The sequence below is a fragment of the Cololabis saira genome, chromosome 18 (assembly GCF_033807715.1).
Source record: "Cololabis saira isolate AMF1-May2022 chromosome 18, fColSai1.1, whole genome shotgun sequence".
NCBI lineage: Eukaryota > Metazoa > Chordata > Actinopteri > Beloniformes > Belonidae > Cololabis > Cololabis saira.
Genome location: NC_084604.1, coordinates 21,667,089 through 21,777,732, shown reverse-complemented (window position 1 = coordinate 21,777,732; position 110,644 = coordinate 21,667,089). Strand labels below are relative to the sequence as shown.

Genomic DNA, 110,644 nt, shown 5'->3' with positions numbered 1-110,644 from the left:
ATCTCCACGAGGTCCCTATCCTTCTAATTCAGTGTGCAGCACTTTGCGAGCCCCCTCTGATTCAAAGCATCCCATAATTAGCCTTTCCATAGCCGGTGGTCACCGCGGAGAGAGGCTGTTCTTGGACGGTGGTCTCCTCTTTCTGCTTCCCCATCCCCTCACATTACAGCTTCCTGTATTGATTGCTGGGGCTGGTGATGACGAGGGCCGTCTGATGAAAAGGAGGACTATTTCTATCCCGGATGTCGGAGTCTATATTGATCACTGTCTCCTTCCCACACACACACACGCACACACACACGTGTAAAACTGCAGAAAGATATTTATTCCTGGCATGGAAGCTTGGAAACATAATCAAACCGACTCAAGGTTTATTGGTGTCATGTTTCATGTTGTTTTTTTTATTTTTATGATGACAGTAGCAGCTGGTAGCCTGAGTTTGGGTTAAGTGTTGTTGAGTGCCAGTGTGGTCTTCCAGGAAGGCGGTGGGTGGTGCTAGAAGGGTTGTACCACCAACCCCAGGATGTCTCCTGCTGACCTATGGGGTTCCTGATCAAATGGGGATTTTGTTCCTGGTCCACCAACCCCCCCCAACCCTCCCCACCAGCCCCCGTACGCTAAGTCAGTCCCACATTTTGTGTTCTCCCTCCGTCTCTCATGTTCTCCTTGGCGTTCCCTCTCCCCAGCCGTGCCCTTTCCTGAACTCTTTGCGTAAACTGAAACCGGTCCAAACACCCGTCAGGTCACTTGAGAGGAGCGGACTCAGGTTACAAGTTCTGAGTTGTGATTTCTTTTTTTTTTTTTTCTTCTTCTTTTTCTGGCCCACTCAGTCAAACATTTCTGTAAATGTTCATGCTGCACTTCTTGAAATAAGCGTTGAGCTTGAGCTGTTGCAAACGCGTGCTTCAGAGCTCATCTGAGACACGAGCAGGCTGTGATGCCACTTCCTATATAGAGGAGATTTCTGTGTATCTGCGCTTTCCTGCATTACTGCAGAACAAAAGGGGTTGTGTGGTTTTCTTGCTGGTGCATTGTGGGAATTGAGGGCTTTGGAGAGGGGGTAGAGTGCTGAGACAAGCCACTCAACTTTGACCTGGAGAGACGAGCTGTTTGTGGAATGAAGACAGGAGAGGAAGAGGAAATAGTCGGGCACAGCTATTCATCATTATTCAAAATGCATTCTGTTTTGAAAGGATGGACACTTTTTTGTGCTTATTACCAATTTCTGCTGAAAGAATGCCTTTCAGTCATTGGAACGGTTTGATTATGGTAATAATTAAATCAATTGGCATTTTCATTTGATTGACTGGGGCTCAGAGTGCTTTTAGTTGGTTATTAAAAATGACAAAGTCAGTTTGGTGTCTGCTTGTCCTAGCGAGTTAATGATTATTGGACCTTTTAGAATTTGTTGTTTTTGCAGCCCAACCACTTAAGATCAATTATCTATTGCATAAAGCTACAGGCTCGGTTTGTGTCTCCTCCTCCTTCTGTTTGCATCTGTGGTGCAAAATCATTCCTCTCTCTCATTTCCATTCCCTGATCCTCGTCCGTTCCTTAAAGCCAAATCCGATAACCGAACACCCAAAATGGACGAGTCCTCCACCAGCAATCAGCTCCATGCAAAGCGACCTTGACTGCAACAGCAGGGCCAGAATTGAACAGGATATCAGGGGATGTGAATGTGGAAATGTGGAATGTGGAAAAACGGGTACGAAATTACTAACATTGAATATTTAAAACCACTGCATTAAAATCCTTATTAATTATGGAAATGTAATCGTAGGGGGAAATTAGGGAGAAAAGGCACGGTTGCGTACAGATTTCAGCAGGGACTAAACTGAAAATGTATCTTTTTTATTAAGCTTATTGAATTAAAAAAGAAATGGACGAATTCTATCCCTTCTTGTGGTTACAAGATACTTTAGAGATTTCACACACGTGAAATCTCTGAAGTGTCTTCAGTTAACAGTGAGTTAGGTCAAAACTTGAAGTTATACTCATCTATTTAAGTCACATTCAGACAAAACAAAATTGAATATTGTAATTGTTTAAAACAATAAATGAAAATAAGACGTTCAAGTCTTTATATTTGTATTTTTCCATCTCTTATGCATATTTCATGGCCTTTTCAGTCTTTTCAGTTTATAAATAATAAAAAATCCAAATCTATTTTTTATGGATTTGACTGAAGTGTTTATTCAAAACAAACCTAAAATATTGATTTAATGTAAGTTTGATATATATATATATATATATATATATATATATATATATATTTTATAAATGTATTTTTTACATTGAATTAGGTTTGATAATAAGATTTCCTCATGAAACTGTTTTTTTCAGTCTTATTCCTAATAAAGGAAATAATACAGGAAACCTAAAGCAAAAGTCATTGCGCTGTGGTTGTCATCTAGATTTCCATTAGAGTGCAGCGAGTTCAAACACTATTCTTAGTTTGTAATTAATACTCTGTGTCTCTTTTCAGTGTTGTATACATTCCTTCTCTTGACTCTTACATTTATTGATGTCTACAAAGCTCCTATAGAGCCCCTTTGGCTTCCTGTAAGTGCAGTGGATTCAGGAAAAAGCCGCGCTGAGCACATTTTGTCTCCTTCCTCTACAATTTAACATTTGATCTGCATGGATCACTTTTTCTTTTTTTGTCCTCTGTCTCCTACACATCTGTCTCTGCGGCAGGCATTGCTTTCATAGAATGCCCGTGTGTTATTTCCAGATCTAGATGTATGGCAGGTTGTAGGTTTGCTCTGCACACCGCATGCTTGTGTGGGCGTGTTTACCTCCGCAAAGATCTGCAGGGTTCGCCACGATTCTCGAAGGTCATTGCTACAGTGGCTATCAGCCTCCGTTCTGTTGCATCATCAAGCCATAAATCGTTGTGTGCTAACTAAATCTTTAAATCTGATCACGTACATCCGTGTTTCTGGTTTTTTTTTTTTGAATCACTGTCCCTGAGATTAGCCCTTCTGTCCTTCCCCCTATCGCCACAATTAATGCATTTGCCAAAATAGAGACTCGTGCGTTCACATTTCACTCTCTTATATCAAAACTGAAACAGGGGAAGTGATTTCTAAGTCGAACGTGTGATTTTATTTTATTATCTTTTATGTATTATTTGAATATTTTATTTATTTTCTCCCAAACCATCTGGCAATACCCCTCCCCCCCTCCTTAGACATTCACTCAGGACCCCCTTGGGGGTCCCGAACCCCAGGTTGAGAGTCGTTGATGTAGATAAGATGAATGGTGGATGTGTTGAAAGAAAATAATTGCATGGCTGTAACACTCCTTTCTTTTGGCCCAGCGGAGGGAATAGGAAGTGGTGTCTCTGCAGACGTAGATAAAGGGGGGGGTGTACCAAGGACACTGCGTGATAAGTTCCTCTGTGCACAAACTGTCATGGCGGTTTGTGAAAACCACATCCACATCTCTGAAAGAAAGTTGTTTCTCCGAGTGCATCGTGTGACGAGGGTGTTGCGTTTTCTGCCTGCGAGACCCCGTAGTAAACTGCAGAGTGTTAATAAGTGTTAATGTGTTCTGTGAAAGTTATTTGGGTTTGAAAAGTGTTGATTGAGGGGCTTTTTGTTCACAAATCTGCTCGCTGTGGCGACTGCTCAATATTTATGTGTTTAATGAACCCTGATGGGTGTGGACGTGAATAACACCGATGCTACGAGTTTTAAGCTGCTTAAAAAGACAGTTAAACTAAGGCATTAAACTGAATCTGGAAATTAAAAAGGACTATCCTTTTCACTTCTTCACTACATTTACGTACTGATACCACTGTATATGAAATCTATTTACGACCTCTTTTCAACTTTTCCAAAATTATTCAAGAATATGTCTAAAATAATCAAAACGACTCAGATTTACGCTTTCTCACTTCCTGTGTTATAAAGCAGGTGTAACTTAATGCTTTTACTTTCAATTCAGAGCCTATTTTAATTGACATAATCTCTCATGTCAGTCCTCCTTGTAGGGTGTAACAAAATGCACGTTAGCTCAAACAGAATCTTGTGTATTGCAGTGTGCTTTAAGCACCTGCCCCTTTTTAAATGGATAATAGCTTTTTTCTTTTTCTTTCTCCCAATAGAGCAAACTGGTGATGGAGGGTTTCCGCAGCTTAAAGGAGGGTGAGCAGGTGGAGTTCACCTATAAGAAGTCCTCTAAGGGCCTGGAATCCCTGCGGGTGACGGGGCCCGGCGGGGGGCCCTGTGCAGGCAGTGAGAGGAGACCTAAAGGGAAGGTCCCGTTCCAGAAACGTAAACCAAAGGGAGACCGGTGAGTATCCGAAAGATTTTTAAATGTAAAAATAGCGAGAGAGAGAAAAAAATGGTAAAACATGGATTGTTTAAATAATTGAATGGACTGCTAGGGTCAATCATACTATTTGAAAAGAAGGGCCGTGCTGTAGTGAAGGGAACGTGTGGTATATCTATACCTCACAGCAATGAGCTATTTCTGAGTGGGCTGAAATTATAGATTTAATCTATCCAATTGCCTGAGTAGATGCTTGTTGCCATGGTTATTGTGCACCATAATACGAAACTGAATAGAGCACTTTGCCTGCCATTGGTGCTTTTTTTAAATCAATTTGCCAGCTTTTGCATTAAAGACAGTATTAGCACCAGGGTAGGTTGAACTTATATGCATCTCAATGCTGCAGCAGCTCAATCAATTGTTTTGTCCTCAGTGAAACCCTGAAGGGTGCTTTTTGCTAAAAACTGTCAGAGGCAGCCATATGGAGCTCCTTGAAAACACCTGGTGGTTAAAGCAGAGCAGGCTGTGTTCTCTGTCCTGAAAGAGAATGTCGTCATTAAATGTGCATCAAAAACGACCAGGTACAGCTGTGTGAATGCTGTTGTAAGAATGCTTCACGTTATACATTTACATGAGAAAGTCCAGCTCTGCCACTCTTTGTTTCTGCAGCACACCTGCTGCAGATGCAGTCGAGCTGCACCAACCACAGTATTGCTTTTTTTGTTGCTGTTGTTGTTGGTTTTTTTGAAAAAACAAAAGGATTTGAAAGGGTGAAAGCAAAACTGAGAGGAGGCTTCCTCATTGTTTTACCCGGATAAATAATTCAGTTTGTTTGTGATAATGGATCCAGTGCAGGGTCAAGTGTCTAACTTCTACCAAGGTGGCAGCAAGGGGGTATTACATTCGGAGATGGCAGGTAGATGGCTCTGACGTCATGTGTCTTTGTGCCAGTGCTCGCTGCCTGCAGCTTCTCTGGCAGTGATGCTGCACTGCCCCCTGCTGGCCACTCGTGGTGAAACCCACCAGCGCTGCTGCTCCTCGGACCACCACTCAACCCTCGTTCAATTTAAGATTACGGTTCTTCTAAATGATAAATATATATGTATGGTAACTAGAGACAGTAAAAATGAGAAGAGTGTATTTTCCCCCAAATATATCAATGGGAAGTATATCTTCTTGATTAATCAAGATATTTTGAATAACCATATTGTTTTGCCAGACAATCCCAAACCAAATAAAACATCTTCACAAGAAGTTAGTCCAAATCAAAACCAAAAATTACATGTGTTATAAAGAAACATTTCTTTCTGATTTAGCACATTTTATTGACGAAATGTTTCCAGGTGGTGATCCATCAACAGCATCTTTGGTAACATACCATTCAATGAATTAAATGAGTTATCAGATTATTCATGTTTATATTTCTCAAGACAATAAAACTGTCTTTCAAAAATATGGTATGTTATTGTAATTGTCGAAGTAGTCATTAATGTGACAATTTACAGTACAAGACTTCAGTGCAAAATTATTTGAAGTCTTTGTCAAATGTTTTTTGGCATAACTCAAATAAATTAGATAATATTTTTGATTGCATGATGTTCTTTATTTCTTCAACTTGAAATATTTTTAAATGATCACACTACAGGAGTATCTAACTCTTAAAGGCTTTTATTTTCCATAAATGCGTTTTTAAATGTAATCAACACATGTGAAAATGATTAATACATAAATACAATGATTTAAATAATTAAAAAAAATATAAATAAATGTATGAAAAGATTTTTAAAAAAAATCACAAATCCATCCAAATTGTTTTCTAATTAATTTTACAGATTTTAGTCATTTGATTCTGTTGACTGGTGTTTCTTTATTATGATCTATAAGGAAAAAAACTATACAAAAACACAACTAAGACATATTTTTGATTTATAAGAAGCATGACATTCAGCCCTATAATTGTACTTGTGTTTATATTTGGATGATTATTTTATAGGGTTTAAAGGACAAATGTTACATGGAGATAACTGAGCCTATTTCAATAGGAACAATTTTCTTCTTCAGATCTAGTAAATTTATCAGTGATTATCAATAAACTGATGATGGATCATGCTGATGGGCTTCACCTTCAAATACTCCTGTATTCGCAGTGCTTATATTATTAGATAAATACTTACATTTAATTTATCATCACTTAGTAAACATGCAGATTCAGCCAAATGATTTTGGAGAAAGTCATAATCAAGTGAAAGATTCATCATTTCCTGTCACAACTACATTAGAAAAAAACATATTAAGGAGAGAGAGAAAAAAGACATTTTGCAAAAACAGAAGCTGGCTTTGTGACAGACTGCAATCTTCCTCTTTCATTGCTGCTGTTTCAGCACTTGTGCTTCCTGTCAAATGTAATAACGTGCGGTGGTGAATTGCAGTTGGAGCACACATGCCGAGTCTACTCCCGATGTTTTATGGGGGTATTAGGTTTTTTTTCCTCTGTGGCTTTTGAGAGGAATTGTGTGCTGATTATCTTTGAAATAATGTGCAGCTGTAAATTGTTTTTCCTCTTTTTCCCGAGGAAGAAAACGGTGACGGGCTGTAGATTTTATTGTGTTTGTCTTGTTTGTGTTTTCACCATCATATGCATCCTTTCTTCTGCCCTTGTCTCCTTGGGTTTCTGCAGCTGTTATAACTGTGGAGGACTGGATCACCATGCCAAGGAGTGTGGCCTGCCCCCCCAGCCAAAGAAATGCCACTACTGCCAGAGCATCACGCACATGGTGGCCCAGTGTCCCCACAAGGCGCTGGCGCCTGCCACAGGCTCTCAGGACCAACATGCGTCTACCTCGGCTTGCAGCCCGGGGACCGGGCCCTACCTCTGTCTCCCAGAGGAGGAGGAGCGCTCCGGCTCATCTCCCCTGGACGGCTCCTCCTCCTCCCCCGAGGAGCCCCACCTACCACGCGGCTCTCGGACCCAGAGATGGAGGAAATCCTGAAAAATAGTCCAGAGAGGTGGCCACTTTCACAGCTTAACCTCTGACACTTGCGTCTCCCCTCAATCAAGGTTACCTGAAGCCCCCGATAATCTACCTCACACCTGTGGAAAAAAAAAAAGAAAAAAAAAAGGGAGGTCTTTATTTCTTTACTTTGATTCTGTTATTTTTCTAACCAGCGCAGCTATGGCAACGATCAGCGGGGTACGGACATGTGTGAATGTCTGTGACTGACTCGCAGTCATCTAGTGCAGCTATGGCAACCACCGCTGGAATGGTGACTGCAGGGAATGACTGCTTCTTGTTTCCGTGCAGCTGGACGGTGAAACAACAAGGTTTGACGACTGTTGTCTCTGTTTGTTCCCCCTGGACTTAAGTGGTGGCCATTCTGAATGCCTTTTTTCTCTAATCATGTCACAGATTTAAAGCCACAAATTTATAACCTGTAGGTGTAATCATTCTGGAAAGTCATGATTGAGTATTCGTACCGTACACTCATTTTAAGAAGGATTAGAGGAAGACTCTTAAGGGCTTGAGGCTCTCTAAGTGATAATCCAGACCCATAGGTCTGTTGGCTTGGCTTCTGAAAATCTTTAGGGAAACTTAATGAATTCCAAAGGGATTTTTTTTAAATAAGCCAGCGAGCTTCTAGAATATGTTGACTATAATTTTGAAACACTCAATACTTATCTCTTAGAAGACGAAGACTGGACCAACTGATTGTCGCAGAGCAAGCACAGTGTGATACTGACAGAAAATGACAACGCGGGTGTTGCACTTGCTCTGAATAAAATCAAAACCGTCAGACCTGAGCACCTCTCCTTCAGATCCGAGTAACTGCTATTAACTTTCCTCTTGTCATAGATAGACACATCTTATATAAAACGCCATATAATCCATCTAGATCATAGCTTAGATTCGAAGCAATGAACTGATCATTAGAACTCCATTTTGGTTGTTGCATAATTAGTTTAAAATAGCAATTAATATATATGTACATTTGCAAGATATAATTAAAATTCTATTAACTTTAAGTAATGCATATGCATATATATATATATATATATATATATATATATATATATATATATATATATATATATATATATATATATATATATATATATGGAATTAGCTCTGACATAGGTGCATAGCCCTGTGTATGTGCATGGGATTTGCTTTTATTGGTGTGAAAATTCTCCCTCTCAACAACATCAACATCAATTTGACAGAAAACCACAATATCATTATAGCTGCTTTACTTATGTAATACCTCACTAGTTCTTCCTTTGGGAAGGGAATGTCAGGCTGTTTGCTTTCCTAGCTGTGTTTTAGTAGTTGAACCACGTTTCTTTTCCATCTGTGCCTCCCATTTCAGTCAGCACCAACTAGGTGATGCGCTCTCTCTCTTCTTTGGGAGGAGATGCCATCGCTGCTGCGGCTGCTGCTGCTGCTTCAGACGCGACGAAAAAGGATAGAGGGAGAGCAGTATATGGAGTGTGTTGCTCTTTAGTATAACTTGAATCCCAAGCATGGCTTTAGTGGCACTTATTTGTGACCTAACAACTCGTCTCTGACCATACTGAATGTGAAAAGAGCTTATCCGAAGTCGACTCCTCACAAAGTTCACGTTGGGTCGTTTTGGAGTTGTTTCTTGATGTTCTGACAAATCAAATAATTTTGTATGATCATATCAAACTAGCTTGTATGTTTTGTTTTCTTAAAAAAAATCTCTAAAGAGACAACCAACTTGGCTTTCGGTATATTAATATGTCAAAGAGTTTGGCTTTTATTTCCTGAAGGCATATTAAGTTTAGACTTACTGAAGTGCTTGCTATTTTTGCTCTTTCAGAATAAGAGGCACTTATTGCTGAAAGTGCAATCAAACTTTTTTTTGGGGGGGAAATAAGTTACAGCCTTTTGAATGTGTGTGTGCGTTAAAAATCAAATCTCAACAATGCAGCATGACAGAAGAAACACATGAATGACCAAACTGCAAAAGGAGCACAACCCATGCTCAAATATCTATGGAAACATCTTTTTGTATAATGTATTTTTTACATTTTTACTCACAGTTCCTCTCAGGATGATGAACTATTCTCAGGGAATTAACCAAAAAAACAACAACAAAAAACAAAGTGTACGTTATTCTTTTGGGAATCATCCACTTACTGACTGAACCAACTCTGTTAAGCAATGGTCTAGAGCTGTATGTAATCCATTCATGTACTGATATTAGCAACTACCTCTTGAGTTTTACATAGCTGTATGTGTCTGTCTTTTTTTTTTTCTTCATTGAGCTGTATTATTAACTTTAGGTCTGTATTATACAGAGGTATTTTGTGAGATGTTTCTTAGTGTTGCCACATAATTACTGGTCTTCCTTCCTGGATTTTACACCGATGTAATGAGTTACTTTTTTTTCTTTTTTTTTAAGTTTACAGCAAAATCCTACCTCATATGCGCAATTCCTCCTCCCAGGTCCTCTTTGTGCTCCGCATAGTTCATCATGGATGAAATCACTTGTCACACGTTGAAACAACAGTTTCAATACAAACAGCAGCTGCTTGTCAGTTGTTGATTGCAATCAAAATCTTATTTGTTTTATTTTGTACTCAAGTTTTCACTACATCTCACACCCGAGGTGAATCTCTTTCTGCCTGCTGCACACAGACTGTAAACACTTATTCCTTCGTTGCACACAGCCAGTGAGTTTACCTCAGTTTGTTGGGCGAGCTATAGACACGTTAGCAGTTAAATATTTAATGGTCCTGTTAACACGTTCTGAAACAGTACACTGACTTTTTTCTCATAACAATTTTTGTAACCACTTGATATGATTTTCCTACGATGAAGAAGAATAGGTTTGCACTCGAGGAAGGTGTGCCTATCTCTTTCTGTCTGACTGAGCTGTTACCAAATAGATTATGTATTTCTTTCTATTTTGGCTCAAAGATGCCTTTTGTCAGTCATTGCAACAGAAGTTGCTTGCCCCTGAGATAAAGCCCCTTCTTGGTGCAAACTGCATTTGTAGTTTAGAGAGACATTAACAGAATCAGTATATTTTGTGCATAGCTGACACGAAGATGCGAAATCGATAAAGAATAGTGTTATTATCAGTACTCTCAAAAAAACTAACTCAAGAGATAAAACTTTGCATATGACTGCAGTATTACAGTTCACACTTGAAGGAGAGGATAACTACATATGGAACAAAAACAATTACAGTACAAATGCAGTTATTAACCACCATTATTACAGATTTATTAGCTTTTTAATTACTTCCAATCAAGATGCCTAGAAACTAAGATTGTGTATTATTCAGTACTTGAAAATTCTAAGACACCCTTTAATACAACGAATCAAAATGTTATAAATAGTTATCAAGGCAGAGTGTAGTCGAACAAATTAGTTTTAATTTGAATCCTTCAAACATGAGGCAAAGGTCTCCCATTCACTAGGGGAAAAACACTTTGATGATCCGAAATGCACCAGTTGTTTCTCAGCAGAAAGTAAACTTTAGCAGAAATGTACAACATAGGGAATGAAAAAAAGATCTTAGTAAGAAAATAATTGACACTGTTTTAGAGCTAAAACTGAGGCATTCGTCTCTCCAACTGAGCCTTGCAGTGGTATTAAAACGTCATCAAAAAGGAAATATTTGTCTCCTGTGTTGCATAACACAACCCAGAGAAAAATGTGTCACTTATATTATTTCATACTTAATAGACTTACTTATTTGGTTTTTATCATAATCTTTTAAAAGAAATGCCCTCTTTTTTTTATCCATAATAGATTCTGGGGAACTGTCAGAGCTGAAAGTTTAATTCAAATCATCTGGTTTACTTTACTTTTCTTTTTTGCCTCAGGTCAAAAATCTCTCCTGAAACTTGTAGAGTTCAGCTGATTAACAGTGGACACTAAGTCTCTCCAAATGTCCTCGGTGGAGAGAGTTTATACAACATTTTGGGAGTAAACTTATTTGCCCTCTGGTAAAAACTTGACTAACTGGATGGATGAGAAGATCAATCCTAAACTCACGTCTGCCCATTAAATGTGAGGCTGCAGTTAGAAGCTTCAGAAAACAGCATTCACAAGGTTGAATTATTTACATATGTATTGGAATCGGTATCAGAAAGAAAATATTGGTATCAGAACATCTGTAGTTACTCATCGATCAGGTTCTGTGGAAAGTCAGTGTAGTGGATTCCTAATTATGTTTGGCAGGTTGTTTTAAAAATATGTTCCACGTGTCCAGATGTTCAGTGGAAAAGAATTTGATTTTGTACTGACATTTTTACTAAGCCAGACTGTGAACGAGGCTAATAGAAACCTTTTCAGTAAATGTCCATCTAGACTGTTTGTAGGCTTCTTGCTAAATTCGGAGAGACCTGTATTTGCCTCACCTCATGAATACAATATGTTCTCAATGATTCAGGACAAATCCACATCACTAAGGCTGAGTCGGACCACCTTGTTTCCACCATGTTTACCTGAATGCTTTCAGCATTTTGAGATAATCTAGTTGTATTTTGAAGATGATCATGAGCCTTTTGACCTTTTGGCCTCCGTGCTGTGTCAGTCGTGATTATGTACAGAATACGCAAAACGACAACGTGCGTTAGAAAAGTTTGAATTTTCCAGACAACAAAATGAAACCATTACCACCTGAGTAAATTAGATATTCAATAGGGTAAATGATTTGTGTATTACATTCACAGAACAAAAGATAAAAAGCTAGATTCCCTTGAACAAAGACTCAATAGCCTTTGGAGACAGAAGGAATGTACTACCCATGATCATAGACGAGGAAACCTCAGCGGTCAGTCTTACTTTCTCGTGTTGTTGTTTAGAGGACGACTGCAGACAGACTAGAGCTCACATACCTCAACTACAGCCTCTGACAGCTGTTCTGTGCTTTGCCTTGATTGAAGAAACAATGTGCTGTAGAGGACGATCATTTATAATGTTCTTTTTTTTTAACTGAGCTGTATCATTTCAGATTCAGAAGTGTTTATGTACATGAAGATGTACTGTGACATTGAACCTCATGGGACCTAGAATTCCAACCAAGTGCAGATACTTTTTTGTTGTCATTAAAAACCTCACATTTGTTCATATATGTATTCTTTTGTTTTAACTCTGTGGCCTGAGAGGGCTTTCTGTGTTGTTGTTTTTTTTTAGTAGAGCCAAGCACTGATTGCTTTTGAATGGTAAATGTTTTTCTTTGTGCATATCACTCATTATTTTACCCTTGATAAAAATGTACTGCCTTTTTTAATTTTTATTTCTGTGAACCTGAAATGGATTTTTAGATACATTTTAAATATTTCACTTGATTGGAAAATAAACCTATTATATTGGGATTGAAGCATGTGTACTTCCTGATGGATACTTGAAATGATTTAAGACTTGGGTGAAGACACATTTTTCCAGAAAAGTTTTGAAAGTTTTCTAAAAGTTGGATAGTTTGAACAGTAATGTAACAGTCACATATGCAGTGTGCGAATGACAGCTGTCTCAGTGTGAAACTGCTGTTGTTCTCTTACAAGAAATGACTAGCAAACTTCTGCTTTAAAGAGTAACTCTCTTGTTATTGTGAAGATTTTGACTTTTCTTCGTCATAAAGTTAACATAAAATGAACGTAATTGACCTTATTGTGTGTCTAATCTCCCCTCTTTTTAAAATGAGATTAAAATCTGCTTGGTGCAGAAGATGGACTGATTATGGATCGATTTGACCAAAAACGTGACATCGTGTGTGTGTGTGTGTGTGTGTGTGTGTGTGTGTGTGTGTGTGTGTGTGTGTGTGTGTGTGTGTGTGTGTGTGTGTGTGTGTGTGTGTGTGTGTGTGTGTGTGTGTGTGTGTGTGTGTGTGTGTGTGTGTGTGTGTGTGTGTGTGTGTGTGTGTGTGTGTGTGTGTGTGTGTGTGTGTGTCCCGCTTCTGCTACATTGACATCTTACAACAGTCCACCAAGTGAGCAAAAGATTATAAAAAATGCAATTAAGGCAGTATTTTCAATTCCACAGTCATTTTACTTTCACTTAAAGTAGCTTTTCATTGTAGCTAAAAGTAGTTTAAGTTCAGTAATATAACTAATAAATAAATAAATACAGTATGTTATTAATGTGATGTTTGACCCAAGCGCCAACATTCAAACGTGTTAACCCTAATGCGACAATAAGATAAGTTGCAGTTCATTGACTGTCCACTGGGGGCTGCCTCCAAAAGTGGGTCAATCTTCACTGACCCTTCATGCTACATTGTCTTACTTTGCTACATAAATTAGTTAGATTTCACATCCATGACAAATGTACAGAAGATTTTTTTTTCATATATACATCAGGTAAAAACTATATGAAGCAATAAATGGCTGGTTAAGTCAGAGGCTAGCTTTCATCACTCGCTTATCACTTTTACCAAGAAACTTGGCTGAGCAGGTGACGGCTTGTGCTATCCCATCGTCGTCATTTCTGATTTCATCGCCAAAACAACATTTGAAACAGGATATTCCACTGCAAACATTTGCCTGCAATGCCCCAGCTCCTCCTCATTGTGGCACAGCTGAGGGAGCTGGGAGCGCTGGGTAAATTTGATTGAATGCAAGATGCCAGTACCAGCTGGGACCTCGGGTCTGTTTGCTCCATCCATCTGCGAGACGGCGCTGCACAGTACGAGGAAAAAGAGGCTTCAAAACCACCACCGTAGGAAAACCTATGGGCCATCCTAATCAGAGCATAGATTATGATTCCACCATGAACACCTGCTGTTTTATAGTATTGACAATATTCTAAAAAAGGATTTATGAGAGTGTTGTTACGTTAGAAATCTAGGAACCCATTACCCACCGAGACCCTTCAACGTGCAAACTTTCTTACATCTTGTTGTATCTTAGAGGAATTTCAACAAAGTGCTGTGTCTTTCATTTACCCACATTTAATTTTGTTTTGAGAAGTTTTTGAATGTGCCTGTGCGTAAGACCAAGATAGAATGTTTTGATGAACATGATGTCTTGTGAGAGCACAGCAAACACTTGTACTGACATGCTTTTATAGGTTTCAAATCTTTTTGTATCAAAGGAAAATTTCTCAAATTTGAATGATCAGGGTCATTTTATTACCACATTGATTAGACCTCACAGGGCTTAAATCAAATGGCTATTCTTTACCTCTGGAAAAGATTTGATGGGTAGCAAATATGAGGGAAAAAACATATTTTTAAAGCCTGGCAGAGATTAAAGAATAAGAAGTTACACATATCTTGACTACTATATACTACATTTAATGTTTTAAACAATTTTTGAAAGAAAAATGAAAATGTTTGTAAAAAAAAATTGCTAGTGGCAGAGACAATTACTAATGACATAAGAATACAAATAGTCACTCTGATGAATTGTAGGGAATTAAATAAGAAAAAATAAAAGCCGGTCCAAGGAGTTGAAGTTTTATTAGGCTGTCTAAAACATACTGCTCTTATGAAGTGAGCACACAGATGATTTTGATCATTTTTGGAGGATTGTGAAGGCCATGGTGAATCAAGCTTATACCTCCTGATGTAGTAGCTTAACATGCAACCCCTCGATGCTCAGTTCTGTGGTAAAGGAAAAAAAAAAAAGAAAGCAATTTTCTTCTGATGACTTTTTCACGGATTTCATTTATGTACAAGGTAACTAATTGCTGCACTGTCATCAAACTTGTTTCTTAAAACACAGGGACATTTTAGTGGTTGTAAGGAGGCAAAAGAAAAATGATATTTCAAACATGCTGTTAACAAGTGATAATCGTGATTTAGTAAATGATTCGGTACAAGCACAGCATCAATGAAAGGCTTTGTTGAGCAAAGGTGGACAGAGGACCTCTACTTTGTAAACAGACTGAAAAAGTAATGTTTTTCAAAGTGAGATTTGAAGGGTTTTGCAGATGAGCCTTGCTATTTAAGGAATTGAGAAGAAGTGCTGAAGTTGTTTTTCTGTTTATTTAATTGAACCATTGGACATAAATGTATGCCATTTGTTACATTAATGATCCTTAAGCTAATTAACTGCTGCAGCTCCCCCCATTCCAAAGGCAATCTCACACACTCAGAGCCAGAAATCTCAGGGCAGACAGGATATTTGCCTATAATCAATACTTACACGGTTCATTACCTTTTAGTAGATTTTGTTAGTTTAAATTTAAAACCACTAATAACAAACATCAGCCCTTGATGAACCGATAAGGAGTGCAGACCTCTGTAAAAAAAAACACTTCTGAGTGTTAACAAAATGCCAAGAGGGAAAGCCATAAGTGGTAATCTTAGAGAAGCAATTGTTGCTACTGATAGATCTGGAAAAAGGTTTTAAAATAAGACAAGACTATAAAAGCAACAATTTGGAGTTTGGTGTTTGATAATAAAAAAGATTTTTTTCAGAGTAAAAAACATTCATACAGGTTTTCCCACAACTAAAAGTGACAATACATTTTCCCGAAGATCAGACTGCAATCTTCAGAGATAAAAAAACAAAACAAAAAAATAAATACTGTATGTTCTGGACTATAAGCTGCACCTGCATATAAGCCGCATCCGCTCTATTTTTTAAAAAATAATTTGAAAAAGATATACAAGCCGCACCTGCATACAAGCCGCATCCACTCTATTTAAAAAAAAAAGATATGCAACCCGCAGATATTTATGTTGTTAGATTAGATATTTACTACATGTACAGAAGGATTTTGAACTGTAAATGACGTACATGTTTGTACCTAAATAGATCCTTTCCTAACAGTGTCTTTTAACACGGCAGCAACTTTGCTGATTAAAACTGGACAGAACCAAGAGAAAATAACCAGTATTTATTTATCTATTTATCTTTTTGAAATCTGCTTCTACCTACTTCTATCTGCTTAAGAAGAAGTAACGTATTTTTCTTTGCATTTATTTTGTCTTAGTTTTGATTCTAATTCCGGTTAGAGCGCCCCGAGCGGTGGAAGAAAAATCCACAGAATAGCTGCACCTTTGTATAAGCCGCATCGTTCAACACCTCTGAAAAAAGTAGCGACTTATAAGGTAAATAAAAATACACACACAAGTTACATTTCCGACCCCACAAGAGGCACAGAGCAAGTAAAAAATCCACGACAGCACAATTATAGTAAACCCTCAACATGGAAGTACAACTCCTTTGGAAAGCCTCTTCTGTCTAAAAAGAGTATTCAAGCATGACTAAGGTAAGCAAAACTGCATCTGAACAAACATTTCTGAAACAGTGTTCTGGACAGATGAAACCAAAGTGGAGATGCTTGGCCTTAAAACAACACTACACAATGTTTTTATCTGACAATTCTAGTTTCAAACTCTTTCTGGCAGTTCATTGACTTATTTTTGAGGTACATGGCCCTCCACAGCTGGGTTACTGCAGCTGGCTGCACTAATGCTTTGTAGTCTGCCTCAGATTAATATTGGGAGAAGATGTTGCAGTGTAACAGAAAACACACTTGCATCCTCACATCTGCCTGGCTACATGATCTGGCCAGCTCTCTATTTTTGGTTTGGTCATTAAGGAGCAGGTGCCATTAAAAATGGAAGAGGTCGATGATGGCGAGGAAGAGAGAGAATAACATTGGTGGATATTGGACTTGATTTTACACGCTGCTGAGAGCTATGAGAAGAAATGGGAGAGACTGCACAGCTATCTGCGACTTTTGGTGCTCCACGACCTCAACTTGACCCAACTCTGAGGTGGACTCCACATGTTTGAGCCGACAAGGCTTCCGCAGACAGCGGGGTTGTTGTGTGGGTCGGGAGGGAGCTTAGAAACAAACACAGGGAAGTAACGCGAACCGCTGTGGACATATGAAGGCCAGCCGCAGCCGCACTTCATTTACAAACTGTATATTTCCAAACAACATTAAACAGAATGGTCAACAGTGTTGCTATGGTTTGCAGCTTTTCACTTCAGGCCAGTTGCCATGGAAACGTGACACCGCCAACAGTTATTGACCAGCGACCGCACTGATCGTTACGTGGTTTATTGTGGTGCAACGTTTGGGCTGGAGAGAAAAAAACACTCTTGTGAACACAAACTAAACTAAATACTACTATGTAATCCTGTTGAACGACGAAATTGAGTCGAGAGCAAATGTGCTAAAGATTGACTGTGACTAATGCCCGAGTGTGTAAACTATAGCCCACTAAACAATTTGTGTTGGGTGGCTCCTGGCTTTGTAAAGTAAAATCAATTGGACAGTTTTTTTTGTTCCTAACATTTAAGTAAGTCATTGTTTTAGGATGATATAATGAGTAATATGCAGTGCTTTTCCATACTTTGATCTTAGTAATAGGAAAAAAAATCATTATAGCATGAATATTCATTTGTAGAGATGACAACGTGTGTGTTAACTTAAACACTTCTCTTCAATTGCCTCTGTTTTTTTCTGCTCTTTTTGCTGGTTATATTGAGGCCCAACAAGTAAGCAATACACATTTTGTAAGAATTACAAAATACACTTGCTTTACTGCCCTCACCACTGTTAGCAATTACCAAACACTGGACCTAATTGGAGAGACCTTAGATCCTACCAAACACGGTTCTGCAGAAATTGTTTGGGTTTATATTGAACCCACAGAAGCTGTTCACCTTGCAGTCATTGGGTTGACTATGACCTCCTCTGTAGAGTATTCTCGACATTTGTCGGACGCTTTCCCCTTCACCAATGAACACATTCAAGTCAATTTATATAGGATTCTCTCTTCAGTACTTCACACCTCAGCTGTTAGGTCACATATTGTAGCACCAGCTTTCCACTTGGCAGACAACTGTGCTGTCCCCTGAGCCCCAGCTGCCCCGGCTCATGGAGTCATAACAGAAACAACTTCACATTGTTGCCGCCAAAAGTGGATCATCGGGTTACTTAGTATTACCCACTTTATTTTGGCTTTTTGGTTTCATTTCTGTTTAATAAATAATGGCACAGTGAAAAAAGCTATATGGTGTTATTTGTCTGAATAACATCATATGATTGTAGTTCTAATATTAAGATCCATTACAATCAGATCATTTTTATCACGTTGCTACAAAATAAAGAAAAAAACCTAATGCTCCAAAAAAAAGGTGATAAGTTTTGTACATGAATGTAACCAAAGAAAAGGCTTCCATCCGCTAAATACTGCCACGGTTAATATATTTCACCTGGCAACAAGTTGTTTTGTCTTTTTAACCCTAAATGATACAGTGAATGGTTTCTTGTTCCTTTAACAACCACGTGAGAAGGTAACCTGTTGTCTCCAAAATGATCTTACTCTGTTTCAGAAGGGACAAATTATTGATTGGTATAAAGCAAAATATCAAGTATCAACTTGTTTTGGGATTATCATAAAAATGTTTTGGTATTATTAGAAGCATAAAAAAAAAGAATATAGTTTTCCCACACCCACATTCGAAGAAAACCCGAGGTTTTGGGACTTAACAGCCAGAAAACCATGTATCAGTGAGGCTAATGGGGAAAGAAGAGGGGGCTTAAGTCTGCTGAGAAGCATAAAGAGTCAACACTCGGGTTTTAGAAAATTGTCATGTGCAGGGGGAGTCCAGATTTCTTATCTTTCAGGTTAAGAAGTGCAGCTGATTAAGTTATGTACCCATCATGCCTAGTACTTACTGTGTTAAGCCATTATCTGTGTGTGTGTGTTCGGAGAGCAGACACCCTCTCTACCTTTTAAGATTAAGCTTAAACCTTTCCTTTTTGATAAAGCTTTTAGATAGTGAGGGATGAGGTGACCCTGAAACATTGCTTAGTTTTGTTGCTATAGGCCTAGACTGCTGGGGGACCTCCCATGATGCACCTGTCCTCACACCGTTCTCTTTCACTTCATTTCAGTTTAAGACATTGTTGTTGTCATTAACCAGCGCCCGTCCTTCCCAGCAGGTGTTCCTGATCTGTTGTCGTTCTCTCCTCTTTCCTGTCCTCTCCACCCCTAACCAGTCGAGCTGGTAAGCTCGCCTTCCTGAGTCTGGTTCTGCCAGAGGTTTTGTCTTTGTGCTTGCTCAGGATGGGGGATGGTGTCAAAGAAAAGTCTAATTTTAAATTGGCTTTGTATCAATTGAACTAATTTGAATTGAGATGCAATTACATTTACTTTGTCATTTGGGGCTTTATGAATAGAGCTGAATTGAATCTGAGGTGGCGGTTCAGAAACATTACGTTCCAAAAATAAAAAAAGGTCAGCTGACTACTCAAAAATACTGAATGACCTGGTTTTTTACCAACCAGAGCCTTTCTCCCTCCCTGAAGGCATGGGCAGATTTCAAGGTGACAATGAGAGGTATCATCAGGTTCAAATTGGGAAAAAGTCATTTCAGGAAGCAAGAGACATCATTATATCGTATGGTTTTGTCACATTGGAGTCCACACCTGAACTCCACTGATAATCTGTGTCTGGGATGTGTTAAATAAGTCTTTACACTTTGATCTGATTCTAATCTGATCTGACCCTCCCATCATCAATACAATATCTGTACCCATTTGCACAAAAATACCCATTACACTGACCTCATAATGTATATCCATCCATTAGATGGTATAACTGTAGATACTATAGATATTATAGCCACTGTACTTGCTGCTTACTGCACTTCTTGTTAGACCCTAACTACATTTCGTTGCTTGTGCACGCTACATGTGTAATGATAATAAAGTTGAATCTAATCTAATCAATTCTGGACAGAATTAAATGTTGTGACATTGCATAAACCTATGGACATGCCAAGCTCAAAAGCTTAAAGCAAGTATTTTAAAACCAAGACCAAGAACTTATTTGCCCTTAGGCACATTATTATACAACGTCACACTTTTTTATCGTATATGTGACCCAACTTAAAGTCATTCCTTCATGGTTAATTTATCTGATAAGAGAAACTATAAATGTATCCAGTTACTAAATCTGAGTGCGATGGCAAAAGCTCAAAGTCAAGCATGTGGCTTCTTTCATCTGTCGGTTTCCGTGTTTGTCCACAAGGGGGCAGGCTGGTGCTGCTGAATCCTCCCCCCCCCCCCCCCCCCCCCCGGGCTGTGAAGGACAGCCAAAACAGATAAATCACCTCAACACATCTGAGTCACCAAGACGCTGGTGTTTCTTCGCAGCCCTCTCTCTATTCTCCCGGTCCTCTTTAATGGCCCGGCGCCCTGTGTTTTATAACCAGCTGTCTCTCTCGCTGTCTCTCGCCCAAATACATCCAGGCTTTGGGGGTTCCATTAAATGAACACTATGTTTATAGTTTCCCTTAGTTACTCACCATCATTTTCATACACGGCAACTGTTTCCCACGTTCAATCTCTGGAGATGGCCTTGTCAAGGTCAGCTATTTTTATGGCATGCGGTATTGGAGGTATCACGGGGAGGTGATGATAAGAAGAAGATGGAGCGGCTAAAGGATGAATACAGCTGTGCCTTCACTGGAGACACATGTGAGTGTTTTCACGATATCGGAGGCAGCAAGCAGGCCAAACAGAGGAAAGGACTACATATCTTCTCCTTTCTTTTCTCTATTCCTCATTCCTAAACTGCACGCTGACCTTTGTAGCTTTGCCTTTGGGCTGTATGCTTTAACCTTTCCGGTGAGATAGAAGGGGCTCCTGCACAAGGAATAGAAGATAAATCACAACGACTCGTCTGTTAATGCGACAGATGACAATACACACTGGCACGCAAGGAATGGTTAAACGTTTGTCCTTTCTCACAAAATCCTTCGCCGTCACTCACACACATGCAGACGGCCTCCATAAAGATGTTCTAAGCATCAGCGCTCCAGACTATTATATCTACAAGCGCACCCTGAATTATTCATCCATCATTAAAATGCACTATGAGTAATGATAGCTTGAAGTGTGTTGTGGGGTATTCTTTTTTCTGAGTAAAACACAGGGGTCGTTAGGAGTCATTTCTGGTCAATTTTGTATGATCAACCATGCTCCAGAGAAGGACAGAAAAAAAAATCCCATTTACTTTCTGCGCATAGGGAATTCATGTTGAAAGAGATCAAAGGGGACAGACAAAGAGATGAGGGAATCGACATCTTCTCGTCTCCATTTGGCTTCCTGTGAGAGGAGGAAAATTACTTTAAAGTTGATGCCTTGATGAAAGAAAAAGGCATTATGCCTGATGTATTCCTCCAGAGGTGGAATCAACAGTATGAATGACTCAAAAGCAGATGGAGGAGGGAGAAACAGAGCATTTGTTTGAGAGAACCTAATGGGGGATTTTGGAGAGGAATGACGGCACTATTTGACAGCAGTGAACAAAACACGATTCCCCTGTCAGGAGATGTGGCTCGTTCCACACTCAAGACTGTTATTTCCAGTATGTGCACAAGTGCGCAGCAGATGTCATTCGATAGCGAGCTAATTTGCAATATCAATCTGGGGATTTTATCAGAGGGAGCACCATCAACACGTCAGTCTTAAAACGCGATTAGTTGCCATTTTCAGACGGTCTTACTCTTTCTGCCGAACTGGTCACGACAAGGAAATAACCTCCAAACGAAGAGACCTGCACTGTCATTTTCCTGACAGAGCTGTCAAAACATCTAGCCCACCATGCTAGTTACACATGAAGCAAATAGAAATGAAAACACTGTCAGTGAAAAGACTCCTGGGGTAACAGAGATGCCAGGAGCAGAGTGAATCACTTAGCAATCTGTGCTCTTCCATTCTGCAGCTGCCACCCACCACAACACATCTGCCACTGGGAAAAAAGCAAAACGCATCCAAACGAATTTGCTACATGACACAAAAGATCACTTATTCAAATTGAAATTTATTTTCACTCAGAATGGGGTTTATCCCTCCGGGAACACGTGTGTGACTTCAGAAACCCACATACCGGTGACGAGAACTTGTAAGGAGAAATTCTCCTTAGTCTGGGCAACACCGTTGGATTTCTTTGTGCCGGACTAACGGTGCTTACAATGTTCCCCCATCACGCTATCTCTGGTGGGACACATGCAAACGTGCGGGGCAGGATCCTAACGCGTACCAAATTGTCACTTTCCAAACAAGGACGGCCGACCCATCTCGGCCAGCAATTCTCCTTTTATTGTGTTTCCACAGGATTTCATATTATACATGCTGAACTCCACAGAAAGCAAGTCAAAGCTCATTTCTTCTACAGCGAAATGTCTACAAATCTACCACAGGCTATTTCACCGAAAAAATTGCAACGGTAACAAATGCATAGTCACAAATCATTCTTTACACAGACCACAGACGAGGGGCATAAATAAAACTAGTTAAAAGGGCCTTGTTGTATAAGAGAAATATTTTAAGCTGTCAACATTTTCCGTTCAATGTCAATATCTTAAGATTATAGTTTTGTTAAATTTAGTATTATATGAGACTGCCCTGTTGAAATTTTATGTCAACTTAGAAATGAGTCAGTTTTGAAGCACCTCAATGTCACGACGCCTGTGACAGGTAACACTTTGAGTCCACTTCCACCAATGCACACAAGAACTCTGGAAGGACGCCCCCGCACCTGGAACGACCTCTGGAAGTACACCAGTATGTTTGATCACCAACCAGGTTGATAGCATTTAATGGTGCAGATCATTTTGCTCACACTAACAGTGTAGCAAAATGTGCCGTACATGTACATACTGCAGGGGCTTTGACAATGCTGCTTGTGCGAGTGATTTTATGTGACACAAAAATGCTCTCTTTTTGCATGTAGACAGCCATGTCAGACTCGGAACACAGTTGTTCAAGTGACTCAGACTTTTTATATTTTTTTATGCTGGGGAGTCTTGTTGAATTTACCATCACAAACATTTTTCATGCTAAATTTGGAAAACAGCGGTGCTATGAGCGAGACAGTAACATCGCCATGCTCGTGTGATTACCGTCATTTTCTGTGTGCTGATAGGTAAGATGCACAGACTCCAAATTCCAAATGTGAATCTTACGGTGGCTTTAGAGGAAAGTTGTGACAGAGCTTTCAGTGTAAAAGTTTCACTTGGAAACTGACTTCATTCCAACTTGGCTGCAACGCTCATAAAAAACCCCACTGAAAACTGGTAATAAGATATTTACTAACACTTTTGTTTAACAGCCAAACAAAAAAGAAAAGAAGATTTTACACATGATTGCAGTTTTTTTTACCTTTGTGGGCATGTTTCCCGTGTATTTCTAAAATCTGAATACAGCATAATTGCATTCATATCAAGTTAAGATGACCAGTTAGAAAATCTCACGTTTTCCTGCTTGTTATAGAAGAAAATGTAATTCTGTACACAAACGTTCCTCCTTTTGACATCTATTTTTAGAGAAAGAAAATGGTATGTAATAAAAGTTCTACAAAGTCATGACGTTTTATCATCTGGAAACTATATATAAAACATGTAGAAACTCTCTGCTGGGATATTTAGTCAGTTTGATTTATCCTCCCGACCATAAACTCCCTTGAAGAAGAGATCTTGCATCTGAATGAGATCTTCTTAACTTGATGCACGGCTAATAAGGTACTTCATCAAATGGTTGCAAACTCCTCTTTGCAAACTGTAAGAAAACATTTCTAAAGGACTCCACATTTATATGTTTTAAGATCTCCAACTCGTTTTGTGTAGAAAAACATTGTTATATCCAGTAACTCTTAAAGTACTTTACAAATACAAGAATATGTACTGCTACTTGTCAAAAAAAGAAAAAAAAAATCCAAGTGGACTTAAATGATTTTAATCTGGGATCATGAATTTTTTAAATCACTGGGAAATGAGCAGAGGAATAAATTTCCTCCCTCACAAAACCGTTCTTGACAGGCTTTATTAGCTTATGATATCTCTGTGACAAACCAAAGTCACATTCAGAGAGCAATATTCTGTCCGCAGCGCAATCTCAGCCATTAATTCGCTAATGAACAAGATGTTATCCAAGGATACCTTACCAATGACAACTTTGGAAAAGGAGGAATAGGATTTAATATGATGGAAATAAGTGTGACAGACTAAACGATCCCCGCTGAATGCACTGACGCATGCTCTGACCTTCCCTGTCAACTTGGAGGGCGAACAGCATGGCCATTTGTGTTGTGGCAGCGCGCTCAGGCTGCAGACAGTTTTCCTCGTTACTCCCAGAGAACCTTGTCTGAAACCCTGAGCTGGCTGACTATCCACAGCTGGCTGTCTCGGGCACAGGAAAATGAAAAATCAGAGAACGAGGTGTGGAGCATTCCCGGGCCATTTTTGTCAGTTCATGGAGTTTCATGTGTGCGATCATCAATTCTGTACGCCCACGGCTATCTGGATCCATGTGGATCTCAACCAGAATTTTAAAAACTATACGGCAGGACAAGAAAAATGCAGCCCGGTGGAAAGATCCACATGGAAAGTTGGACAGATAGTTTGTACTTTGTTTAAAAATGTAGCGATAACCTAAAGATTTCATTTAGATCAATAAATATGATGACATTTGCTATGGTTGCTATGTGATGCAATCCTGAATATTATGAAAAATCTGTGTGAAAAAGTACGAGGCAAATCCACAATTATGACATTTTTAATGACATTTCGTTTTTTGTAAAACCTTGCATCAATGCCACTTTCCATGAGCTCACATTTGTTTTTGACAGCCAAGCCTTTGGATATGTTTCTGATGGATGTTCTCAGGTATTCGGTAGTTCAGCTTGCACCACAAGATTTGCTATATGGAAAATGACAAGCAACACTGGTGGAACAACAAAAAAGTTAAAGGATCTTTCCTTCCCTGTCAATTTTAATACAGTCATTAATTATATTCATTAATACGGTAGCGACGTCTCCGTCGGTGATGGCGGTGTGAGGATGTTTTCTTGTTCTGTGAAACCCTGGGATAGCACTTTTTACTGGGTTCAGACAGGGGCAGTCGGTCTAGCAATTCACCGAGCCTGCTTGTCATTTCACAAAAACATGAAACATGGAGTTAACAGATAAAAACTTGTGGGACCAAATGTGTTTGTCTCGCTTTAGCAACGAGAACACACATCTGGAGACAATTAGCGGATAAATGAGTTCCTCAGCCCACAAGCTGACATCAACATTATGCCCTTAAGCTGATCAAGCCCACCCGAGGCAACATGAGTGAAGCACAAACTGGCTTTCAAGCTAAGGTGCGACATTAACTTTTGAAAAATACAAGCACTGTAAAGGTCCTAATTAATCAAACATCAGTGGTACTGCAGCTGCACTGTTTCATACATTCATAGGCTGCCCATCGTTAAGGTTTCCCCTTCGAGGTTGTTTGACGTTTTTCTTTTTTCTTTTTCAGTCCTAGAAGTGGTATTTTTTGAAACTAAGTGGACATTATGCACCAGACCATTAAGATTCTCTTCCCCTTGTTTCAAGATGCGAGTCGCCGCTGGCAAGCCGACTGCTCATTCTTCCAGTGCAGGAAGAAGATGTACTATTATAGCGCACATACACATACTGACAGAGATCAGTTAACATAAAATTTCTAAAGCAAGCTGGTTTGCATTGGAAAATGTGGCTTTAATGATACTGCACTGATGCTATTATTTGTGGATCTAGACCAGTAAATCATTTGGGCCAATTTAATGGCTCGGGGCTTACAGCAGATTTATCGGTATGGATACATGCATGTGAGCTGAAAAGAGCAGAACTGCCAGAATTATACTGCTTGTCCACCTGAGAAGTGGGCTTTCAAACTGTATCAATACAGAGGAACATTTAAAATATCAGTGGTATCCATGGCAACCTTATAGGATATATATAATCTGCTAGTTAAGAAAAACAAAAAAAACTCTCAGGACTTGATGCTTAGAAAAATCTCATTGTAGCACAGGAGCTGTAGTCACATTTATATTCCACACAAGCAACATTTGCATGTTTCGCTGTGTCTCTCATGATGACTCATTACAGCTTCTGTTAGGTTCCCACATTTGTTGTCAGTAGGACTCTGCTGACAGGACTACGGCTGCTTTTCGTCAGAATGAGTCACTGCCTTAGTTACTTTGAGCGCCACTTCATTTACAATTCCGTTCCTTTGCTCCCGCGCAAACCAAGTCCACTAGATTGTCCCCAGACAGTATGCACAGCTGGCCTCATGAGAATGGCAGACAAAAGACAGAATCTCTGATTGATGGACAAAGGAAAAAAAAAACTGAACTCTACAAAGCAGAGCCTGAAGCCCGTTGTCAGAGTTTGAGGGCTGAATTGGTATCTGCTACATATTTTGTCCACAGGAGGGGCTACCATGATACAAAGTACTACAAAACTTCTTGTTCTTGTACAAAAACAAACACTTTTGTAGAAATCCTGCGTTTAAAACAGCAACTGATACAGAGTGAAAACCGCGGCCAGTGTGTGAGGACAGATATGATTAAGGACTTGACAGTATACATTGCTCGTAGAGGTTTCCGAACCTAACAGGCATGGTAAAAAGTTCTTCACAATAGGAGAACTTTGGCACGCGAAAAGTGATACAGAAGAAAATGATGAGCATTTGACAATGTCAGCATAGATGATTGCAACGGAAATGTCAATTTTATACATCAGTTCATAATAAACCATATGGCACTGACTACTGTTCCCTTTGTCGGCGTGAGATTAGTGTCTATTCAAATTATCTGCGGGAAACTCAAGCCACTGAAGGGAGGGTCTGATTGGGTCACACACGTGGAGATAAGACAAAAGAGCATTGACATCAACAGAAAAACTACAACTGGCGTTACTGTCACAACAGAGATTTCCCTTCTGCACATGTGTTAAAGTGTGTAAAATGAGAATTGAGTGTGTGTATACATCTGTTTGTGTGTGAGAGCTTAAATCCACTTCTGGTGTGGACCAGAAAAAAAAAAAAAAAAACGTTTTTTCATCACAAAGCAGCTTTGATCTGCTTTCAATATACACACGTGACCTACCCAAACCAGAGAATCCTTCATTTCAAGCTCCCTTTAAAAGGTGAATGTCACAGTGAGGTGACACTGCTCAGGCATCTATATTTCCACAGGAAACATCTGTCTACTTAAGCAAGTGGGTTCAAAAGGAATCCTGTTTTCAGTCTGTAGTTAAGTCAGTATTAATTTGTACCCTCCGTCTCCCCTCTGTGGTTTTTATTGAGGGGTACGCTCGGGGGTATGGGTCATCATTTATGCCATGGTTTCCTTTCCTGGGAGTCTTCTGTCGTTGAACGTGTGCATGTTAATGACCTCTTCTGTCTTGACGATGACGGGCGGCTGAGGCTTTTGTTTGAGTCGTCGTTGGCACTTTAGAGACACGCGCAACTCGTCCATCATGGCGCTGCAGAATGATCGCTGTCGGAGGAAACGAAGGAGAGGGAATAGTCAGAGCAGGTGCCTTTCTATCCATGCGTCACTCAAATGCAAACTCACTGAGCTGCGTATAATCAATGGTGGTGTGTCACTGCCCATAAAATGATTTTTCTTTGGACGTATATGTAAAAATGTCCTCATCAGACTACTTGACTTGTGTAATACTGGTTACTGCCACAGTGCTGTTCTTCTAATGGTTGGCAACAACATTAGAAGTATAAAATAGTAAATAATGAAGAGCTACAGACAGGATCTATATTAATGAGTCATTGTGCAATGGTTAGTGAGACAATCATGCTTATCATTTTCATTATGACTGGTTCATTAACAACACAAAACTAGAAAAAAAGACTCATTTATTGCTAATCAATCAAAGTGAACATATTGTGCTCACTTACAGGCTCTTTCTTTTTTTTTGTTTTTGGGGGTCTTCTAAAAGAGATGTAGATGCATGTAATGTGACAAACCAGATTATTTCGAACGACTTCATCATTATCTGGATGAAACCTTCCATTTAAGTGTCGTTCTTTAAAGTGCCCCCAGTGCACTTATCATGCTCACGTGTCGTAGATGTCATCAGGTCCAGGAAGACAAACCTGGACTAAAAATGAAACATTTCATGCAGCTCCCAGAGCTGAGTGGAGAAAATAACTCCCTTTACTGTGGACTCTGTAAATGTGCGCTCCTTTTAAATCAGTCTCACAATTCGCTTCCTTTTGAGATGAAGACAGATGAAGGAAACTGGTGCCTGCTTTGCCGTTTGAGTGGGAATGCTATACTTGTGCAGGTAAAGTAGGTTCGGTGAGGATGATTAAATGTGTTTCATTGGGACGCAAATGGGATTTCTTGATCAGATGTGGTGTGGCCATGTGTTCATTGATTCTGCTTCAAGTTAAGGCCGAGCCGCTGAGGAGGAAAAGACTCTGAGGGATATGTCGAGCTTTGCAGTACGAAATGGTAAGATCATGTAAGAAAGTTATTTCCACTGAAATAATTCTGCACGTTCATGGAATTAATTTTCTTCTTTTTTCAGATGAAGTCTCACTCTGGTGCTTCGCCTGGGCTGCTCATAAAATAAGTGCTGTGTATTTAATTTCATTTATTGAACCTCTCGTATGCTATAGTTTCAAAATAATCTCAATTGTTGGTAGATTGCATTTCCATTTTTATTTATTCATGTTTTTATGTTATGCCTGTTGAACTTCACCGAACAGAATATTTTAAAGTACTATATTCAGTTTTCATCCTTCCCCTTGGACAGCGAGGTAACCTGTGGGCAGAACTGCTCGTAAACATGCCTCATCCTTGCATGTGATGCAGTGAGCCCGAAGGGTGCTGGGCTCCTCAATCATGCTGCAGATTTGTTGCGGTGCCGGCTGCAGTGTTGGTTGAAAATATAGTGTGAACATAGTGATTCTTGTTGAGGACTGAAATAGAGTCTCCCAGCAGTAAGTGTCCTGCCTACCTACCACTTACCTGCTGGAACATTACACATTTTTGTGTTTCATTTTGCAGTTTGCTTTTGTTTAAGGTATCCCTCTGTTTAAGAACAAATATTTTCTTTTAAACAAATATATGATTTCAATATTTCATCAAAAACTTAATTCCGACTCCTGCCTTATATCCAGGGGAAAGAAATGTATTGTTTGTATACTAAAATCCCCTGTGATCTGCTGAATATTATTATTATTTTAATAAATAAAAAACAAACAAAACATTGTACCAACTATTACATATGACTGTAAAACGATGTATAACTTTGCTTTTATAGCTTTTGTGCTTAAATTTATTTTATGAGTTAACAAAAAGTATTTTTTCATATGAGATGTAGTTTAATTCGTTCATTTCAGTAAAGAGGAAAGATTTTAGCCACAACTGTTTCCAAATAGCAAAACAAAGGTCTTTGTGCTTTTCAAGATCTTCATTTTTATTTCTTGCATATTTAAAATGCCTATGAGTATGAACTGAGGTAATTTTTAAATAAACAACTAAATGAATACAAAAATAAATGTTCTTACTGTATGTTATTATCTCTGGATGTAGTTGAAACACACAGCCTGGAATACTTAGTAAAGGATTCAAAATGAACTGTGCAATAATCTGGAAAAACAGACATCCGCTAACAAAGTATACAAGTGGGTTTTCTAGATTTCTGCCTGTCAGTTTTACTGTCACACAAAGGCTTGAATGATATTTCACAGCCTTCTGCTGCTGCCAAGAACTAAATCCAGAGAGAACCATGTTAGAAAATGAAATAACGCTGCTTAGAAGACAAAATATCCACTTAAACAGATTAAATCCCAAAATATTGGTAACCCATTTAAAACATCAAAGTGTTATGTAACTTCAATAATATGAGCCTGTTGTGCCTGCTTTATGTATGTGGTGTAAAATCCTATAAAATGTCAACATGCCTTTTGCACCAACTTTGCCAAGTCCTATTCCCATGCATTCCATTCCCATTTATGCAAAATGTAATTTAAATTCAAAGGGTGTAGGAGGGCAAAGATAAAAAAGAGGAGGGAGAGCACTAAAGTATGAAGCTATTATTTTTTGTTTGTGTATATGTGTGGGTGTTTGAGATGGATATCTGTAGGCGGCTCGGGCACCAGGTATTTTTGTTTTTCTCCATTTCTCCATATATTTATCCAGATTAAGAATGAGACGTCTTTTTTTGGTTTGTTTGTTTCATGTTATGAAAGAAGAGTGATTAAGGAAGTAGGGAGATGCGAGGAGGCAGAGTAAAACACGGCAAACAAAGAAAACGAAGAGTGAGGTGCAATCTGGTGATGTTTGGGTGGAGGAGGCTGGCAGGGAGTAAAAGGGGAGTCTTGTTGTCTCTATGCAAATTGCTAGCACCTTGGCAGGCTAGAAATCGTGGCATTTGCAAATCACTTGAATATTGTGACCCGGTCCCACAGTTCTTGATTAATGATACCTAAGATGTGCTCCGAAATATATGCAGTCCATTGACAAAAAATGTGTGAAACTAATTACTGCTGCAATAAAGTAACACTCTGCTGCATTATGCTAATTCTCTAGATGTAAATAATTTAAATACCCTATCAACAAGACTTTGACAATTAAGTGGAAATTCTATTGCATGTATTAAATTACACTAATATTCATACTGCAAACTATGTGATTAAAAATATGCACACGTGCAGGAAGTTGTGGTATTTATTTAGAAACATATGGATATGAGCACTGTATGCAGATGAGGAGGCGTTTAACTAATGACGAAAATAATAATGATCTTCATGGGTCAGAGTCATTGAGTCGCTCTAAGAGCTCCATGTTCATGCATGCTGAGAAAAATTGAAATTCCAGTGTGACTGTGTAGATGCGTTGACAAAATCCACAACACTTCCCTGACCGAATACAGGTACTTCATCAATATGACATTCTATTATAAAATTCCACCTTTTTATTAACCCAAGGCGCTACATAGTTTATAACATGGAACCACCGGAACCTTTCTGTAGACTATCAAGAACCTCTTTGAAAAATACTTGGGTTTTTGATGGGTGAAACATCTTCCTACCATCTTCTTGAGATAACTTTATCGAGCCGAATCAGCAACGCACTGCAAGTGAGCCAATCAGTTAATCAAAGCTGCCACTGCCGTTACTGGTCCCACACTGTACAGCTTCCCATATCGGGTTCAAACTGATCCGGACTGATGTGTTCTGGATCCAAGCTTATATCCTGGAGCAGTGCCAGACGAGTGTCTCTGGTGATTGTGGTCTTGTTTGTCTTGCATGTCTCTTATAGGAGGAGAATATTTTTTTATTAAAGCATCCACAGAGTTCACCAAGACTTTCTAAGTTGCGAGATTGCAACAATAGCAGCATTTGAAGGTCTCCTCGTGTGACATATGACCACCATTTTGGAGCCATGACCGATGACATTGCCGATATTCTCTAATGTTGGTCATCTTTCATCTGAGACAGCCCTATTTCATAGAGTTTGTGCCTGGCTTTAATTCCCAAAATACCTCACAAAAACCCTCCTGTACCTTTTCAAGCTGGGCGTTCTGTTTAGACTTGTACAGCACCTCCCCCACAGCGACGAACACCGACAGCACCAGTCCTGCAGCCAGCACGATGAAGATCCCCCCAATGTTCTGCACCCCCAGAGCGCTGGCCTCTTTGCTCTCCTCCTCGGGACAGCCGTTGCCCCTCCACCACTTCTCCTTCATCATGTGCAGCTTTCCTTCTTCTTGAAGCTGCAGAATGGCGATTGTGATCTTGTCTCTGTACGGAGAGCCTGTGGAGACAAAAACACAACACAAGAGTAGTGAGAATGGACAACAGCCAAATAAGAAAAGGAAAAAAAAAGAGAAAAACATCTGATTGTGTCTAGTCTTTGTTGTGTTGGTGGGTGTAGGAAACACATTGAGACACGCATGTGATCATAAAACCTGTCATATTATTGCTGGCTTCTTAGAGGGAGTTTTTTTTTTTTTTTAGTAAGTCCCTCTTCAAATCCCACTAATCCTTATTTTCACAGAGTGATTCCAAAATTCTCACTCTTCTCCGCAGTGTGTGAATTATAATGAAGAGGGAGTTGGCAACAATAGCTTGGCTTTGTGGAGCAGCGCTGCTGTTGATTTTGACGAATTAGGTGCTGTTTGCACCCGCTTTCATAGCACATAAATAGTGCCTATAAACAGAGGAGCCTAGTGGGGTGAACATTACATGGTTACATATGCGTTTGGGAGGGTATGTGGGTACTGCAGATATGGCTTCTCCATTATTGTGTTTTTATGCTTGTTGATGTTTAGTAAATGAACCCAAATCCACAGAAAGGAAGTGCCAGAATTAGCGACAGAACATTAAGGCACTGCGTGTGCTCGCATGATCAAAGCAGGACTAATCATCTCAGAGTAGCCAAGCGGGGGCGTGTTCCTCTCCCATCCACAATGTGCATGACTCAACATACAAGCCGAACGAGATGCAGAACACACACTTAACTGGGCCAGGAAATACTGACAAACACCGAGAGCTCTCATGTTTCATGTTTTCACTGCTTTAAAAGCTTGTTAGTCTATTTGTGTGCAAACTCATCCATAATGAAACCTGTTAAGGCTCTATTGAGCGGACAAGCTGGTGTCATGAAAACATATTATTGACTGTCTAAATTCAGACACTCAAAAAGAGGGTAAGAAAATAGTAACTCACGGGAGCTTCTTCACTGTCTCTTTCGTAGCTGATTGTGGAGGAAAATGTGTCTGTAGGCATGCTAATCAAAGTGCAATACAGATCTCTTGGAAATTGTCAGAGGTGTCAAAAGTATTCACATTCATTACTCAGGTAGAAGTATAGATACTAGAGTTTAAAAATACTCCTGTAGAAGTTGAAGTATCAACTCAAGTTTTTTACTCAAGTAAAAGTATAAAAGTACTGGTTTCAAAACTACTTAAAGTATAAAAGTAAAAGTAATGTAAGGGGGAAAAAGCCATTAAGGACAAAAGCCATTGAAAATGAATGCATCTTAATATAATGCAAATATATTAAAGAACCATGTATGTGTACTATTGAGCATTAACATGTGTTTCAGAGAGCAGAAGATATGATGACTATAATGTTGATGTTGATGTTATGATGTTGCAAAAAGTCAAACTTCAGAGGCATGTTATCATTTATCCTAACCTTTATTGGAATGTACATCCAAGTTTAGTTGCAGGAATCTGAGGGCAACGGATGTAAGAACAAAACTGGACAAGAACATCTGAAACAACCACAACCAAATTCACTGGATAGTTTTTTTTTAAAGGCCGAAATTAAATAGAGTAACAAAGCTGTTTTAAAAATGTAAGGATTAAAAAGTACAGATAATTGCGTGAAAATGTAAGGAGTAAAAGTAAAAAGTCGTCTGAAAAATAATTACTCCAGTGACGTATAAATAACCAAAATTTCTACTTAAGTAAGGTAACGAAGTATTTGTACTTCGTTACTTGACACCTGTGGAAATTGTATACGCTTAAGATGACTTCAAGGAGCTGTAGGAACCTGTGTAAGCAGTGTAGCTTGACAACGTTACAAATGTCCAATGAGATCCATGGGGAGAGGAGTATTTCTAAGAATAACAGCCAAGCCGCTAATGATTTATTTAAGAATTTCTCTTATTTTTCATTTATTTTTTAGAGAAAAGGTTCACAGCTTCATCTTCAAGACTAAATGTGGGAAGATGGAGCAGATCATCTTGGAATTCAGTCTGGATCTGGAGCAGACCTGAGTTTATGCCTCTAAAGAACAAACTCTGCTATATCAAATTCCAACTATCTTCAGGAAATTAAAAAAAATAAATAATCTGAATTTTTTCTGTCTACAATTTTGCATTTTAAGACACCTTTTGTTAAATGTTAGTTGAAAAGTTGAGAGTCATAATCTGACCATGACCTTTATTTTGATACCATAAAACACTTTGATTTATCATCTGAAAGTCATGTACGAGTCAAGACATGATTTTTTTGGGGGAAACAAAAGAACATATTGCGTGGAAACTCCCGGGGAAATGAGTTGAATCTGGCCCCAGGTGGCGTGCAGCATCACTTAGTTTGCGGCTCTCATGCAGTTTTGCTTGCCAGCCCCTTTCGCTGATTCTGTCTCGGTCTCATCTATCATTCAGCTATCGTCATCCATCATCCTTTCATCTTCAAGTCTCTATGTATTTACACTGATGCTACTACAAAACATAAAATTACAGTGTATCACTACGTTACTTCTATTTTGCAACTTCCAAGTCCTCTGTTTTCAGAATAAATTGTATTTTTTAAGAATAGCTATGCTGTGCCAATGGTACATTAAGCTCATAACGTACACGTGTATGTGTTTGAAACATTTGGGCATGTTCGGAAGATATACGTAAACTTCTCTAAATACACACTTGTATATGCATGAGATTGCACACATGTGAGGTGCAAATGCCCCCATTTTTTTTTTTTAAAGTGAGAGATCTTTCAATTCTGAGTCCCCTGATTCTTGCTTCTTTCATATTTCAAATGATTAATGATGGCCTAACAAAGCAGGCCTTGGATAAATGCTAATAGGATAGGTCCTTAGAGAGGAGGATATGGGGAGCAGGATCTGAGCAAATGGAAAATCACTGTGCTTGACACACTGTGCATATACAACTACCTGAGAAATATTCAACAACAGAGAACATCCATCATTCTTATACTGTCTGGCCTCCGGTGTTAATGTGATCACTGTTTAAGTCAATAGCTGTAAATGACGTGTTTGCGTTTTGGGAAAAAGATGTTTGATAGCTGACAAGCACTTAAAGGTTAGGTCTTATCACATGGCTCACTTTGATGTGAGGCAGCGAAAGCCTTTGTAGGAAATGGGCTGCTAAACAGTGTTCAGCAAGCCAAAAATGATATGTTCCACACTGATGCAATGTTTTGGACCAAAAACAACAACTGTCATGCAGAAAAAGTTATTATTTGCACAAAATAAAAAAATCTCTTTCTTGTCAAGAAAACAGAACTCAGTGAACCTATCAAGTAATGAACCATCTCAACACCTCTTCTGTCACTGAGCAAGCGTTCTGCAGGCTATAATTTGCCTATTGGGTGGTGAATATTAGGATCAGAGACAGATATGCGCGAGTGGGCAGTAATAGCTTTGAGAGTGGACATTTTAATTATGAATGTACTGTATATGCACTGAAATGCTAAACTGCTTATCACAAAATTAAAGTGATTTGATATAGATTTGGCATGCAGTTGATACCCTGTATCACTACGTGAATGAAAAGAGAATCGATCCCTGTTTTAGATTATATGCGTTCGCTTTAGGGGGATCTCTGCAAGGACTTCTGCACACACAGGGATACAGTGGGACTATATCTCACAGCATTGCACCAGTTTTGTTAAAGGCAGTCACTGCACACCTGTTGATTTATGACTGTCCCAGGTTTAGATCAGGTCCAGACACAGATGGCCAGAAATATTCCTCCATATTTTGATGGCCCTCATATAAGCGATGATGGACACCACAGCTGGTAGCGTTCTCTGTGGCGTTGTCACGGCCATTACGGCTTACTGCTCTTGGAATCATTAACAGCTTCCAGACGTTTAGCTTTGCTCTGCTTTATTATGTTTTTTAAACCATCAATGTAATGTAGAATATTTAGATGCTTTTAGATTCTCTACTTCATCCCATGATTGCGATGGTGGTTTTGACATGAGCCAGGTCAATTAAGCAGCTGAAAACAGGTGCAGGTGCTCATTCTATTCTCTCTGAAGTGCTTTTTGGTTCTGAATTAATGATCAAAAACAACTCAGTCTCGAGTAAGTCAAATGGAATTACGCTGCTTCAGCTTTCAAGTTTTCCATGTTGAGCAGCCTTGCGCTCACGGCCTTGACTTACTTGACCCCGAAGTAGAATACAAAACAACATAAAAAGACCAAGCTTTGATTCTTCACGCCATGAGAAAATCATTAAGGCTACAGACAAAAACAACACGCTTATTAAGGCAGTTAGCTGCATGCACAATTTAACCTCATCTTTAAATTCAACCTTTACAGCCATTTGCTTTTCATTAAGTCAAACACTTCACACCCAACGTTGTCAAGCCATTACAACCATGACCTCATCAATAGAGATCAACCTTCATGTTGTCAGTGCTTATCCATCAGCCACATTACCTTTATCTCTCCCATACTATCTGTTTGATCTGTTTTAAAGCAGCCCTGAGATAAACAGAGGATTCAGGCGATTTACCCATCGGTGTTCCCACTCCATAAGCTTTGGAGTCTATGAGGCCTCCGATCTGCGTGAGGTTGCAGTTGCGCTGTGTGACAAACTCGATGGTGGTGGACTCCATGAGGAAGGCATAGTCGGAGGTTAAGACGCGTTGGATGCCTTCCTCCACATTCTTTACCATGACAGATTGTCTCCTGCTGTTCATAAACTCCCACATCTTGTCATAGGTAGAGATTTTTGTCTTCTGCAAGGAATAAACAGGAGGGGGTTGGATAAGGGAATATACACACACACACACCCACACACACATACATATACATAGCATAGTTTATCATATAAAAAGACTTCTTCATTATATATTGATATGTCTTTTAAAAAGATTAAAAATATAAGGAATACACCATATCTAATACAGTTAAGATTTTCATGTGTCATGATTTTCTCTTTTTACACCAGGATTCAAATCATTATCTGTGCTATTACAGTTACCATTTTAGGTGGTAACTATAACACAGATAAGTGCAATAGCTACCTCATGTATGTATGTATATTGTGTTATTATGTATTACCTCTACAGGCAGTGTTTATTTATTAATTTATTTTGTTTAGCATTAATGTTTAATTCATCATTACTAAACATTTCATAATGCTGCTGCTTCAAAAGTGTTCAAGTGATGAAACACGGGGAAGCTTTTATTCTGCAACACTCATGGGAAAAGCAGAGTATTATGCACTAACCGCATTTGCAAAATGAAAATGAGTTTGAAAAACACATTTTCTGTCGTTTTCATGTTTATCAAACATCAACTCTGGAAAATAAAAGGTAGGAGTTCAGGAGTATAGACTGTACAAAAACATAGATTTGGCCACAGTGACTCCCACACAAGTGGACTCCAGCACTTTGACCATTGCCATCGTGATTTTTTTGTTAACAGTGGAAGTAAATTCGATCTTCTGACCTAAAAACATTGAAAATGTGCACTAATCTAAAATGTACCACCACAACGATGCATGCCTTATTTAATCATCTTAACTTAGGATCATAATTCACAAAAGGCAAGTCATGGTCAGTTAAATAAGATCATAAACTAGCGATCAGAAAAACAAACATGTGACGACAATATTTACTGTGTGGCCACAAATCAAGTGAGAAGTAATTTTATTGCAGACTTCCAAATAAACAGGCTTAGGCTGTTTTTCCAAACCACATACTGTGTACTGCACATCAAATAGACTGGTTTACTTAAACAGGGATCCCATGTAAAAACTAGGAAGCTGGAAATGTTCTTTCAGCCATTGTTTCTCTATAACAGTGCTGGTCCTGGCAGGATCCACTGACCTGGCAAACTAACACCCCGTACCACAAGGTGGTGGTAATGAAGCGCTTTCACTGTTTTACCAATGTCAAAGAAATAAAAGACAAAGACAATGGTGCAGATGAACAGGGGCTGCACTGAAGTACTTTATCCAAGGCAGAGGCTTCTCTACATGTTACAGTGGTTGAGTCGCAGTAAAACTACCCAGGACCCTGAGAGTATGTACTGCATACTGGTATGGCAGTCATTAATAGTAAGTAGTAGGTCGCCCTAGAAATAATGATCCTATGGCATACCCTGAGGGGTGATCATGTGACTGTTGCTACTGGCTTCTGTTCCAGTGGCCCATTGTATTATAAGATACAGAATTTAAGGCAGACTAATTAGTGGCATATTGGAACATTTTTTGAAAAATGACACCATCTAGATATGTTTTATATATTGCAGATTGTGGAGTTATTCACATGTTGTATACAATGGACTACAGTACATTTTGGCAAAATCTGTATGTGCCAGTGTTGCATTATGCAGCTTGGAAAACTAAAGTTCTTGTGACCACTGGAGTCTCCCACTGCTGGCTATTAGTCTGTACATTTAAAGCACGTTAGTTTTGTAAGGAGAAACTAATCCAGCTTGTGTTCCTTGTTACTGCTTGGAGGCTATCCATAAAACAATGTTGTTGTTTTTTTATTATGAAACCAAAAATAATTCATTCTGCTGCATTTCACACAGATTTCTTGAGCATTTGGTTACATATTTCTCCTGTAAGATTTGCTGCGACCTCATCAGAAATGTTATAAAATCAAACAGGACTGACATTTTCAAAGTTGACAGCTTTGATAAGTGAAAAAGTAATTTAAAAACAAGCAAACAGTAAACACTAAAACAGACCAGATACCTTGAAGAATGTCATTGTTGCGCCGTCCTCCACCACTCCATATGGGATTTTAGTTTGTTTGGCCAGGTCATCAGCAGAGTCTATTGGTGACTCCATCCTCTCCACAGTGAGGAATGCAGCCAAGTTGGCTGTGTATGAGGAAATGATGATGAGGGTGAAGAACCACCAGATACCTCCCACTATTCGAGTTGACAGAGCCTTGGGCATGAGCTCTGAGCCTGAGGTGAGGGGGAAGTTGCAGGAGTGAACATTACACTCCAAAATGTATTCTTATGCATAAATCCTGATTATTTTCTATTCTTCTGATAAAGCTTTCAATTTCAACGTGCAAAAACATTAAAATACTATTTGAAAGACCACAGCAATCAAATGATATTTGAAACAAATAAAATGATTTTGTCTCAAAGTGCATGCTTTCCCTAATGCAGGAGACACCAGAGTGCTCCATAAAAATGTCTCCAGGGAACACTGTTTGCATAAATCAATTCTTTCACATCAAACAGTCAGTAATGATTGTTCCAAACTGTGTGGAGAAGTGACAGGCTGTTTGGGCCAGAGAGTCATGTACTCAAGGTAACCTCACATCCTGACTCTGCACCCCACTGATCTCAAGATGCTGATAGACCAATGGCAAGAGAAAATGACCCTGTGCACTGGTGCTGATACTGGGTACAGTTTCTCAAAATATTATGTTTAAATATACTATCCCAAACCTCAGACTGGTTCAGGTTTTTTCTGAGAGCCTTGCAACTATCTTCACTAACAACATGAAACAATCAATGCACATTTGGAAATAAGAGTGAAGAAAGTGCATTCATTCAATCCTTCAGTTGAACTGCACGATGCAGACGAGTAGGCGATTGCACAGGTTGTTGTCAGCGTCTTTGCTCATAAACCTAATCTAATATGGAAACTGAAAAACAGAAATTCTCAAAAATGCATTAAAACAAAAGCATTCTGCTTTAGAATCATATTATGTTAAGTTTTACTTGGAGACAAGCCATATCATATTCAAAACCCTTGCTCCAATAAAAATTGGCAGACAGATAACATGTTGCCATATTTCATTAAACAACAGCAACATACTTTCTGTCTGATGTAAATTAAGCCTTAATATTTCTGAGACACTTTGTACCAGATGACAGATTTGCCCCGGGGAGGTAGAGGTTTATCAGAAACTGATCTAAATGCAGATGATGTAATTATTCTGAAACTTTTGCTCCGTGGATTCAGCGTTTAATTTGTAATGATTAAAATAAAGCATGTGTCAACTACCACTCTAAATGCACTCATAGTTGCACTTTTTTTTATGTTTGCACTAAATCATGACAGCAGGTCCTCAAATTAATTTTTAAATGCCTGTTCTTGAGCTCGTTTCTCAATATAGGTATGTTTTCACCGCAAGAGTATTGAGTATGAAGCTGTTCCAATGGTTAAGCCAGTGCAAATGAATGATGACGGGTTAGTGGAGCACGTACAATCATTAAAGCCATAGCAATAGCAATAGCACGTCTGAGCACACGGTCAGACACATGCTGTGTTGAACAAACACCTAGAAACAACACTGCACTAATGAGTGGGGAAGGTCTGCGACATCTTGTATTATCAGTTTGTGTGGCTAGAGCTGCACTTTGTTGTGACTTCTGCTAGGGGCATACATGCGGACTGTGGTGAAGCATATTGCCCATAAGTATTTGCGGTATAGCCCAAAACGGCCGAAAAATGGCTGCGCCTGTGGATACTATGCCAAAAATATGTGCATTTAAGTGTAAGTGTTGAAATATTTTAACTTTTCTTACGCTGTATATGTGTAAATACAATCAAGTGTGCTATGTTACTTGGGAAGAAGCATAAATATCTGATGAAACATTACCGTATTTAAGACATTCTATGCTAACAATTTCATAACTTTAAAAAAAAAAATCATTCATATGATATCCCATTAAAACTTTTCACTTGTACAATAAATTTAGAATGTAAAAAAACTAAAGTATAAAAACATAAAACTTACCAGATACCAGTTACCCACGCTAGATTTACATTTAAAATTAAAATTATACAGCTGGCTTATATAAATGACTAATAACAAATATACATTTATTTTAACATGTGTGTGGATCCACTCATTAACTACTTCTTTAAGTGCACTTCAAACAAGTGCACATTTTCGAGGAGCGTAGGGTGCAGCCTGGGTATTGGGACAGGGCCATAGTCTCCCATGTGGTCAGTAATGGTATTGCAACACAGAATAAAATTGAACTAAAAATAAAAAGTGTGTGGAAACCTGTGAATTTTCTAGCCATGCCAGGAACAGCTCTGAGTGTTACCTTGAAAGATTGATCAAAACACAGTAATTGACACTGTGTACCTGCCTTTCTGAAGCCTATACGAAACATCAGAAACACTGTGTAATTTTAACTTGTATGCCAATTGCGGCATGTCTGTTTAATGCTTCAGTGCTCCTACTGGCAATGAAAACAGAAAAAGAAGCCTTTGAAAGCATGTAGCTCCTGGCTGAGCTCCATGGCAGCGCACCCTCTGGGATTTCTCTCAACTGTTTGGTCCAATAATACCTGAAGTTCATTTCATTTTACCAAAGTCTTAAAAAGGATATAAATAGCTATAAAAGGCGTGCATATTTACCTGTCTTATGTGACAGATTTAGGTTTAGTCTGTGTTCTTTGTGAGGTGAGTTGATTAAAAAACAAGTGAACAAACAATAACAAGATGCAAATGTATTCCTGCCTGGACCTCCAGAAGTCTTTTTTCTCTTGCCACTAGTTTTGTTAGAGATGAAAAGCCCAGCCCTCCAGGACAGTAGGGTGTAGAGAGCTTCAGCTCCACAAAGCAACTGCAGCTACAGGCTGAGGCAACTACCTTGCTGCATGAGAGCCCCAACTCCAAACCAGAAACTATTGAGGAGCGTAAAATTGTTTTCCACTACATCCGAGTCTGGGTTGCATGGATGCGGGTTGTACCACTCATAAGGGCTAAACCTATAAGGGAAAGAGCAGAGACACACAGATAAAAGTCAGTACAAAGCAAAGAACAGACATTTTTCCTTTCTGTAAAATAACTGTTTGATAACAAATAACTTTAAAAAATAGGAGAAAAAGGGGAAATAAATGTGAAAGAATCAGTTTTGTGGCATCAACATAAGAGCTACTACAGACACTAACACAAATCCTTCATGTTTTTGCTGAGATTAACTTATTGGCATATTCAAATGCCATAAGTTTATTGTGAGAGCAGATCAATAGACTGGGATAACACTGTCACTGGTGATAACGTCCTAGTGCATCATGATCTTCATTTCCATTCTCTCCGTCCGGAGCTTTTGCATGTTTCCCTCTCGTCGCTGCAATCACACTGTCTCTGCAGACACCACATCCACAACATTTTCCCCTTTTTCTTTGTTTTTCCTCTTTTTTCACCCTCTCTTTTGTACCATTTCCAGCTCAATGTTATTTTACCCTCAGAGCTTTGCTCCCCCGATGAACCTCCCCCTTTTAACCCCCATCCATCTGCCGCCTGCATTGGCGGATTGTCAGTGTCTTTGGGTCAGTTGTGGACATTTCTCATTTATTATCCTAAGTAAAAGTGGCATGGCATTAGAGCAAGGTGATTGGGTTAGTGTTAAGCTTAGGGAACTGATTGAGTTTGTGCTGAAGCGCTTGATAGAAGGAACATTGCTTATGCAGAGTTGAGGGCCACGTCAGGTAATGCCATTGAAGGGCTTTTCTTCAACTTAGTGCATCCTAATAAGCCTGTGGGCAGAGTCTTAAGGGCTTAGATTGTGTAGAAATGTGAAACCAATTTGGAACTGCCACACATTTTTAGTTTAAATGGCTGAATGGCTCTTTGTGAATATATTCACTGACATGACGCTATGCCTTACGCTAACTTAAAACGAACCGGTACTAAATGTTTAAATATACAGAAGGGTGGCCAAATTTAAGAAAATTAATCTGAACAAAGTCTGAAATTAGATCTCCGAGGAAGACGGTAATGAATAAGGTCAGAAAGCGTGATGCTCATTGATTAGTGCGATGTATAAGGTAAACCAGAAGGGCAACTCTTCCTTAGGTGGCTGAGAATGCTAATGTGGGACGTGACCAGACTGTGTCAGCAAGAGCAGTGCATTGACAATTACATAGTGAAGGATATTATAGAAGGGTCGCAGTGCATAAACCTCTCATTACACAGATGAATGCACATCTAAGACTTCACTGGTGCAAAAACCACAGGTGCTGGTCTACAGAGATGTGGAAAAAAGGTTGTTTTTTTTCTCCCCCTGATGAGTCATCAATTAGCAAGGGGACAAACAGACCTGCATGCCTGGCGTTGTGGGAGCACATTGCTGGCATGAATTGGGTTCATTTGTCCCCTCAGAGGGTAGGATAACTACGAGTCAATACAAATTTGTTCAACGTGGCCACCTTTAATGGTTTGTTATTACTACATTTATTCAGTTTTCTTATTCTATACTCATGCCTCTTTATATTACCACACATTTTAAAAGACTATTGTAGAGTCTGCTGCAAGCTCTATAATGGACTGTGCTTGTGAAAGATAAATCTTGGCGCCAATAAAGAAATTAAAATTATTTATTGAATGATTGCAGCAGTTATAAAAATAGATTTATATTATTAGAGCCATATAAGTAGATTAAGGGATCTTATTTTGCATGTGATGTGAATGTGGCTTCATTTTTGTCATATTGCTCATCCTTTTCAGCTATTTGCTATGCTGTCCCTCTCAAGAATCATCTATGTGGACATGGCCGTGATGACACACTATAATTCTTCTTGTCAACACCATCAGGAGGCCTGATTTACCGGAATGCCAATGAGCCTTGTCTCCTTGGAACCGCAGGCAACTGTAATGGCACAATGGCCTTGTGGAGCTGTGCGGAAGGGAGTGTGTGCGCTTACATGTTTTTATTTATGTGTGTTTCTTTTCATGCCCGTGTATGTCGAGTCGCTGGTGCATGAATGCTTCTGAAAATGCTTTCGGCTGTGTGTTGTGTGTTTTTATTGCAGAAATGTTGTATCAATCCTTTTCAAAGTCAAACGTTTTCTGTGGTTGTTCACAGTCATTACAAATAATGTGCAGGCGCAGCCTGACGCAGATTGAGGGGGACATGAGATGTATGCAGACGGCAAGGTTGTGGGTGTAGATCTATACAATGCACACTTGATTGGATTGTGTTTGTTCTTCTCGGCCTCTACATGTGTATTCTGTATGACCTTTGCTTGTGGCTGGTCTGTGTTCCTGCAATCCGTGTCCTGCACACCGATCGCTGGGAAGAAAGGGGAGCGAAAACATGCAGACGTAAGGTCACCTCCTCACGACGAGCTCGGGGGACATGTCGAATTGCACGCTGAATTCCAAAATTCGCACGCAATCCCGTTTTTCCTTCCCTTCTCCTGTCCCGACAACAGCAATAAAATAAACCCGCTCCATTCATTAGCTGTCTGTTGGATTAATTTATTCAGCTTGGGTTTATAGAGCCTTTGCTTTTTCTCCTCTCAGACCAACTGAAAAGGCTGTGTGGGGGTTCTTAAAAATTACAGGCATCGGGAACACACACTACAAAGCCACAAAAGCCTGCGAGTCATTTAGGCATAGAACAGTGCACTTTAAATAATGCGGTCTTTGAGACAGGTGGGCATTCTCTACCCTGGAAATGTTTTGTGATCCAGGAGAATGCGATTTGCTTTGCTGATAAAGAGAGAAATCAATTTAACCACAAACCGAGCTGGAAGAAACCACTGAGTGAAATGCATTTCTCTGGAGCTTAAAAAGAGATAGCATAGTCAGGGAAAAAAGCGTGTGCCGTGCATGCGTGGGAAGTGACTCAAAAATGAGAATCCCTGGTGAGTTTGATGTGTTTAGTGTTTCTTTGTGCAAATCTGCGACCAATAAACTCACTCCACTCAATCTATTTGCAGGAGATTAAAGGAAAATAATATACCCTGCATTCGGGAGATTGACTAAACAATTGGTGACTGTGCAATCAATGCTACAATTATGAGAGAACCAGCTCAGCAAACTGTAGAGAACGCTGCACTGTGTATTTAAACTTGACTGCATATTTCAAGCCAAATATGATGACCGGGTCTATTTATTGTAAACGTGGGGGGAAAGAAAACCACCCGCCTCCAGACAAACAAGCATGTTATAATTTGATAAAAAGACCCGAGGTCATTTTATTAGAACCAGAGGAACATCACCATAATTTCATGCTAATTACTTACCCTGACCAACCATGGAAACAGAGGGCTGTGGAAACTATTTGCATATTCTGAACGAACTTAGGTGACAGTTGCTGCTTTGCTCTCGTGTGATCATTTTGCCGGTAACATTGGCTGAAATGTGCATTAAACCCAAACCTCTCAGAATAAAAGAGGAGGCTGAGCCGTGGGGTTAACACACATGATGCCATGCATCAGGAACTCAAAGGGAATAGGTTAATCAAGATGCAATAACCTCACATGTCTTACAGCTGATTAAAAGATAGCACTGGCAGCTAGACTTCCTGTTGCTGATGCAAATATGCTCAATCTTGTTGGCCTTTCAATGTAAGGACATCCTAGCAAAACTTGAATCCCCCTTCATTCTTATACAGTCACGATATTGAAGCTTGGACAGTGTAAAAACGATGGTAGCTTCTTGATTGTTATACATTTATTGCAATTTTGCTGTTTTTCTTTCTTACTTTAAACATATTTTTTAAGACAGTCATCTAAGAAATAAAGAGGCCTGTTGCAGATGAGGATAAAGCAGTGAAAGCAGGCAGGTAGGCAGGCAGGGAAGGAGGGTGGAGGAACCTAGCAGGCACAATAAAGAGGAGAGGGTTGACATGTTACCTGGCTATGACAAACAGCACACAACTGACACCCAAGCAAGCCAGCAGAATATACATCCAGATATCAGGTGAGAGGGGGTTGAGGAAGGAAAAGACCCCAGGATTGGTGCCGTTGGGCTTGCGGTACAGGATACTTATCCCCAGAGTCATGAAGGGCTTCGAAAAGTCGATGACCTTCTCCCTGACATACGTGATGGCCAGAGGAGAAACTGCGAGGTCGGCTTTCTGCAACGAGACAATATTGTGCATTTTGTAAGAAAAGGGGAGTTTTATTCCTCAAATGAAAAAGAGAGAAAGAATTGATGATTTCTAAAAACGGCTGCTCTTGTCAATATGTTCAAAAGGGAAGAGAAAGGACATCAAGGAGAAAATTGCCAGTCATTACTCCAGGTAGGAGGTTGAGATTTTCTGCAAATTACAGGTTATATGCTTGATCCTTCTTATGTGGAGCCAAAGGTGGATCACGGGGGCAACAATCTTGGGATTAAATTAATCTGTAACGAATTAACCCCATGTCCCCTCTGAACATAACATTACCCTTCTGTGCTGCTAAGAATTTGCTCTGGAGCATTTTTGCATAATCCGTCCAAGATGTATCTTCATCTTCTTCCGTGCCAGTGTTTTTTATTTTTTCTTTACCCTTCGTTTTCCCTTTTTCTCCTCACGATTTTGTCTTCCTTTTTATTTTAAAGGTGGCACTTTTTCTTGTCTCTGTCACTGCACATGTAACATAAATCACATCCCCACCTGTGTCATGACAGATCTCAGCATCACACATTTGTATCTGGTGAGGTCCATTCCATGTGAAATACTTAAAAAAAAGCTATGATTTCAAGGTTTTGTTTGTAGGTCCACGCACTATATATAATGTTGGTTCTTTCAAATGTGAGTTGAAATGGGTTTACATCTAGCACGGCCATAAGTTTGAACTGCATTATACAAAATGGGCAAAATAAAAATACCAATTTGTGCTTGTTTTTATCCACTCCCCTTATTCTTTGGTGCAATGAGATGGAGTACTTAAGAGAACGCCAAACAATGGGAAACAAACAACCCTTGACTAAATCTACATGAGAAAAATCCTGGAAACAGAAAGCACTAGAGGAAATCAAAAGTGAGATTTGTTTTAGGAAATAATATTGCAGCGATTTCCACTTGGAAGAGCTTTAGTGACATTCCAGAGTGCGTTTTGTGGTGAATATGTTTCCCCAGTATGCCTCTGAATATTTTGTGTTCAGTCCAGCTGTTAAATGCGCACTTTCAAAAAGCACGTAAAAGCAGTTGGAACAAAACAATCAACCCCCAGATATGCCAGAGCTGTAAGAATATTTAAACCTGCTTCAAAATTCGGTCTTTTGAGACTTTTAAAGATGAGCTCTGGCCTTAGACAAGAGAAACACAGCAGGTTCTTGTCCTTCTGTGAGAGAAAAACAAAAATAAATCCAGCATATTTTCCCCAGACTCGGTGATTGTTGACTCACATGGTCCATGAGCTCCCGCACCATGCCGTTCCACTGGCCTGTGCTCTCATCCAGTGCGCCGTACTTTCCATCTTCCACTAATCGCACCTCGTAGCGGAAGCCCAGGATGCCCGACAGTTCCCTCAGCAGGTCGATACAGTAGCCCTCGAACCGGTCGTTCCCATACAGAGGCTTGTCAGACTTCTTAAACATCACATACGGCTCCTCCTATGGAAGGGAAAAAGAAGCTGGTATAGAAGGGGAGGAATCTGCTCTGTGTCTGATATTTTCTGTGCCTATTTGTTGTCCGAGAACATGCTGCGCCTGTGTGCTTTAATTCGACTGTGTCTACCAGTATGGTGGATACACGGAGGGATTTGTTAGCCAGAGAGTCAGTGATGTTGGATGTCTTGCTTTTGTGAGTCTCCGTCATATTCAACCCACTGGGAGGATCCCACGTCCCAATCTGTTGAAAGAATTGAGTGTCAAGTTGATATCTTCTGTCATGTCAGATGGGAGCAAATTAAACACTTCAAAGCATCACCAGCAACATTTTCTTTCTTTTTTCTCATTTCATTTCGAGACTCAGAAGTCATGAAGCAACATCTGTGCCACTGACACACCTTTTCCAGCCCTTCCTCCTTCAGACTGATGACATCCAGGTCAAAATCTGTCCTCAGTCCATTACTCTTGTTGAAGAGAACACGTCCTGTCAAACCATCCCAGTGAGCCTAGAAACAAAAATACACACCAAAAGACTTGGATTTTCAAGACACTGTCTTCATCATCAAAATCAATGCAAACATCACAAAGTTTTATTTTTGCTTTTTGCGGTTATTAATTCCTCCTGGCTTGCTTTTCACCATCTACCTCAGCAACATAACAAGAAACAATACAGCTGCATGAACAGAAGCAGGTCTGACAGGTAAGAGTTCATTATGCATGTGGTTCATTGGGCTTGAAGTTTCACATCAAAGCCACTGGAGGAACAGACGGGCGTGGAGAGCGATAGCAGACACAGGAGGGGGAGGAAGCATCGGCTACAACAATGGCTCATTCTGAAAATTACCAGCAACGATACCATCCACAGAATGAAAGCGCTTTGGAGAACAAAGCAAATGGCTGACCCTGACTGGAGTTAAGGAGGCACACAGAGGCTTTGATATAAACACAGGAGGAGATAAGCACAGAGAAAACGTGGGGGGAAAGAAAATGAAGCCTCCCAAAATAAATGTAGTTAACTGTAGATAGTGCAGTGTTGCTTTAGATGATGATCACTGCAAGAGACAGTGATGAAGAAAATGTGCTGTGAAAAACAACTCTGAAATTGTGTGATTAGGTTCAACAAAAGAATAACAATGATGCACAGAGTAAACACTTCTATTGCTGTGATTTCACTGAGGCATAGAGAGCAACAACAGGGTTGAGCGATTTCTATAGGTGATGGACACAGGATGCACACTGATTGCAGTGAAGGTCTCGTACCTCTTTGATAAGGTTGATAAAACGGCCTCCAAAGCGCCACGGCTTGTGGCGATTGCACTGCAGAGAGCTGACGGTGATCTGCTGTGACTGCTGCACTGCCACTGCCACCACATGCACGGCGTCATACATCAGAGCTGCATCCGTCTGCAAACAGGGAGGTAATGTTATCCGACTTAATCATACTTCTGTCCACATGACCTCCCCCACTTTTTTTTTTTTTGTTTTAAACCTGTGGAGGAACATAAGAAACTGCATGAAGTTTTGATTTTCCTTTAGAGAATGTGGATTAGGTGCATTGCCAGCGGTGAATGCCCTGAACAAATGGTTCGGCGTCTGAGCCTGTTAGTAAAAATATCCGACCAACGTCTGAGGCAATCGGAGAGCTCTGCCAGGGAGAGTCTTTCAGTGGAAGCCTGGCCTGTCAGTGTGAAGACTAATGGTTCCTGATGGCTGTGCCTGTTCTCTAGCGAGAGGAAGTGCAAAACAGGCACCAGCGGAGACAGGGCAAGTCTGACTGGCTCTCTCCACAAACTAGCACAGAGCACAAAGAGTGGCTGGGATTCGCTTTGAAATACATTAAAAAAACCACCCGTGATAGCCATATAACCCCTGAAACAAGCCATCAAAGGGAATAAATGTTCAAGCTTAAATTTCTTTCTCTGCCATGGTAAGATTTATCCCTTCTCGCGGGCACACACAAATTCTTTTTTATGCTATCTGTCCACACAGTTTTAAATGCTCTGCATTCACCAAGGTCAACACATTGCAGCTCAACTCAGATCCTCCACCATGGTCCCATATGGGCTGATACACTTTGGGGTAGTCTTATTTGACAAGTCCTGGATGAGCAACCTGCAGGGGAGTGTAAAAAATGACTTTGAAACCGCAAAGCATCTGCAGCTGTAGTATCGGATCTGTTGTGGGTGTGCTTGCTGCTCAGCTCCTGCTGGTTGCCTGTGTTCTCTCAATAGGTGCACTGAGGCATCTATTTCACCCATGTGGCTGAAAAGGAATGCATAATGGGTCTCGGAGAAGTAAAAGTACTGTACACTATATGCTCAATTTATTTATGCCTTATTAATGAAGACAGGCCAAGTAGAGAAATAAATCTTACATCTAACAGGACGAGTAAGTACATTGAGGATAGAAAGGAAGGGATGAGGGAGATGTGGGGTTGCACTGGTGGATCTTGGCTGCCCAAAAAAAAAAAAAAAAAAAACCCTCCTGCATTTGGAGTAGGTGACTCCTGATATCAAAGGAAAAGCACATCACAGAATGGGAGCAAACTCTGCACTCTTTTATCCCCTGTACTTTCCTGGAAAAGGGAACCGCTCGGGTCATATCTACTCCTGCTCTGCCAGCACCAACAGCTTGTCAATTTGTGAGTGTGGCATTCATGACAAGTACAGATACTGATAAAAAAGGCTATCATTCCAGCAATCTATTTCTTATACAGAGAGGCATCTTGCACGGGTCAGCATGGAAATATGTATTGATCTCGGTGAGCGGGCGCGTTTGAATCAAACCTAATTTTCCGTATTTCTCACAAAGCAGCGCTATCTGGGTCTGAAAATAATATTCATATCCCAGCTCAAAAGTACATGATACATTTTCAATTCATTTATTCAACAACTATAATCATTTTCTTTATTAACTCTGGCTGTGACACTGTAGAATTTATGCAACTCAAATACCCCTCCCCATTTTTATTTTTATACTCGTCATAAACACTTTTCATTTCAGTTCTGCTCGTGCCAGCCTTGCCTTTTTCTGTTCAAAATAAATCAATATCACATTCTGATTCTTTCATCAGCTAACTGCTGCATGCGCAGAGGTTTCAGTTAATCAGTATGGCTTCAAATATACCCTGCGAGAAACCCTCCTGGGACTAAGAATCTGACAACTTGTTTACTAAAAATGGATACGGTCAGAAAATGCAGCTCTGAAGTGTATTTTTAGTTTTAATCCTGAAATCCAGCTTGATTGTTTTTAGCACGCCCTTGATATGTGACAGCAAGATGATAATTCATTTTTTGATAGTTAAAAGCTTTGTATGGCTGGATACTGGATGACATTTTCTTACATCTGAAAGAGAAATAATGACACCACTTCTTCCCATATTCGGTACACAGTACTTTTCAACTTAAAGCACTTGAGTTGGCGGAGAAAGTTTTAAAAGAGAAAGAGATAAGAGAAAATACACAGATGTGCACTAATAACAAGTGGACTTATTTCCCTTTGAGACTGATATTTGTTATGTCTGGATTTGATTAGATTTTTCTTAGACACCACAGTAGATCTCATTGCCCCACATGCACCATGTCAGGCAGGTGGTTTTAATGTCTGAGCTGATTAGTGTTGCGTAAATAATAGTTACTTTGTAGTGCGTAAAATGAAATCACATTTGAATGCTACACACTTGTGAGTTCCTTTTTTTTTCTCCAGAAAACTGCTCCCTGCTGCTGCCAAAATGTTGCACTGGGAGCAGTCGGACTGATCTAAATCAGAGCTGTTGTACACAGAACAGCACACAGAGCTGGTTGCAAAGCTTTCTTTAGCCAAGTGGAACTGCTGATTACCATGAGTGTGTCTTGCACGCTGATTCAATGTTCTCACATTGTCATAAAGCATTATCAGCATCACATTACCTTAAAGCATCAGTTCCATTAAAGTAAATTGTGAAAATAAACATTTCAGTGTGCATTTGCTCATAGTGGAACCGTACTAATGCCCACATAAAGATCAAGAAGCCCAGGTTAGTGCTGGAGATAACAGGCTGCTTTATGAAGAGTCATATGGATGTGCTGCATCCTGTTTTAGAGTGCTTTGAAAATGCCTTTTAACATGCTACAATGACAGTTTGTTGGCAGCAGTGAGGAAAGGTTTTATCTGGGCAATGTTAGAGACAGGACTTTGTTTATGGTCACATAAAGATTGATCAGATGCATCCGTTTATTTGAGAACAGGCTATTGGATGAGGCACGGTATAAACACAGATCTGCAAGATGCTTTGTTTGCACTCTGATGCTAAAATAATCTACTGATTGCTCCATCAGTGCTCTTTGTTTGACGGCTTTATATAATTCTGCCAGCCTTTCTTCTGACTTAACCATTCCTGGAACCATGTCTTCAATTTCTTTTTAAAATTCTAGATGGCTTTGACATATCAAATACCTATTTTTCAAATGATTTATGAGGGAAAGGTCTTTTTCCTACTTTCGAGCAGAACAATCACTCAGAATCCTCACATGATGGAAGCAAAAAGGGGCTGGCATAAAGTGGAAAGAAAGATTAGAGTAAGGGGGAGAAAGAAATAATGGCCTGCGACTCTGGCAGATTGCTTCAATTTAAAAACAATCCAAGAGTGATCTTGATATTTATAACAGAGACAAGCAAAAGTCCTCTGGGGTGTTTTAAAAGCTTTAAGTGAAATCAATTTTGCACCTTTGGGACATTCAGATAGAGAGGGGGAAGGGAGGGTTTAAAAGATGATGTCCAAAACCTTTCCTTGTTCTCGCTATCTCCACCTTCAGGCGCTCACATGGCTATCTGAAATCAAACAGTCCTTGCTTGTGTCCGGGAGCCATTTTCCATCTAGCTCGCATTTTCCTGATGCCTTTGCTCATATGTGCATTTGGTTCCTCTCTTAAACATGATACGTGACGGGTATGCAAATATTGCAACTCATGCGGAAACCAATTAGTAGGAAGTGTGCGCAGCACACACATTAAAAACGCAATCACACTCATTCTCAGTGGCAAACCTTTACTTGCAAGCTTCCCACAGGCATGCCTCACTTGTCACCATCGCATGCAGTTTCCTCATTTGGAGCAGGTGAACCGCACTTTTCGGAAGCAAGCTGCTTTTTCTGTGACTGTGTTTATACTAATATATTCATTTTTGTTGCCAAAGTATTCCCACCAACTCACCACCTGTGCGAAATTCTATATGATGGAGTAGCACCATGAAAAACGACATCTCTCTTTCCCTCTCACCTCCTCCCAGACAGCTGTCCTCTTTCTGGCTTTTTTGAAGCAATACACACACACACACACACCCACTCGCACACTCGCACAGATAACTACCCGCCCAAAGCTGGACATGCATCACAGCTGCTTATGTGTGGCAACTCCACTGTTTATACATATCATATACATATGATTAATCCTAATGAGATTAACAGGGACCTGTTATTCAGCATGCATCACTGGGGTTTAGCTTCAAGGCCCACAGCAACACAACAGATACACTTCCCCTCAGAGGTATGCACTCCAACAAAAACACTTCCCAGCAGCATTGCCACCAGCATCAGAGTCACGGTGTCAGCAGGAGACGCCGAAGCTCTTTGTTTTCTCAGCCCTCAGATCACAGACGGACCCATGGGGCTTGATGATTTGATTGAAGAGAAAGGTAATTATTAATTTCATTCCTTACTTTGTATGGATTTGTGCTGCTTCACTGAGCAGGCAGAGCACGTATTAGACTCACAAATTCTGCTGTTACTCTTAGAAAAAAAAAGAGGAGGAAAACACAGGGCAAGTATAAAAGTGTAGGAGACTGTATATATTGGCCGAGATGAGATCCTGATACCCAGCCGCGGACACTAGTGGGAAACTACGTGGGAAATAACCGAGATATAGTTGCATGAATAAAAGTGGAATCACTTTTGAATGAGGATGAATAACATTTCCTGTCATTTTGCCAATAATAACAATTTAGATAAATATATTTACTAGCATGAAGCTTATTTTCCGCCTGAAAGCTTGCAGATCAATACAATGTTCATGTCTGTCGGCTCAATGAATGACTGATCTTTTAGTGTCATTGTACAACTGTACAAAGAAACTCTGTGTGGCTACTCTTTGGTCATTCAAAAAACCCCAGAAAACACAAAAAGAAGATAAACACTGGGTGAGTTGAAGAAAATGGGAGTAGCACCAGGAAAAGCAGCATCAATACAAAATTGGAGCCAGCTGTTATGTTATTATCTGTTATAACGAGGCAGAAATTGAAATGCCATCAGTGTCTGATTGGTCCCATATTCATTCAGCGCGATGACACAAAACTTACAGCCGGAGTCATAAATAACTGCATTATCTTCAGCTGCAGGCGGAGCAAGGAGTCCGGAACCAGGTGCTAAGGGTTCTGCAGAGCCCTGATCTCAACATCCTCGAGTCAGACTGGGGTTACATAAACACACAAAGCTCTGAAACAGATAGTAGAATATATGTAATTTAAAAAATGATGTAGGTACCAAGTATTAAAAATGAAGCCAATGCAGAACTGCCTTAAAACAAACCACCAACAATCGCTAAACGCTGACCCAAGAACTTCTTTGGTTCTCCTCCAACTCAACTTCTCTCATAAAATACAATATCAAGACTGTTTCATCTTTTTCCACAGGTTATTTTTGTGTCAGATACTGTAAGTTTCCTTCTTTTGATCAATTTTATGGTTCCAATTTAAATATCCTCTTAGGATATATTACATGGGGTGGAAAGCTAACAATTCCCTTTGAACAAGTCTTTAGAGAGATACAAAGACAGACAGAGAGAGAGAACTGTCATTAAGTAAATATTAGGACAGGAATGGGAGAGTTAGTCACGTCCTGCCACATGATTGGCATGAATGACACACCAGGAATGATTGACAAGCCATTTGGAGCACAAAGAGGGGGCTGTTTTGCTGGTGAACTCAAGTCATGTTCACATAACTTTATGTCACTGTTTGGTAGAAGTCAAGTCACACATTTCGTTCAGACAGGCCCTCCTGTTCATAAATATTTTAAATCAGGTTTTGGTTCACTGAAAAGATGCACAGATATTCTGTTAAGTGAGCTAACCCCTGTGGTTGATTTTATATCCAGTTCTTTGGTAAGTAAAAGCTTATTTTATTTCATCATGTAGCTTCCATTTTAAATGTACCTTACCGGTAAAATCATTTTGTTTCAGGAGAATGTGCAAAACTCCAATTAAAAATTGTTTATTTGTTGTTGAAGGGAAACTGTAGCCAAGTTCAATTTCCTGAGGTGTCAAAGAAAAGCCTGTATCCTGTTTTAAATAAATTACCACAGATATACAGTCTAAAAACTCCTGTTTGAAATATGTTTCTGCAGTTCTCAAGCCAGATTTAAGTGTGAACCACTCAACTCAGCTCCACCCCTTGTCATTTGTGGGGGTGTAACGTTTTGGAAATTTGTGTCACAGCTTTGCACTACCCTCTCCAGAGGGACGGTAAATGCAGCGAGATGTGAAAATGGGTGGAGATGAATGAACAGAGGGAAGATAAAATATTCTTCTCTGGTCTGCGTTCGTGATGTCACAGAGCCCTGCAGGCCAGATCTCACCCAGAGAACATATTTACACAATCAAATGCTATTAAAAGAAAAACAAAAAAAAACAACGTGTTATCTCAAAGATTTTGAGTTGGAGGTCACTTCACATACAAATGTGCTCTCAAGTAAAAGATATCTTCTAAAAAAAAAATTATATTCAACATTTTCAATGCAGCCGTTCAATGATGTAGAGCTCCCTGATATCTTTGTACTTGATTGTTTTTGTCCAAAGGGGCTTTGTGTTTGATTTGCGTATGTGTTCACTCACACACTCAGCCACCATACGGTGTTTGCTTCATAGAAGACTCAAAAGGGATGAGGACAGAGATGCTATTTATGTTGCATGAACCAACCACACCACATCTGAAACCACGGACACAACAGTGTGGCTATTTTTGGATCGGTGCGATGCATATTTTGATAAATCTCTCCACAGCATTACAATAGAATTATTATTACAAATGCATGCCAGGCAACGTGATTTACAACACGTATTTACCTAGAATAGCATAATTGGTACTGCAGCTCAGCTGTAATTGTACTGCACAAATATTCACTATATTGTCATGTAACATTATCCATGCAAAGCATTCAGATACAATAAAAAACATTATTTCCTTTCGCAGCAGTCATCACGTTGCTGTTATGGCTTCCATAAACCAAAACCTGAACATAGGGCCACTGAATTTACAGTTTAGATAGCTATATTATATTATAAAGTTGCAGCAGGATATTCAACAAATATTTATGATTGTCTTGACTATAACCCCATTGTGCTTTTTTATGCCTAGATGCACAGTCATTTATTTCTCACTCTGATATGCTACATGAAACCCTGGGTGGTGCAACTGAATCCCTGCAGTGGCGGTCGTGCAAATGTTCATTCCTAGCAGGACAGCAAAAAGATGAGAGTTGCAAAACACTGAATTGTGACATATGTGATTTATGGGGCATATTATGGCTGTTTCAGGTCTCCTAGCGGAAAAAGGAAGAGCGGGCAGTGTCAGATTATTTAGGTGGAAAAAAAAAGCCCTCGAGTGACTGCGATTCAGTGTACTGCCATCTCTCTTTCTGCCCATGACTTTTCCACTCTGTCTATCTTCGCCTGTTTCCTCCTGACTGAATATGTTCTGCCAGGGTCCCTCCTCCTTTCACCCCCATTTCTTCCTCTCTTTCATCTCTTTTGTCGACCCGCTGCCTTCCCCAGCTGTTCTCTACAGTATTTCACTGAGCGGCGTGTGAGCATTGCTCTGAGTGTGGATATACAGTATGGCAGGCTTTGCTGGTGCTGTCACCATTACTTCTCCACTTTCTTCTTGTGCATTTGAGGTTTTAATCCCTTTCTCACATTGCATTTCCACACAGCGAGGCAAAAGAGGAGCCCTGCTGCCTTTTCTTTTGTGTTTTTTTCTTTTTCTTTCAAAAAATAAGGATTTTGTCACAAGGAAGTAAGGCTCGTTTCCTCCGACAAGGACCCCTGGGTAACAGATTCATCGATGGCGGCTGGATTTATGTGAAAGCACATTCGCTGCTTCATTGTAGATTTAAGCACACTTTAAAGAGGGATAAAGGACTACACTGCAGAGGTTTTTGCTTTAAAAGCAAGGGTCTTGTGGGAGTGGTGAGAGTGCGAGCAGAAATCTGTTTGATGTATGTCCATAAGATTGATTCAGTACTGCTGCAATGTTTTCAAAGAGCCCTTATGATATATGAGGGAGGCCTTATGGTTGAGAAGACCTCCACTCTGACCTTACAATATACTTTTGTCACTGCTAAGTGATCTTTTGTTTGAAGAATAACTTCTTTCATCACCATATCCTCCTCGTCTTTCTTTTACCCTGTAATGTCAATAACTTGTGCTTGAACTTTGCAAAAAACAAGAAGGAAAACAGAGGAGGAAGGAAAGTTAATACCTTTGTCAAACTTTGAAAAACATAAGTTCACATGCAGGGGCAATAAAACGTGTGCTTGGAATGAACTGGTTTCCTGCATGAATTTGCTATAACATGTGTTCTGGTCATCATCTAGGTCACAATAATGGACACATGCTATGTGCTTAAGCTGATAAAACATACGCAGTTATAATTTATTGTGTCTTTATTGAAGACACCCATTAAAACATTGATAGTGCTGGATGAAAAAGTAAGTGAACCCTTAATCTAATACGTTTAACTAAAGCTAGTCAGGGTCAGTAGTTTGCACATCAATTATTGAAATTAGTTTGAATGTGTGGTTTAGAAAATACTTTAAATGATGAAAGACCCCTGCATCTTCTGATGTGAGTGAACTGCACTTCACTTGAAGGCGATCTCTCAAGACATACGGTCAAGAGTAGTTGATGTACATAAGACTGGAGAGTGGTACAGCTTTATGTCCAAGTGTTTATCAGTCCACATGTAGATGTTTTGTCTAGAAGTGCCTAGTGACCAGAATCCTTAATGAGGTATACTAAATGAACCCATTACAGCTGGGAGCTTGAAGGTCATCACTGGAACTGGGTTCTCTGTATGTACCATGGCAGATGCTGCTCTTTTTACAAAAAGAAAACATTGCTACATGCCAAAGAGCACCTTGGCAACCGGCAAAGCTGCTGGGTATGAGTGGTTGACTGATAAAACCAAAGCTGAATGGTTTGGGAAGAGTACTCAGCACTGTGTATGGTTCAATTTAAGGCTAAGCTTATCAGCATCAAAACATAAACTAAGCAGAGAAGTATGGTAGAGGGAGCATCATGACCTGGACCACTTGCAGTCATGGAGGGCAAGTTCACCAAACCATCCTACAGGATACTGTCAGGATGACTGTATGCCAGCTGAAAGTGCTGCAGCAGGACAAGGACCCATAGCAGAATCCCCTACAGCAGTGGTCCTCAACCTTTTTTCAGTGATGTACCCCCTGTGAAATATTTTTTCAGCCAAGTACCCCCTAACCAGCGGAAAGCACTTTTGGTTGTAAAAAAAAAAGACCTAAAACAGAGCACTGTGCCATCAGTAACTGATTAATTAAACATAAAAATATTGCTGCTATGCTTCAACCACGACTCCATCGTTGGTCCAAGTGATTGACAGGTGAAGCCAGGTGATTGACAGGTTAAGTGGAACCATCCTGGTGTGGGGGATACTCTGGGGTTTTAGGATAATAAGTTGAATAGCCTACTCCTGAAGATAAAATTAATTGTATGAATTTAGACTTATATTTTCCTCAATTATTTATGAAATAATTATTTTTAAAGGATTTTTGCATGGATGCTACTTTTTAAATATATGTATATTTTAAAATCTCACGTACCCCCAGTTGAGAACCACTGCCCTACAGAATGGCTTTTAAAGAAAGAAAACCTGCCTTGTGTCAATTTAATTCAGAAAAATCTTTAATTTCAAGGAGTTCACAATAATAGTCTTCTGATTGCTCAAAATAGATCAAAGACAGAACTGCCAGAAAATCTCTTTTTTCACTTAAAAAAAAAGGTCTTGAGCAGCTGTAACAAGAATATTAATTCAAATGTGGACTGGTTAAAAAGTTACGGGGTCAAGATGATGGATGTTGTTCATTCTGCAAGTCGTTCATTAGTTATCTTCAAAACAATAACGGGGGTGCCAACCAAGTGACTGACTGCCATTGCCAAGCCACTGGCAAGGTTAAAAATATCACAAGGCATGACTGCACATGAGAAACATCTAATATGATGGGGTGCCTAATTATTTTATAAAGTCTGACAAAGGAGTCTGTGATTGCTCAGAGCAGTGGTGTGCTACCAGCCCCTCGGGCAACAGCATGCTGCTGGCAGCAAGGTCCATTTCAGAGCCCGCCCTAATTAACGCCACACTGCTTAAACAATATCTGATTAAGTAGCTGTTTAACATGATGGCCCAAACTCATATTTAATCAGTCTCCAACCATAGTTTGGTTTCAAGAGGCTAATAAGTGCACTCTTCAGCTCATCATTCCTTTCCAAAATTTCCATGAGTAGCAAAACTTCTACCATTTAAACCCCTTGTAAATAGGCCAAGGCTGGTATTAGAATTAAATGGGCTTCATCTGTGAACAAAGACAAGTTGGAGTTGGACTCTGCAGAGTGCTAAAGTGGGAAAGAAGGGGTTGTTGAAGGGCTAAACAGTCCTTTGAATTTCCTTGCCATCTGGTGAGCTCTGGTGCCCAGAGAACAGGAGACAACAGAAGACAAGGAGGGAAGGATGTAAGTAGTGTGGAGGGAGTCCCAACTTAATTCATAGTGTAAACAACACAGGCAGTGTTAATTAAATCTGGGTTACTGCTAAACAGTGGGCATTTTGCAGGAATCTCTCTAGAATACCAAAGTTGGAGGATGCCATCTTTCTATTCTTAGAATAGGCAATTTGTCATATTTATGTTTCTCTCCTGCTGAATTTGTCACATTCATGGGCATAAATAAATGCATGCATGTATATACTGTATATATATATATATATATATGTGTGTATTTTTGTATTTTTTATTCCATCTCTCGCTCTCCTCCTCACCCACAAATGGCTTCTATGGACCAAGGCAGCAGTGGTGCTAATAATGTTGATGCAGTGCCAAGCCCAGCTGGTGATGCCCGGCACAGGGCATCGAGTGTCTGCTCTCCACAGTTGCTGTCTTTAAAAGGCTTTCTCCTCTGCCAAGTGGGATGAGAGTGAGGGAGATCACACTGGTTTAATGGACGCGTCCAACCTGTGAACCTGCGAGGAGCTCATTATGTTTGCTCCATCCGTCATACACCAAATACATAATTGAAGCACCACATTATATCTTGCGGTTAAAAAAGAAAAAAGAAAAAGGGCCCGTCAAAGCACTGCAGATCAGGTCACAATGACAGTTAATTAGGAAATGACTCACATTGTATGTCAAAGAAAACAATGGCTGCTTAATTGTTGTTTTTGACATTTTTGCACTTACACTAAGTTCCTCACTGGTAACATGCACATGTGGCATTTTTCAGTGTGCAGTCAAGCTAGTCTATGACTTGAGTACTGCTCTGAGAAATATTTTCAATAAGTGTGTGAATATGAAGAGTACTTTTGAGTTTACTTAATATGAAACAGCTTGAACATAGTGATTCATTTCAAACAAAATTATGGTATTTGGTCTTTATTCAAAATCATACCAGCTTGGGAACATCTAATTTAGCTCAGCACTCACACTGAGGACCCTCTTTTGGTCAAAATGTTGTATGAATGAAGCATCCTGGGAGAAGGACTCACGTATATTTCCTTTCTATTATCAGAATCCAAACAATTATGGGATAAAACACATATCCTGAGCCAAATCCTCCTGTTTACAGGAGCCATCTAAGTGGGAACTGAACCAGACATTTTTGAGCATATGCTCAGCGTGTTCAACACGTACACACATGACAAACGTGCAAACGTGTACATAAAAATGCATGATAAACACATCAAGTCCAGGAGTGTATAGCTGCCACCTCGCAGGTTCTTCCAGCCTCGCTCCCACCGTGATTGTCTATACTCCCAGTAGTGCTTATTAATGCTGCTACATGTTTCCCTCTTTCTGTCTCTACGCCTCGTTAAATCTCCACAAACCTGTTTCCTCCCTTTTTTTTCCTCTTTGTCCTTCATCCTCTGTTTCCACTGTTCCTAATTTGAATCAGAACAAAAATAAAACGGGCAGCACGGTGGCTTAGTTGTTTGCACTGTTGCCTCACACCAACAAGGTTCCTGGTTCTTTCTGTGTGGAGTTTGCATGGGTTCTCTCCAGGTACTGCGGCTGCATCCCACATACTAAAAACATGCAGGTTAGGTTGATTGATGATTCACACAGTGTGTATGGTTGTCTGTCTTTGTATGTGGTCCTGCGATAGACTGGTGACCTGTCCAGGTCCAGGTTTCACCTGTAATGAGCTGGGATAGGCTCCAGCAGACCCCCATGACCCTGTACAGGATTGAGCGGGTATAGGAAATGTATGGATGGATAGAAATAAAGCATTTGGGGGGCACAGGTCGAAGTTATGTGGTTCTGCTAAGAATCCAAGCTTGTTATAAGCTGGGTGACATAATTCCCACTATGTGCATGCAACATATCCCCTGTTTCCATTCTGCTTGCAATTATTTGACATATTTTCACTTATGATAACAAAACTAGTTCTCCCTGTGCACAATTTGTTCTCATAGTGTACTCAGCGCTACAGCTTCAGGGAATTAAAAAGTAAAGATAGTCTACGCACAGTTCCCAGAGAGTTGTTGTGTTTTCAGCTCATTGAGCTTGTTTCAGTCAAACCTTCTTCTCACGTTGTCCCATGTGAGCCAGAGGAGCAACCCCACCATGTCGACTCTCTATTAATAAGAGTCATTATTATGAGCTATTATACCAGAATTTTCAATTGTTTTGACGACACTGGAGAACATCCAGCTCTCTCTGGTGGTAATTACAGCTCACTGAGATGTGGACATCAAGGAAATGTTGCAGAGGTAGAAAATAACTGATTCTTAAGCCCAGAGGCGAATAACACTTTTTAATTCTTTGTTAAATCTTAGCATATACTTAACTCATTGAATTGGGATTTAAAATAATTAAAATTGCAACGGAGCATTACGACCAAATATCTCATTAGATGCAGGCAATATTTATGCACAGAAGGGAGAGATAATGATCTTATTTTTTTTATAACCTCAAAAAGGATATTGAAGAAAAGGTGGAGGTCGTGTTCAGCGCTGGAAGAACCAAAACAACATTTAGAGAGGACTGCTGTTGCGATTGTTTAAAGGTTCTGTCAAACCTCCTGCTTAGCCGCAGAAGAATTTCAGGATGGTTTTACACTCTGAAGTGGTGGTGCATTGTTCCAATGCTCCGCAGTGCCTGACCTTGACCTGAGAAAAATAATCATAAAAAAAGCTTTTCCTGTACTCCTCACCGCACAATCCTCCACCAGAAGGCTGCAAATGTGTATCTAAGCAAGCGTGATGCATTTGAAAAACAAAGCTTGTTATCCTTTGGCCACTCTGAGCCCAAGTACGTTTGAGGTAAAAGAAAAAGAGGGCAGAAAAATGTCAATGATAATAATAATGAAACAAACTGTTAATGTTGAACATGAAAGTATTGATGCTTTTGGCATGAGTTAAAACCAGATGCAGGAGAAACTGAAGCTGGAGATTAGAACAATTACAACGATCCAGACCACACTTCAGAACCCACAGTCCACTAACTCAGGAGATTTCAGGCTGTTTGACCTTGGTCCTCACACGCTGCAAACTGGGCATCACTGAAAATCTTTGCCTCGTCCTCCGAGGAGCAGTACACGCTAGATTGGCCAGGAATCTTAGAGCAGAAGTGTGGAAACAAATTGGAGCAAGAATTGCTGAAAAACTCCCAGTGATATCGTACGTGATTCTTGCCAAAGGTGGTGTTGCTAATTACTGACCATGCAGAGCACCCAAAGCTTTGCTTCAGGCTCTTTTTCTTTTTTAAAATTGGAAACTGAATCATAAATCAGATGGTTTACAAATATTTGTTTTTAAAGTAATCTTAGCCTAGACATATTCCGAAATATTTTAAAAATATCTTTCCCTCTGAAATCAGATTATATTTAGTTAAATTCATCTCTTAAGAGTAAGAGGAATTTTGACATGGTGCGCCAAAACATCTTCTGTCCGCGTATCTGCAGGTCTCTAATTGCTGTAAATTTACTTCAAGAGGCAACAATCCTAAGATCACCAACACATACAGCACATAAACAAATAAAGTGGACTAATTAGCATCCATTCTCTCATTATGCGCCCTCCACATACGATACAGCTCCTACAAACGGAGGCAGCTGCTCTGCTCGTGTTTGTGGATTTGAGCTTGGATGGCCAGTAGAGAGACTTCTTATTATGCTTCCTTGCCAGAGAACGCGCTTGGCCTCACCTAAGGCGCAGAGTGTCACTGTGATTATATTTCACACTAGCCCGTATTAACGCCTGCCTTGCAGCACAAGAAAACATAGCATGCGCCTCTCAATACTCGTAACGTCCTCACTCCATAACTCCTGCCTTTGCTCTCCTGCCTTTGCTCTCCTCCTCCTCCTCCTCCTCCTCCTCCTCCTCCTCCTCCTCCTCTTCATCAAAGCCCTCCTGCCGCATTCTCTTTCACCTTCCCCACCCTCCTCCTCCTGATCCCATCTCAGTCAATCAATCCCTCATGAAATCACAAGGTGACACGTATGGTGTTGTCCTGGTAACCATTGCTACACAACTGTTGCCTGGTCACCGAGCGCAAACAAGCTCAGAGCCCAGCAAGGCGTCTGTACTTCACAGAGTAAGAACAAGGCATTCAAGAGAAGCAATAAAAGGCTAGAGGGATGGTTGGAGGTGGAAGGTCAGACTCTGGCTGCTGCAGTCCACCCTCTATTTAATTTAATGATGCCGTTCAAGGTGGATTCTCTGGCTCGAGTTCTCTGGCATAAATGTCAAGTAAATCTGCAAAAAACCAAAAGTTATTTTAAAGCATTTTATAAAGTAGGTATAGGGACTTTTTTAAACAGCGAGCAGAACTGTTCCTCCATTAAGCATTTATCAAACCATTAAAATGACAATGCTTTTATATCCTCTTGATTCACCCATTACATGGAACTGTCTTCAGGGAGAATGCTCTAAAAAATGAAATACATCAGACCCAAGACTTATAAATAGAAAACTCTAATGAAGCACTTCATCAAGCTTGCCTTGGACCTCTTATTTATTATTTAACGGTATTTCTAGTCCTGTGAGATATGTCAATATGTAGTAGAAGATCTGACAAAATGATTCATGCAATACTAATTAATCAATTGAACTTTAAGCCACAAATATCCATGGATTTGCATGGAAGGGAAAAAAGTGACTTAACCTCTGCATTAATCTCTCACTTTCATTCCCCTTATTTTTCTTTCTGCATTCAAGTCTTACACAGGAAAAAAGAGGCACAATCGGCTGACTGAGGAAAATGTTTGCTGACAAATCACTATATTGAATTGTGGAAGATGTACATGTATTTAAAAAAAAAGTTTAATCTGGTTTATAGTGTGTTTTTTTTTATCACATGTAAAAGAGCATTGAGGTTGTGATTGATAAACAGTAAGAATAGACAGCATGCACTGGTCCTAATTCAAAAGCTTGTCTGTAAGCCTTTGATGGAACAGGCAGTGCCTACATTACACGGGTATATCATCCGAGATCTTAAATCTGCCAAGAAAAACAGGAAGGCTGGCTAAAAAAACTGGGGAAAAAGGGTGTTTGTCTCCAAGGGAAGCGCTGTGAAGGAGGTGGAGTAAATTGACTGTTTACAACAACAGACCCTGAGAAGGACCTTGAATGTCCATGACGAGCGCCATTCCCTTTTTCACTTTCAAACCACCTTATCCCTGCGTTTTCTGGATGCCATCCTAAAAAACCAAGGCCATAATTTCCATCCAATTTGCTCCCTCTCTCTGCATGAACACTGACAGATTGTCATATTTTGGCCATGCTCCCAGAGGAGAGTTGTGAGAGGCAGGAGGGCAGATAAACGGCTATTACCATTCACACTGGCTCATTACTGAGCATTTAGACCCAGGAACACTGACTCAAAAACGCCATGCAGAGGGCATTTATGGTGCTTATGCGCCCACCCTAGGAACTCCTCACCACTGAGCTTGTGATTGACAACTCACGTTTTTCTAGCATTTAATGTCTTTGAAATAAGCAGTGCATTCACTCGTTCCATCAACAATCAACTACAAACCTATAAATATCATCTTTCGTGTACACATTTGTCGGCGGCATAAAAAATAACATTTTTACATTTTTATCTCTGTGTGACATCCAGTTGGTATATTGAACGTAGATGAACAATAGGGATGGGCGGTATGGACTAAAAAATGTATCACGATAATTTCTGGCATTTATCCCGATAACGATAAAAATGACGATAAAAAAAATACCAATTCAACACCATCTTTTTAACTATAAATCTATCTTGCTCTCAGATCCGCCATGTTTGTTACACAAAAACGTCATCAACAGAAATTTCTTTCTTTCTTTCTGGCTCATTTCTTTCTTTTTTTCAGGCTCATTTCATTCTTTTTTTTCAGGCTCATTTCTTTCTTTCTTTCTTTCCTTCCTTCCTTCCTTCCTTCCTTCCTTCCTTCCTTCCTTCCTTCCTTCCTTCCTTCCTTCCTTCCTTCCTTCCTTCCTTCCTTCCTTCCTTCCTTCCTTCCTTCCTTCCTTCCTTCCTTCCTTCCTTCCTTCCTTCCTTCCTTCCTTCCTTCCTTCCTTCCTTCCTTCCTTCCTTCCTTCCTTCCTTCCTTCCTTCCTTCCTTCCTTCCTTCCTTCCTTCCTTCCTTCCTTCCTTCCTTCCTTCCTTCCTTCCTTCCTTCCTTCCTTCCTTCCTTCCTTCCTTCCTTCCTTCCTTCCTTCCTTCCTTCCTTCCTTCCTTCCTTCCTTCCTTCCTTCCTTCCTTCCTTCCTTCCTTCCTTCCTTCCTTCCTTCCTTCCTTCCTTCCTTCCTTCCTTCCTTCCTTCCTTCCTTCCTTCCTTCCTTCCTTCCTTCCTTCCTTCCTTCCTTCCTTCCTTCCTTCCTTCCTTCCTTCCTTCCTTCCTTCCTTCCTTCCTTCCTTCCTTCCTTCCTTCCTTCCTTCCTTCCTTCCTTCCTTCCTTCCTTCCTTCCTTCCTTCCTTCCTTCCTTCCTTCCTTCCTTCCTTCCTTCCTTCCTTCCTTCCTTCCTTCCTTCCTTCCTTCCTTCCTTCCTTCCTTCCTTCCTTCCTTCCTTCCTTCCTTCCTTCCTTCCTTCCTTCCTTCCTTCCTTCCTTCCTTCCTTCCTTCCTTCCTTCCTTCCTTCCTTCCTTCCTTCCTTCCTTCCTTCCTTCCTTCCTTCCTTCCTTCCTTCCTTCCTTCCTTCCTTCCTTCCTTCCTTCCTTCCTTCCTTCCTTCCTTCCTTCCTTCCTTCCTTCCTTCCTTCCTTCCTTCCTTCCTTCCTTCCTTCCTTCCTTCCTTCCTTCCTTCCTTCCTTCCTTCCTTCCTTCCTTCCTTCCTTCCTTCCTTCCTCCCTCCCTTCCATCCTTCCTTCCTTCCTTCCTTCCTTCCTTCCTTCCGCGTCGGAATGTATCGTATTTACCGCGAGATGAGAAATTCTTATCGTGGGGAATTGTTTTGACGGTTTATCGTGAACGGTAAAATATCGCCCATTCCTAATGAACAAAGACTCTTGATAAATATTTATTTTGAATGTGCAGCATAGCGGGCATCATTAAAACAAAAAGGTTTCAGCCTACTGTCATGAATCCATCTAGCAGGCCCGAGTCTGGTTTGGGCGGGGCTTGAAGCCGCTCCATGGACCACTTCTCGATGATGGACGACACCTGAGAGTTTTCTGTGTTGAGGATGCGGAAACCAGTCATGTTGACGCCGCTGTAGCGATACGGTTCCATGTCGAGGGCAAAAAGGTCCTATAGAAGACAAATGATGAAAGATGAAAAAAAAAAAAAAAAAAGCTTCTGCTTGTCACTTTTACACTTGTGTGCATCTCTGATCTCACTTATACAGAGAGGTGAATTGAGGGGCAAATTCAGCTAAAAAAAGAGAAAGGCTAACACGGGCTGAAAGGGGCATTTGAATATATTTCAGGAGTTACTTTATCTCAAGCTGAGACCGTGGCTTTGATTAAGGGAAGACTTTCAAGGTTACAGGCAGGCTTTTTGGTGGATTGCCATCTATCATGTGGGAGTGAAAGGACAACCCAATTGTCCGGCGTACAGCATGTCTGGCAACTGACCAGGCAGAAATCTCTGGGACGCTACAACACAGTTGAAAGAGCAGCAGCAGGTGATGAACGTGGAACGGGGGTGCCATGGTCAACATTTGCTGTTCTGAAAGCAGCATGAATGGCTCGGTACCAGTATACAGCAGCTCAGGCCAGCGCAGGGGCACCCGCTCTGCCAAACACTGGCTGGTGCTGCACCAGGCAAGTTTCCATCCAGACTAGGAGCAGCATGCCACTGAAACGGGCCTGTAATTACTATTTTCTTCCCTTTCTCAATGACATACCTGCTGTCACATACTCTCCTTTCATTTCGACGGCTCTCTACATGCCTATGATTGCACTTTGAATAGTAACGTATCCTGTGTATTGTTTTTTGGGGGATGGTTTTCGCAAGCCTTTCTTCCCTTTTCAGCCTTTCTACTCATACACAGTGTCCCATTTGTTTGTTAGAGCTATAATGGACCAACTGGATGACAGTATCATCTGTTCTTGGCTATTATCAGAGCTCTCAGTTGTCTGTTCCCTGGGCTGAGTGAGGATGCGCTGCGTTTCATCTGGAGCATAGTGGCAAGCAATCTTTGTAGTGGCCACATCAAAGATCTTTGGAGAACTTCAATGGCAGCCAGAGTCAGAATAAAATACCTCAACCTTCTTTTGTCACGTAAACAGGGGTTGATGTAAAACATAAAGAGATACCTCATTTGAAAACGAAACAAGAGTTTAACATGCAAAGAGTACATATACTACATCACAATGATGTAACTTTTGAACGTTTCCTGTTGTGATTTTGCATGAAAACCGTTTGTAGGCAAAGGAAATACTGGGAAGTCATTTCTATTCGATTTGCTCAACATTCATGTCTATTGAATTATATTTTCAGAAAATAAAACAACTGCTATAAGACATTCAGACAGGGGGTTTAATTTTGATTTCATTTTTCAAAACAGATGGGTGTGCACTATGACAGGCGCAGAAAGAGAAACTATCCAGAGCTCGTTATTATGGAACAACAAAAACGCAACAAATGAAAAAGGCTATCATCGCATTGTCTCAAGAGCAGAGAGAGAGAGAGAAAAAAAGAAAGAAATGAAGAGAAATTATGAAAGAAATAAAGAATGCTGTTTACTCACCAGGGTAGTAAAAATGTAATGGTAGTACTCAGTCATCATACCCATGGCTAAGGCCTACAGGAAGAAAATAGCAAGCAGGGAAATATAAGTCAAATATGAATTTCTTTCTCAGAGTATAATGTCATGAATTAGTCATTATGTTTTTATTTAGCCGATGCAGTCATTCTGTTATTGCTCTGTGAATGAAATGGTCATCCACAGAATGTGCTTATGTAACATTTTTACAAAAACCTAGGCCTTTATCTACTGTTATTGCCCTTGAGTGAGGTGATAATGTCACGAAACCGGAGATACCTTAACTCATCTGCCCCTAAAAGGAACAAGTAATGCGTAAAAGACAAATGTACAAATATTCTGCTCCAAAAAAAAACAAAACAGAGACTAAACATCAAGAAATATGCATCCAAATTGGTGCAAAGACTCTTAAAAACACTTCCTACTGGCCTTCTTTAAAAAAAAAAACCATGTTAAAGACTGTATTTCTTTTCTTTTCACTAAATGTGTTGTTTGCACTGATATAAATGTGTTTATTTCACACTTCCCTCGCTTCATGCAAATAGGCGGAAATCCTTTCCAAGTTTCCTCGTTGTTCTTTGCGATCAAAATAATAGGAAGGTTTATAGTCAATAAAACAGCCCCGGAGTTATAACAGGAGAAGTGCTAGAGTTGTTGAAGAGTGACAAGCACAAAAAACAAGTAATTCTCAGGTTTGTGCTGCTATACTTACAGTCCCGTGAAAAAGAAAAGAAACAAAAGAAAGAAAAGTGTCTATCCTCTTTCAAGTCTCGATCAAATTTCAATTCATCATCTTTATCCCCTTCATCCTCTTCAGAGTTGTAGGTTAAAAGTAATAATTAGAAGGGTCGGGGGTAAGTAGCAGACAGGTGTTTGTCCACGTGGGTACTTGGAAGTGCCTAACATGAGAGATAAACTACCCCTTCAACAGAATAAACAAGTATTCTTGTTGTTTCCCCAGGATACAAAGCTGTGCTGAGAACTCCAGCGGTGCAACATTCCTGTGAGAAGACTTCAGCTCAATGAGAAGCCCCAAAGTCCTCATTAATAATGTGCTTCCGTTAAATGAACTCAATATGCCTCTAAGCTGAGTTACACTTTATAATTATGAAAACTTTATTGTGCTGTGCTGCGCAACTATTACGAGAGGTCAGTCGTCAAAATCTAATATTCAGCAAAGAAATGAAAGATGCACGAGTAGAAAGGACAAATCCAAATCATTTGCATCACCGCTTAACATGCGAGAGAGTAATAAAAGGAGCACATTTGAACTTATTGTTTTAGTGCTTATACATAATGAATGAGCAATGAGCTTTTATGGAGGGGAATTATGTAAATGTTGAGACTTTAGGTAACAGAGTTTTAATTAAATTCAGGAAACAATATTACAAAATTGCTCATTTTATTCACAAATGTTCCATCAACTTAGCTTTTCTTAATATTTCCATAATGAATTTCCAGGTAATATGTGTGGGACCTTAAAGCGCTTATGATTAGATGCCACTTTGTTTTCCTTTATTATACATGATGCATAAGGGGATTTGTAATAATTCAATGGGTTTATTTTTGCACTATCATGGTTCAAAAAGTTGATTGAACTCACCTGTTTCAGGATCCATGCAGCCATCTCATGCCCACAATCAAAGATGACATGGAACTCCTTTGCCTTCTTCATCTCCTTCAGAAGTGGCTTGGCGTCCTTGGTCTCTGTGGGCAGCTGTCGGATCTTCAAACGGATGTTGTATCGTGACGGTGCCTTGATCAGCTCCTGCAGTCGGATGAGACCTGCGGACAAAGAGGGTACATATAGCACGGACGGGGAATTCTAAAGATGCAGCACCAGCGTGTTTGATCTGTCGCCATTTTAGCAATATCTCTGATTCTGACGGTGCCATGAAAACCATCTGGAATCAGGTTTTTGTCAGCAGAAAAAGACTCATATGCACGCCTTTCTGATTCGGCCCTATTGATCTTCCCACTCATTCTTGGCGTGCAAACAGATTTCTTCAGACCCACCAAGAGAACGTAAGGCCGAGCCAGACGTTGCACCCTTTTATACAGCACCAAAAGCACAAAACACAAAGACCCCTGATCTGCAATGGCTTATATTAACTTCCAATCTGACAGACGCTTCCAAAATGTTGATTTGCTCTGGTGTTTCCACGACACCATCCAGCAGCACCAAATAGGTTCAATTTTATCCTGATGGAAAGCCGTGGTCAATCCTACCTCTTCTGGCTCTCTCTCACACACACTTCAGATGTGTTCTGATAAGAGAGGCTCTGTTTGCCCAGCTTGTACTTTCCCCCAGGGAGCCCGATGTCGCCGTCACATATTGAGCTACAATCTTCACCTTTCATTTCTCGACCACACGCTCAGGTAGAAAGCTCTCCGGGAGATACTGTGATGAGATTACAATGAGTTTCTCCCTCAGTAAAGAACTTCAGAGTCCAGGGATGAAAGGGGCTGGATTGATGGAAGAGATGATTACTTGTCATGGGTATAAAAATGGATAGAGCAGAGAGAATAGTTTGAGAGGGAACTGGAGAGATAGGATTTTTTTTCCCCTTTTTTTTTGTGGGACCACTTTAAGATAGCTCAGCCTATTTTTTATTTTGAAACGAAGTGCTGTGCGAGCAGTTTAATGGTCTTACTGTGAGAGGGGCTGGGTCTCCCTAAGGCCTATAGAAAAATTGGTGTGAAATAGATACATGCAGGTCTTGTTGCGAAAGGAACCACAGTAGGGAGGAATACTGAAACCACCGAGTGCCGTCCTCAGGTAATCCCAATAGATCCCTACTCTAGGGCATGTCTGCTTCTCCATGTTTTTGTTCATACTGACACTTTGGGAGGTGTTAAGCAAGAAAAAAAATCTGTCAAGGGAGTTCAGCATTTGGGAAACACTGTCAGTATAGATGTTTGTGAGCTCTGGTTAATGCCTTCAGACTTTCCCCCTAGATCCTCTAACGGCCATGTGTGAATATTTTATCCCCTCCGATAGTTTTTCCTGCCAGCCGTCAGATAGGCTCCAATCAGCAGTGTGGGGCCCTGGAGCATCAAGCTGTGTGATTACAGCCTGAGACTGGGTGGAAGAGGCACGGGGAAGCAGCACGGCTATGCAGCTGTCACACATTTCAGGGCGTCAGGTGTCTTACAGCAGAAACGCTCCACAGAGGAGGCCCAAACTGCTCCTAACTGGCAGAAGGAGAGATGTGAGAGGTCATCTCTTGGCATCTCTCTGGGACAGTTTGAGGGAGATTGAAGGTGTTAATGCACCGAGCTCCAGGGGAGGAAGGGAAGAGAGGTCAAAGAGATGAGTCAGAATAATGTGGCAAGTGGGACGAGCCACTGGGATATAATCTGAGATCAACTTATGGGGTCTTGAATTCTGCTGCAGGATTGTTTGTTTACTGGGATTTATGTCACAGATGTGTAAGTAGAGACACTAAGGGAAAGAGAAATAGCAGTTTAAGTTTTAGGATACATAAAGCGATGAAAGGAAATGAAAAGGGTGCGCTCCAAGGCCTGTGATGTGAGTCTACCTTCAACTCTGTGTAATTTACCCACATTTCTATGTCAACCAAGGAGTTCCAAGTAGCTCAGAAAATAGGGAAAAGTCTTTGAATATTGTTATCTTTCCCGGAGTTAGGGCTGGGCGATATGGACCAAAAGTCATATCTCGATATTTTCTAGCTAAATGGCGATACTCGATATATATCTCAATATTTTTTCTGTGCCTTAATTGGGGTTTCCCCCAAAGCATTATAGCATAGCATCTCTGTTAGCTTCATTTTATTCTGAGGCAAACCCTTTAAAAAACAGTCAGTTTTAATACAAAGCCTCGTGCCAAATGTCACACAGGTTCCTTTATTAACAGAGGTCTGCACAATATCAAAATGTATAAAACAAATGAAATAAAAATAAACTGCCTGCATATATAGAATAAAGATGCTTCTTGAATAAAATAAAACAAATATCCCTTTCCTGTATAACAATTAAATTAAAATACACTGTGCAATTAATACAATGTAGACAGTAACAGGCAGACTTTTCCACTGAGGTTGACAGTTGTGCAAATAACAAAACATTTGTGCAAATCTCAAATAAAACATTCAAGTCAATTTGTCACAAAATAAGCTATATCAAAATCATTAAAAAAAAAAATGTAAAAAAAAAAAAAAAAAAAAATTTAAATCGATATAAACGATATTGTCTCGTACCATATCGTGTTTGAAAATATATCGATATATATTAAAATCTCGATATATCGCCCAGCCCTACCCGGAGTGATTATTCTTTACCTCTATCACTGTACTTGTGGTAAAATATGACTGTCCTTTTAAAAAGCACATTATGAGTCAATCCACAAAGCTACAGGATCGACAAAATGGCTCTCAGACACGTCTGATAGCAACCCTCACAGATCAAGTGTCTTTTTGTGTTATTAATGGCTGTTGTCAACCCCCCACGCACTGCAGTTCTGCATTGCATTAATGTGAAGAGACACTGGGTCATTCTGGGTAATGTGGTTTTTCTTTTTTTTCTGTTCTGCCGCTCACTCTTCTGGAAGACTGACACGGGCAGCACCTGGAGGAGTGAGGCAGAACAGTAAGCTATTGATTTCTGAATTAACTTGACAGGTTACAAAGCGTTTGCTGAACTCTGAACAGCAGTACCGCGTTCTGTAGCTCACCTGGTACCTCTTTTTTTTTTATTTATTTTTTATTCTCCCTGGATACTTTATGGTTGAAAATGTTGCACGTTTTAAAAACTGTCACATTCATCATCACAGAAAGCAGGTGAGGCGGCGGGGGATGAGGACACACACCAACTGTACCTGTACCTGTGCTGTCGTCGTAGACCACGGTGACTGTTCTCCACTTGAAGAAGTGCACCAGGTCCAGGATGGCTCTGCTGAGGGAGGAGAAGTCCGGGTACAGGCTGACGTAGTACGAGTCCCTGTTGTCTGACACTTGATGTTTCCACTTGGTCTGGATGTGAGGCACTCCCAGAGCATTGCAGATGGACTGGACCGCATTAGCTGAAGAGCTATGAGAGGGGCCAAAAATGGCCGCCACTCCAAGGGAAAGCTGGTCACATGCTTGTAGGGGAGACAGCAGAAGAAGCATAGAGTCAGTTTCCTTTCCTGCTTACATATGTCACCCCAAACAAAAAAATAAAACCATCCAAATTTGGTGTTTGATAATATCAACAATCCAGATGGTAATTACAAATAGGCGATCCAGTCCACCGGTTTTTCTAGCAATTTGGACATATGTTTTCACCCTGTTGCTTGGCTGAGAGGACAGTCATATTGCGATGCATATTCCTGCCAATACGTAAGTGTGCTTTCACTTTCCAAGCCAAACCTACTGCTAATCAAACCTTTTCTTTTCAAATACAAGCATATTTTCCTTTAAATGTTAATTTTTAAAGGGTCTTAACACATCTGAGCCTTTTCTTTTAAGTTCTACAAAGTGCTTTACAATCATAGAAATTCTCATCTACACATTCACACACATTCATGCAGGGCACGTTTTAATTATTAATGGGGCATATATGCACTGTGTTTACAGAGATCAGCACAGTCTCTAGAATCAGACACTGGGGAAGACATCGGGGGATCATTTGGAGGATTTTATGTCCCGGTTAGGGACATTTGGACATGTGGAAAGAGCTGTGGATCAAACTTCTCATCTTCTGCCCCCAAATAAAGAGTAAATCACAATAAACCTGAGCAGATAAGTCATAGTAAAAGTGAAATTCATTCTGAATTCATCCAGCTTCTACAGAGGCTGAGAAGTAGAAGGTTCTAGGTCTTCCAGAAAACCCTAATCTACCACCAGCTGCAATGGACCGCCAAAAAATATACAAAACAAATTTTAATAGGGCTGGGCATAAACGATTATTTTTAAAACAATTAATGGGGCGATTATTTTATCGATTAGTCGCTAAATCTAATCTAAATCTAATTCGCTAAATCTAATGAGTAATTGGACGATTATTCAAATGATTCTTTTTCTGTTGTTAGATTAATAAAAAGCATAATGTATCAAATAAATAATAAAAAAATCCTTAATTAAAACAGTTATGCACAGCAAAATAAAAATATAGAATGAAATTATACAAAATAAAATGGCCAGCCTGTTTACTCCAACAGTCCAAATGAAATCTCTCCTGTGAAAAATTACAAAAGAATTTAAAAAAAATGCAGTTCAATGCATATAATCCAAATTTCTTTTTTAAATACGTTAAAAAATAACATATTTGGATAAAACAGAACACTATTTCTCAGTAAATAAAATATTTTTATTACATAAAAAAAGGCTAAGCATGAAAGTGATTGCCAGATGCCAGATGGAACTAAAAAAAACAGTTATTTTCGGAAGGAATCATTTTCCGGTGGCACTTTAGCTTCTGCTAACCGATAAAAAAAAAAAAAAAAAAGTTTTTTTATGCCGGTAAACGGAGTTACGACCAGAAAACATCAAATATAGGAGCTGATGCATACCACAATTTGATCTTGTGAAGTTCGTTTTTTGCAATTATTTTGAACATTATATTTTGCAATGATTATTGTCTGTTCACGAGAGACCGCTGTAGATGCTCCAACATCGCGGTTGTGCTGGTCCGGTATGACAATTTCAAAAGGCGTTTGGGAGTAAATTTAAAGTATTCCCATACTTTTGAAGACTTTGGGCTGTTTTTGGGGGGCTTTTTGCACGGCTTTGTTGGGCACGCTGAGATGAGGTCGCAGTCTCGTTCTCCATTCTGCAAAGTTCAAATAGTTTGTTTTGGGTGACCCACGTGTGCGTGGTGATGTGACGTCATCGACGCATCGCAGGCTTATGAAGGTTTATGAAGCTCAAGAATGAGATCAAGTCATATTTAGGCAGAAACAACTTTTCATTAACTGTATTTGGCCTTCAATCCATTTTTGGCAGGTGAAAATGCCTATTTTGTGTTGTAATAATGGTCCTTTAAAAGAGTTAAAAGCAATCATGTGAGCTCTTGTGTTATTATGATCAATCAATTTTTGGCAGGTAAAAACACCAATTTTCAGGGGAGAAATCAGATTCTGGCAGGCAATCACGACACCGGTGTTCTGCCAATCCTTGCTCCCTGCCGGGAAATGCTACTTTGTGGTTCTGCGCATGCCCACAGTCGACTTTCAAAGTTTGATTGGCACGTCCATCATTTCTTGCACGATGTAAAATTGATAATATGGGATGTTGAGTATTTGATCCTTCAAAATACACTACCCATGACATGAATTGCATTACACTTTGTGAACATTATACGATAAAAAGAAAAAAAAAAATTCTATCGCTTTATTTGATATTCATTCAGTCATTGGCCTTTATTTAAGCAGGCAGGTCATTAAGATCACATTCTTATTTACAATAACTGCCTGGCAAGAGACAAGGACCACTTGGGGGCAAAATAAGTTTTACAGATGTGTCTGAGATCACAGTTGTTTATTTTTTATCAAATGATGAATATTGTACTGCATAATTTTCTGCATACTGTGGTGAGCAGTAATTTGAGAGTTCAAGCAGCTATGAATCATGGTCATTTTGCACATTTTATGCTACATGACTGTTTATTCTCGCAGTGGTTCTCAAATGGGGGTACGCGTACCCCTGGGGGTACGTGAGATTTAAAAATATACATATATTTAAAAAGTAGCATCCATTCAAAAATCCTTTAAAAATAAATATCTCATAAATAATTGAGGAAAATATAAGTCTAAATTCATAAAATGAATTTTATCTTCAGGAGTAGGCTATTCAACTTATTATCCTAAAACTTAGTATACCCCACACCAGGATGGTTCCACCTAACCTGTCAAATGCCACCTGGCTTCACCTGTCAATCACTTGGACCAACAATGGAGTCCTGGTTGAAGCGTAGCAGCAATATTTTTATGTTTAATAAATCAGTTACTGATGGCACAGTGCTCTGTTTTAGGTCTTTTTTTTACAACCAAAAGTGCTTTGCGCTGGTTAGGGGGTACTTGGCTGAAAAAATATTTCACAGGGGGTACATCACTGAAAAAAGGTTGAGGACCACTGATTGGATGGGTTTTTTTTCCAACTGAAAATATTATATTTGAGGAGTGTATTCGTTTTACTTATTGTGAAATAATATTTCAGAGAAAGGTTTAAAAACCTGCTAAACACTCTTAACGAAATGTTTCACTTACCTTTCCGAGAGGCCTCAAAGCTGTCAAAGATGTTTATTCTCTGGATGTCATAGGTCAGTGTGGTGTTGGGGAGCAACGTGCGGTTTCTGTTGATTGTGTTCAAGGCAAATTTGAAGGCTAGTTCCTCTGCTCCGGAGGGGCCACTTTCAATGGATTCAAAGATTCCCCCTGAGATGAAAAAAAGATAAACGCTCCCTTTAGACAACTGTAATTGCAACAGATTCCTTAACGCAAGCCACATTCAGCTAAATGATCGATATGATGCAGGCAATTACAACACAAGGAGCTCTATCATTTTTATCTCTTAACTTTATATTAGTGAGGCTGTTGTGTTGGCTGTACACTCTGCTCGGTCACACGCTGGCATGAAACTGATTTATAACGCAGATAAGACGTTTGGATCTCAGCTGATTTGCATTCTGTGGCAGTCGTCAGTGTAATTATAGGCAATTAGTAGCACTGGGAGGTGAGTTCGGGGGCGGTTGCCCTTCTTTAACTTCCTCGCTCAGCCTTGACAGAAAGGTTCACTCTCCCACTTTGTCCCATTGATTTCAATGATTCTCAAAAGAGAGGTGAGCAAATAATATCCAGACAATAGAGCAAGTGAGATGGAAATGAAGACAGCAGGCCCATGAAAAATAAGAACTGCGGGACAATTCACAAGTTAGCACCAAGATTGGCAAGAATAGAAGAGGGGGGAGTGAAGCCAAATCAGAAATTAAGGTACCACTGGGACATATTTATTTGCACTAATGAAACTAATCAACACCATATTCATTCATAATTAACTTCATATTCCACTACTTTGTATAATAAAATGATCCAGACGAGAATGCTGGGCCTGGCTGCGAAACCTCATCCTTTAAATATAAAAAAAAACACCCTGCAATGGCCCAAAAAAATAAAGTAACTGTCATAACACAAAACTAAACAGTTTAAAACAGCTTTCTTTTCATTTCTTGTTTTTTTTTTTGAGTGAATCTTCATGACCTGTTTTTTATGCATCTGTGAATATTTACAAAATATACAGTATTATTATTCAAGTATGCCGAGAGGGGGGTTTAACTTTAGGAGTAAACAGAACCAGGGAGAGAGAAGAGCACTTTTGCTGACCCATCATCGGGATGGGGGTTAAAATCCCCACATAAGTGCAGCAGCTGAAACAGCTGCAGGATCAAGTAGCTCATTCCACTTAACAAAACAAAGCAAAATAGAAAAGAACTAAACTAAATAAATAAATAAACACAATACGTTTTCAGGAAACAGTGCAGCTTTCTAAGTGTACCAAATCATGAGAAAGCTTTATTGAAATCAAACTTAAAAGAGAATGCATAAGGGGGTGAAGATGAAAAGGGGCTGTGACAGCAGCTCTGAGAAGTACGCTTTGGGAAGAGAGTGGAGTTCGGGAGTCCATCCACGGGTACCGTCCTCTCAGAGGGCAGGGAGCTGGATTGACGAAATCCGAGTGAAAAAGTTTAAAGACTGTTTATTGATTCTATTACAAAGAGCGAAAGTGAAGTGAGATTGAAAGGGAAAAAGACAGAAAGAGTGATGCATATATTAGAAGAAAGAAGACAGGGAGCAGGGGAGCCATATAGTAATAGACACAGGACCTATAAATAGATCTGGCCATGGAGAGGAGTGATAGAAAATGAGTGCAGGAGGGCAAAGAAGATGTCATTAACCCAAGGAAGTGAGATTTATCACTGTCACCACAGCGCAGCCATATATCGAAGTCTTTTATTCTCCTTTATGGTATTTTCATTTATATATAGTCCAACAGGGTCCTAAGTAGACAAGGATGCTGCAGTGTCGGATAAGAGCTATGGGAAAACTTCTGAAAGCACTGAAGTGCGTGTTATGTCTTTAACTATTTAATTGGGTGAGGTACAATAATGAGTTTCTCATGTTTAAGTCCCCTTTCTACACAGAAATTTAATGTGGACATGTTGCTATTCATGGCATTCCATTTTCCAGAAATGGCACATTAATCTTCAGAGGAACGAATAACGTAGAATCACCATGGAAAATGATGGAAATCATGTCTTTCTGACCTCGTAGATAATTATTATGCTATTGCCCTGAGGGGAAGGCTGAGCAAAGGAGGCCTATTGAACGGATGTGAAGCTGAGAATAATGGTATTAAGTTATGCTCATCCCATTTTTGACACAGTGTATGGTTTGGACTTAAAGAGGTCATATGCTTTGGAGAGGTGGAATGTCCCCACAGGTAAATATTTCCAGGGATATGTCAAATGTATTTTAAAGGTTATAGATCCCAGGGTTTCCAGAAGCTGAGGAATCTGACTTTTCTTCCCAACTGGACTTCATCGAGTAGATTCTCTCATGCAAGTGGGATCCATGTATATTTGGCTTTATTGAAGTCTTCCTCATGCTTCAACCCATCCTCTTCTCGCTTGCGTTTGTGGCCAGTCTGATTGCAGGTGAGTGAGTTACCGCTGAGATAATCAGCAAGTGTACATGTGTGTCTTTGTCTGTGAATTATGGAGTTGCCGTCATTGGGGCCGATCTGAATTATGGTGCAAATGAAAGCTCTGAGTGAGTTATGAGCTAGATAATCACCCTGATGAGAAAACAGACCAGCTGATATAAGAGTCTGTGTGTGTGTGTGTGTGTGTGTGTGTGTGTGTGTGTGTGTGTGTGTGTGTGTGTGTGTGTGTGTGTGTGTGTGTGTGTGTGTGTGTGTGTGTGTGCGTGTGAGGGAGATGGAAAGAGAGAAAATGAGCAGGATGTCGAAATGAAAGTGCAGTACAGGAGAAACTTTAGTCTCTTTTAATAGTTAATGAAATATGTAATTTTTGTCTGAAACTCATACAGTAACTCTGTCACAGTTTGGCTTAATTTTAAACAAAGAGTATAACAATCCTGTCAACAGAAAGCATTCATGTATTGTGCTTCAAAAGCAACAGCAAAAGACAACCCTTTTAAATGCATATTCACATTCTTCTGTTCACATACTGCTCTGCAAAACCATCAAAGCCAAGGCTGTATTTTTGATTTGTGCACTGTGAGTACTAGCAATGGTTCCCATAAGAAAAAAAGGTTACTCGCCTGTGAAAGGAAATACAGCCACCTCTCTTTATTCAATGATGCTCTGTACAGTGGGAGATGCAAGTCAGATATGTTGCCATAGTGACTAATCGTGGGCTGTGTGGCATTGGCATTTTTGGAATCCGAGCAGCTGATTGGTGGAGGAAGGCTGTTGTGACAGCATGAATGACTTGTTTCGGTGACTAATGGCCAAAGTGCAGCTCCAGGATGGAGATGAGCTGCCCTGGCAACCGGTGGGCAACCCTGTCGCTAAGGCAAGTGGGCCAGGTATGCGCATGAAGTTCCTAAGTGAGGCTCTAAGACCTCTAAGAACCTACCACACCACAACTTCGTGGCCTGTTTCTGTCTCCCTCCATCCTTCCGCTCAAGAGGATCAGTGCCCAGAGCCAATAGGCAGGAGGCAAAAATGATGGACTCACTCCATAAATATTACTGAAATTCCCAGTGGGAACGCTCTCTGACATGTTTGGCGGTGAATAGGACATGATGCATGAAGGCCCGTGGAGAGTTGCCGCCCCTGGTCATTAATCTGATGCTTCCCTTGGTAGAGTGGTAGAGTGACCTTCCTACATTGAAATTCTGTCTTCACCTGAAGCTCTCCAGTCATTTGACCAGAACATGGGATACATTTACTATGCATTCACCCTGCATCATTATATCATATAAACAAACCACCATAAGCCACAATAAGTACAAAAAAAATAAAATCCCTTTTAAAGCTAACTCCATGTGTGTACATGCACGGGTTAAGAGACTTGCTGTTTTTATATTGATTACAGCAAAGGGGATTCAAGAGTGTATAGTTTGACTGGTAACATCTTCTCATACATAAGCCCTGAGGCAGAATCATGTAAATTGTTGGATTTGCCGCAGCAAGATAGGAAAAACAGTAAACTTAGTCAAATTGAGTTCTTTTTTTTTTCTTTTAGGATGGCAATGCCTGATGCATACTTAATTGTGTCTTGTACACCTGAGAGTAATGCTTTAGATTATGGTGCAGAAAAATGTGAGTAATTATAAAAGTCTGCATGATTAACTAATCTGAAATGAGTTGATAAATGATGAACTGTTCTGAATAACACGGATGTAAAGACTTGATGAGTTAGAGAAGGGTGATTGGGTCATAAATATGTGTGAAAAATGAATAACAATATGTTTCTTCATGAGTAATTCCTGATTAACCTTGAACAAGCTGCTAGGTTGCGGTGGCCATTCATTTGCCACTCAGTATTCATTACTTTAGCTTTACCTCACTTTTCCTTAAGTTTCTGCGTATTTTTATGGTCTTTTCAAGCAGTTAATCAAAATGAGCAAATGGTGGTTGAAAAAAAGAAGAATTGTGCAAAAATGGTAACTTATGTTTAAGTAATTAGCAGTAAATGAGTCATTACCATCCTTCTGCGCACCGCCTGGCTCAGTGTTAATCAGTAAGGTTACAAAGTGAGTAATCATTTCTCAGTTTTACTGTTATCTGAGAACTAATCATCATCTGATGAAATGGAATTAAATAGTAAGAGTATAAGATAAAGAGCAAATAGCTGTTTGCTCTGACAGAATAGATGTGAGAAGATTATATACAGTGCACAATGACAAAGTAAAAATAATCTCACTTAAAAGGAAATGGCTGCAAGCAACTATTCAGGATTGAAGAAACTGTCTGTCAAGCAATGGCACAAGTGTGAGAGCCTTTGATTAGAAGTTCACAAGCAACATAACAACAACGGCTCCTGAAAGACTTACCGGTACAAAAAACCTGACATTAAAACACAAGTCTTCTATTTACGGATAAGAATACCAACTCAAAAATCCTAAAATAGGGCGACGCAACCGTGTCTGACTGACTAAATCTGATGATATGTCATTCGCTGAGCTGTTGAGATTCGCAGGTTCTGTGACATCACAGAACCGGATCAGAGTAAAATCATCCAGCTGCTGCATCTTGATCTCCACCCAACACTATTTCACGCTGCATTTGCTGCACATTTGAAATCGCGTGGACAAACCTTTATATATTCAACCACATACACCTTGTGTGATAGAGCGATGGAGTAGAATTTAGTGTCTGAGTCCAGACACTAAACCCCCCCCAAGAAAACTGCTGCTATGAACAGAGGCAGTAAAATGAGTTGGGTTTTTTTTTTAAATTTTTTTTTTATGTATCTGTGATATTTTTGAGATTTAATTAATATCCCAGGAGGGGTCTTGATTGAACTACAAAAAAAGAAGCAAAAGGCCATATGTCTACTTTAATACAGATATTTCACAGAGATTTAAGGAAGTTGCTTTTTCTCTCTTTTAAATAAGCATAATCAAAAGTAAATCAATATAACAAGTCAATGTATAAATCAATACCTGTGACCAATTAGCCAATCTGTAAGTGATTCAGTGTGGGAACGGAGCAGGACACCATCGGACTACAACTTGTTTGGATTGTTGTCGGTCTTTCCTTCAGAATGGGATCAATGCTGTCACCTTAAAGCCTCTTGACAGCGGACTGTACCGTCACCTGCCACTGCTGGATGCTAAGCCTTGAGCTGGCTCACACATTTATCCATGCAAGAGAGAACACACACGAACACGCTCTGCAGAGACTGACAGCAAAGAAACCTTCTGGGTACGAAACAACCGAGTCCAGAGAAAAACGCTACTGATCCAAGGACGCAAGGTTCACGCCCGCAGCGTTCAATGACACCTGACTTCGACAGCAGTCTGTTAACTTGTGCATTGCAACAACGTCAATATCATCAATCTTTTGCAATGAGCAAGAGACTCAGTTCTCAACTGGAAATATCTGTCATGGCTGACGTCCCTGACCCAGCTCCAAGTGGGAAACCAGTGATAATATAACATATATTAATTCTAAGTGCTGGCAACAGATGTGCTAATTTGCAAAGCTCTCTCAATTCATAATAATGTGCCAGCTCCCTCCTCAAAATATGTGCTAATTTGCTAGGGCTCATTGTAGATGTGCTAAACTACCGACTGACATTTTGTGTGCTAATTTGTCAAGCAGGGACTCCTTTTTGGTACTAATTGTGCCAAACTGTGAGTACACTTCCACAGGCCTGGAATTACTGAATTCCTAAATGACTCCTGTCTGTTGGCAGTTTCCAGGCTCTCCAGCGCTTTCGATTTGCAAATGCAACTGAAAGAAACACAAGCTACTGTGAAAATAAGATGCATGAGCAGTGAGTACACACAGTTGGCGACGCAAGCGGATCAACATGCACACACGCACAAACACACAAAACCAACAAAAAGATGGAGTTGTTTCTGAGATTCAGTGAGCTCCTTAAGTCAAATGTTCTGGCTGTTTGGTCCTATTCACACATGCACACACAAGAAGAAGATAAGGTCACACGTGGGGTGTAATATGTCGATGTGTTGTGTGAAGATGTGCCATTTTGCTGGAATATTTCACATTATCATCGATCTTTTTCCACAGCTGCAGTCTAGAAACACCTACATGTTTCCAGGCAATTAGGAGGTGCCTTGCTTGAGTAACCTCTTAGACAAACACATTGAGAGGAAAACACAGTGTTCAGTGTCAGCACGTTCACACTCACGTAGACCCTTCCAGAGTGGCACACACACGCTCGGTACAGCAGAAAATATCATTCTAGTCAGGTCCACTTTACTATCTGTTAAATTGCTGGTTGTGCTGTTGCTGGGTGGATTTATTGGGTGTTTTTATGAATTAGAAAATAATAAAAATGATCCTAGATTTGAAATAATACTGGAAAAACTAAGATTTGGCATTTTTCCTTTAAAAAATAAACTGAATTGTCAAAATAATTACAGATTCCCACAATAAATAGCCTAATCTATAGCATCGACCAGTGAGAGCAAAGCTCTGTGCAGTTCGTTTTCCAATCATACAACATAAATATTACAGGTCCAGTTTGTGCTTCTTAGTTTGTATTGTTTACCATCCCGTAAAAATCATGAGTCCGTCAGCCGTGCAAACCCACTAAAACTGTGAATGCTCAGTAGTAACTACAGAAATAACTGTTTTATAACGCCTCTGATGTGCAAAAGTGAAGCAAAGTCCACTGAGAGGAAAGATAATGGACTGAGGCTGCAATATAACAAATGAAAAAAAGGAAAGAGAACCGATATCGACCAAGCTTCTGCAAATCTTTCCAGTCTTCTCAAGCAAATAGTTTTCAATTGTCTTGAAGCCAAAGTTGTTTCCAAATTGGCTTTGTAGGTGTTGATATCACTGTATCCGAAAGATTTTCTTCCTTTTTTTTTCTTTAAATACATTCTTCCCAAGTGCCCAAATATTTCACTATGGAATGAAATATTCAGGATATCACTATGGAAACACGATTTATATGAATCGCTAATTTTATAAAGTCAGGATTAAAACATACATCGCTGCAAATCGTGTTTGGCACAATCTTATGTAAATGTGGCATTAAAGTTTGATGAACTTAATATTGCAGTTATGGCATAAAAAAAGGCAGCGGAATGAAAAAGACCCGATGCAAGTGGCATCTGTAGGGAGAAACAAATTGATTTCCATATAATGAAGGTTGACGACCTGTCGGAGGTTTACGCCCCTCACCGCAGTGACAGCTTGCCTTGACTACAGCCCCTCGTGACCCTGAACAGGATGAAATGCTACAAACAAAAAAAGAGGATGGATGGATGGTGAAGGTTTTATGAGCATTGGAGCTCTGTCATCTGCCTGACTTCCATATAAATTTATAAATATGAGTATTCCCAAAACTGCAGTCACAAGGTGAAATAGTTTAAGTAAATCATACAAATCTTAAAACTGCAACCAGAGGCTTTCTGTCAGCACAGAAAATATGTGAATTGGCTCTAATATACATCCTATAGGGAGCGAGCAGGACCACTTATGTAATACAATGCCTCCTATTGCTTCACGCTTCACCTGTCTTTGCCATTTCTCTGCTTGAGACCCATTTTTTCACTTCGTTATCAAACCCACTTACAAAAACAGCAGCTTTCTCACTCTTTCAGGCGACAGTATGTCTCATGGTGGCCTCTGCAGGTGACAGATGGCGACCTCACAGCGCTGCTCACTGTAAACTGAGTTTTAATCAAGCCTAAGCTCATGTGAGATGCTAATTATTCACTGCAGGCTAAGATAGCCCAGGCTGGAGAACACTGTGACTATGAATGTGTATCACTGGTTTATAATCACTTTCCTGTTGTGATGAAACAGGCATTAACGTCATTTGCAGATGACAAATATAAAGCAGGATGGACCATCTGAAGCAACCCAGGATGCTCCAAACGTCAAGCCGCATCGCTCAACAAGATAAATATGGATAAGAACTTGATTATCAGTAATCCTAAAGTCCTAAACCAAACTCTCACAAAGCATGCAGATTGCCACGATTCTCCGGCATACTTGCCAGAAATAAAAAGAGAAAAAAGTGGGTATTTAGTCTTAAATTTCAATATATTTACATTTACATTTCAGGCATGAAATCAATCTTTTCCCAGAGGAGTTTGATAACAGGATGGACTTACATTACAGCATCTGTACCATTTATCATATGGAACAGACACTGGCACGGAGCTGAGAGGAAGTTCGAATGATAATGTTGCAATTAGGTCAGAGCAAATTATACAAGACTTCATTGTCCTCTTTGCTCCCTTTGTCGCTCTTATTCTAATTCTCAGTGTTATCCTGCACGTTGAAATGGCCCTGTATTACAGTCTTCGGGTTGTAATTTGGATAAAAATGGCTGTAAAATTAGACTTTCTTTCTTGTAGAGGGGCAGATGTTATCTCTCTTTAAAGCCAAAGGTCAAGAAATTAATTCAGGAGGAAACTCTTTAACTCATATGGCAGGGTTTTCATGAAATCTATGAGCAGCAAAAATGTAGAGGGTGTTATCTTTGAAACTGATTATGTTAAAAGCCGTTAATGTTCAAACATATATTGTTTGCAGTTTTTTCCTGAAGCGTGTTTTACAAATTCGGTATTTTCTTCTTTTAAATAAAGTACTTTTGTGTTTTGTATTTATTTTTGTATTAATTTATTTATTTATTTATAGCAGCAATCACTCAGGTCAGTCCCATGATTTTAAGTCTAAATTTATTAACGCTTCAGTGATTTCCATTTTTGTGAATTTTGAAACATTTAGATTATACATGTAACTTATAGGGGACCTATTATGGCATCTAATACCTATTTTAAACAGGCCTTGAATGTCTTAAAAACAAGCTTTTGATTTTTTTTGCTAAATAAATTAGAAATTAAGCCTCTGAGCCATGTCTTTATCTTCCCATTCTCTAACCTCATTATCTATGCAGGATTCTGAGTGGGCGGGGCTATGATAATGAGGCTCTGTGCTGATTGGCTGCCTGAATGACGTGGTACACCGCTACAAAAAAATGGCGGAAGCTCCAGCTGGCGGAGTTAGTTGTGGAGGCCAACCTATCGCTCCCGTCGTTACGTAACGACGGGAGCAGAATCTGAACGGCTCATAGAAGCCACATCACACTGGATGGATCATCCGGGCGGCTGTACAGACACTGCAGAATTTAGTTGCTTTCTTCCTTCTCTGAGTTGGCAGGCTGAGGGGAGACCACTTTATATATGTTAAAGCAAGATAAAACGTGTTTTTCATAATAGGTCCCCTTTAAATTAATTTCACTGATGAAACTGTTTGGGTGGAACATGTCAACCTGCATCTTAATGACAATCATCACTAATTCTAAAGCAAAGTAATGAGTTAAATATATAAAGCATACTGTGTTTAATCCAAAATAAGTGGCAATGTTCTCTTAACTGCTGATTTGTTTTAAAATGTCATCAAATATTTGTTTAATTTTTTTTCTTTTTTTACATTTTATGGCAGGTGAGCATGATTAATAAGACCTGAGACCTCTAATCTGTTTAATATTCTGCATCAACAACCAGCTGCTTCTGGAGAAAACAGATTAGGCGATTCAGGATAGGGTTTAAGTCTTAATTCAAATCTGTGTTGTGCAGAAAACTCCTCAATGATGCATGAATGTTAGACACATTTTACCTCAAGGTTAAGACATACGTTTTAGTGCAGATTTTCTTCTTTAAGAATGCTTAATATCCATCAAATGAGTGTAAAAGTACTGTTTACATTGAAGTTCAAAATAGAATAAAACAGAATAAAAGCTTGAAATGTCTGTCTAATATCGATTTCTGGCGTTGTGTAAACAAAGCAGGACTTGATTGTAAGTGGATGAAAAAAATGGGTGAAAAGCAAAGACACAAGATAAGAGCCAAAGAGATTGTAGGGACAATGAAGGACAAATAGAAAGAAATAGGCGAGCAAAATATTTACAGTTATACATATATATATACATATATATATATATATATATATATATATATATATATATATATATATATATATATGGTTATATGATGAAGTTAAAAGTGCAATGTACTATCATGCTGACGCTTTACTGTCCCTCAGATAGACAGAAAAAATAACAAATGATGAGCCATTGTAACTGTGGGAAGATGAGTGATTCAAGACTAAAATAAGGAGTGTTTGAACCTGAGATGGAAAGAAGGAAAAGGTTGCCGGGTAAGACACTAAAAAATAAGATGAGTGAAGGAAACAAAGAATGAGAAATTGAGAATAAAAGAGGTCACTGGAGGCAGATAAGACACTCAATTAAAAGACTAAATGGATGGTCCATTAGACCCGAACAGACACCTGCACCCCTCCTCCCGCAGTCTGCTGCAAGGCAGGAAAATGTCAGCTCCTGGTTTGGGTTCATCAGCCTCCCATGTTGTACAGGAGCAAGCTGATGATCAGAGCTGCAGGTACACTTTGCTGCATAGGTGTGTCAATTTTTCTTACTTGTTCTGCAAACACAAAAGCAATCGTATAGCAGCGGAGAGGAAACAAAATGAAAGAGACCTGCACAGTGACTTGTGCAAAGAAAATAGCCAGAGGCATGCAAATAAAAAGAAAAAAAAAAAACAGACTAAATAATGAAGTCCTTCCAAATGTGTTTGCACATTCAAGCAAAAAAACAAAAAAACTGGGGAGGAAAAAAAGGGAGAGAGACAACAGACAGGAAAGTGGTGCAAAATCACAAGCCATGTTTTAATCTTTCTTCTGATCTGCTGTCTACAATATTTCACCATTTCTCACATTCAGTCACACCCTACTGGGTAGAAAATTTTCAGCCTTTTGTCATATATAAAAACCAATGGCCGGGGGTTATATATGACAGGGAGCTGTGTAAGGGAAATGGAGCCGATTGGCTTCATTATGTCTCGTCAAAATCTTAAAACAGATCGTGCAAGATTGGAAAATCAATCCAACTCTATTCCAGTCCACAGTAATGCTTTGAATGAGTGGGTATGGGTCATATTCATGGGTCATATCAAACAATTGTGGAATACTACCAAAGCCTGCAGCCACAGTACACAGCACAAGAGCTTTGTCAAATCACTTCCCCAGCTTCCAGAAATACTTTCAGTCTATTTAACTATACCATATGTTAACCCTTGGCTCTTCTCTGAGCTATTCATTAATTTCCTAAATTAGTCATAAATTCACCTACTTTTTTTTCCAATAATATTTCTAATTGCACTATTACATTCACTTATTTCTTTAAAACAAGAACATTGTAAAGCTCTGCAAGAACAAGTTCTCAAAGCAAGAAGATATCAAATAAATTCAACGATGTAGGGGGGGGGGGGGGGTTCTGCATAGCCCTGCTGCATCGTGGACAAAAGAACGTCATGCTGATTCAGAGAACATGATTTTAAGTAAGCCTGCATCAATATGTTCCCCCCACAGAGCACATTTCTCCTTGTCTCCTTGGTTCACACAGAGATATGTTCTTACATCAGGCAGCCTGGGCTGTCAATGGGGGTCTGAATTCTGTCCTCTCTTTCTCAGCCCACCACTGCACTTCTCCTCTTAGTCCTTTATTCAGCTGGCAAGTAATAAAGGTGAATCACTACATCCCGACCTGATCGGGGCCTCATATCATAACCAACACACCCGGAGGGTTTTCTGTAATTGATTGACTTTAAAATCCCACGTACTTTGGATGTCAATGATTTCATTTATGGTGCATGTGCCTTCAGATATGTTGACTGAGCTACAGTATGTGCTTGGAATGCGTATCTGATTTTCTCACTTCACTAGAGATATACAAAAAAAAAACCCTTTCGAAATCATACATGGTGTATAGAAGTCAAATGCCAGGCGTATACATTAATATTAACAAACTGAGATTTTTTTTTAGCATGAAACACAACCAACAACAACAGCAAAAAGCAACCAAAAAATAAATAAAAACATATCATCAACCACCCTACAAATCCAAAATCCACATTTACTTTTGCACCAATTAGCGTTAGGCTGGTTTCCAAAACAAGTCAATGACAAGCCAGGTTTCTTTCTCGCCATTAAGCAATCTTTTCACAGTCAATTAATGCAGTTGAGCTCATATGAAGTTAAAAGTCTCACATATCAACCTCATATGTGATGCAAAGCCATGTTGTTTTGCTCCAGGAGGTCAAAGTGCTGCTTTTCGCATATCTGGAAGCAAAGTGGAAAGAGCAGTTGAGAGTTCACAAGCTAAATATATTTACTTTGACTAAAACCATTCGGCTTGTAGCGGCTTGAAATTGTTATCAGTTGACATTGATTGATGTAACCTCACGCAGCCTGCTTATTTAACACTTTCTTATAGCTATTTCACATGTCTCACTGATTGTAACCTGTGATACACAATGGACCAAGCTTTTGAAACTTGGCGCTGCTTATTTGTTTTTCCTGCCTGCTTTCTTTTTTTCCTTATTCCTCTTAGCAATGCCAACATGTTGATGTTCATTGATTCCTACCATTTTACACTCTACCAGAGGTTGAGACAGAACGCTAATAAAGGCTAATAAAAAACATTTTGGGTTTAGTTCTTCAAGGGAACCACAAGGACACTTGCTTACCAATGTGTTTCTATTCTGAAAAAGCTATTTCATGCATATCTGTAGTTGCAGGCAAGTTTTCAGCTTGCTAATATGATTCTGCTGACATTTATTCAGAGATGCAGTGCATGACTCCTGGCCTCCCACTACATTTCCACAGCATGCTCTGCCCTCCTCTCTGTCTCTCCTCACAGAAGCCATCAGAAAACAGTAATAAAAGACCACAACTGAGAGTGGGCTGAGAGAGGACTGCTCTGAGGCAAACTAATCTATCTTTGCTCTGAATCTTCTGGCCTGAACACTCACTGTTTTTCTTCTCACTCACACTTTATATGAACTCCCTCTCTCTTTTCCTCTCTAACAAACACTCTTGTTTTCTTACACCTCTCTGTGACATCACATTTCCAACATACTCCCTTGGAGAGACTGTGTGTATTCAAATTTTCAAAAAAAAAAAAAAAAAAAACAAGGAGAAAATAGAAAAGGAAAAGAAAAGAAAAATCATGTGAGTGATTTCAGCTCTGACCTTCAGTCTGTTCTGAGCCAGACGACCTGGCAGCAAGACATGCTGCGGGGCTTCACTCAAGGGACGGCTTTGCAGAACAATTACACATATAACCCTTAGCCTCTGCTGGAAAATACATGAGTTACAATGGCAATGAGTGGAAGGCTGTAAATAAAGAATTCCAATACAAAGTTTAGAACAAGGAAAACCACAGGTCTTAGGTGTTTTCTATTTGATTTGCAACAATGTTTAAGAAAATGCTGCCATGCCAGAGCTGCTCACCCTACAACAAGGTCAATCAGTTAAAGCCTCCTTCTATGTAAATAATCTTTTCAAATGCTGCTTGTAAATCTCAAAATTGACTTGAATCTGAGCACACCAAAAACTAATTTCATACCTCACAGATATTTGCCATTTGAAAATGGCAAGAAATCTGTACCCTGAATTAATCAACATTGAGTTTCCTGTAACTGCTCATGACAGCAAGACCTTCAAAGACTCAGGACTGTAAACATGTTTTAGAAATCCATCTAGATAGTTCTCTGCTTCAAGCCCATGTGTGGTGCTGCATGCTAATGTAGGACAGATCTCCTCTTTGTTCTTGAAACCCACAGTGGGTATTTTTAAACCATGGAAATCATTTGCCAGCAGAGATAGTTTCACATTTCTATAAGCTACACCGAGGCCAAGTGACACATGAATATTTTAAGCAGCTTTGTGGGTATTTAAATGTGTTTGCTATGAACATGCTGGCAGTGGGCCAGGGCACAGGGTGTTATCCATAATTCCAACAATCCTAAACTCAATTCCAGATAATTTAGGCTGGCAGAAATCAAAAGCAAATAAAGTCAATTAACTACTAACTCCTCTTGAATTTATTCCCACTACCCTTGCTCTCGGCAGCCTTATAATTTTACCGCACCATAACTCAGTTGTGGGGATGAAACGTGCTTAATATTAGAAATGCAATAAAGAGTTTATATGTTGGCACAGCATTGTGGAAGGAGTTAGATAAATTTCACATTCACCAGAGGGGATTTTCTCTTTTGGCAGTTGACAGAAAGGAAAAATATGGATTTCTTTTCCAAAATGAAAGCTAATGTTGTTTTAGTCATAAATATTCCCCACATATGTTTATACTGGAAATATGTAAACCAAACCTGAAAATAAACAAACAGAATGAGCATCTCTGAGTCAACAATGCTTTCAGCAGCAGCTGACAGCCCAGGGACACACTGCATCTGCCAATGCTGTTTGCAGATGGCAGTGATAATGTTATCACCCAACGTCACAGTCTCAGACCATCTATGGACTGCCGAAATTAAAAACTGCAAAGTTTTTGCTTCTGTTGCAGAAAGTTTACTCATCGTGCATCTAAATAAGATTGTACATTTACACATGATTTTGTCCTGGGCACGGACAAAATTTCAGACATTTAAGTTTGGCCAACCAGTTAACATGCACCACATACCAGCTATTGTAACACAGCCCTTAGTTTCCATCTTGCACAATGCTAATGCAACGCATATCAACTGACAAAATTTAGAATTTTAAATTACTTCTTTGCTGTAAAAAATGAAAAAAAATAAGTGCCACATTCAAGCCTAGAAATTAATTCAATAATATGTTTAGTTGTTTGTGCCACTAAGCTGCTACATGTTAACTGTCTTTGTATTGGTGGAATCCCACCAGTGTTGTAAAGTGTTATTCAATGCTTTCAAAAGGAAGATGTGCACTTGTTAAAAAGTGAATACTCTCAAGAGGTATCTTATTAAACATTTTATGGGCTACATTTCATTATCTAACTAAATGACTCACATGTGAAACTGATAAATGAGGAAGACCGTGCATGATAATTCAATTCCATTTTGGAATTAGCTGGGGCATATTTGTCTGCAGCAGGTGGCCCCAACACCTGTTTTTATATATTTTTTTTTTTTATCTTTTGACACTTTTCAATCTACATGGTGAGCTAGAAACTGTGATACAAAAGGCTCACTATGTTATGGTGATACAGTGTGTGTATCTGTGTGTAAAGGTCTCAGCCTGACAGGAGAACAGTGGTTGTACAATGTGAGCCGGCTGTCTGGGCAGAATGGAGCATGGAGCAAGGAGGGAACAGATGGGCCCACGGGAGCTGACCTCCTCATTTAGCCAGGTTCCTGAAGGAGGACCTGGGATTATCTGCTGAGTAAGCACATTCTGCAGGATACAAAATGCTCTGGAAAAGGACCAATGGGCCCTAGTGTCTTCCACGCTTCCATGAACTTTTGTAATTCCCTGGCCCCCTTTTAGCTTACGTATTCACTTTCAATAAAATATACATGTTCTATTTTGGATTATAATTCCTTTGTACAAACTGACTCAGCGAAGACCCTGAATGTATCATCTTCTCAAAAGGGAACGACCCACAACAACTTTCAGCTTAGAGAAGAAGGAGGTGATACCTGAATTGACGAGAAAGTAATCCATCTGAACACAAAGATTAAAGCTTTTTACATAACCTATTCACAGTGTTACAACACTATGAAGTGAGAAGTGATTCCGTTCGGCAACAGGCAGCATGTTGGTCGCTGTCCGCGGTGCTGAAACGCTCTGCGCTGTCGAGTCAGAACCACGGACAGCGACAGAGCCGGAACCAGCTTCGAGCAGCCTTCCAATTGCTCCGCATGCCAGCAGCAGAGGAAGAAGAAAATCAAGCGTGAGTTTTACCTCACAGGAAGATATCTCAGTGACATGAATCATCGCTTATCTGGCATGGTCATGTCTATCTTACAACTGACGCCAGAAGCCCTACGGATCCAACGCATAGGCTTAGCAAAGGCGACACACGCTATACCCTATTTGTTATAAAGACCAAAAGAGTCGTAATAAAAACCATGTTTGCATTAATAAAATACTTACATATGCATAAAGATGTGGGCATTACTGTGGTCACTTTAAAGTGTAAAAGCATTGACCATCTCGCATTGCTCGACGCTGTTTAAGGGAAAGGCTACAGTCATTATTTGCCGGCCTGAAAACCGCTCACCAGCAGGGAGTTTACCGTCTTCCGAAAATTTCTGAAAATGAGCCGAGCGTCTGTCAGACAATGTGTGAGACTGGAAATTGGAAGTGAAAATGCAGCAGAAGGACAAGTACAACCCGTTGCCATAGCGGCGGCTCTTGTGGATGTGGCCTGACTCCTAAACAGCAGGACCCACGGGAGAATTGGGGATTGTAGGGAAGTGTTGTCAACACTTGATGACATGCCCTCCTGGGGTGGAGGGTGGGCAAGGGAGTGGGTGTTTTTTGTCTCCAGTTGGGGGAGTTGGGGTGTACTGTAGGTAAGGAAAGAGGTGTCTCCGTCACTTCCAGACCTTTTGTGTAAACCTACGGGAGAGCGACAGAAGCAGTCATCCCAAGATGGATATAATTAAGCAGCAGAGGAAGCCACAAGAGGCCATGATTTCGTGCTTTCATGTGGAAACAAATGTTAATTGCACTATTTTGAACATTTTGAAGCAAGGGACTATGTTCTGTTGTGGCAACTATAATCAACAACAATTACAGGCTATCAGTTTTCATGAGAATTTTTTTTTAAAGTTCTTGAAGAGAATTAACTTTTACTCTATTACGCCACATTAACCATTCAGATGTTATGGGAGCTGATTCTCAAGTATGGCAAAACTGAAACTATATGTGTTTCCAAAAGCCGCAACAAAATTAGCCTATATACACGAATATCCAACAGATGGAGACTTCAGGGGAATTTAAGATGAAAAGTAGCACCAGGTCTATTGGTCGTATCTTTTCAGATATCAGCAATCGATATGCGCTCCGAGGTGCAATGTTTACATGTAAGTATTTATTGTAGGAGCATACTGAGGATTAGAGGTTCAGGACTACACCGTGACACCTATGACAGAGATATGGCTTAAATCTTGGAGCGACGTCTATCCAGCTCAATTTCCCGTAAATGAACTGTTGCTCACTCATTTACTGTACGTGTATGTAGGGTCTGCTAGAGTTAAGTTTCATGGAAAACAACAACAATCCTCGATGGAGTTGTTCTTGGTAAAACTCCATAAAAACACATTGAAACCTTAGGCTATAGTTTATGAAGCAAACAACTTCATACCAACTATTAATCAAAACAAACACTACTTTACCATCTTTACTCGTGATCACAAACAAGCAGGTTAAAATTGTAAACATATATGCTCTTCCATTCGGTAAATACTGGTTAGATATGGCCATTCGAAGCAAATACTGTAATTATACACCTTAGCAGAAGAGATATGTTTTCAAGCAGATTCTTACCAAATCTTAAAACGTGTGGCATCCCGCAAGTGTGACCAAGAAACAGCAGCAGAAACGGGATGAGCCGGAGGTTGGACCTGAAAACGAGACTGGTTATCATCAGATGATGGGAGGTAATCTTCATGTTGTATCTCTTTTTTTTTTTTTTTAATGCACAGCGGTTAATCCCCCCGGTGCGTGGGTCCGATCCCCCCGTGATTCTTCTACTGCTGTTGTACAAGGCAGTGTGACGGTGGCCCTGGATGCGCAAGATCACGGCATGGTCACTTGCGCTTTCCCTAAATCCATTAGCAGTCCCGGCATCATTCCTTCCCCTGCTCCTTCGTCCTATTCAATGCGCCAAGACACAGCAATCCTCGTAGTCGAGGGACAATGAGACATCCATGTCGAAAGGTACGGATCCGGTTGAGAGCAGGGAGCCCGAGTCGGGGCTTTATGTGAGCTACAGTAGAAGCAGAGCTGGGAAGCAGATGATACAGCAGCGATATGCAGCCCCCTATGAGGCTTTCTGGGTTGCCTGCGCTCCCATTATACTGCACTGCTGCACAGGCTCTGACGTCGAGCCAGGGTTAGTATTGTGAACGCGCACCACAGAGAAGCAAAGCGTGAGTGAGGGAGAGCCGGAGAAGAAAGAGATAGCCTATTGATCGAAACACAGAAAGAAATGTCAGCGAAGGAGAGGAGAGTGGTGCTGAGTGACATTCAAACACTGGGAAGGGTGGAATGGAAAACTTTATTTCAAATCCCCTTTAAAAGCAGGGGCAAGTTGGTGCACAGCTTGCATGCACTTTGTGATGCGGTTGAACATGGAAAGTGCATACAGCAGCAACTTTGCAGCTTCTAAAATGAGTCCAAAGAAATACCTTATTCATTCATCAATCGAAAAGCACCAAGCATATAGGTATCTAAGCATCGATCTTGAAAAAAAGGGAACATAAAAAAAAAACTATTGAAACTGAAGTAGATAAAAATCAACTACCCTTGGTATTCTTTCTTCTCTGTTCAGCACCATGGAGATAATAATGCAATTAGTTGATCTCCTCATGGGAGAATGTTGAGATTTATAGGATACATTTTTGCTGGATTCGGTGCAAAAGCAGCCTCTACTACATACATTAAGTGGCAAAACCAAGAGAGCCAATAAAAATATGTAGGCCATCTTTGTGTTTTTTCATCCACAACCTTTCAAATGATTTTTTATGGGATTTAAAGAAACAACCTCTTCTTATACCAAGAACGTGGGCGGAACGAGGAATTGAAATTGACAACCGAAAATCCATAATGTAGAGTGAAGCAGTTGAAATGCCTGCATACTTAACCAATGCAAATCAGTAAAATTAAACACAAGAGCCTCCGACTCGAGCTCAGTGGGAGACATCTCCAATGTGGAGATGTGGAGCTGTGTATGGCATGCCAAAGCTTACCACTGGTTGGATGAAAAGGGGGGAAACCCTATAAAAAGCCATGTGTACCGTTTATATTGGAACTCAAAAGAGACTGTATTCTTTGACTTGTACCGGAAAGATGCATATCTGCTGGTCCTGTGGAGGCCATATGGATGCACCTTATCAGCCTCCGCTTCCATGAGCAGCTCTTCATATGCGAGTGCATCAGCTGGAAGTAAAAGTACAGCGGCGCACCCCCGCCCCGAGAGGATTGAGGGCTATTTAATCCCCACGGAGATGTGAAAAGAGCTCTTTGATCGGGGCCACCGGAGTCCAAGCATGGATGAACACAGCCACTGTGAGGTCTAAGTGTGAATGACTTGCCTGTGTGTGTGTGTGGGAATGTGTGTGTTGCAGAAATACTCCAAAATAAAGTTACTACTATTTATTTGTGGGCTTAGAGTGCATTGAAAATGTATCTTAAATGTGATCTTAGTAAACTTGGTGTAGCCTATATTTAACTCTTTTTGATATGACTTTTTTTTCAACCCACAGTGTACTACTAAGCAGAATTCACCATTAAGAGCAAATGTGTTAATAAGTAATGACACCAGCACTTCATTTTTGCTGAAGTGCTACTCTGTTTTACTTCACAAGAGTTGTCACCCCCCCCCTCCCCCCTTCCCAAACAAATAACAGCAAATGGATTTAACAGTGAAGAGGGCGAATGCACCAGCTATAGGAAAACGAACTAATTACACAGAATCAAGTAGGTGGTGTGAACATTGACTTTGAACCTGTGCCGGGCTGCGTGGGCCTGCACACCAGCACTCTGAAGTGTTAGGAAATCAAAGAGAATGGCACTCATCATGCTACCATCTGGACCATTAGCATAATTATGGAGGAATTCAGGATTTCCGTATAAGTCAGCAGAGCCTCCACAGCATGAAAGGAATGCTTATGGAGCTCAGGGAAAAGACATCAACCAACAGGCATGCAAGATGGTTTCCTTTTAAAGTTAAAGCGCCCTCTGGTCTGGCGCTATGGCACTGTAAGTGCAATAAGCCCTCAAGATCCACAACTAAAATGTTATCAGCAAAATGGAAGAAAAAAAAAAGAAATATGTCAAATGATTCTGATGTAATCTTTTTAATGGAGAATGATTCTGCATGCCCAAGAAAAGTACAATTTACATTTTACTGGACTATGACTGATATAGTTCTTGTGAGACTGTTGGTTATCAGTAACACACTTCCCCTTTCCCAATTAGTCAGTGAGCATGTTATTATCTTCTGTAACAGTCAGACATAGGACATTGATGAGGATGGTAAAATTATTTATTGTGATGTTCAAAGGTCTCTGCTCCTTTAGATTGTTGTGACCAATAGTAAAAAAAGCAATACCATCTGAAAGACATAGCCTACTTTTGTCATCCATGATCACAATGTGTAATTTTTTTCTCTCTTTTTGAAGTAGACCAGAAATGAGATGAGTTTATACACACGCACTCGCTTGTAACTCACATAGGCTTCTATACGAGCTAACTGGCGTGTTTATTCAAACACTATTCATGAACTTGGTAACGCAAAGAGGACTTTATGCAAAGGAGAGATAACCACAGCGAAAAGCCTTCTGTCATTCTCTTGCTCTCTCACTATGTCTCCCCTCCCTCCCTTGCTCTCCCGCCCAGGCAGACTGGTGGAAAGATAGCATTGGCACAGAGAAGGAAACCATGGAAACGAGAAGCTGATGCACTTTGAATGGTAAGGCCCTGAAAAAGAAGACATTCATTCACTTCAGTTGCCTTGCTCTAAAGGATCATCTCAACCGCATTATTTTGAATGTTACAAGTTAGTTTAACATGGATGGCTTGGGAAAGAGCCAGAGGTGCTCTCTCTACATCAGCTTATTATGTCAGAATAACTCTGGCCAAGGACGTCTTAACACACTGGCCAGAGCCTATAGAGAAAACAGATTTTCTCTACATGTGCAATATGTATAAACCCATTCCTCTTTCCAGGTTTAGTATCACATAAAGGGAAAAGCATGTCTCACTTAAGCACTTTGGAGTCCAGTGTAAATATATTTCCCACTCGCGGCAACGCCTTTGAACACAGCATGGCAAAGTTACTAGCTGCTTATATGTTTTGAGCAGTGCTCTCAATGAAATCCCTGGGACCTCAGTGGGAATACATTCTTCAGAGACAATAATTAGTCAAGTGAGACATTAATTAGGACCTCTCTGCACACTGTCACTTCCACTTAGTGCTGATGGATGCCTGTAAATCCTACCTTCTAGCAGCTGCAGTCAGGCAGACTTTTCTCTGATGGTGCACTCTGAGTTTGTAATTTGATTGCCATCTGCAATGCCATGCTACAGCAGCAGTACTTTCAAGAATCATGTGTAATTTGGCCAAAACTATCATGGGTAATACTTATCATAGCAACAACAACAATAACAACAACAGCAATAATAATAACATTAATAATTTTGATGGTTGGAAATATGCCCAGTGCTTTGATGATGTTGTGAAATATATATATTGTGACAGCTACCACGACCATTTCCAGGACTAAGTCTCTGCCAACATCTGAACTGCTAACCGTAAAGACTTTCCCAAGATGATTGTTTATTGGATTATCTGGTCAAGTTTGTGCTGGAAGAAAGCTGCTGTGGCGCAATAACACATCAGAGAGACACACACTGATTATGTTGTCAGTGTGGAGACTAAACACATCCATTCAGCTTATGGGCTTTTTAATCATGTGATGGGCTCTGGAGCAAACTGTGAAATTAACCATCTTGCCGATTTTGGATTTATTCAAATTGAATTATACTGTATTAATACTGAAGTGGAAATTACAACATTGCAGAATAAATTGAATAAAAAAAGAGAAGAAATGGCAAAAAATAAAAACAAAGTATCGGGAAGTAGAAAGTGTGGCAGAGAAAGGCTTGGTTGAAATATTCAGAGATGTGTGTAAAGTGGCAACAACTGCAGGACATCTCATGAAACATCTTTAATTAAGGTGAACTCTCTCAGTTTAAAACATTGATGGATGCTTACTGTCAACAGTTCCATATATGGAGTGCAGAGCCACTCCTTCACTGCAGGCTTAACAAGTACTACAATCCTTCCCCCTTTTAGGTCCCCCTCTGTCTGCCCATATTAAAGCTGGTTTGAGGGATGTCCAGAATATGTTCCTGCAGCATTCGTAACAAGAGTGAGGAGGTAAGATTTAAGGATTTTACAGATGAGCTTGATGCCACTTTTTTCTCTCATCTTAGTCACCACAGATGCACTTCACATTCTGCCTATACATTTTTACAGATTCATACCTACAGGGAAAATACAATAAGATAGAATTAAAATACAATGTGCAGTCTCAATTCTGTCATATTTGCTTGGGACCAGTATTGCCTGTAGAAAGAACTGTTATTGTAATGATAACTTATATAAGTTATTATGACATGATAACTTATAACTAGTTATCATTTCACAGCTATCACACAATTAAAGACATCTAACATTTAATTACATGTTAAATATTAGATGTTTAACATTTAACATTTAATAATTATCATGAATTACCAGAATGTCATACTTTTCCTACATGTAAACAGGGCTTTAGCTACACTTTCACAGATTCACATGGAAGTCATAATATTCACACGTTGTTCTTGGTTTTCATTTGTTCTTTTTTATTAAAAAAATATTGCTCAGCTTGCAGACACACTTTGCTGAGTTTTTTTCCCTATCCTCATGGTAGTTATTATGACGGCAATTTATTGCATGATTTTTGCTTTGAAATGAAAAGACACACTCAACAACATAGATTAAATTATAAGCCACTAAAAATAAAACATGTGCCATTTGAATTGTTAGCATATGGCTAATTAAGATGTGGTTTAACATGGTAGTATCCACCCTACAACATGTCAACTTTAACCTGCAGCTAAGCAAATAAACTGTCTGGAAACCTGAGTTACACTGAAATATAAACATTGAGCTTGCATAGTCAGGACAGTCTGCATGCAATCAGTTGTCTTTTGTACAAATGTGATTTCTCGTTCCCCAAAATCAAAGTACAACATATTTTACAGAATTATCCTGCTGTCATTACAGCATTTGTAAGGGGGGTGATATAATTTGTTCATCCCATGATTCATCTGAATTGTGCAGGAATCATATAATTATATGTTACATGCAGAAACACTGAAAATAATGATTAGACCTAATATCACTAAGGCTCAAAAGCCACACAGCAGACTGTGAAACTTAACCAGTGAAACATCTGGCAATTTACCAGCTAGTAAAGTTAAAGTCTGTAACTGTACAGGAGCTAGTGCATAGGAGTGCACGTCTATTTTAAGGGACTGATGAACATATAAAACAATTTTGGAAAAAAGACCCTGAGAATTTTTGCTGAACATGAGTAGAGCTGCAAATTACAACAATACCGACAAGCTATATTTGTCTTGGTGCATCATCAGTGTCCTCTGGTTTATTGAGGCTGCAGAAAGACATCATGGAAAAGCCATCATGGCTATGTTCAAGCATAAGGCTTTATGGTTCCTCCTGATAGACCAATTTAGAAACAGGTTTACTGAGTGCACACCCAGCAGTGCCAAAGATGTAAAGGCCTTATGGAAGTGCACAAAGGTTGATGTGACAAAAGCGCTCAAGGAAAGGAAATACCCACCATGAGCATTTGCACTCGATACCTGGGGAAATGTCACTGCTCCAGCTGAATCGTCTGATGACAATAGAAGACACTCAGGACAGTGGAAGTCTTCCCCCAGCAGGCCGATTCTACTCAAGTACTGTTGTTAACATTATCATTTGTGTGTGTTTGTGCATGTTTTCACACTATGTAATAATGCACCTGAGTAGATAATACATTATAAATATTTTCTGTTGCTCTTTAATTTAGAGGGAGCATCCTACATAATCTTTTATCAGGATAGAAATGAACAAAATTAGTACATACAGTGGGGATGGGTCTCTTTGAATTAAAAAAAATACTTACACCCTTTTTAAAGCAACACAAAGGAACTTTAGCTATTTTTAGCTCAGTGAGTCTCTTTATAGACATGGAGTTTGAGTCACTTTTAAGACAAGAATGAAAACTGTAATGTCTGACGTTTACTCTTCTTTCATCTCTTGTTCAGACTTTGTCTCCATTTGTCATCCATCTTCTTTTTTTTTTCTTGAGATTCTTACCTTTGCCGTGATGTTGACTGCTGCTCTGTGAGCTAGTTTCACCACTGTTGGTGTGTGACATAAAGGAGTACACATCCAGTCGTAGCAAGAGACGATTGGGGCAGGAGCTCAATGTCACTATTGGCTGATTTTTTACAGATGGCATGGACAGGTAACTGCAGGAGCTAGATGATGCTTTCTAAAAGTAGGCAAATGAAATGAACCCTGGAATTTTAATATGAAATGAATTCCTTTGTTTTCCTTTAAAAAATACACATAAGATTGAATCAAATAGGTAAACAAAGAGACATCTAGTGGCGGAATTAAGATCAGGCTAATGTTCAGTTGCAGGCAAAACCCATCCATTTTCTATACCTGCTTTATCCTTTGCAGGATCATGGGGGTCTGCTGGAATCTATCCAGGCTACTTTCAGGTGAGAGGCAGGGGTTCACATGGACAGGTCACCAGTTCATTGCAGGGCCAACAACCATGCACACTCACACCTGCGGGCAATTTCGAAACATCAATTAACCTATGCATGTTTTTGGACTGTGGGAGGAAGCCGGAGCACCCGGAGGGAACCCACGCAAGCACGGGGAGAAGATGCAAACTCCACACAGAAAGACCCTGCCGGGCCAGGGAGTCGAACTGGGAACCTTCTCGCTGTGAGGCAACAGTGCTAACCACCAAGCCAGTTTGCTGCCTCGTTGCAGGTAAAATCACAGACGCAAACGACAAGATGGGATTTAAGACATCGTGTCATTTGTGGACGTTTTTTTCCAGGATTCTGATTGGCTTGCATGACTTTACGCTTCTCGTTACACTGCCCCCTGCAGGTTTGGCTGCTCATAGCACCTTAACAGCGTTTTCATGCGGGTTCGTGTAAACGAGGATATTTTTGAAAACGTAGAGGGGAAAATATCAGTTTTTGTAAATACCCGGCTATGTGTAAACGGGGCCTAAATACGATGCTCCTTTTCTGGGGAATTTATGACAGTAGGTTAATTTGTGTTGCATAAATACTGACGCCAAGAAGCCAACATTTGCAGCCCAGTTTTTACTAACCTTTGTGTAACCATTGCGTCATGGCTTACAAAGACAGTAAACAGGGTTGCCACTAAAGCATTATGCTCATAGAGGAAATATGCCTTTATTTATTTAACCAGGCATTTAAAATAAAAACCAGCATTTAATCTATGAATGAATGAATGAATGAATGAATGAATGAATTGTTTATTTCGGTTACATTACATTATTTGCAATTCAAACTGTGTGTGTGTGTGTAAATGACAAAACACTTTCATACAAGTTTACACTCATCAGTTTCACACAAAAAATAATAATAAACTCTGTAACCGAAAAAGGAATAGGCTGAAGCCAAAGCTTATATTTGCCTACCCTGTACTTTCCAACAGAAAACCCAGATTATCTACAATATGAAAAGAAACAAAAAGAGAAATTTCCCTTTAAATTGTTCTGCTTAACCAAATTATACTCCAATCATTTAGCATTGTAATCCTTAATTATTTTACTTTTCAATATTTTTTTAAAATTCAACTGAGATTTACACAGTTTCACTTCATCACTAAGTTGATTCCATAATTTGACTCCCAAAAATGAAACACATCTATATTTAACATTGGTCCTCACACGACATCTTTCAAAGACCCACAGCCTTCTTAAATTATAATTTGTTTCTCTTAATTTAAAGAAATGCTGAAAACAAGCAGGAAGGCTATTATTCTTAACTCGAAACAAAATTTCTAATGTTTTTAAATATACAATCTATCAACACTAATACAACACTCAATAATAATCGTTGCTGCAAAAACTTTATCCATATGAAATTCAGATGTCAACTCAAAGGAATTATTCTATTTTAATACATCCTTTATTAAATAAATTACAAACAGTTTAAGTTTGAAATGAATGTCTTCATGAGTTCAAAACAGTTTTAATGACCTGAAATGCTGACCCAGTCTAATAAAAAGTTGAATTTCCACAGAAACTTCTTAATCTTCTGGTATTCCAACGCCACCAGAAATATTTATAGTTGAATGATGAGAGTCTGACACTCTCCGGTAATAACCTTTCACATGTCTGAATACAAATGTGTTTAGATAAATATTTTCCTTTTTTAAAATTAATTCTTTTTGAGTTGTTCATGTCTTTGTTCTTGTCAGGAAAATAAATGTTCTCTGTGCTTGTGGTTTCAGACCTAAGAGGGAAAAAGAAATCATAAATATTCTCACACACACACACACACACACACACACACACACACACACACACACACACACACACACACACACACACACACACACACACACACACACACACGGGAGAGGACCAGGCTGATTGGATGGTGGACGACTGGAGTTGTTATTACCGAGCATCCAGCAGAGTCTGGTTTGCAGGATAAGGATGTCCTTACAGGGCATTTCTCAGTGTGAACGATGAGGAAAGAGCTCCCTGTGTGCGTGTGCCTGTGTGTGTCCATGTGTGTGTGTGTGTGTGTGTGTGTGTGTGTGTGTGTGTGTGTGTGTGTGTGTGTGTGTGTGTGTGTGTGTGTGCACGCATAAAGGACAGAGAGGGAGGTAGAGGGAGAGAGAACACTTAAAAAGAGAGGAACAGACAGAATGTGGACAGATGCATCTGTCTACCCACATAGTTTGGCCTTCAAATGAAAATCTTGGCAACATTGGCAACGCTTGTAAAAAGTGACTTTTCCCAGTGGACTAGTGGGTGCCAAGGGCTTGCCTGCTGAGAGAGAAACTGGAGAGTAAGTGGAAAACTCTCTAGGCTTTTTCGTTCTTTTGCAGGAATCCCTCCAATTAACTTTCATTTCTGCAAAGACACCGCCATCTTTGGAAGCCAGGAATAGGAGCCAGTCGAAGGCAAGACATGTAACTGACTGTAAAGAGAGCAATCCTATCGATTCCATGATCAAATGTATAATAGCTTTGTTAGATCGGTGCAAAATGTTGCACTTTCACAAAAAAGCCCCCAAAACTTGCCTCTACAGGGATATCAATTAAATGTTTGTGGATATGTTTTATGCTTCATGGCACCTTTATCTGCAAAGTCTTCCCACATGCTAATGCACATATATCACAATTGTATCAATTTCAGATGAAATGGAGGTGGATTGCATTATTCTACTGGCTATGATGCAATATATTGCTAGTTCATTCTTTTTTTCACCTTGCCCTCGTGAAAATTAGGGCTAAAATGGCAATATTTATAGGGTTAGAATTAAAGCACATGGTTAGGTTTAGATATTAAAAATGGATAGAGTTAGAAAAGTTCTCACAGGTTACACATTTTCTTACTTGTGGGTCACATGTTGCCAACGGCTTACAATATATCCCAGCCAGCATGTCTGTGCGGGCTTTATCTCGATTAAAAGTGGACTACTTGGGTACAGAGGGGGCTTAGAATGGGCAAATGGCATGGGTCCCATATGGTTTCAATATTTATGAGTCCCATATGGGAAGCTTGTGTGGAAGAAATGTTTAGGGATCATGAGGGAACAAGTGGAATGAACAGGTATGGGCAAACAAAGGGGAAAATTGTATGGGTTCCATATCAAAGACATATTAGAAAATATAAATGAAGGCTGGAATGTTGTTTTCTCACTATTTTTCACAATAAATATGTATATATATATATATATATATATATATATATATATATATATATATATATATATATATATATATATATATATATATATATATATATATATAGATAGATAGATAGATAGATAGATAGATAGATAGATAGATAGATAGATAGATAGATAGATAGATAGATAGCTAGATCTAGGGGTTTGCTAAAGGGCTCAGTTACTCATTTAATTTTATTTTATTTATTTATTTTTATCCCCGATTTTTCCCCATTTTTACCACCCCGTGCTCCTACCTAAGACAGTCCTGGGCATTGCCATCCTCTACCAACCCCGGTAGGGCCCTGCACTGAGCTCAGGTCTCCTCCTTAACCTGAGGAATGAACAGGCCACTTCTTTTCACCAGACAGGGTGGGGCTTCTCTGGCCGGACGTAGCGCGTGGAAGGATCACGTTATTCCGGACAGATCCTCCACTCCCCATCTGGCGCCCCGGTTGGCCAGAGGGGGCATGTATAGCCCAGGACTGTTACTCATTTTAAAGTGTAATTATTTGCGTTTTACCAACCATTAACAAAAGTACGACGGAGTATTAGGGCCAAACAAAAAAACAAAAAAAGGAAATTACGAGAATAAAGTCATAATGTAATGAGAATAAAGTCGTAAAATTACGAGAATAAAGTCATAATATTACGAGAATAAATTCGTAAAATTACGAGAATAAAGTCATAATATTACGAGAATAAAGTCGTAATATATTATAAATATATAAATATAACTTCACAAGATGCTCAATATTCCTCATTTTAACACAGGGAGAAGAAGCTCTTCCTGTTAGAGTTCTCATAAATTATATTCTCATAATATTACGACTTTAATCTCGCAACATTACAACTTTATTCTCGTAATGTTACGACTTTATTCTCGTAATTTTACGACTTTATTCTCGTAATATTACGACTTTATTCTCATAATATTACAACTTTATTCTATTACGACTTTATTCTCGCAACATTACGACTTTATTCTCGTAATTTTACGACTTTATTCTCATTATATTATGACTTCATTCTCGTAATTTCCAATTTTTTTTGTCTTAGTTTGGCCCTAATACTCCGTTGTACAAAAGAGACCTAGTAGCTACCTGGAAGTGTAAAAGCCACTAACATAATTCCATATTTCAGTTGAATATAAAACTGCGTATCAACACACAGGCTCTTCAAACCTCTACAAAGAGTATTGAGTGCTAAAAATTCTTTAGCTTTGGTGAAAATGTGTTTCATTTTAATCTTTATAAATCTGCCTTAAATACACATTTACACTCAAAATCTTTCATTTCACTGGAGTGTTACAGCAAGCAAACAGTCCCCACAATGCAATCCACTCTGTTGCCACAAAGATCCAGGGGATCAACTGTTTCAGCTCAGGATGAGAGGGCCCAGCAGTCGCCTCAGACACCTAGGATCAGAAACTCCAAACAAGGATAACACCCTCTCAGCATTCAATGTTTTCAATAAAGGGATCAGCTGCTGTGACTAGAAATAAAATGTCCCCAACAGCTATCACACAGGAGTTTCCGACAGGCAAAAGCTGGCTCGACTAATATGGCCTGTCAGAGTGAAAATAGCTTGGTACTGTTTCCACCTTCCATAAAGGTACAGGCGTGACGCTTTTGTCTTGTTCATCTCTCAGGAGCCATGCTCTAATAGCTTTTCAGGCTCGTGATGCTTTGGTAAGAGGAATTTAAAGTTGGTCTTCCACTCCCAGAAGAAGCCAAGCTATTTATTTTGAACATAATTTCACATGAATCACATTTATAACATCATAAATATGATACATTAGTGTCTTTAGATTAAATGGTGTTTGACTCATGGATTTGTGAATTATCAAAACTGCCTGGTAAGGGATTTATTCAAAGCAACCACAGGTGAATGAACAGTGCTTGATATGGCTGAGGTGTTTTCAGGAGTTGCCAAGAGCTGTAAGTGTACCAAAATATACGTTCTCTGTTTGCTGTCCTCAGTCTGCAGGCAAGTAAAGAGGAAAGACATTTCCATCGGGCTGAAATGGAATTTCACTTTCTGATGTCCATACACAATTTTATATTAATTACATGAGAAACAAATGACTACAGATTTGTATTTATTAGTACATTTTTTGTTATTTCGGAACATACAGTTCTGTGGTTTGGGTTCCTCGTTCTGCAGGGAAACATATCAACATTGTGTGTCTGTCTTTCCTCCCTTGTGCAAATCCTTGAAGTTCTTTTAATAGACAAATACTTGTTAGACTTGTTATGGAGGTCTCACAGCATTTATAGTAAGCCCTGTGAAAAATTCACCCTGCAGAAAAATGTTGCCATCTAAGCCTCTGTAAAACCTAGACAGAAAAAAAAGAAAGAAATCTGTGCTCGGACCAGCAGATAGAGCATCAGCGTGGAAATTCAAGAATAGGATTGATCTCATTCTTACCCTTGTTGTTGTAGATGGGACAGAATGAGTCAGATTTTGAGCATTTCGAGCTTGGTGAAGCCTCTTCTCTCCTCTTTTCTCCTCCCCTCTCCTCCATTAATCATGTCTATGGAAATTAAAATGAGCTTAACCATTTATCCTGTGCAGTGCTCTACTTCCACTCAAGGACACCTTGGAGGCAGGTTTCCCTTTGTGCACATTTTCCTCCTCTGTATCCAACTAATGGACACTTTTCAGTCTTGATCCAGTTTGACATAGCGATTAAATCTTGCTTGATGGGTCTTCATCCTCCTTTGTCAAGGCTGTCATTCATTGCTATGGAGCCCTATAACAATTACAATTTTTCTGTCCTGCTAAATCACTCATTCATTGAGCCGTCCCCCACATAGCCTGAACCCATTTTTTAAATCAAAAACCTTTCAGCAAATCACAAACATTTTTACTCAATTTTGCAAAATGTACAGATCTCATCTGCTCTTTTTAAAAATGTTTTTAAAACACATTTTATTTTGTAAGGTCATTTGGATGTGTAATGTTGACCTCATGCCAGAAATAAAAGACAGGTAGAGCACAGGTGTCAGATAACGCACAGTCACTTAAAATGGATCACACTTGACTGATGTAATGAAAGCAATATAAGCCAGTCAGAGTGTTGAAATTAGAGACCAAATGAATAGAAATAGTCCAAGGAAGAGGAAGACTGCAGTTGAGAGATGGTATGTGACTAGGAGTGTGACGAAAAGGGACAAGGCTGGTCAGTTCAAATGTTAGCCTACCCCAGCAACTTTGACAGACCATAATTTTGTTTAGTTTACCTTGTCAAATTACAGAGTCCCATTTACAGTACTGTAAATGGGACTGATTTTTACCGTAGTGTGTGTGTGTGTGTGTGTGTGTGTGTGTGTGTGTGTGCGTGTGCGTGTGCGTGTGCGTGTGCGTGTGTGTGTGTGTGTGTGTGTGTGTGTGTGTGTGTGTGTGTGTGTGTGTGTGTATGGCTGCATGTTCCTTTTTGTACAATTGCAAAACTGCCACATGAGGGTGGAAGGACTCCTCTGTTTTACCAACAGCAGTTGACATGGCCCTTTGAAACAGTGTCAGTAGTCTGAATTAAAAAAAAAGTAAAATACTTTTGCGGACGATATAAATCTTGAGGAACTACAAAGCTTCAGCTTTTCAATGGACCATGTTTTCCAGTGCACAAGAGGTAGCACATCTTAAAGAGTAAGCTTCAACTTCAACTCAATTTTGGTACATACAACTTTACACTCATTTGGTATACCTTTATATATATATATATATATATATATATATATATATATATATATATATATATATATATATATATATATATATATATATATATATATATATATATATATATATATATATACATATATATATATATATATGTGTGTGTGTGTGTGTGTGTGTGTGTGTGTGTGAAAGAGACTACTGAATCATTTCAAAATTATTCCCATGATACAAGTGAATAATATTATTAAATATCGAGATTAATTAAAATACTAAGTAGTTGATTGTCCTATATCTTTCACCTACTTTTTGTTTTTTAAGGATTTGATTTGTAGCAAGTTTTAGTTCCACAATATTTTTTTGTAAGGAAGTTGCATTTTTGCATTTATTAGTTTAGTTTATTGTACAAAATGTACATATTTCACCTTGTTTTTATTCCGGCTGAATCTAAGCACAAATGTTAAAACTTTTTGTGAATTTTATTTCAGTCGTTTCAGTTGTAAATTATGATTTTATAACTCTAAATAAATAAATAAATGGATTGGAATAAAATAAACCAAAAGTTTTAACTCATCTACAAATCCTTTTCTCTAATACTTAATGGGGAAAGGGGGATTTTAAGGTATAAGATTGGATATTAAATGTACAGTATATGCTCATGATAAAGAGGATAGATTCGGTGAGAAGATGAGTAAAGATGAAGGCACAAAGGGGGAAAAGGGAGACAGAGAAGTAGGTAGAGAATAAGTAACAAAGAGAGAGGACGGAAAAGAGAAAATGAGCTTGGTTCCCTTTGTGGCACAGTGCCTCACCACTTAATCATCCCTTGCTCTATAAATAGGCCTTCACAGCCAAGGAATATGCAGAGATTAATGGAAGAGAGTAGAGCACCATAATGCTCTGAAGCTTCAACACTTCTGCTGCTCTTCAGAATTGCAGATTTAATTTTTTTTCACCACTAATGGCAGAATTTTCTCTTGAGTTTGATCATAAAAAGAAGCCAGGAAAAACTTAGCAGATTGCATCCACTCCTCCCCGTCGCTCTCTTTCTCTTCACATTCTACACAGTCTCACTGCTAGACAGGCACTAATACTCAAAGCTAATGGCACCAAATGCACAACAGTTTGTAGGACGCGCGCGAGTACAAACTGTTCACACTGGCAAGCAATCCAAAGAAGCTTCTCCAAGAGAAGCTGGTGGAAACGCTTTCCCCTCCTTTTGCATTCCATGCAATGCACCAGAGAATTTCTGCTCGGTGCCTATCTCTATCACTCATCTCCTGAGGAAAAGTTCAAGGTGTTGAGAAAGCAGGAATCATATTGTCTCTTTCCCACCCCTTCCTGTCCTGTGTACATATTTGTGAGTGTGTATGAACACATGGGCTCTGCAAGCTTATATGTGAGCGGGGGGTCACATCAGGGACATTTCATTTTGAGATAAACGTGGCAGAGATTTTTTTTAGCCTTAAAAGAAGACACTAAGAATATATTGATGTCAAGCCAACATTAACAGCAAACAATTCTGATGATAAACATAGCAAGTTAATTTCAAAAGAAGAGCCAATTCAGCACTGTACGAACCGTTCACCTTTCTCTTTCTCAAAGACAGTGCAGTGTTCATTCACGTGCCAGGACATGCAAATAACTAAAACATCCTTTAAAAATAAATAAATCAGATCCTTCACCGGTTTAAAAAATTAGCAGTAAATACAACATCAGATGAACAAGAATACATGACCTGTTACATGATGTCATCAATAGATGTGTATATGAGTATAAAAATTTTTTGATTCAATAGAAGCACCTTTAGCAGCAGTGATGATGTAACCATCATCTCTTTGATCTTGTCAATTTCTCCCATTGTTTTGGGGAGATTTTGGCCCACATTTCTCTGCAACATTGATTCGGTACAACATTGAGTTCTGCAGGCATTTGTTTTACTTTTTTCTTGTGTTAGGGTTGTCACCGACCCGTTTTTAGGTTTTGAATGTTTAAAAATGCTGTCTAAACTTGTTTATTGCGTCAAGGGTTGAACTGTGTGGTGTTAGGATAGGTTTTGATTATAATATTATAAAACAATACTTATTGCCAAAGCTAAAATCATAAATACACATTCAGTTCACCTACAATGTCAGCCAATAGCACTGACAGCCAGCTTCTCTCCTTTTATTGACAGCCTCTCACATTTTGCATCCAGACAGACATGCACAGATAGTTAACGCATGTACGGACCCGCTCTGAGAGCTGGTGACTTCCAGAGCACACGTCTTCAATTTGCTGCATGCGAAAATGATACGATTTCCACTAAGTCAGGCTTTGGATTATATTTTTCTCTAAAGATGAGGCAGAAGACTCAGAGCAGCATAGTGAGATGGAAAAGCAGGTTTCTGAGGAGGAAGGCAATATAGAGTACCAACCAGGGGACACAGAAGCATGTGAGTCTGATGTCCCGCTCCTGCTGGAACCTACAAGTCTGAAATGAGTGACATCTGTTGGAGCCCACCACATTATTTCTTTACAATGAACACATGCCAATAAAGTCTTGTAAAATTGACTATTTTTTCCAGACCGGGAGGCATCCGTGTACACACAATAACATTAAAAAAATGAAAAAAATAAATAGTCATTTATGTGGATATAAACGTAATGACCAAACTGGATTTGGTTGTAGTTAAAAGTTTATTTGTAGGTTTATTTGTTTCCTCACATTAGTCAAACAAAGTCGATTTCATGATCCTAGAAGAACAAAAAAAGAATAATAGAAAAACCAACAAAAACACAATAAATCTCTCTCCCAAGAGTGGTTCACTGTGATGCTGGAGCTCGACTTGCTGCTCAACATGAAAGAGCTTCATTTGTCCAGACCGCAAAAAGAAAAAACAATCAAGACCAAAACAAGGCAAAAGTCAAACCTAGCCTGTGAAGAGTAATATCAAAGATCAAAACCAGCATTACAAGCTGTTCAGGGAGGGTTAACAGGTACTACTTTGTAAAAGTTTAGGAGCCTTGTAAACTAGTTCAGTGTATTTATTAAGAACAATAATGTTTTACAATAACCAGTTATACTTAGGGAAACAATGTTTCTCATCATATGAGATATTAAAATGTATAAAATTCTAATTGTATGTATGAGTAAAAACCATGTGCAGACTCAACTATACACATATCATTTCCAGCTTTGTTTGTC

At 39.6% G+C, this 110,644-nt stretch overlaps 3 protein-coding genes across 5 annotated transcripts in view; 1 reads left to right on the top strand and 2 right to left on the bottom strand.

Moving 5' to 3' along the window:
* lin28b (lin-28 homolog B (C. elegans)) overlaps positions 1-12,990 on the top strand; it is a 20,257-nt gene extending 7,267 nt beyond the window's left edge. For both annotated transcript variants that reach the window (XM_061707073.1, XM_061707074.1), the window contains exons 3-4: positions 4,115-4,302; positions 6,959-12,990. In XM_061707073.1, the coding sequence (XP_061563057.1) occupies positions 4,115-4,302; positions 6,959-7,271 (501 nt within the window). In that variant the 3' untranslated portion in view covers positions 7,272-12,990. The remainder of the gene's footprint in view (positions 1-4,114; positions 4,303-6,958) is intronic.
* Positions 12,991-24,745: 11,755 nt separating this feature from the next.
* Positions 24,746-94,024, bottom strand: LOC133418624 (glutamate receptor ionotropic, kainate 2-like). Of its 2 annotated transcripts, none has more exons than XM_061707418.1 (16): positions 93,520-94,024; positions 75,717-75,884; positions 72,348-72,611; positions 69,114-69,295; positions 67,496-67,549; positions 65,878-66,051; positions 48,303-48,446; positions 47,441-47,548; positions 47,170-47,283; positions 46,839-47,045; positions 45,359-45,582; positions 41,364-41,482; positions 38,487-38,704; positions 36,291-36,516; positions 31,577-31,827; positions 24,746-27,540 (listed from the first exon to the last, which is right to left on the bottom strand). In XM_061707418.1, exons 1-16 carry the CDS (start codon positions 93,641-93,643, stop codon positions 27,376-27,378), a joined length of 2,742 nt encoding a protein of 913 aa, XP_061563402.1. In that variant the 5' UTR covers positions 93,644-94,024; the 3' UTR covers positions 24,746-27,375. The 2 variants fall into 2 exon arrangements, with proteins under 2 accessions (XP_061563402.1, XP_061563403.1); XM_061707419.1 differs by having other exon boundaries at positions 72,354-72,611.
* Positions 94,025-110,117: 16,093 nt separating this feature from the next.
* Positions 110,118-110,644, bottom strand: part of LOC133418509 (cartilage intermediate layer protein 2-like) — a 1,696-nt gene continuing 1,169 nt past the window's right edge. Inside the window, exon 5 of the mRNA XM_061707233.1 lies at positions 110,118-110,644. This exon is cut by the window's right edge and continues 220 nt beyond it. The gene's annotated coding sequence lies outside the window, so the exon portion shown is untranslated.

Excerpts from the sequence above, each read along its gene's own strand:
- LOC133418624 (XM_061707418.1), bottom strand. The coding sequence starts at position 93,643 with ATGAAGATTACCTCCCATCATCTGATGATAACCAGTCTCGTTTTCAGG. Across the intron at positions 72,612-75,716 it reads CTTTGAGGCCTCTCGGAAAG|CATGTGACCAGCTTTCCCTT; the intron begins GTAAGTGAAACA and ends CTCCCCTACAAG. Across the intron at positions 67,550-69,113 it reads CTGCATGGATCCTGAAACAG|GCCTTAGCCATGGGTATGAT; the intron begins GTGAGTTCAATC and ends TTCTTCCTGTAG.